The 138,349-nt window shown below is 44.1% G+C and overlaps 10 protein-coding genes and 1 long non-coding RNA gene across 16 annotated transcripts in view; 5 read left to right on the top strand and 6 right to left on the bottom strand.

The window, feature by feature from the left end:
- Positions 1-21,379, bottom strand: part of LOC148341460 (proton myo-inositol cotransporter-like) — a 22,109-nt gene extending 730 nt beyond the window's left edge. The window contains exons 1-10 of the mRNA XM_088287877.1: positions 20,606-21,379; positions 16,574-16,733; positions 15,173-15,381; positions 6,130-6,238; positions 3,165-3,328; positions 2,814-2,934; positions 1,809-1,934; positions 1,544-1,662; positions 1,271-1,423; positions 1-329 (exon numbers count right to left, since the gene is read on the bottom strand). The exon at positions 1-329 is cut by the window's left edge and continues 730 nt beyond it. Of these exons, the coding sequence (XP_088144003.1) occupies positions 103-329; positions 1,271-1,423; positions 1,544-1,662; positions 1,809-1,934; positions 2,814-2,934; positions 3,165-3,328; positions 6,130-6,238; positions 15,173-15,381; positions 16,574-16,733; positions 20,606-21,188 (1,971 nt within the window). The 5' untranslated portion in view covers positions 21,189-21,379 and the 3' untranslated portion in view covers positions 1-102. The remainder of the gene's footprint in view (positions 330-1,270; positions 1,424-1,543; positions 1,663-1,808; positions 1,935-2,813; positions 2,935-3,164; positions 3,329-6,129; positions 6,239-15,172; positions 15,382-16,573; positions 16,734-20,605) is intronic.
- Positions 21,380-24,335: 2,956 nt separating this feature from the next.
- LOC148341459 (solute carrier organic anion transporter family member 1C1-like) lies at positions 24,336-30,525 on the top strand. Of its 2 annotated transcripts, none has more exons than XM_088287876.1 (14): positions 24,336-24,521; positions 24,684-24,782; positions 25,102-25,243; positions 25,311-25,443; positions 26,003-26,130; positions 26,211-26,357; positions 26,761-26,859; positions 27,021-27,269; positions 27,651-27,815; positions 27,972-28,167; positions 28,880-29,045; positions 29,110-29,359; positions 29,435-29,552; positions 29,614-30,525. In XM_088287876.1, the coding sequence occupies exons 2-14, from the start codon at positions 24,732-24,734 to the stop codon at positions 29,822-29,824; spliced, it is 2,055 nt and encodes a 684-aa protein (XP_088144002.1). In that variant the 5' UTR covers positions 24,336-24,521; positions 24,684-24,731; the 3' UTR covers positions 29,825-30,525. The 2 variants fall into 2 exon arrangements, with proteins under 2 accessions (XP_088144002.1, XP_088144001.1); XM_088287875.1 differs by having other exon boundaries at positions 24,337-24,521; positions 24,708-24,782.
- A 475-nt stretch (positions 30,526-31,000) lies between these two features.
- On the top strand, positions 31,001-38,120 carry slco1e1 (solute carrier organic anion transporter family, member 1E1). The gene is made up of 15 exons (XM_088287649.1): positions 31,001-31,297; positions 32,635-32,796; positions 32,924-33,065; positions 33,298-33,430; positions 33,524-33,618; positions 34,410-34,556; positions 34,638-34,736; positions 34,833-35,057; positions 35,135-35,299; positions 36,004-36,199; positions 36,717-36,882; positions 36,977-37,161; positions 37,234-37,298; positions 37,374-37,491; positions 37,567-38,120. Exons 2-15 carry the CDS (start codon positions 32,689-32,691, stop codon positions 37,934-37,936), a joined length of 2,214 nt encoding a protein of 737 aa, XP_088143775.1. The 5' UTR covers positions 31,001-31,297; positions 32,635-32,688; the 3' UTR covers positions 37,937-38,120.
- A 919-nt stretch (positions 38,121-39,039) lies between these two features.
- Positions 39,040-44,316, top strand: LOC148341457 (FYVE, RhoGEF and PH domain-containing protein 4-like). Of its 3 annotated transcripts, none has more exons than XM_088287638.1 (15): positions 39,040-39,238; positions 40,269-40,328; positions 40,393-40,906; positions 41,047-41,353; positions 41,417-41,562; positions 41,729-41,885; positions 41,971-42,109; positions 42,180-42,238; positions 42,304-42,447; positions 42,759-42,931; positions 43,083-43,113; positions 43,235-43,318; positions 43,385-43,666; positions 43,779-43,913; positions 43,987-44,316. In XM_088287638.1, exons 1-15 carry the CDS (start codon positions 39,118-39,120, stop codon positions 44,221-44,223), a joined length of 2,589 nt encoding a protein of 862 aa, XP_088143764.1. In that variant the 5' UTR covers positions 39,040-39,117; the 3' UTR covers positions 44,224-44,316. The 3 variants fall into 3 exon arrangements, with proteins under 3 accessions (XP_088143764.1, XP_088143765.1, XP_088143762.1); XM_088287639.1 differs by having other exon boundaries at positions 41,044-41,353; positions 43,385-43,654; XM_088287636.1 differs by having other exon boundaries at positions 41,044-41,353.
- On the bottom strand, positions 44,238-49,818 carry LOC148341456 (DENN domain-containing protein 11-like). Of its 2 annotated transcripts, XM_088287659.1 has the most exons (9): positions 49,250-49,818; positions 48,383-48,482; positions 47,455-47,613; positions 46,495-46,651; positions 46,248-46,386; positions 46,036-46,167; positions 45,325-45,475; positions 45,187-45,255; positions 44,238-45,112 (listed from the first exon to the last, which is right to left on the bottom strand). In XM_088287659.1, the coding sequence occupies exons 1-9, from the start codon at positions 49,599-49,601 to the stop codon at positions 44,917-44,919; spliced, it is 1,455 nt and encodes a 484-aa protein (XP_088143785.1). In that variant the 5' UTR covers positions 49,602-49,818; the 3' UTR covers positions 44,238-44,916. The 2 variants fall into 2 exon arrangements, with proteins under 2 accessions (XP_088143785.1, XP_088143784.1); XM_088287658.1 differs by having other exon boundaries at positions 46,248-46,651.
- A 973-nt stretch (positions 49,819-50,791) lies between these two features.
- arl1 (ARF like GTPase 1) lies at positions 50,792-53,247 on the top strand. The gene is made up of 6 exons (XM_088283377.1): positions 50,792-50,901; positions 51,394-51,531; positions 51,978-52,059; positions 52,147-52,258; positions 52,339-52,517; positions 52,593-53,247. The coding sequence occupies exons 1-6, from the start codon at positions 50,898-50,900 to the stop codon at positions 52,621-52,623; spliced, it is 546 nt and encodes a 181-aa protein (XP_088139503.1). The 5' UTR covers positions 50,792-50,897; the 3' UTR covers positions 52,624-53,247.
- utp20 (UTP20 small subunit processome component) lies at positions 53,176-69,468 on the bottom strand. 2 transcript variants are annotated; one of them, XM_088283356.1, is made up of 60 exons: positions 69,242-69,468; positions 68,884-68,964; positions 68,739-68,805; positions 68,537-68,669; positions 68,263-68,451; positions 68,101-68,182; positions 67,902-68,039; positions 67,663-67,818; positions 66,740-66,892; positions 66,525-66,659; positions 66,380-66,457; positions 66,125-66,303; positions 65,906-66,049; positions 65,458-65,546; positions 65,259-65,364; positions 65,027-65,177; positions 64,888-64,950; positions 64,648-64,815; positions 64,420-64,496; positions 64,245-64,324; positions 63,907-64,168; positions 63,648-63,830; positions 63,111-63,201; positions 62,922-63,007; positions 62,623-62,748; positions 62,357-62,523; positions 62,040-62,248; positions 61,827-61,970; positions 61,672-61,751; positions 61,350-61,582; positions 60,838-60,982; positions 60,661-60,748; positions 60,442-60,585; positions 60,301-60,354; positions 60,073-60,225; positions 59,842-59,997; positions 59,276-59,416; positions 59,060-59,197; positions 58,832-58,971; positions 58,662-58,744; positions 58,267-58,574; positions 58,054-58,193; positions 57,818-57,974; positions 57,643-57,741; positions 57,394-57,561; positions 57,150-57,316; positions 56,939-57,086; positions 56,716-56,832; positions 56,471-56,641; positions 56,282-56,413; positions 55,838-55,948; positions 55,609-55,758; positions 55,339-55,521; positions 55,128-55,259; positions 54,909-55,041; positions 54,651-54,835; positions 54,236-54,559; positions 54,003-54,129; positions 53,783-53,928; positions 53,176-53,535 (listed from the first exon to the last, which is right to left on the bottom strand). In XM_088283356.1, the coding sequence occupies exons 1-60, from the start codon at positions 69,290-69,292 to the stop codon at positions 53,380-53,382; spliced, it is 8,397 nt and encodes a 2,798-aa protein (XP_088139482.1). In that variant the 5' UTR covers positions 69,293-69,468; the 3' UTR covers positions 53,176-53,379. The 2 variants fall into 2 exon arrangements, with proteins under 2 accessions (XP_088139482.1, XP_088139491.1); XM_088283365.1 differs by having other exon boundaries at positions 65,906-66,040.
- Positions 69,469-69,848: 380 nt separating this feature from the next.
- On the bottom strand, positions 69,849-71,622 carry lyrm5a (LYR motif containing 5a). Its single transcript, XM_088288231.1, has 3 exons — positions 71,562-71,622; positions 71,316-71,381; positions 69,849-70,935 (listed from the first exon to the last, which is right to left on the bottom strand). The coding sequence occupies exons 2-3, from the start codon at positions 71,358-71,360 to the stop codon at positions 70,723-70,725; spliced, it is 258 nt and encodes an 85-aa protein (XP_088144357.1). The 5' UTR covers positions 71,361-71,381; positions 71,562-71,622; the 3' UTR covers positions 69,849-70,722.
- Positions 71,623-72,122: 500 nt separating this feature from the next.
- On the top strand, positions 72,123-77,184 carry dnai7 (dynein axonemal intermediate chain 7). The gene is made up of 17 exons (XM_088288975.1): positions 72,123-72,206; positions 72,346-72,360; positions 72,494-72,575; positions 72,650-72,738; positions 72,803-72,907; positions 73,058-73,195; positions 73,266-73,400; positions 73,549-73,652; positions 73,726-73,884; positions 73,941-74,124; positions 74,206-74,290; positions 74,764-74,927; positions 75,000-75,150; positions 75,376-75,653; positions 75,727-75,885; positions 76,702-76,815; positions 76,909-77,184. The coding sequence occupies exons 1-17, from the start codon at positions 72,204-72,206 to the stop codon at positions 77,182-77,184; spliced, it is 2,241 nt and encodes a 746-aa protein (XP_088145101.1). The 5' UTR covers positions 72,123-72,203.
- Positions 72,698-76,047, bottom strand: LOC148341452 (uncharacterized). The gene is made up of 3 exons (XR_015842360.1): positions 75,775-76,047; positions 74,753-75,670; positions 72,698-74,151 (listed from the first exon to the last, which is right to left on the bottom strand). It is a non-coding gene; the product is annotated as an uncharacterized LOC148341452 (long non-coding RNA).
- Positions 77,185-77,215: 31 nt separating the features above from the next.
- irag2 (inositol 1,4,5-triphosphate receptor associated 2) lies at positions 77,216-130,227 on the bottom strand. The gene is made up of 43 exons (XM_088287891.1): positions 130,111-130,227; positions 96,393-96,493; positions 95,830-95,991; positions 90,946-91,592; positions 90,538-90,642; positions 89,719-89,899; positions 89,587-89,645; positions 89,428-89,503; positions 88,625-88,783; positions 88,436-88,553; positions 88,274-88,324; positions 88,127-88,204; positions 87,956-88,012; positions 87,815-87,874; positions 87,663-87,727; positions 87,062-87,155; positions 86,828-86,974; positions 86,612-86,713; positions 85,990-86,141; positions 85,012-85,123; positions 84,525-84,756; positions 83,953-83,990; positions 83,412-83,511; positions 82,955-83,093; positions 82,514-82,659; positions 81,974-81,978; positions 81,867-81,904; positions 81,733-81,791; positions 81,498-81,649; positions 81,027-81,108; positions 80,891-80,945; positions 80,783-80,813; positions 80,569-80,709; positions 80,173-80,307; positions 79,961-80,108; positions 79,836-79,879; positions 79,689-79,757; positions 79,514-79,569; positions 79,285-79,383; positions 78,925-79,055; positions 78,576-78,618; positions 78,129-78,280; positions 77,216-77,969 (listed from the first exon to the last, which is right to left on the bottom strand). Exons 2-43 carry the CDS (start codon positions 96,464-96,466, stop codon positions 77,827-77,829), a joined length of 4,737 nt encoding a protein of 1,578 aa, XP_088144017.1. The 5' UTR covers positions 96,467-96,493; positions 130,111-130,227; the 3' UTR covers positions 77,216-77,826.
- Positions 130,228-138,349: the final 8,122 nt, after the last annotated feature.

The raw sequence follows: 138,349 nt of genomic DNA, 5'->3' as shown, positions 1-138,349 counted from the left end.
GATTTGGTGTCGATTCAAAAGGAGGAGCTGACGACTAAAACATTCACAAGGTCAACCGGAGGCTCCCAGCTCACAGTTAAAAAAAACAAAAACGGCGAACATCTAATCAACGTCGGATGCGTCGTTGTCCGATAGATGGTAGTTTGACCCCTTGACCCGGATGTATTCCACCTGCCGAGCCTCGTCCGAGTCGGACGCGCCGCACGAGCACAGCTGGTTCTCGAAGAGCGCCTCGATCTCCTCCAGGCGGCGAGCTTTGGTCTCGGGCAGGCAGCCGTAGATGAAGATGAACCCCAGGAAGGCCATGCCGGAGTAGAGGAAGAACGCCCCTGCAGGGAGACAACGCGAGAATACGTGACTGCCTTTTTGTATTACCCCAGCCCCCCCGAACGCCATGAGGGCATCACAAAACTCGCAGATGGAGCTCGTACAATGAAAACACTCACAGAAGTTTAATGAGGCAGATGCAATCTCTATTCTCCCCACTGTAAAGCCAAACGACATTTCCCGGGTATAATTAAACACGCGGCGTCGTGATCAGCGTAGACATCAGCGCCTGACAGGACGTCGTGACCACTTGCTAGCTCTACACTAAAGCAAAGATTCTCTTCCAAAATGACGATTGTTTGTTATTGTGGTCTTGTCTGTCATGGGGTGGGCAAACGTTTTGATTGGCCGGCCACAATGGGTTCTAAAATTTGACAGAGGGGACGGACCAGGAGTAGATGAATGGAGTGTTTTCGTAACCTCACCTCAACGAAGAAAAAAAAAAAAAATCAATTTAATTTCAAAAGAAGATGAACAAAAGCATGATAACAAAATATCTGTCTTTGACACATCAGATAATTTTTGAAAATAAAACAGGTTTATTCATTTAATTTTTTTTCCAAGTTTGGCGGGCCGGATTAAAACATTTAACGGGCCGCATGTGGCCCCCGGGCCGTAGTTTCCTCACACCTGTCTTATACAGTACTGGAAGTTGCTTAATTCATTCCTGTCTATCTATCTCACCATCCACCCTTAATGTGGTATCCAACGTCTGCTTTTTCTTTCTCTCATGTTTCAAAATCAATGATGACCCCACAGGACATCTCAAGATGTGTCAATAATTCCAAGAACGGATCAAGTGTGAACGCCTGCGAAAGGTCAATTCCTTCCTGTGCCAGGAGGAAACTGTTGCGGGAAGGAGACGCAGGTAGGTGTTCGAAGGTACAGTACCTACTTATACGCTATTGATAATATCCACTCATTTTGTTTTTCAGAAGCTGACCGTAGTAGGTGAAGTACTGCGCCAAGTGGAGGAAGGTGAGCGAGACCAAAACGTTGAAGGTCCAGTTGACGCCGGCTGCGCACGCGTTGCCCGTGCTCCTCGCCCACAGCGGGTAGATCTCAGAATTGATAGTCCACGGCATGGGCCCCATTCCTTGAGGGAAGAAACATATCGCAGTGTAGCGCTTCACATTTATTTTGTAATATAACCAGATGACGCCGCAAAGAAGAGCTGCGAGGCCAATGCAAATTGTGTCTTTCTGTTTGGTCTCACCTGGCGCAAAAGCGGCCAGGTAGAACATCAATCCAAGTAAGACGAGCCATGAGAAGGATGTAGGGCAGTAGTTGTACGCCCAGTAAGTGTGCTCTCGCATTTGGCTGGAATTAGAACACCTGGCAGCAAGCACATTGAGTGGCTATTTATATCGTATACATCAAGGCAACACGCCCCCTCGCCCCCCCCCCCCCCCCCCCCTTGCCCAAGGGTGCTGCATCCGAAACCTTACGCACACCATACACACCTGCATCCTGTGACTCACCTGCCCCACGCCGCCTGCTCAGTGGAGGCCCTATTGACTGGCACGCAGGAGGAGGTGAGCAGCGCCGAGCCATTCTCGCGGTAGCAGAAGCCGCAGCCGGGGTCCAGCATGCAGGGCTCGCACTGCCTGAAACAATGAGCAAAAAAAAAAATAAATAAATCCCACCAATCGGAGGGTTCCGTGAAATAGCAACGCATGCAGACAAGATAACAGGACTCGGTCATATATTCTTTATCATCTGCAAAGAACTAATCATATTAGTTACATATCCATCTTTTAAATGGACACCGAATTTCCAATTTAAAATTGCTTTTCATTGGAGCCCCTAACACATACGCGCGCGCGCGCACACACGCACAATTTCATGAAAGGATCAGATGCCCCTTCTGCTGCAATTTACTCTCACTTAGGGCCAAAACGAAGCCCCGGTGCAACAATGATCTTTCATCATGACAACAATCTCAACAACAACACCTAATGGACTCACTGCAGCACGATCGCGCAGAGGCAACTATGAAGATGGTGGCGAATCAAAGAGATGAGTGCTTTTAGAACACCGCTGCGGCTTCACCGAGTTCGAGTTGCGACAAACTTTGCAAGCCCACGCATTCGGGAACTGACCACCACACACACACGAGAGGACCACAGGCCATCTATTCTCCCAATTTAGTGACACACTTTCAAGGGGCTTTGATTTGGAATACAGCGACGAGAGCCAACGACTATAAGCAATATGGGAGCATTACACTTCGAGGGGCAATTAGTAAGCTTGAACAAGCTGGCAGTCGATGCACTTCACAGCTTAGATTGTGTACTATGTTCTGGGTCAGTAATAACAATATTATTAAGGTCATCATATGCTACAATTGCTGACAACATTTGACGAACGTTTCAAGAACCACTGGAGTGCTGGTGAAGTGAAAAGAGCTTGAAATTCATCTGAGGGTGTTGCTTTTAATCCATGTTGGCTCAGTAGTCGCTTCAACCCGGTGTGCGTATACTCACTGATACTTGAGGCAGGTAGAGTTGGCCATGGAAGGGTCTAACGGGTGGAAGGTGACAGCAGGACTGTGCTGGGCGGACAGCAGGAAGCCCACAGCCAGCAGACACAAGCCAAGACATGTGCCTGGGCAAAAAAAAGAAAAAAAAAATTGAAAAAAAGGCTAAGACGTATAAATACGTCTTCGGGAGGCGGGGACTACGTTTTTGAAAACGTATATGTATGTCTTATGGATTGATTGAGTTAATGACTGTCTTGAGTTTTTGAGGGGAGAGGAAATTCACACAAGCTGCACACTGAATACATTGTAGTTAAATTCTCATTGCTTTAGTTTTGCCACATGACACAAATCTTACCGACGATGCTGCCGAGGGTGAGCCTCCGCCGGCCCACTCTCTCCACCAGCCACACTCCCAGCAGCGTGAACAGGAAGTTGGTGAGGGTGGTGAGTCCCGCCAGCCAGATGGCCAGCCGGTCATCCCGCACGCCCGACATCTGCAGAATGGTGGCGCTGTAGTACCTGCGAGCCACACAAGGACAAGAACGAGCAGGAGGATGAACAGCTAAAAAGCGCCGACACCAGATAAAAGGCCTAAATTGAGAAAAACAAAAAGGCTGTGACCCGAGTGTAGAAGCACGGTCAACACTCCTCTTGCCAGTTAACGCAAAGTGACAAAAACAAAACCGACCCGAGAGGGCAGGGAGGAGACGACAAGGCGATGAGAGCGACAGCTCCTCGGAGGAACTGGATATTGCGATGGAGAGGTGAGAGGGGGAAAGATGCGCGAGACAGGTGAGTGAGAAGATCCCATCACCTTGTTCGGTTCATTTATTGCAATATAATCACATCCCCAGCACCTGCACCTGCGCCGGAACCCAAATATATATATATATATATATATATATCCCTCAGGGATTGACTGACACCAATTAGCAAGTGTTTTTGTTCTTTTTTTTTTTGGGCTGAGGCTACAATTTCTGATAAATGTCCAGAAAGGTTGCTTGTGGCGTAACCAACAAAGCTGCAAATCTCCATTAAAAAAAGTTTTGGGGCGATTTTGTGAACATCTGCATTCATTTGTAAAGCAAATAAATGTTCCCCATTGGAATGCATTGTGATGCCATCAATCCGTTCCAGACAGCCAAAAAAAAAAAAAAAAAAAAAAAAAAAAAGAAAATCATAAAAAAAAATCTCAGTGTTTGATTCTGAGTATCTGTTGAAACAGAGTGTGACCCCTTGAAAAAGAAGAAAAAAAAACATGCCTCCAAATTGTTATAATTGTAACAAACAAAACGTTTTGGCACTCCTTTTTTGGGTTGGAAACATACTGGAGGTGCTCGGTTTATTCGTCTCAGTCACACGAGCAGATTATTTGCATTCGTGTTGCGCACATTTGAGCACTTCAAATCCGAAACGTGCTGCTTCATTAATGACATCTGCTCGCCGCGTATCAAGCAAATGAGAGCGTCGTGCCTAAGTGGAGTGTGAGGGGGAGGAGTTTGGGCGTGATGAGGCAGCTTGCATTCAAACATCAAGTCAGCAAATAAACATTCTGTAGTACCAACTCAAATTATTCCACATTGTCAGACAAAACAAAAAACCTTCATCATCCCCTTAAAAAAAAAAAAAAAAATCTTTTTCTTCTGATGTAATGGCCTGTCAACCCGATACTTCAAAAACGACAAACCCTTTCCCCCCAAATTCACACCCAATATATCTTTCCCCTCACAGCTCCTGCACGCCACAGTTTATCTCACAACATGACCGGGTCAAAATATTTGAAACGCACCCTACTGCGGGCATGCGCGGCAGACTGAGAGGAGATCAGCCTGCAGAGACGAAAGCGAAGACCTCAGTCGGAAAGCTTGGTAATAACCTACTGGTGGGTTCACACGGGTTCACTTTTCTCCCTGTCCGCCTCCCCTCGAATTGAGTGCGCCTAACCCACCCAATTAAAGAAAAAAAGAGAGTCGAGTCAAAGCTGAGGTCATGAAACACGCAGGGTTTGGGTTTGAATATGAACAAATACAAATATGATGGCGACTGATTAATGCTCATACAGACATATACAATACGTGCACGTATGGCTTGACAGAAATCGGTGAATAATTGAAAGGCGCATTAATAATCCAATACACCAGAAGGAAATGATTTATCGAGTGTGATAGCTTAGCTGTGATAAAACGATCTATCACACAGGCTATATTTCCCCTTTTTTTTTTTTTGACCAAACGGGATTTACATTACTTCAGTCGCCTACGGAGAGGGGCAAAATACTGTTATTTAATCCAGCTCAACAAATTATCACTATAATTGATTATTATTATTATTTTTTAATCCAGCACTTTTCATATGATTAAAAATGAGAATTAAACTAATTTATTTTACATACATGACCTGGTATATAAATACAAAAACTCGAATAATATTTTTCTAACCGAATTACCGATTAATCGTCACCCAATATATCGTTTCTTATAAGGTGACTAAAGCATCTTTTAGTTGCATCAGCAGCAACAGAAGAGGTCATCTTTGCAGACCAGACGCACCTTTGAACGCTAGCTGCAAACCAAATGCAATCCTTGGCGCCAGCTTGTATAAGAATCACAAATTGAGGGGCAGATCAATCAAATCCGTGTGAGACATGAAGAGAACGCGGGAGAGGCTAAGACCTGAACGCCGCTGTTCACAGTGAGGGTCACGATAAATGCACAGTTCATCGACGGACATTCGATAGGACGCAAACGACAATTATAACCGGTGCGATGTGTCACAGCAGCCAAAAATTCCCCTCGGCTAAGCTGTCTGTCACGTTCAGTTTTGCAAGCTCTCATTTTAGCCGCCGATATCATCGCACGTAGACAACAATCCGCGGCGTGAACCACACGCGTGTAAATAAATAAATAAAATAGTATGAGCACGCACACACTTAGCCTATTGCCTTCGCTCTGTCGGTTGCTAGGCAACAGCACACATCCCCAGATTGTTTACAGAGCCTGGTAATATAGTTCATCTCAAAGGGGCGGCGAGACAGACACAGATGGAAAGATAACAAGAACAAGAGAAGGTGCACGGTTTCTTCTTGGCCGCCCCTGGATGCTCGGCGGATGATGCGTTATGAAATGCTTTGTGATTTAATAGCGCGCCGCTAAACTATGTCGCATCTGTCGCATGCGTTTGGCGGATTGGGGAGTGATGGAGACGCAAACGGCGGACTGTGGCATTGTTTTGAGGCGGGATTCACTCCAAACTACGCACACAATGTGAACAAAAATTTTAGCCCCAGTGAGCTAAAAGCGGGCCGGCGCGGATGTACTCACATGACCGTGTTGATTCCGGAGAGCTGTTGGAACATCTGGAGGCCGCAGCCCACCAGGAGAGCTCGCCGTGTGGGGGGGTAGGTCAGAATACGCCAGATCACCGGGCCTTCTGGAGACATTAAAAAAACAGTACGATTCCATTCAGGTGGAAGGAAATAACGCGGGACCTTCACTTACAAGTTTGACTGCGCAGTGAGCAGACGTCAGCTGCGACAGGAAGTGAATACAACTCAGTTAACGGAGTTAATTATTTTTAATACGTTCAAAAATTTTAATTAATCTCCACAGTTAATGCTTTAACTATATATACACGTATATATGTGCTTCCGGTGTGTATTAGTTTAGAATATACATTTGCTCCAGCTTGACTAAAAAGGCAAAGAACAAACCAAAAAGCCTAATTAAAGCAATTCGCAGTGCACCAAGCAGCGGATAATAGGTGAGCACTGCTCAAATGAGGATAATTGAAGCTAATGCACAAAAGACCGCACGTTTGCCTCAATGAGCTGTCCGTGGTCCTGATTGCTCTCCACCCAAAGCTGCTTTTTGTCTTGTTTTTCCAGCTGCGCTCTTATCCCAAGCCGGCAATGGCCTTCCCGCCTCTCAGCCTGATCTCCAGCCAGCATGCCGACAAACCCTTTCCTCTGGGAACCCCGAGTCTTAATAGGATGAGAGAGCATAGCGGACAGAGGAGGGAGAGATGCGGGGGGGGGGATAAAGTTGGCCGAACCCAACATGGACGCGTGAGGGCTGCGCATGTGAAGACACACATGCGCACACCAATGGCGTTAAAAGGGGACCGGCTGTGTGTAGGAGGACTCACTCTGGAGCAGACTCCTTTAGAAAGTTCAGATTCACTCGGTGACACACACACACACACACACACGCGCGCACGCACACACACTGTGTAAGTGTTTCTTTGGGAAGCATCATCTTTGATTGCTTTTAGTCGCGAAATGCTGAAAGCAGCTTTATTGGCATTCAGACGCCAGCGAAATGAGAAATAGTTTTCTCGGACGCCGTCAAAGAACCCGTTGGCCTCATATATAAATCTTCACACATGCAGATTCAAAACTGACTCAACATCTTACACTTAAGGTGTTCACGTCTAACTTTTGACTTCCCCCACGTCCAACACAATATTTTAGGATACAAGCCAAATGGATTTTCTTGGTCTCGATTTTATTTTAATGGATGACTGAACTGAAATTTGGACAGGGGTGTGTAGACTTTTGCATCCATTGTAATTGTTTTCAAATATGTTCAGTTTGTATTGTTTTTTAATCTTTGTTTCTCTATGAGGTTTAGTCTTTGTTCTTTTTAACACAAAATAATGACAATCATTAATGTCAAGTAAATTACACCACTGTGATGTTTTTAAATTTCCCGTACAATTGGTTTTTTGTTTTTTTTAACAAAGCCTGGAACATTAAACTCATAAATCAGAGCAATCTCTCAATGGCCGTGGAAATATTATACGAAAATGGTGTAAATATTTCCCATGAGGCTGAAATTTTCTTTTCTTATTAAGGTCACGCCACGATATGAAGAAGTGCACTGACCGCAGACGACGGAAAAAGGGGAAGCGGTTCGTTCATGGGCCGGGGCCCATTTCCTTTGGCGCTAACCTGGTGGAGTATGATCGCTTGATTTCCAGCGAAGCCGACCGTTATCGGATTAGCCGCGAGGGATATCAAGATTTATGTGCCCGGGATCAACTATCCGGAGAGGGCCATCTCATGAAGAAGAGCTTCATTTAGTCAGTCCATAAACACACTTTATTGATCAAACGCTGTTCATCTTTTTCCGCCCCTAACAAAGATGTGAACTAGAGAGCAAAAGAAACATTAGACCCACGTGCATAGTGAAGTGACACACACACACACACACACACACACACACACAGCTTCATTTCCTCACTGGAGCACCACCCTGCTGTAATTCAATCAGATGAGATATTGAAAGCGACTGGATGGCGGTGGTGGGTTTAAAAAAAAAAAAAACAGCAAAGCCACAAGCGTCGTGATTTCGTCTCGCGGGGCTGAAATAATTGCATGATGTTGAAACTCTTTCTTACTCGTTTTGTTGACGATAATGCTAATGGCGCAGCTTCCTTTCGATACCTCAATTACAAGACAGGTGGGGCTCGGAATTTCCACAACGGCACGCGTGAGAGCTTCTGACGTGTAGCGTGACGGGGTGCTGCGGAAACGGCCGAGCTCGCTTGACATGAGTTATCGTGCTTTTTACAATTTGCCAACAACTTTTTCATTTGAATAAGATAGAAAGTTGAGCATTCAAGGATAGGACTAGCAAACGCAGGAAACATAGCGACATGCAATTTATGCTAATAGCAACTTGACACAAAGCGCATGAAATTATTGAAACCAAAAAATATTAATTAAAAATTAAAAATAAATGACGGGACTGAGCTGAGATTTAAATCCTCCTAGTTTGGCCTGCAGGGGAAATTAAAGTGTTCAAAACGTTATTGTTCATTTTAATCTACGCCACGCTAAGCGATTGCGTCAACAAGAGATGTCCTGGAAGTTTTTTTATTTTTAAATGAGAAAGGCTGCCATTATTTATTTATTTATTAAATTATTTATCAACCCTTTTTAACATTCGCCACACGGACTCCCCAATTATTCTTGCTCATTGCCGACCTGCTTTCAGGAAACACCCGACCAATTAAAAGAACTCGCTGAGCATCCTTAGTCTTGTCGGGCGTTTTTTTTCCATTTGCTGCATGCTAATGAAGCCGAAAGTTGAGCGTGAGAGATGGCTGACTCATATTTGAATGTTAGAGTGCGGTCTGTGAGCACAGGCGGAACTTGAACGTGACGGAAATCAAAAGGTGAAAATGAAAAAGCCTTAGCACGCAACCTGTCGCTCTCCTGAACCTCCCCTTCGATTATTTCTCCCACGCAGATTCAATTATTGTCTCGTTACCTCATACTTGGCCGTATTCAAGAGCGGGGGGCTCGAGACCGGGTAATTGGGTAAAAAAAAAAAATGTCTACACATGTGAGAACTTTGTGTTCTAAATGACATTCAAATAACTAAATTTGAACTAGAGGTTTACGATTGACAAAAATAATCTAAATTCATTTTTCCACTCTGCAATTATAATTTCACAGCAAGAAATCCTCCCATTAAGTGTGTAAGGCGATGACTCGATATTCCTTCAACCGTGAATGACATTCAGACAAGAATTCAGGGAGGAATCCTGACTGATCTAGCTGACTTAATTATTCACGAGCTGCTCCAGAGAAGCGGAGAGTTCAAAGAAAGTCGCTATTTTCTACGCTGGGCTGAGTGAGGCTTTAAGGCTGAAAATGTGATCATGCCCCTCGCAACAATGCAAGGAGAAGAAAGGGCGCTTGTTTTTGAGTGGACACATAAATGGGAATAGTGGAGTACTTGAGCATGACTCCTGAGGTACACCACACGTAAAATGGACCAATAACTCAAATGGAAAACTGTCAAGTGCAGCAATAATCCACGAACGTAACCCTAACCCGCAACACATTTGCATGTTGAGAACTTTGAAACGAGACTCACCCCTAACTAAAATGAGAGATGACAGACAATACTGGCAAATGACTTCAATCACGAAAGCAGATGGCGACAATCTGCGAGGCAGCCTGTAAGAGCACGTATTTAAAAAGCAACGTGATTGGCAACATCTGCTTTTCAAAGCACGTTGCTGACTGGTGGGATTTGAATTTTTATTTATTTATTCTCAAGCCTCCACATGACCTTCGTAGTAGCTTGAATGAGATCTTGATCAATGACTTAATCGTGCGTCATTCCTTCCATCGTCTTTGCCTTTCTGGAGGCGGCGGATCAACTGAGGTCACACTATCAAGTCCCTCCACTCGTCATTTATCTTCGAGAGGAACGCGCCTAAGCCGCACTTTAGTGCGATATCGCACTTTTCTGTTTGCTTGACTCGAGGAAGATCCAGCACCTTTGCTGGTTGGATTAGGTGCACACACTTGGCCGGGGATTTGAAAGAAGTGAGAGGTATTGTTACAAGACAGAAACACGTATAGCTACCGTCAGTTTTTGCAGCACTTGCCAAGCCTCCAGTGGGACGAGAATTACCTGCTGAACAGTATATATTGTTTCATTTAGATTTTTTTTATAGATTTAGATTTTTTTTCGCAACATTTCTTCCAGTGTTAGTGTCTTTCATCTGGGTTAATTTTTCATTTAATAACTTTGACATATTTTTTTTCGTAATATGAATGATTAGAAATTTTGCACATAAAATGTGCGGACTGTATTCTTGTAAAATTATTTTTTTACAGCGGCACTTGGGCAGCCAATTATTTTTTATTTATTTATGTTTGTATTTTAATTATTTTTTAGAGGGGAAAAGGTTTGAGAACGAGTGCTAGAATTGATCAAAACTGCACAGTAGTACTGCTAAGTAATGTATTTAAAGAGAGTGAAATAAAAAAAAAAAAATTCAATTCTGACTATGGTGTAGCTCGTTTGTGCAAAGTAGTATAGCACAGCATTGATAAACTTCCCGGAAGTTTGGAAAATCTCCAATTAGTAGCTTTGAGGAGTTAATAGCCCAATTACTGGCTTACAACAATAGCGTACGAGTCAGTTGAATCTTGGCGCCTGGAGCAACATGATGTAGCGACATTTAATGCAATTGGCTTAAAGCATGTTTTGTTTTGTTTCCAACTCAGCGAAAGCAACCACACGCTTCTCAATGAGTCATCAGCGCATTGATTTTGTTCAACAATACGATAATGAACGCTGAGCACCCAGAAGTGCTTGCTAATATGCAAAAGATCAATGCCTTTCTTCAACTATAATGAAAAGGGAATTGATGCTGGGTAGCAGCAACGGTGCACTGCACAAAAAAAAAAAATAATTCAAATTTGGCTCAGTGAGCCAGCATATATATAAGCCAATTACTCGAGTAAAGATTCCCTCCTCTCCTCGGCTATCCTCGTTTCGCAGTCTCCACTAATTTCCCAAGTCGGGACTTGTTGTGTTTTCGTCCTCTACTGTGCATCCCAACCACTGTTGTGCAAATTCGAGTAGTTTTCGCAATCAGACTGCCCGTTTGCTTTAAAGTGATGCACTTCGGGACGCTTGTTTGGGTTTGTTAGGATAAAAGACGCAGAAACTGAGGCGAGGGAATGGGAAAAAAAAGAAGAAATTCTAACAAACATTTTCAGACACATTTTGAAAAATATCTCAATATTGCGATTTTTTTCGCTCCATATAAATATAAATCTAAATAAAACCTAAAACAAAAATAAGAATTTTTTTCTCCAAATTGCAGAGTTAGCGATTTGAAAATTTGTATTCCACTACCCTGCAATGTCGAATTGAATTCCAGTAAACGTTCAGTCCTAATTCAAACCCAAAACCCCCTCGACTGTGAGGCAGATGCAACCAGGCTTGCGCACTGCTTTTTGAAATAAATCCCGTCACTTTCTGAATATTGCGCCTTACTTTCCAATGCAAAACGACATTCCAATGAGAATATGACAAATACCCCAGCAGCACATCCCCATATTTTGTCATCCCCAAAGCGAAGAGGCAGCCGTGGTCTCATTATGATTTCTGTGTGGATTTAAACAGGCTCGGGGCCCTCAGTGGAGTTTCATAAAAATGCTCAAACACTGTGAATTATTAATAGTCACCGAGAGAAATAGAAGCTCCAGTGGCGAGAGACGGTAAAACTCCCCGACTGTATAAAGATACGGAGTGTCCGGAATTACGAAATGTTTGTCAAGCGCACTGCTCGATACCTGGAAAAAGAAATCCATCTGACATGACTGACATCCAATGAGTTCGATTCTGCACTAACTGTCCCGTACAATATATTTCAATAACCAAAACAAAAAAAAAAAAATCTCAAATGTGCTTGGCATTTATTTCCAAATGGTTGCAAGTCCTGCCAAGAATATATAAAAAAAGAAATCACGAGTAATATTTGCAATCGACAATATTAATAGTTGAAACTGTAAATATGAAACAAACTAACAGTTTAACATTTCAAACAATATAACTCCAATAATTTAAGGCTTACAGATTAATAAAAAATAATGGACTGAAAGACTCACTTGTAACTTCCACTAACAACCCAGGCTAAACTTATTTCCACCCTGACAAACAAAGATGTTAGACCAGTTGAGATACATCATTTCAAGAATACTTCCTTGACACCAATTACTACTTTGCCAGGGCTTTGACGCCATTTTTGGTGTTCTTGGTGACACGCTATGTTGACGTGAAAGAGTAGCTTCATTAATTCAGGCCATAGCCTTGTCTAAAAGAAAAAAAGGGCATTTTCGTGGCATCTATAAATAATAATAATAATAATTAATATTTTTTGGGTGGCTGAAATAAAAAAAAGGCAAAAATGGTTAAGTAGTAATTGGTATTGTTTTGTTATTTAGTTTCATCGTAGGTCTTATTTTCCTGTGTCTTGTTTTGTCTTTCAGTTTTTATCTCCTGGTCTCATCAGCCCTGTTCCTTGTGTCAGCCAATCAGCTTCAGCCTTCAGCCAGGTGTGCCTCATTTTTATGCCAATGGTGATTTTTATTTTCTTTCCTCACGTTTCTTTGTAACTCTCATTCTAATTTGTAGGGGGGCGACTTTGTTAATTGAGGACTACCTATCGCCTTGTTCTTTTCGTAATTTTTTTATTTTTGCTCCCCCACATTCGGTTCCACTTTTGCCTCCCCATCCACCACGAAAACCCTCATCTGTGACAACTTCTCAGTAAAAAGGCTTCCCTGATGCATTCGTGTAACCTTTATCGCCGCAGATAAAAAAGGACACTTTGTTCCCATCGGTCAATGTCCAGACATGCCTTTTTAGATATACGCTCGATTTTCTTGGGAATACATGTGAGGCAGCGTCGCGTTCCAATTTAAAAAAAATAGGCCCTGACTCAGAAATCAATGAGTTCAATTGAGTGAACTATCAAGTTTCACATGAAGAATGACAACATAATGACTACTGAGACGGTTGCCACGGTATTGTTAACCCCCCCCCCCCGCCGCCCAACTCCCTCGGCTAACCTTTCAGTCATTCTCAATGACAATCCGCCCACTTCGTGAAAGAAAATCAAGTGTCCTCTCAGACATTTTTTTTTTTCTTTCGAGATTCATGTCCGGTCTGAACTCGATTGTGCAGGGCGGCCATTTCTGCAATAATAATTTCATCATTATCATATTTCTTTGACCTGAGGGGCTTTTGCGCCGCCGTGAAATCTTTAAGTTTGTGAGTGTATGCTGGAGGCAGCGGATCAGAAGGTGATATGCACTTCAATCACCTGAGGTGAGAGGGTGCGAAAAAGGATGGAGGGGTGTGTTGTTCCCATGGTAACGGGTATGTCATCGTTGGGCCATGGTGAAAACATGCATGCACTTTACTCATAGGTGGTGTGTCATGCATACCACATTGGAGGATTTCAAACTGAATGTCTCCGAGGCAAAGGTTAATTGCAGGCTTTTGTCATGCGAAATGTTCTCTTCCTATTAAAGACGTCGTAACAATGGTGCGGCACAAGCAGCGTTAATGAATCAATGAGGGAAGGAATTAAATCGTGAGGAAAATCAAGCTTTTGTTAAGATTGTCAATGCTGTATTAATGCAATTCACGTCAGCTTGGAAAAATATTGGAGAATTACCTAATTCGATTTAAATGAATATTTAACGCCGTTTCTTTACATTAAAAAAAAAAGTGTAGAACCCACCAAAAATCATACCACACCGAAAAAACTAAATAAAAAAAAAAATCTTGATGTAAAGAAGCATTTTAAAGGGGCCTTAAGCTCATTAAGGGAAGTGTAAAAAAAATAAATAAAAGCAGCAAATTAGAGTACCAAAATAGTTCTACCCTGGAATCGATGTACTTTGCAACGTAATTGCTTTGCTTTAATGGCTCCGAGGCACCCGCAAACGCACGCGAAACACTTGAGACAAAAAGTCGTTTTAAGACTTTGCTTCCTGTTAGAATAAACCAAATTGCAGGCACGGCTAAATGCGTCACAAACAAAAAAAATACCACCCGACAAGATCCTATTTAAACACGGAACGTTCCAACACAGTTAGCAGTCGAACTCGAACTGATAATACCGAAACTGCAGGAGAGATGCCGAAATGAAAAAAGAACCAGCTGAGTCCACAATGAGCCTGCTGCCACTCTGAGTGTGTTTTCACACACACACGTGTGTGTGTGTGTGTGTGTGTCGTGAGTGTAATGAAGGTTCCTCTTCACTGCAGGCCACGCGGCCCCGAGAGGATGTTTGGATGGCACTCCTGGCAGACACATGGTGTTCTCAGTTGTCAAGGTTGATTAGACACGGGATGAAAGTGATTCCCTAGCCTCTCTGCGGTGACTGGTCGCAACACGGGGGGGGTGTGCGTGCATGTGTGTGTGTGTTTGCCAAGTATAACACTATCAAAGAAAAATCGCTGGATTACCGATCACATCAAAATATTCATTAACATCAAGGCAGTTGGCAATAATTAAAACAAGTGTAACAATAAGAAATGACGGATTCCAGTCCTCATCAGACCCACGTTCTGGGGGGGGGGGGGGGTTAACTGGCGCCCAATTAAGCTGCAAGTCAGATGTCAACAACTTCCCACTCGCATTGATAATCACTAAAGCCTGCTATACCTTTCTGTTTGCCTGTTCGGACGTCACATTGCGAGTCTCCCGGTTGTCATCGTCTTGGATGCCTCACAACCCCATTGAAATAATGTCTTGATTTTTTTTTTTGCAATTAAAAATCTAAATATCTTAATACGGGAACGACGATATTTGTACAGTTTCGTGTTTGGAAGCCGGCTGGCTTTACTGTTTTTCCTGAGACGTGCAAATAACGTTCCTTGGCCGTCGGCTGTCAGTGAGCAGGAACAGCAGGTGACGCTTGGCAGGAAAATGTGTCGTGTGCATATGAACAGGACAACACTTTCACTTCGGAGACCCGCGGACTTCAAGTGGAACCACAGACGTTGCTTTCGAAGTACCACAACTAAACTGTACTCACCTCCTCCGCTGTCCTTCTCCTCCTCCTCGATGCTGTTCTTGATACTATCGTACTCCTCGTCGATGTTCTGGTTGCCTCGTATCTGGCTGAGCACGCGTCGGGCCTTCTGGGTCAGCCCGCGCTGGATCAGCCAGCGAGGGCTCTCGGGCAGGAAGAGGAAGCCCACAAATTGGAGCACGGCGGGCAGCACTGACAGGCCCAGCATGTACCTGGCGAGGTCGGAAAGAGGGCGTTCATAACCATTCTTTCGACAGGACGCTTTCGAGCTATTTCCTTTGCGAGCAACGGGCGGCTCATTAAAATTAAACCCTGGGGGAGAAATGTCGAGGCTTAATTTAGACCCTTTCGCTGGGAATTGCCATAACATTTACTGTAGGCACACAGTATCGAGCGTCTAATAAATCAAAATAGACCGGCGCACATATAAATACATTAATGTGCCACAGGATGATAATTTGCTCCAGAAAACGTCATACTAAAACTAGGCAGACACAACACGCTCCTTTTGAGCTGCGTGCCGATGGCAATGCTAAGCTAATGTTCACGCTTCATTACCTTTAAGGGGACAATCACCCGTGCCAACATGGCCGCCGCGTAGACACGTGAGCCCGCTCCAGTCTACTGTAGAATAATCGTGGTCAGTTGTGGAACTAACCGACGTTGGCATGGGGGGGGGACGGTTTGGGTTCAGGTTAAATTGAGATCCGCATGTTCGGCCCCAACACACGTCACAAAGCTGATTGCACTGCATGATTATCGCAAGAGGGAAATTGCTCTTAAAAGCTCTCGGCGTCCACTTGAGCGCATAATCAGCGCTCAACATGTTCTGACAAAGAGACTGCTTGGAAATCCGAAAATTAGTCGTGAAGAAGAGGAAGGGGAAAGGGGGGCGAGAGCAAAGACTAATTCAAAGGAGGCGGCGGTCGTGATAATGAAAAGTGGAGCGGCGAAATTTCACCACAAAAGGCTTTTTCGTCTCAGCAAAGGCGTCAAGGAGAGTCGCACCTGAACGCTCCTGCAGGAATCACGCCAACTTCAATATCAGGAATCACTCGAATCCGCGACATCGGGGCGGCACGTGAAGAAGGAAACGACAGTCTTTATCTACTCTGACATTTCACGACTCAGCATGGAAACACTCTAAATGGGCTTTGATTCTGACGAGGAGGAAAGAGGAGGGAGGGGGGGGATAAAAGATATCAGATAAAAGAGCGGGTACTGGACGGTCCAAATGCGCAGATGTGGCAACTCTCTGCAAATGTTACAGGTTGGCTCGTGGAGATGTTGACATTTAAGTTGGAGCCTGGGTGAGCGCTTTTGGCATTTGATAACAAAAAAAAAATGGGATGATATGGGAGACCCCCAGGTTGAGACGGTTGACGATTCTGGAGCGGTTCTGACCTCCAGCCGTCGCGCTGCACGTAGCTGAAGGCGCCGTCCACCAGGCTGGCGGTGAACTGCCCGCCGGTGATGAAGAGGGTGTTCACCGTCACCAGCTGACCGCGGAGATGCGGCGGCGACGCCTCGGCGATGTAGACGGGCACCGTCATCGAGGCGATGCCTGACCAAAAGAGAAGTCGTACGAGAGGTTAACGAGATGACACTTTTTTTTTTTTTTTGGAACTTTCATGCCGGAGGCTCAACGCGAGAGTCGTCAAGACAGCATCAAATGAGCTCTGAATAAACACGACTCTGTTTGTCCATCGGAAGGCCACTACTCAAACAAAATTGTGGACATAAGACCACCATGTTCTGCAGCGTGCTCTTGATCAGGTCTATTAATAGCCTGCTTGCTATGCTCACCCCCCCCCCCCACCCCCTCCCCGCCAACTTCCCCACAATCACCATCATCAACCCCATCCCTCGCCATTCTTCCTCCCTACATCACCCTGCCCTGACGGCCTACGTGGCTACCTGTTGCTATGGCAACCCCGTCTCAGGAAATGAGCCAGGCCATCTCTCGTCGGGCACCGCGTGGCGGCAGCTTTTGGGGACGACAAATCCAATAACACAGCGAGAGAGAGAGAGAGAGCGGGATTTAACTTGTTCTTGTCTTTTATTTGCCTCCACGGGAGCCCGTCTGAATAAAGGTGCAATCCTTGCATCGTTAAAAAAAATAATAATAATAAAACGAAGATTTTATGATCAATGACGGTTGCGGTCGAGTCCTGCGGCGTTGGCAGTCGTCGAATTTGTTTCCAGGTGTACCTCGTGTACTCGCTGGTGGTTTTGCAAGTCAAAAAAAGTGACCTCTAATTTGCCTCCATCTGTATTCTCCTCATTAAACCAATTTCCCGTCTTCACCTCCCCGTCGCCCTTGTTTCATCCGACCGAGCCGATCGGATGTCACTCGGGCGACGGGCCCGCCCGTACGAACGAGTGAGGCGCTCGGGCGAGACGGTGACTAATGATCGTGACCGTTTCGCTTCTTTTTACCGAGAGAAATCACGTACGAGGCAATACCGCTGCCGCCGGCGGTAAGGTCAAAAGTCAGTTGACATTTTCAGCCGTGGTAAACAAGAGAGAGTGAGGCTGTCTCACGATGGAACAACACTATTCAACCATTTTCTGCTTTGATTGTATCAAGTGGTTCGCGGAGAAATGCTCTATTCATCTTCCTTTAGAGAAAAAAAAAAAAAACCTCAAGCACGCATGGTTGTATTCACTATCGCCGGTGTTCACATTGTTTGTCGTTAATGAGTTCCGCTTTCGGGGACAGTTCCGCGACTGTCCTCGCACACGCGTGTCATTGTCGTCTTTAACAAGCCTTGCCAAGACTCCGGGCGCACGCACTTGATCACAGGCGGATGCCTCACTCCATCCTGCATCACTGACAGCGAGGAGGGAGGAACCTAATTAGGATTCCAAGCCAAGAAACGGAGGAAAAAGAAGAGTGAAAACTCTCCAGTATAACCAAGTTTTCAAATCGACAACGGAGAGATGGGGGAAAAAAAAAAAAAAAAAAAAAAAAAAAAAAGGGACCATGAGTGGTGATTTAATACGGAGGAGAGAAATAGAATCTTACGTCCCGTCGTAATCAAATTGGGGAAGATCTGTTTTGTCTCAAAATGAGTTTAAACGAACGTCTAGGATGAAACGGTGTGGAGTGGAGCGAGGACATCAATTACTGTGACAAAGGTGCCTGACACAATGCTCAATATCGTCATCAAAATTTAATAAAGTCAAAATATATCTAAAACCAATTCGAGCTCATCAGTACAGCACTAATATTCGTGGTTCTACGTAGAGGATAAAGAATATATTGATGTGTGTGCTTCTTTTTTTTTTTTTTTTTTTTTTTTGCTTAAAGGGTTCAAGCCACAACATGGAAACTTTTTTTTTGTTTTTTGCAAAGTATTAGTTTGCGACACCTGTGTTGCCCCGCCCCTTTTCACCTCCCGGCCAATCAGCTTTGGGATTTGTTGCATTCACTGTCTTCGCACATTAACGCAATTAGCGTTGTTTTGTTCATTTTATCACATGCACCTGAACAAGTCTAATCTTTTCTTTGAAATATGCAAATCGACTCTGAGGATACTTCCTTTCAAGAGTGCCACGTCATTCAATCGTTTCTTGTCAATCACGGTACTATGCGATGGCAACACAACAACGGTCGCTGCGTGCTTGTTTAAAAGGTCATCTTGACAATAACTGGCCAGGAGATGACTAACAAGAGGACTTTAACAGGAAGAGGGGAAAAAAAACAAAAAAAACGCGATAGAGACAACCATGACTTGTCATGTGCGCGACATTTCCTGGTCGGATAAACAGTTTTGCTGACCTTTTTGGGGCGATTTCATTTCAGAAAGCGTCTCGCTTTTATGTTGTAAATGTGAGAATGCAATCGACAGTCCGGGGCCTGAAGACTAGTGCGCGATGAAAAATGTTTCCTTAATAGCATCTCCGGCGGCTAATTGCGGTGCCAGAATGTATTTCCTGCTCCATCAAGGACTGGTTCATGCACGCGTGTGTAATAAACACATTTGCACGGGGAAAGATGTTGGCGGCGAGGGGGAGGAAGATTTGAAATTAACAAGCGAAATGACCTAATTGGTGATTAGGTCTCCTCTTGCGCCTGGGCCATCGGCAAACAGCTTGATTGCGTAAACGTGCGCATTCCTCCTCATTTCGGAACTGCTCGTTTGCAAGAGGCGAGATGATTCATTTCAATTGGAAGTCATTTTTCAAGAAAAAAAAAAAACATCTACGGGGATTATTTGGCCAGAAATGAAAGCAAGCAATCTGCTCATCGTTTCAAGAGTTTGGGGAGGAGAAAGTGGAAGGAGAGGGCAGCTGCAATATCTGTCATCAAACAAAGGCAATCAACATTAAAAGTGTTCAGTGAAGCTTCCACCGGGGCGTGCTGGGACTTTTTCTCCCTTCATCATGCGATGGTACCCAAGCGAATCTAATAAAGATGCTATTGATGATAATGGCGAAGACAGCGAGTTGTCTAACAGCCAGAGGCGTGCGGCTGGGTGGGCAGGAGGACCAAGCTGTGTAATTAGCTACTTTGCTAATTGCAAATAGCAGAGCTGGGGGAGGAGGAGGAGGAGGGAGTTGCAAAACGGTTTACTTTTCCATGCTAGTTTTCATACAGATCTGTCAAGTGATATTTTTCTTCTTAAAAAAAAATATATAATTTTTTTTGTGTTTTGCGGGGCTGGAATGGATTTAAGACATTGCACAGATGGCATTTTTAAAATACTTGTTAATTAGATTTAATAAACTAATTTTATTAAAATTAATCAATTCATTAAAAAAAAATGCTGTGTGTTTTTTAATGCGCTACATAAAATTGTATTGTATTGGCATCACGTTTTTTTTGCATGATGCAAATTTGCGCCCCCTTGTGGAGACACCGTGAAAGACAAGATAGTGGAACAAGCAAAGGACGGGCGTGGTTAAGTTTGACTATGGCTTTTATGTCAACGACTATAGTTTGTTTTTGATTAATGCGTGGGCGTGTATTTTTTAGTGCGGGGGGGGGCGATAGGGTTGAGCTGCCAGGTCCAACTTGAAAACCTCTCGATATGTTAATTGGCATAATTTAATGTCTCTTTTTGAACCTCTCGGCAATATGTTTTATTGATAACTTGGCACGTGTCAATTGTAACTTCCGACCTGAGCGTCTCGCTAAGCAGGAGACATTGTGAAGGGTTCCCTACTGGATGCTGTTCGAAACTAGGACCGCCACTGCTCACGCGCATATGTTGTACTTATTCTGATGTTCATTTTTTTGTCTTTTATTATTGTTATTATTGTAAACATTTTTATCATTTGATGGGGAAGTAAGCAAGTATGATTCAATGCAATATTATTTAAAATATTTTAGTTTGCTTTACTGTGCAAATAATTCTAACTTTTTTGCAACTTCAGGACATGCTGACGACAAAGAAACACAAATGGGGGGGTGTAAAAAGCTTTTCTCACCCAGCCCCACTCCGACGACGAGCCTCCCGGCCAGGAGCACCTCCTTCCCGGGCGCGGTGCTCAGCACGATGCCACCGACGGTGAAGAAGAAGCTGGCCAGCAAGATGCACACCCGACGCCCGAAGAGCCCGTTAAGGAAGGCGCCGAGGAGCGCGGCGACGGCGGCCGCGGCCACAGTACTTGAGATAAGCACCTCCTGCCACAGCGCGCTCAGCTCCATCTGCCTCTTGAGCAACAGCATGGCCCCGGAGATCACCCCGGTGTCGTAGCCGAACAGGAACCCCCCCAAGGCGGAGAAGGCGGACAGGACGTAGACGAAGCCCGGCGTGACATCTTGCATGAACTGCTTGCGCGCAGCCCTCTCCAGGTCCCCGGTGGAGGAGGAGGAGGACCCAGCCGCCGGGGCGCCGGAGGAGGAGGCGGAAGCGGAGGACGCGGCCACCTGCAGGCTGCTGACACTGGTGTTGGACGGAGCCTTGATGAGACTCCGCTCTCCTCCGTCGCTCGCCTTCCTCCAGCGCTCGCCCATCAGGTTGCTCATACTCCGCAGGTTGTAGTCATGGCCCGGCTGCTTTCGCGACATAGGGGATGCGCAACTCCAAACACTTGACTAGCCGACGCTTTTCACCACTTTGGAGTGGAAACTGAGCGGACAGAGCTGCAGCGAAGTTGCGCGCATCTCCTCCCCGTGGTCCTGATGGAGAGACTTGGAGAAGACAGGAGGAGTGGAGTGCACCATATCGTCACCGTGACGCAAGGATGTCTTGTTTTGAACGCGTGATGCAAAAGGGGGGGGGTGAGGGGCGACAGGGCGTCATACAACTGCAAGACTGATGCCCAAATAGAAACCGCACATGGGGTGAAACTCTAAAAATAGACTCATTTGGGAGTCACCTATATTTATAATTTTTGCTTATTTTAACTTCTTAATAAAACTGTTTGATAACACAAATGAAATTATTATCACGTTTGTGGCCTTATAAAATGCATTTTAAATAAATATATATTCTATAAAACAGAATGTGTATGCAATTCTGGCATTATCTGGGGCCCAACGTGAGGATGCTGCCCCCTGCAGGATGCACGCTGTAAAACGTTACCATTATTTCACAATATTTTATATTTAAATGGCGCACTCTGATTAAAGTCAGTCCACAACATTTCTGATTCAATGATTATAAACCATGTCCACGATTCCAGGAAAAGCCTTTCCGTCCCTCATGCTCACAAGCCCACCCAACATACTTAACCGTCATTATTGTCTGCCCGCTCTCATATTGATTGGTGCTGACACCAGTACAAGTAATCTCTGCGGACATGCGGCATGGCTATACGACTGCCGACGAATGACACAAATGCACTCTGGAGCCAAGACAATCAGCATGTGGACCGCTGAGTGCTAAAATGGAGAACAGGCTGATAATGGGCCATGATTGGGCCCACCAAGGAGTGGGAAGGCTATAATGGGAAGGAGAATTACAGTAACCTCTTGACGGCCTCATTCCTAGAATGACACAAGATTAAATAAAGCCAAATTGTACATAGATTGTTTCCAATATGTTACTCAAAGACTCAACATTAGTTAGCAGCACTTAAAAAAAAAACATACAGCTGAAATAAAGATATAAATCTAACATAAAACGCAAATCGGGACTGCTTGGAGATTAATCACCTTTGAAATCTTAAACACGCATTTTTACTCAATTTTATAACCAACCACTCTTCAAAATCGGGACCCTGCATGGAAGCCAGTCCTCCTTTCAATCACAGTTTCTAGCCCAAGGTCATACATCTTGAAAGATGAATGCTTCAACTGAAGTTTGTGGCAGCTGTCAAAATTCGTGATGGCTTGGAGATTGCGCGCCTTTGAAACTGCTTGGAAGACAAACTCATCTTTTAAACTCGACTTGGACATTTGCATTGTTTCGGCAGCAATATTCAATCCAGGAAGGAGGAAAAATAGCATACCAGAGAAGACATTTGTACATGAAGTACATTCCACAAAACAGAAACCTGAATATTGTTTTTGCATTGACTGTTCAAATTAATCAGCAACGTTATTTTTTCATTTGCGTGCTGATTGGCCATTTGAGATTGACTCAAATAATTTAATAGATTGCTTTCTTTACATTTAAATTTTTTTTTTAATTATTTTACATCATTATTTTGATTTGTGTTTCCAAAAGGGAAATTAGTTGTCACGTCCCAATCTATTAAAAAGACTTAATTAACTTTAGTGTGTTCTGAAACATGCGCAACATCTGCGAAGCTGACGCTAGCATCTGTTAGGAAGCTTTGCTAGCGCCCCCACACCATTGCTCTGTCCATTTTAAATTCAACAATTATTCGGCAATATGCAGTTTATAGTTCAGAGTATGACAATGGCGAAAAAAAACGTCTTACCTGACTTTGTTGCTGGAGTTTTAAGAAACATTTTCTACACCGGAAGTGACAAACTTCAACACGTGCCTCAAGAAGCAAGTGGCGACGGGTTACACCACGGTAAATATAAGGGGTGCATGTTTGAGTTTGTACGTTTAGATTCGATCTGTGAATTTATGCGCTTCTCAAACAGAATCATTGTGAAATGAAAAGTTAATTTGGCATCATTTAATAGTACTTTGCTATGGCAAATATGAGAAAAAAAAATCCGCAAACTCTTCAAAGTAGAAATGGTATATTCCGGGTGAGACCACTGGAATTCGCCTTGGCCAAAGATGTCTGATTTACTGAACAACTGTAATTAATTGATTGGTACAATTTAAAGTCATTCAGAAAATAATTAATTTCATTATGCGAATTATTTTAATTGCCTTTCCTTATAACCACTTGAGAACACGAAGAAAGTGGGTAGGTCCCCCTGACCACGGAATGGCTAACAGAGGAAATGCAAGTGCCTGGCACCAATCTGTTGACATTTTGTGGCAACAAACACATCGAAGGATTAAAATTATGATTATTTATGCATTTTGTGATTATTGTTATCACTTTAATCATGCAGTTGTTTTCTTTTTGGATGAAAAGAGAAACTGTTGGTCTAGCCAGATGTGCAGCTGCTCAATATCAGCTCATATTATTCAACATCTTTCAAAATTATTGCACTTTATTCAAACTCATTTGACATTTCAATATTTACCTGCCCTGCGCATGAGATGTTGCAAAATAAGGCTTTCGAGATACCACAGTAGGATGCAGTCATCCCTAATCTACATGGCAAACGCATTCAAGTTACTCCAACTAATATTTTGGGGTAAACTTGACCTTATTTTAAAACTTCTTCTTACTTCCCACCATCGGGTGTACTGCGTCAATTCATGAAAATAATCTCCCCAATCAGCAGTTTATGATTGAAGGTATCATCCTACAGACCTACACTGTGCGTAAATGATTGGATTAAGTACGAGAAAGCCATTGTTCGGGACTATCAATAGGGCAGGAAGACTTTGATCCGGCACGGGAGGGAAACACCCCGCCTTACTTCTCCAAGAGAGGAAGCCATTTGAGTTTGGAAAAACAGCAAAGTAAAAGATACACGTGGGCTTTGTGAATAAGCTGCGGCCCGCTTCACGCTGCTGCTGTTTGTTGTGCTGTGTACTTGCGAGTGATGTTCACAGGGGGGGGGTGGATGTGCAACTGCGCTTGATTGTTTGCGCTGAGTCTTCCTGGGCTGGACCTTAACCAGGTAGAGCCATCACGTTTTTTTTTTTGTTTGTGTGTGTGAAAGAGCGAGTCGGGGAGGCCTTTTATCAACATGATCGACAAGCGCACGAGTGGTTAGGTTACTGATTACAGGTGATGTTATAGTTTGTTTGTGATAAGGCTCGACTCCCAGCACAAAGTCCTGCCAGGTACAACAAGTCTGCAGGCTACTTCTTCAGATCCCTTCCATCCCTTTAGGACCACTGCTGCTTCTCAGGTAAGACATTTTCATTGGCTTTCTTCATGGCTAAAGCAAAAATGCTGCCTCATCGAAACTCACCATCAAGAAAACGAGACGTGGTCGTATGTTGAATTGACAGACGTCCTTGCATACTTACGTACAGTTGCTTGAAACGATTTTTTTTTTTTTTGTTCATAGTCCAAGGAATATGTTGTCACACAGGTTGCTTGAAAGCACGGCAGCATCATGAGTGTAGAGTCCACCAAGCCGCGTGATGCTTGCTGCTCCAAGCTCAAGGTCAGTGTAAACAAACTTTTGGAGCTTGTCTAAATAACACACAAAAAAAAAAAAAAAAAAAGAAGAATGGCGTGATTGCTTCACGGCAGACGGTCTCGTGCACACACAAAATGTACAAAAAAAAAAAAAGTGATCAGACGCAAAAAAATTCAAACTACCTTATTTACATGCATGAATTGGCTTACATGTCAAAAATGTGGATTTATGAAAATATGCAAACGGTCAAATTAACTTCACCTCTAAACGTTCTCGAGCATTTAATTTTTTTTTTTTTTAGTAGTTTATCTCCCATAACTATTTTTTTTTAAATTCATTCCAGCTCTTTCTGGCCTCGATGGCTTTTGCGTACTTCGCCAAAGCGTTTGGCGGCGCGTACATGAAGAGCTCCATAACCCAGATTGAAAGGCGCTTCGACATTCCCAGCTCTCTCATTGGAGTCATAGATGGCAGCTTTGAAATGGGTCAGCCAGCGCCTTTTCTCTCTTTTTTTTTTTTTATTCCTGAATAACAATTCATCTCCTTTTGAAGGGAACTTGTTGGTCATCGCCTTTGTGAGCTACTTCGGGGCGAAGCTTCATCGCCCCCGACTGATCGCTATCGGCTGCTTGATCATGGCTTTTGGCTCCTTCGTCATTAGTCTACCTCACTTTCTGCAGGGCCCGTCAGTACACACGCTCATGGCCGTTCGGGTGAAATTAACAGACGAACCATGAGAATTAAAGGGGAAGTCCACCCAGAAATTTTCTTTTCAAGAATATGTTGGATTTGCTTTTACTGGTCTAATATTGTGGAATATGAGTTAAGCAGTAAAATCCAGACGTTTTTGGACATCTCAGTTGGCGGACATTTTGCCACTTGCTGTCGACATCACAGTTGCTGGGGGCTCAGCTAACGACCAATCATGGCTGAGCGTCACAAACCAGGTGAGCCATGATGGGTGCATCCCTGAGCAACTGCGATGTCATTTTCAGTCATCGGAACATGACAAAATGGCCGCCCCGTGGAATGGCTAAAAATAACTCATATTCCACAAATGCAATATTAATCAGAATGCCGTGTTTAGAGGAGTGAAGGTGCAAATAATGATTCTGGGTTGACCTCCCCTTTAAGAAATTCGATTGGGTTGACTTCCCCTTTAAGAAATTCGATTGTCGTGCATTTTAAGTTCCACCTGAAAACTTTCGATGCAAAAAAAAAACTGAAGGTATCTGTTCTCTTAGGTATAAATACGAGACCAGTATGACTCACCGCCACGATGTCAACAGCACTGAAAGCGGCATCCCGCCGTGTTCATCCAACCACAGTTCAACCGATGCGGATAACACACCCGATTTAGCGGCGAGAGAAGGTACAGCAGACAGCAAAGAATGACTCGAATATACTCACAGACGACGACTTCCCGTCCTAAATGACGCCGAACGCCCTTAGATTGTGAGAAAGCTGCCGGTTCGTCCATGTGGGTTTACGTGTTTGTGGGAAACATGCTGCGAGGGATTGGCGAGACTCCCATCATGCCTCTGGGAGTTTCCTACCTGGATGACTTTTCCAAAGAAGAGAACACTCCGTTCTATTTGGGTTTGTGATGACTTGCTCTTATTGCACTTCAAGAATGCGTCGTTGTTTTTCTGGTTCGTCAATTTTAATGTCAAACTCAAACGACCAAATAACTTTTTGCATGTACAGAACGATTTTGTACTGTGAATGGTACATAAACAGATTCTTAAAACTGCCTTTCAACACGGAAACAATTTAAAAAAAAAAAAAAAAATCCAGATTTATTTAGCATATTTTCTGAGCTATAGAGCGCCCCTACTGGTGAAAGAAAAACACACAGAAAAGCCGCACCGTTTGTTTTTCTCGCATGTTTCAAAATCGAGAAAAAAAGTAGCGAGCGGCTTGTCGTCTGGAAAATATGGTAATTAGCAACATCCAACCTGAGCATAATATTTTTTGTGTCTGTTTTTCCTCTCTACGACAGCCTGCATCCATACAGTGGGAATCCTGGGCCCCATGTTTGGCTTCATGATGGGCTCCTTCCTCGCCAAAATCTACGTGGACATTGGATTCATAAATTTAGGTGGGCGGCCCTTTTAACCCATTTTTTTAACCCATTTTTTTAAAACATTTTTTCAGTGACTCCTTCGCACAGTCTTCTGAACCCATTGCGGAATATCCCGATAAATTACGCCATACTCAAAGAGGCTTCAAAACGGCGTTAAGCTTTGCTAACTTTTGCAGATAGCGTGACCATCAACTACAAGGACTCCCGCTGGGTCGGGGCCTGGTGGCTGGGCTTCATCGCTACCGGCACTATTATCTTGCTCTCCAGTATCCCCTTCTGGTTCCTGCCCAAGTCGCTTCCCAAGCAGGGGAAGGAGGAAGAGCACAGCAACGGTCTGGAGCTCAGCACAGAGGCAGAGCAGGATCATTTCCTCCCGGAACAGGATCAAGAAGAGAAAGAAGCCACATTCCAGGAGATGGCGAAAGGTACCACAGAGGTCATGTAGCAAGTTTAAAGAGCAATTCTGCTCGATTTTGGGGATTAACATGCTCAATTATTAACTGATGGAATCCATGGACTTTAAGTAACGAGCCACCATGCAATGTGGGCAAAAGTTGAATGACCTTCAAAATTAAACCAGAGTCCAGTTGTGGACGCTTGGGTAACTCAAAAACTGGAGAAAACAATTTCTGGAACTCCAAAAAGACGCAGTAACCAAAATCCTGTGGGATGTACGGTGCAATAAAATCAACAGGATTCTTGTATGTTGGCAAGCTTGCATTTCAGGAAAATAAATCCAAACAGTTTTTAGGCAGTTTTCCTACTTGGGAAACCTCTCCCAAAATGTGCTGATTTCTTGATTTTAGATTTCATTCCATCTCTGAGGAGACTCTTCCGGAACCGCATCTACTCGCTGATGATCCTCACCTACTTGGTGGCCGTCAACGGCTTCATTGGCATGATCACCTTCAAGCCCAAGTTCTTGGAGCAAATCTACGGCCAGTCGGCCTCCAAGGCCATTTTCCTCATAGGTACAAAGTACTCAGGATGCAAACTCATGGGAACAATGATGTTATTGAAGGGAAGTGGGATTGTTCGCGAATAGTTTACGAGGCTTCTTTGGCTCGGTGTTATTGTGGCATAGTTAAAATCCGAATTCCGCAGTTAACTCCATTCCATTTCTGCAGGTATACTCAATCTACCAGCGGTGGCCTTGGGTATCATTACTGGAGGCTTCGTTCTGAAGCGTTTCAAATTGGGCGTGATCGGGGCGGCCCGGGTGTCCATAACGGCGTCGGTTAGCGCCTTTTGCCTGCTGGTCGTGCAGGTTTTCCTTCGCTGCGAGAGTGCCGAAGTTGCCGGCCTCACCGTCACATATCAAGGGTGAGCGACTCGGACGTCATAGACTGTACGTCAGTCTTTCAGATGTGACGTTTAAGTCAGTGATTCACAACCTTGAGCTAAGACATGCCCAAAGAAGTACAGCGGTTACTTTCTGTCGGCGTAAAAAGCAGGATTGCCGCAGATGACATTGAATACATTTCAAGAAAAACTAGGCTGTGCTGAAATACAATAGCATATTTTCCGGACTTTAAGGCGCACATGCATATAAGGTGCAGCAAATCTCTTTAAAAAAAATTGTTGAAAAAAATTGTTTACTGCATGTACAATGCACATAAGGGTACATAAACAGATTGTTAAAACGGCAACAACTTTGCTAATTAAAACAAAACACGCCCGAGAGAGACAAAAAAAATGCTAATTAAAACATAACACGCCCAAGAGAGAAAAAAAAAAAATCAAGATTAATTTAGCGTTTTTTCTGAACTATAGAGCGCCCCTAGTGGTGAGAGAAAAATCCACAGAAAAGCCGCACCGTTGTATTCCCCACATGGTTCAAAATACAGGAAAAAAGTAGCGGCTTATAGTCCGGAAAATACGGCACTTCCCTCTTTCAAATTTACACCGCAAACTAAGTAAGTGTGCCACCATCTAGTGGTTGATGGTGGAATTACACACAAACGCACGATGGAACTGCAATAATCCAACAAAAAACACGCCTCAAAAAAAAAATCAATCATCTCCATTTCACCAGAATCCCTGACGTGTCCTACCAACCACAGACCTTGTTGTCACAATGCAACGCCGGCTGTTCCTGCTCAATGAATCAGTGGGATCCAGTGTGCGCCTACAACGGGATGACGTACGCCTCTCCCTGCCTGGCTGGGTGTCAGAGCTCCACGGGCACTGGAAAAGAGACGGTAGGAGAAAAAAGGCTTTTGACAACACGCGACATCAGTTCACCCCCCTCCCCGGAATCTCTAGGTGTTCCATAATTGCACCTGCATTACCGAAATGATTAGTCCGAGCCAAAATACGTCCGCCGTGCTGGGCCAGTGCTCCAGGAAGAGCGACTGCGACCGGGTCTTCAAAATCTACATGGCTCTGTCCGTGGTGGGCTCCTTCATATCGGCGTGCGGAGGCACCCCGGGGTACATCGTGCTGCTCAGGTCCATACAGCAAGACTTGAAGGCTCTGGCGTTAGGAGTGCAGACGCTGATTGTAAGAAGTCTGGGTGAGTCAGAGGTGGCTGTAATTAGGTCACTGCACCCTCATTGGTTCCCAAATCCAATCTGTGACTCTTCCACAGGTGGGATACCTCCTCCGATATATTTTGGGGCCCTGATTGACCGGACGTGTTTGAAGTGGGGGACCAAGCAGTGTGGGGGCCGTGGCGCGTGTCGACTTTATGATGCCGATGCGTTCAGGTACACGAATGTGTTGACGCAACTCAAAATGGATGCAATTAACTGTCCAAATCCTTTCCAGGTGGACGTTCATGGGGTTGATCGCTGGACTGTACTTTCTTTCAAATATAATGTGGGGAGGCCTGTATCGGAAAATTGTTCAGAGGCAGAAGAAGTTGGCACTGAGGGAGCAAGCCAAAGAAAATGGACATGAGGAGAATGGAGTGAACGGACACGCTAACATCAATATAGGCCAAAGCAAAGACAACACAGACAAGGAGAGCACCATTTAAAGAAAGTCCATCTTTTTTTTTTTCTCATGCTCTCCTGCATTATTCACTGAAAAATTACAGATTTACTGTTTTTGTATTCAGACCGAAGTAATCACAGTATTGCTTTGGCGCCATCTGCTGGCATCTTGGTGCCAAGGAAAAATATTTCAAGTGAGCTGAGGAGCTTTATTTAGACAAAAGTAGTTTTTAGCCGCCCTCTAGCGGGCTCTATATGTTATTACAACATTATAAATGTTTTTAGAGGAGGATATTTTTACGTCACTGGACTACTTGAAGTCAAAGTGGGCAAAGTAACCAATGAGAGCGTTCTTTGTATATTTTTGTTTTGTATTAAAATGAACTAGGCAAACTGACAACGATGTAAAATATAGCAAATAGGAACTTTTCAGCGGGAAAAAAAGGTATTGAAAATGTGTCATATCATTTCGTTACATTTTCTAACATCTGTGCGTCATTGCGCGCAGAATTGTTACATGACGTCATCATACACGAACAAGTGAGTCGGGACTTCAGAATTGCATCATCACTTAGGATTTATGTAATCATTTCGAGAATATAAATTTGATCAAGTGTTTTTGTGTGTATGGTCACATCACTTTATATTTTGTACAATTTTATGAATTGTTTCCTTCCAAAAAAAAAAATCGCTCTTTTCCACATTGTTTTTAATTTCACTATAAACTTTCCTGCCGACTATATGATGCATGCAAACTGGCACTTTTTTTTTGTTTGTTTTAGCATGTCTTCTTATCGCATATACTTTATTAGAATTTTTTTAGAAATCACAATAACTCGCATTTTTGTTTAACAGTCGTGTAAAGATCTGATTGTGCTTTGAACATTTGCAGTACCTAATTTCGCCAGCAGTGGGGGCACTTTACCTAAATATTCTCTAAAGCGCAAACGCGTGTGTATTTTAAATACCAACTAAATTCACCATTTAAATGATTATTAAATGCTAAAAAAAAAATCTTGCTATTAATAATGATTATTTTAGATGAGTATTAGGTGCCAACTCCATTCTCATGTGCAAAAGTGTGGAACGTGAAAATTCTTAATCCTAATCTTCGGATCTTTGGAGGCCCGTATAGATTTTGAGTAAGCTTGGTTCCTGAGAAAATGGAAGGGTCGGGAAAAAAAAAAAAAAAAGAATGTGTCAGTGGATTTACAGTATTCAAGTTGCTACTCATCTCAAACTGAAATCTCAATTTATAAATAGAGAAGTTATTGCTCATAGGGCCTTGGTCTGAAATTCCAAATAGTCAAACTGCTCCACCTCTCCTCACTTGTTGATCTGCCCTCCCAGAGGCGCTTGCATGCCTACGGAATAAAAATGTGCACGGCCTTTTGTCCCGCGCCACAAGCGGCAGGATTGCTACTCTGGTTCGGCAGGTCTGTATTTTTTTTTTTTTTTTTCCCGGCCGGCAACATCGACAGGAGGAGTCCCCCGAGATGGGTCTGAGGATGCACTAGGTACTGGATTCCACTGCTCCGTTTATTTCCTACATATTTTTATTATCAATATGTGACATGTTTTTAGTAATGCAATCCATTCGGGTTTAGTGGATTAAAATAGCAGTTGATAAGCAAACACGTTGATTAGTGGGGGATTTTGACGGCTCTTTTTTTTTTTTGGAAAAGTCATGATGTTTGTTTAGCGGGAGACTGAAAGAAACACCTCTAGCGTTGGCAAAGATGTCCAAGTGGTTTTTCAGGTCCAACTGTATGATGAAATTAACATGAAGCATGGTGTGTCAGTAATTTGGGGGATTAACATGTTCAGTAACATGATGATGTAAACAAAAAAAATGTTTGAATGTTTTATATTTTTGAGAGTCCTCAAAGTAGGCACCTTTTGTTCATAAGATAGCTTTGCAAATCTTGGTATTTTCTCAGTCAGCTTTATGATGTGGGTGATGCTTTATGGACTGGAATAAATTTCACTTCACATTCTGATCATGTGACTTCTTGATGTGTAGGGGATCCTAGAAGATAGCGAATGACCATATTGGAGTACTGTTCTAAATCAATTTTAGGGCAAAAACTACTCAACTAAGCAAAGGAAAATGACAGTCCATCGCTACTTAAAGAAATGGTTGGTCAGTCTGAAAAATGTCCTCACGTACAGTCGCAACGACCGGCGAGCTACGACTTCACCAGGAAAGGAAAACCTCTGGTTACTTCTGTCGCAGTTCAGCCTCAGAAACGGCAACGCTTCACAGAATTCAAGTCGCTCAGACTGCGTGAATCTGGACTAAGGAAGTTATAGAGAACAGGTTGGGCCACGGAACACAAACAATGGACATTAAACCTGTTAAAATCTGGCCTTTGGTCTGACGAGTCCAAATTTGAGATTTTCGGTGATGGGAGACGAGATTGTTAGAGAACCAGATTAAATAATTTTCTCATGAAAATGAGCGAGAATATGCTAATTGGTTTGCAAAGCTGTCGTCAAAGCTAGAATGCTATCTATCTATCTATCTATCTAGCTAGCTATCTTTCTAGCTAAATCTATTTATCTAGCTAGGTATTTAGCTAGCTAGCTATCTCGCTACCTATCTACCTATCTATCGAGCTAGCTAGCTCGCTAGCTAGCTATCTATCTAGCTAACTCTATCAATCTAGCTAGGTAATTAGCTAGCTAGCTAGCTAGCTATGTATCTATCTATCGAGCTAGCTAGCTAGCTCGCTAGCTATCTAGCAAAATAAATGAGATTCCAAAGGTACAGTAATGGATCCGTAGCAGCATGAAACCAACATATCCTCTGAACAACTACACTGCATTCATTTTTTGTGACTCAACTTTCCAGTCAGTTGGATGTCCAAGCAGAGCAGAAATCTAAAGTGGTCAAAGTCAAGTCAAGATGGAGGAAACGTTTGAGGACAGAAGCAAAATAACCAGCCATGTAGCTCTCTACGTCTCGAACGGGGAGATTAGCGGAAAACGCCGGCGTGGCATCTCAACTCTAAAGGTATCACTTAAAAAATGTCAGCAACATTCATTTTTTAAAATTTGCGTTACAATTACATAATTCGGGGTTACGTTTTACTGTATAAGTGAAAAATCCTGACGCGTGCGTTTTTTTTTTATATACTTAGATGTTTATCGCGGCGCTGTCCTTCGCCTATTTTTGCAAGACCCTGGCGGGAACGTTCGTCAAAAGCGCCATCACGCAGCTCGAGAGACGTTTCGACCTTTCCAGCTCACACGTCGGCCTCGTGGACGGCAGTTTTGAGATGGGTAAAAACTACATCGAGACACGCAAACCGTTTGTTGTGCTGTGTGATGACTCGTGGACAACAAAGACGCAAACACAAAGTAATTCATGCCTTTGTTACATTTCGCCCGAATTACCGTTCCAATTCATTTTGGAGTCAGCCAGTCCTCCTTCAAACGTACCCAGTTGGGCCAAAATGCTGCTGCTCGCCTTCTAACTGGATGCAATTTTCTCTCTCTATTTTCCTGGAGGAAGGCAACTTGTTATTTCTCGCCGTGGTCAGCCATTTCGGCGCCAGGATGCATCGGCCCAGACTCATCGCTGGGGGGTGCGTTCTCATGGCGGCGGGGGCACTTCTCACTGGAATGACGCACTTTTTCATGGGACCGTAAGAAATCCATTGTTTTGTTTTAAAAATCAAAAGATTTTTTTGTCGGGTGCGGCGGGCGAAAAAAAAATGACCCGAGACCTTCTTTTACAGCTACAAGTATGATACCGTCATCGCCGCCTTCCAGAACGGCAGTATGAGCACCATCACTTGTCTCCGGAATGAAACATCACATAAATCGACACAAGGTAGCAGCTCCCTTGGGGATTAACTTTTCTTTTCCTCCCACTGAGCCCGAGCTGCGACATTCCCACAGAAGCCTCGCCTGTAACGCCGAGTTAAGCTTCTTAGCGATGAGGGAAAGTAGCGAACCAACATTTCCTTTGGAATGTCCAAGCCTCGGCTCAATATCCAAATGTTGGGAAGAAGCAAAAAAAAACAAAAAACATACATGGATGAACTCAAAATGCTGGCTACATTTCAACTATTCCGGGAATGTCCTGCCAGACTTGCTCTCGGGCAAACACGGACAAACGGTGATTCCCGAAGGCTTCGACCAGGTGAAGACTCAGAGCGGCCTCGCATTCAGTAGTGACGGGTAAACGAAGCTTCAAATCTGCTTCATGAACCAGTTGTAATATTTTTGGACTCCAGTAGATGGCACTCTCGGTTCAACATTGGGCTGCAAGCTCTCTGACTTGCCATTTTTTTAAACCCTTTATTTAAAACAACAGTGCCATCTACAGGACTCAAAAATACAACAACTGGCTCATGAAGCAAATTTGAAGCTTCATTTTCCCGTCACTCGCTTTAAGTCTGCCGGCAATCAACTGCTCGTTTACTCTTCAAAAACCTTCCATCCATTTTCTGTCCTATCCAGCAATGATTAAATCACCCCTTTAGAAACATGAGCTAGCAAACAGTGGAATTAGCATCCATGCTAACGGCGGCTGCCTTGGAACTGATTAGCTCCACCCAGGAAATGGGTGTCTCCCTTTTTTTCGGGACTGATTTACACTCATTCATTGTGTTTGTGCAGCCTGCGAAAAGGAGTCCAGTTCCACGATGTGGATCTACGTGTTCTTGGGGAATGCGCTGCGCGGAATTGGCGAGACTCCCGTCACACCTTTGGGTATCTCGTACATCGACGACTTTGCCAAAGCTGAAAACTCGCCCTTCTACATCGGTTTGGAGTCATTTCAGAGTTTCGGGATTTGAATGGCGTCTTTGGGAAATGAATGATATTGGGGTTTTTTTTGTTTGGCAGCTTGTATCCAGACCGTGGCGCTCCTTGGTCCTGTATTTGGTTACCTCCTTGGCGCCTATTGTGCCAATTTATATGTTGACATTGGATATGTCGATTTGGGTGAGTCGGACGTTTCGACATACCAGTTTCTGTCATGAGGTGGATTCAGTTGGAACCCGCGTTATATTTTCATTGAACACGTTTATTCCCTCCCAGAAAGTGTCACCATCTCCCCCCGCGATGCTCGCTGGGTGGGCGCCTGGTGGCTAGGCATGCTGGTGTCCGCCGGGATCCTCTTCCTCGCCAGCTTTCCCTTCTGGTTTTTCCCACGCTCACCCGAGGTGGAAGAGTCCAAACCCGCAGCGGAGGCAGAGAATCCGAATTCAAGAGCGGAATCCCCCAACGAGAAGCCCGTTATGAAGACAACAGAAATCAGCAAAGGTTTGACGCAGTCCGACTTTTCTCACCACAATCCCGTCCAACCACCAATCTTATCGTCTTCCCTTCATCTCACGTAGGCTTCCTTCAATCGTTGAAGCACCTGCTGTGTAATCCCACCTACTTCCTGCTCATTTGCGGCAGCACGCTGAAGTTCAACTCGCTCGTTGCCATGTTCACCTTTAACGCCAAATATATAGAGCAACAGTTTGGACAGTCGGCATCCCGGGCCAACTTCCTCATCGGTAAAACGACATTTCTTATAAGAGAGATGGATTTTTGAAAAAAAAAAAAATATATATATATATAAAAAAAAAATGACTAATGGGAATGTGACCAGGGCCGCGTCTAGCCAGGAGTAAGAAGGGCCCTGACCCCCTCATATAATTGTGCCCCCCAAGTTAAATCCCCCAAAATATTCTTCTCACAGCATCGGCCTGCTCGTCCAAATTTTTTCTTCATTCCTTCAGTCAACAACAACCAAAACCATAAAACCAAATTCCTATAGTAGCAAAGTCGTATCTTATTCTCCTCGATCTGCGTCATGCATCACAGCACAGGCAGAGAGCACAATTTGAGCACAAATTCTCCCTGCGTGCAGACCCCCTAAAGTTGTTTGACTGAACAGCCTTGGATGGTTCTTTGAAGATTTACGACGCTCATTGGTTTTTAAAGGCGGCCCTCGACAGATTTGTGACCTTGACACGCAACCATGGCAGCTCCTTAAGCGAGAAAAAGCAAACATTGGCCAGGTCTCCCAGAGAAAACATTTCCTGACATTTAGCAACATTGTGCATTGGAATTCGAGGTAATTCCGTGCTTGTCGTCGTTATGTAATCGACACTGGATGAGGAAGTCAAAATAACGTTGAAAGAGGAAGGTGAGAACGGAGAGCGTTGATCTAAACGAGCCACTTAAAATCGAAAAACATTTCTGCTTTTCTTTGCAGGGGTGCTGACCCTGCCAGCCGTTGCCGTGGGGATCTTTCTGGGAGGCGTCGTGATGAAGCGATACAAGCTCAGCGTTGTGTCAGGGGCTCAGTTCTCCTTCGCCGTGTCCCTCGGCGCCTACCTCCTCATGTTTCTCAAGTTCGGCACCAAGTGCGACAACATTCCCGTGGCTGGAGTCACCGTCTCGTACAGTGGGTCCGTACTTGGGCTCGTCCCCTTGAGACACATAACAGACACCCGCAAGATTGTATCTGAAGGCCTCGGACAAATAGTGCACACTACTGGTAATATCATGAAATCTGCCCGGCAACACGAGCTAGCTGAATTCTGATTGGATAAAAACTCTCACTAAACAAATACAACATGAAGAATATGATCATGATTTCTTGATGATGTTAGACTAGCAGCGAAAACCTTGAAGGCCTTGACCGCCCACCACAGTTTTTTTTACTCATTTTGCTAGCTTGTGGCTTCAATATTAGCGTAATGCCACCGAGACAATTAGCATCTTGATATGCGTCAAGATTCCATCAGGAGAGAAGCCGGTCATTTTTCCCAGCCTGGGATAATAAATAAATCGTCCGTGCGGCCAGGTCCAAAGTGACCCGCAGACCGGTACCGGTTTATTCCATCACTTGCACGTCTCCTTTTAAAAAGCGCCGCACGTTCACAGTCATATGTATTGATGATGGACCGTTCTTTGCGCTGACAGGACGGCAGGAGCGCTGCAAGGAGGCCGAACGCTCTTCTCCGAGTGCAACAGCAACTGTTCGTGCTCAACCGAGGACTGGGACCCGGTGTGCTCGGACAACGGCATCACGTACATTTCGCCGTGTATGGCCGGCTGCCTCGACTATAGCGGATACGGCAAAAAAACAGTAAGGCCCGATTGCTCCGTGAATCCCTTTTCTTATCAGCGGTCATGTTGCCCGACAAGGACCGGTAACAAAATAGAAGCCGCTCTTCCGGCAGGTGTTCCACAACTGCACTTGCGTGTCCGCTTCCTTCCCGGCGGGCGTGAGTACGTCAGTGAAACTGGGGCAGTGCCCCCAAAGCAAAAGCTGCAGCCGCAGTTTCAGCTCCTACATGGCCGTGTCCGTTCTCAGCGCCTTTATAAGCTCGCTGGGAATCACGCCCGCTTACATGGTCGTCATAAGGTCCGTTTTCAAAAACAGTGCTATGTTAATATTTAGCGATATCTAAAAAAATATAAATAATTGTTATTACAGATGCATCTCCCCGCATCTTAAATCCCTCGCGCTTGGTATGCAGACCATGATCATTCGGGTTCTCGGTAAGCGGCCACAACGACATTTGCATTATTTTATCGATGATTTGGAATTGATGATGTGTTTTTTTTTTTTTCCAGGTGGAATTCCAGCACCGATTTATTTTGGGGCGTTTATCGATTTGACCTGCCTAAAGTGGTCGGTTAAAAAGTGCGGGGGCAGAGGGGCTTGTCGCCTTTATGATGCAAATATGTACAGGTCGGTGATATTAAGATATTATTTTAGTGGCGACAAGTCCATGAATATGTCGCATTAACCTCGCCCTATTTACAGGGTCGTCTTCCTGGGTTTGGTCTCTGGTCTCAGTGGCCTCTCCTTTTTCTTCACGTTCGCTGTGATAATCCTCCTCCGAAAGCAGTTCCACAATTCCGACGATGAGCCCAAAGCCCCCACGGAAAAGGAACATCACACCCAATCAGGAGCGACGGACGATCCACTCAGCGCGAACCTCTCAAAAGATCTCGAAGGGATTCCCAACAATGGTTTTGCCACTGAAAACATCGCAAGCGAAGCCGCAGAGGAGCTCACGTCAAGCGGCGATAAAGACGACCACAGAGATGGCAAAAAGGCCGAAGCGGAACATCCGGCAAAGAAACTGACCATTGTGAAAATAACTCATTTCAAAACAACCCATTCCAACTGAGGTCACTTTTTTGGCGGAACAGTATTGTGTTTGATCATTATTACAGAAGTATTTTCACCAGGGTTGCAAAGGAGGAAAATATTGATAAGAAAAAAAAAATGTGACTTTGTCAATGCCCAACCACGATTCTGTGGAGGTTCACCTCTTATGTCCAAGCAACCCTGTTTGTAATTAGGAAAAGGAGCATCCGATTACCTCATTTGCTTCAATTACAATGCGGAATAATGTGACTGTGTTAACGAAGATGAAAATGATGGACAAATGTCTTTTTTTTTTTTTTTTATAGTATTAAAGCAAATATATACGTTGTGTTGTGTCCCAAACATCAGTATTTAATGTATAAATATACAGAATTTACATTTATCAATTAGTAAATAGTTCAGTGGACTTGCACTAACATTTGGTGACGTCAAATGATGACATTTGATTCATAATATCAAAAGATGACCTCATGTTTGGCTCATCGACGTCGTGCTGGAGCCTATCCCGGAAGTCTGAAAGGCTATTCCTCCTGCGTCCGCTAGAGAGCAGTGTTGTTGTGTCCATTCAACGGGAACGAGTCATTGCCTGTTTCACATGGAAATTGAAAAATTAAAACTAGCATTTATGTAGCCTTTATTACTGGAAAGAATTCGGGAAACAAAATACTACTGTAATTTGTTTCTCTAGAGCGTGTTTTGCCTTGACAAGAAGACGTTCTTTTACCGTTTTTTTTAGTTTGCACGTTTTAAACAAAATGGAGGCTTGTGTTCTTCAGCTGCTGCTACTTCTTCTCCGTCGCTGCAGTGGGAAAAGAGAAGAACTTTATGTCAAGGCAAAATAAACGAGATTAAAAAGAAACTCAAATCACCATTCTATTTTTAGAGTCGGTTTTCAAATTTAATATAAAATGACCAAAAGAGACACGGACTTAATCAAAATAAACTATGGAATATGATTTTAATTAAAAAAGAAAAGAAAAAAACTACAATAAATGCAGTGTGCATCATAATTTAGAAACATAATTGGCGTTCTGGCGCCATCTACAAGGCGTATTGCGGTATTGCAGGCAGGCAAGCAAACGAGAACCCTCCGCCTCTCCATAATTAACCGTGACACACCCCCTTGCCACACGTTCATCACACCGTCCAACTTTTAGGCCTCCTCAACTTGTGCGCAAAGCCAATTGAGACACTTTCACCATGTTCGACCTTAAAAAGAGGAATAGTTTGACGCTGAACAGCAGCAGCCGCGACGTGGACGAATTCAGACGCGTGGCGGTCCGACGAAAGGCGAAAGGAGATGCGGCGGAATGTCACACAGGTGAGCTGCACTCACTAAAATAACTTTAAAAAAAATCATTACTCTAGTTGCACTCACTAAAATCATTTTTTAACCGCGAATTACCCTCAAAACTAAAATAACACGCGTTTGGAGTTATTGGAAGCCAAATGACGACACTGTGCACATTAGCATAACAAATAGTGTTTATATTAGTCAGTAAAACCGAGAAATAACGCATCAAACGTTTCTTTAATATCGGCCCATATTAAGTCAACTTCCTAACACGATGACGTCACGTGTTTCCGAATCGTGTTAATTGGCGCCTGTTGGATTATTGACAGGCAAATCTCTTTCCCCTGATTCAGCCATGGACTTTGCTCTTTTGCTGCCTTTCGTTTGGCAATAGCACACTCGAGCACACACAGCAACACACGCACACAAAGGCCCAGTGTTCCTCCGTTGAACGGTTTGTTTTACCCCTTATGTCCAATTCTTGCCCGGATGGTACCGATAGAATATGGAGTCAACAGTACCAAGCAACACTTCTTCCTTTCCTCACATAAGTGACGAATGTATCAAATCCTGGCTGCCAATGAATTTTAAATGCAACCTTGCGCCAAATAAATGCCACCCCCTTCTATATGCTGACGTGTTAAATAACATAACGAGACACACAAGAAGTGAGAAAAGCAGAAGTGTGACATAGTCGAGACGAGCGAGCCCAGCAAATACGTCCAGCAGAGCCTCAAGACTGAAGCTGTAACGGAATCTTTGCCACTGAAGTTAACGTCACGCGAGAACACAATCGGTGACATAATCGGAAAATGATCGGAAGGATGGAGGTCAGTTTGCAGGCTTTCATTCCTCTACATTGCCGATTTTAACCAATAATATTCTCAGTTTTGTCGTCAAGAAAGTGGACTCATTTCCTCAAATTGATTTAAAAACGTCAAAGTGTAATCTGACTCGGGGTCAAAGTTTGGGAAACATTTTCAAGGGAACTTATTCGATTAGGCTCACGAAATGTACCATCAGACACACCGTGCATGAACGTGCGCATTTATTTCAGTGGTGAGCAGCGGCGTGTGTGGAACGAGCCCATCTAAGAGAACTCCCGCCAATCCGCAAGGTGAGCTCAAGTTTCTTTGAGGGCAATCGAGTCGATTCTGACGTGAGCTGGCATGTCCTCACAGTGCCTCCCAAGCCTGCGCACCTCCAGACTCCCATGACGACCGGACCGCCGTCTTCATCCAGACTCCCTCCGCGGTATTCCAATGAAGACAACACTCCAATCCGAGCGACTTGCTACCACATGTCCACAAGTCCTCACAAACCCGGACCGAGTTTTCTCAGCGAGCCACCTGTCAGCCCGACCAGACTGTCCCCTTCCCAGAAGATCCCCAAACTAGCGAGCAGCCCGGTATTGTTGTCTCCGAGTCCGGGCAAGAGAGGGATCCACAACTGTAGTCCCTTGAGGGAGGGAGGCCACAGTCCGGCCAAGTTGCCCCAAAGAAACCGAAGTCCTCTCTCAGGACTACTGAAGACCCCCAGTCCTATTCAGGGGAAGAAGGGCAGCTACACTCCCGCCAGCAACTCGAAATCCTGGCTCGGATTGAACAGGATCCCGAGCGGGAAGACTGAAAGACAAGAAAAGCGTGCCGGGAAGTCTTTGAGTGTGCCCAACCTCATTGTGCACTTGGATGAAAGGTTGAATTTTCTTCTTTCTCCAGCTAACGTTCAAAGATGGAAAATAGTGTTTTTCGTTAAACTCTCGAGTCAAGGTACAGAACCGAGACTGTCGCGACCATATCGTAACTACGACCGTGGTTTGTTTCTCGCACAAGCAGTCGGCCCATGACCACCGTCGAAGAACCAGCAGACCAGAGAGTCAACCGCACCCAGCGAGAAGTCACCCAACACCTGCAACCCGATCCCACCGGTAGCGAAAAAGCCTCCAAGATCCGCGTGGGATCCAGGTTCTCTTGCAAATGGACCGAAGGCACCCGTGATGACGGAAAATGCGAGGAGAGCGTTGCGAAGAAGACGGACGAGCCCAAGGAAGAGAACACGGAGCAGCGGAATCTGTTCAAGATAGTCCGGGAACTCCTTCATACGGAGAGGGCCTACGTGGCTCGTCTTCACCTCCTGGACCAGGTCAGTGTGGTGGTGAGGCGGCGTGGTCTCCAAAGTCTACATACACAGACTCGTCTGTTGCAGGTTTTCTGTCTGCGATTGACGGAAGAGGCCGGACGTGGCGGCTTTCCGAGCGACGTGGTCCGAAACATCTTCTCCAACATCTCTTCCATCTACTCCTTCCACAGTCGGTTCTTGCTGCCAGATCTGGAAGACTGCATCGAACACTGGTGGGTCCTCCTGTCGGCTTTTGCTGATTTGTGTTTTTCAGGATTCGCGGTTTGATGTGGTTTTTTGCAGAACTCCACAAGTGGGCGACTAAAATCTGGTTTCTGGTGACCGTCTCTCCCTTGAGGGTCAGCGCACGATTTATTTATTTATTTTTTTTCCATCCAGGCACGAGCGCCCCGGTTTGGGCAAGGTCCTCCTGCAGCACGCCCCCTTCCTGAGGATGTACGCCGATTACGTCAGGAACTTCGACCAGGCCATGGGCTTGGTCAGAATATGGACCGAGCGCTCATCGGCTTTCCGCAATATCATCCAAGACATCCAGGTCCCAAAAAAAAGACAAATCAGGTCCGCTTTTGTGTCAGAAGATGCAGTTCCGATACTTTCAATCTCCATTTTTTGACATTTAGAGTCAGGAAGTGTGCGGCAGTCTCACTCTGCAGCATCACATGTTGGAACCGGTCCAGAGAATCCCTCGCTATGAGATGTTGCTGAGGGATTATGTTAAAAATATACCGCCGAGTAACCCGGACTATGAGTTTGCTCAGCGTAAGTATCGCCATTTGGCGAAATATCAACTTTGTCATGTTTAAGGAGTTTGTGTTTCCTTGCGGCACAGAATCCCTGCAGACAATTTCCATGGCCGCCAACCACTCAAACAGCGCCATCCAAAAAGCCGTAAGTCCCCTTCACGTTCATTTTGCAATGCAATTTAAAAAAAAAAAAATTTTTGTCTGGTTTAGGAAAGCATCAAGAGGTTGCTGGAGATCTACGAGATGGTCGGCGAGGAGGAAGTGGTGAACCCCACCAACGAGTTCCTCAGGGAGGGGCGTTTGCTGAAGCTCGCTGCGAGGAACATGTCTGCCATGGAGCGCCACCTGTTTCTGGTACCGCTCCATTTTTAAAAAAAATTTAACTCATTCACTGCCATTGACGGATATAGACGTCAAAAACTGCATTCTTTTCACCTGGGCTGCTAGTGATAGACGAGTGAACAAATTCAAGGCCAAATTCAATTTACAATCTGAATTATAATTTTATTTTAATTTTTAAAAAAAAAAATATCACAAGCCTAAAAGGAGTTATTTTTAAATTTGTCAGTTTCAATGAAAAAAAAAAATGCCATGTGACTGATTTTGTTGTTTTTATTACAACTGAGTATTATCCTTTTTGACGTTTGAATTTTTTTTTTGCGCAGTTCAACAACTTCCTCCTGTGCTGCACGCCAAAGTTCAGCCTGGCAGGCCAGCGCTTTACGGTGCGCTGCCGCATCGGAGTGGACGGCATGCAAGTGCAGCGGACCACCAATGAGGACCACCCGTACACCTTCCAGGTGTCGGGGAAGGAGAAAACCTTGGAGCTACAGGCCAGGTATGGGTCCTTTCAGATCAGGCGTGGGCAAACTACGGCACGGGGGCCACATGCGGCCCGTTGAACGTCATAATCCGGCCCGCCGAAATTGATAAAAAAAAACAATTATTCGGATTACTTTTAATGTTTAGATCTACATTTTTTTTTCTAGCTCCGAACACGACCGAGATGAGTGGATAAAGGTAATGACGTACTTTTTTTTTTTAGATCAGTAGTCCTTTTGCTTTTAAGCTTATTTATTGCAATAAGTGTCATTTTACCTGAAGTGGGATAAAAAAAAAAACTGCACTTCACGTCCACCAGGTGATCCAGGACGCCATCGATGTGTTCCAGAAGAAAAACGAGACATTCAAACTGGCGTCTAAGGAGCTAAACGTGGAGGAACCAGTAAGCGAGCGACTACCTGCGACGCGTCAGGCGGCATCCGGCTGAGGCTGTCCCATTTTTTTCCAGGCGGAGGAGCTCGGGCGCCGCGCCCCTCGCTGGATCCGCGACAACGAGGTGACCGTGTGCATGACGTGCCGGGAGCCCTTCAACGCGCTGACCAGACGCCGACACCACTGCCGGGCTTGCGGCTGCGTCGTGTGCTGGAAGTGCTCGGACAACAAGGCGCCGCTGGCGTACGATGGCAACAAGATGAGCAAGGTGTGCAAATCCTGCTACGCCATCCTGGCGGGACAGAGAGGAGGGAGAGGGGAGAGCATCAAGCGGTCAACAGCGGAGGTGTGTGGCGGGGTGGGCAAACTTTAAAAAAAAATCAATTAATTAATTTTAGAAATCTATATAAATTAAATAAATGTTTTTTTGATTGTTGGTGATTTTTATTATTATTTTTTTTAAATTCCAGTTGGAGTCTTTTCCATCTTCCTGCGTGATAAGCGGCTTCCTGCAATACGGCGACAATCCCAAAACGTGCCAACGGGTGTTTGCCGTCATCACCAAAACGGAACCGTTGGTCCTCTCTCTATATGCTGCTCAACAGGTAAGTAATTTTATTTATTTTTTTTTCCCGACCAACAAAATAATGACTTACCGTAAAAATCGCCCCCCCCCAGGATGCGAAGCCTCTCTTTTGTATTCCTCTGCTGGGCTGCGTCGTAGAAGATCTCCCTCAGGATCACCAGAGACAATCCTGCTTCAATTTAAGACAATCCAAAAGCTGCCTCGCGTTCACCTGCGACCACGCCGACGCCAAACGAGCCTGGCTGGCCGCTCTCAAAGCGGCCGCGACGGGCTCCGACGACGGCGCCGGCGAATCCAGCGGGGAAGAATTTGTTATTATTCAGGAATAGTCAAAACGGAGGAGTGCGATTTCCTCACAGTCGGTGGGGGACTTTATTTCTGAAATGGTTGACAGTAAAATAAATAAAAAGTTTTAACATGAATTGAACTGTCCCTGCTCGTGAGAGGTCCCGTCCAATTTGTTGGCGGTGAACAACGATTGCAATTAACTTCAGAAAACACATTCATTTGATCGTGTGTCATCACAGATAAAATTAGAACCACACGGAAAATAAATTCACAGTAGTACCTCGACTTAAGAGTGCCTTAAGTTTTGCTTTGTCTCGTGAGAAAAAAAAATAACATACTCAGTTGCGTTCATGGCCACTCAAATTGAAGTAAAAGGCAAACCTGAACATGAAAATGAACAAAAAAAAAAATAATCTGAATCCAGAAATGGATCTTTGACGTCTTTAACCGTCAATGGGACTTAAACGACAGCGTTCACATTTTACAAATGTCGATTTGTACATAAATGCTTCAACTCGGCCCGCACTGTAAAGACAAAACGGTATTTACAGGACGCTACTTTTACCAGGCTGCATTCACCGGTCATGCAACAAAGTCTTCCAGTGTCCAGGTTGGAGTGGGCGGCTTTGCTCCACCCACTGACAGCAGAAGATGATTCTAAAAAAAAAAAAAAAATGTAAAAATGTAAAATTGATGACGTGGCTCAAAGCCACCCCAAACGTGGACTCGTTGTCTCAGCTGCAACAAAGCTGGTCGGACAGCAGCAGCGTGTCAAAGCCGTAAATCTCCAGCAGGTGGAGCAGGAAGAGCCGGTCGCCGTGCGGGTCCAAGCCCATGGCCCGCACGCTCTCGGCGGTCAGCGTCGGGTCGGGACTGGCCGCCACCTCGCTCAGGGTCTGGAAAATGCGGTTGTTCTGCTCCAGGAAAAACCTGAAGTCAAATCATGATTCTTGTTTAATGTCGACTTTTTGAGAAGAACATTTCAACGATGAGCGTCAACTTACAGGATGAAGAGATCTTCTTCACTGGACACGCAGTCGCCATTTTCCTCTTGAGAGTACAGCAGCATCTTCCTGCATCAAAGCAAATCATCCACTGAAAATACACCAAATTATTTTTATTTTTTTTGTTATCATACGCACCTCTGCTCGGTCAGCTTGCGATACTTCTCCCGGTCGGCGGTGCTGATGCGCAGCAACGGCTTGAGACCCTCTCTGTAGGTTTTGACGTTCTGATTGTCCACGTAGACGTCGTACAGGTCCCGTTTCTCCTCGAAGATCTTCTCCGTGGTGCCTGCACATGCGCAGGATCAAAAGTGGAGGAGCATTTATTTTTGATAGATCATTTTAATAACTTTTAGAGGTTTGAATATATTAATATTTCATCCATTATGAGAGCTGATTGATTAAGAAACTATTTAAAATTTTTCAACGTGTATTTAATTCATTTTTGTCCACATTTACGACAAAAGCATTCGCCCAAAAAATAATAAAATAAAAAAATTTAAAAAATGAAAATTATATATTATGAGTTGTGACTTATTTTTTTTCCATTTCATTATTTACAAATATTTACCAATTACTACAATTTAAATAAAATACAATTTGGTTTCTGTCATTTTTTAAAATATTATTTAGAATTAATATACTTCTGTAATTATTTGACATGCAAAATTGTTTATTTCACTATTAATAATGTTTTCCTAATATGCTGTTTTGTGAAAAAAAAAATAATAATAAATTACTGACATATTTTTTTTAATTGATCCATTTTATGACTCCACCCCCAAAAAAAGAGGCAAAATGAACGCAACTAATATTCCAATTTTAATATGTGCATGAGGTTTCACTCACACGCCACGTAGGAGAGCTCGTTCTCCAGCGCGCTAATGTCGGCCACGTTGACGTAGAAGAAAGGCCTGAACTCGGGTACGGCCACGCCCACCCCGGGGATGGAGATGTTTGCCAGGCAACAGCAGCAATACACTAAGCGACGAGGACAAAGGCAATAAAACACACACAAAGTGTCGCTTTTCGTCGCCTAATTGCTTCGTGTGTCTCCGCACCTCGGTAGCAGACCACGCCCACGGGCGGCGGGGAGAAGATGAGGATTCGCCGCCGGAGCAGCGCCAGCTTCCACAACACCATGATCTGCTCGCCGAAGAAGCGGATGAACTGGGACATGCAGCCCGCCGGGTGGGTGATCTGGCACATGGGGCGACACGTAAAAAGCACAAAAATAATTTCTTCAAAACGAGAAACAAAAATTAAGCAAAGGTGTTTTTTTTTTTGTTTTTTTTGTTTTTTTAAAACCTTCATTTCCGGGTGCATGCTGTGGTTGATGGCGGCCCCCCAGGCACTGATGGGGCAAAGTGAAACGACGTCATCGCCGCTCGGGAGCGCCACTGCCCTCTTGTCCTCGTAGAAGGCCTCCAAGGGAGAGTAGTGGCCCGGCGATTGAAGCTGGAGTCTGGCTCCGCAGCGAAAAAAAAAAAAAAAAAAAAGCACAGTCAGCGCAAAACAATGACATCCTTGCTGCAGTGAAACATGAAGAGGGTGTAAATTGGTGACGAAGGCCTGCCCTTTTCACAAAAAAAAAAAAAAAGAAAAAATTAATCAGCTGAATAAACGCCGATAAAATGTTACTTACTCATCAAAGAATAAATACCGTTCAGTCGCTATTAGGCAGGAAATAAATGCTGACGTAATCACGCTTAGCGTGCATTCTTAGTGGTAAGAATTCTTCACAGAGGATAAAGAATATATGACTGAGTACTCATAATATTGCCTTTACATATTTAAAAAGCACCGTCATATAGTATGAGTTAGTTTTTTGTTTTTTTTAAATACACAAAGTGTAACTATTTTTTACGTTTAGCTTGACAATAAACCTCAAACCAAAATTCCACTAGATGGCGCCAAAGTAATACTTTTATGGCTTTGGCCTAAGAATCAGTCACAGCTCAATGATTTGAGCTGACCAAAATCTTTTTTTTTTTTTTCCTTGCTTTTGTCAGGAAAAAAACAAAACAAAAATGGGCTTTTCTTCCAAGATTGAGGGAAAGGAGAAAGGAGGGCTGAGAAAGCATCCACGAGATGTCAACTAGCTCTTTGTGGAAAAGAGCAGCAGACGTCGGATGAGTGACTGGAAGCCAAAGTTGAGGAATTGTGGCGAGGGAAAACGGGCTCACATTCCAACCTCGTCATGTATATAAAAAAAAAAAATAATAATAAAATAAAATAAGAATCTAATCAAAGGCCAATATGCCGTACCTGACTTGGTGCTCCAGGAAGCTCATGTAGCGGTAGAGCAAAGTGTAGGAAGGCGAAAGGATGCCCACCGACTTCATCCTGGCGCCACGCTCCGCCGTGCTCTCCACCGCCATGTTGGCGAAGCAGGCCAGGCCGAAGTAGGAGCCTTTCCGGAAGTAGCTGGGAATGCATGGCGAGGGGGGGAAGGGGAAGGAAAATGGGGGCAGATAAAGCCTGCGAATCGTGGAAGCAACGGCAGGGCCAGATGGCTGAGCTGCTTTTTATTTATTTATTTATTTATTTTATTTATTTATTTTGACTGGCAACACATTTGGTGAAGATAAAGATAAAAGATAAAATACTATTGTATGAAAAAATGTAAATATGAAATAAAAATGTTAATAATAAATCATGTAAAAAGTTAATCATTAAAAATATATTAAAAAAAATAATTATTAGAATTTATCAATATACCTCAAGTGTACATTTCCATAAATTAAAAGGTGTTTGATCCATTATTAAATATACATTTATGTATATATTTAAATTCAAATTGGATTTTTTTTGCCAAAACTGTTTGGAAAATTTATATAAATTGTGGAACAAAAATAAAATTCAAGGGCATTCATTTTAATAATTGTAATTCTTATTTAATTAAATTAAATGTAATTCCACCAATATTGTGTTCAGTCATAAAATATTGTAAACACCAATAGCACATTTTAACAACATATTTAGCTAATTTAATTCATTCCAAATGTAATTAAGCAAATAGAAAGATGCAGCATTACATTTTTATGTTTTTTTTCCTTCCATTTTGATAAAATAAAGAGCAGACAAAGCAACAGCCTGCAGAATATATTCAAAAAAATATGAATGCAGCGGTCATAAAATATTAACACGTCCAAATTGTGGATGAAATATTGACATGAAATTGGCAGCCGCTTACATGAAGTCTGTGGTGACTCGGTGGGAGCCGCTGGCGATGGCTTTAAACTCCACCCCATCCAGGTCCATATCCTCGGGTAGGCACCACTCAAGCATGTTGCCTAACACACACACACACACACACACATAGATTATGTGAACACAACATGGACACATGCAATCGATTCTCTTCACATGTTATGTGGAGCAGGTGACAGTTCAGGTGTACAGTTTTTCCACTTCCAAGTTTGGTTCTGTTTCTAATTTAAATATTGAATAAAAATCTAAAGACAGCACTTTTTGGTCTCATTTTCCCACAAGATTTTGAGTTGCCACACCTGCGAGGTGGATTGACTCTCTTGGCAAAGGAGACGTGTTCCGTAGCAACATTCGACATATTTCGAAACAATATTTGTGACAGATGAAAATTGTGTTTGTAAATTAATCTCCAGCTTGTGTAACTAAGTGGAGGAAAATCTTGTTCCAGCGATGATAAGGCCTCGTTACGCCTACCGCTCGCTGTCAAAAGGAAAGTGCAAGCCCACCCAACCGTCACCCAGTGTCCCGGCTGTCCTCTGCACACAAGCTGCTGTTTTATTCATCATGAGCCGTCTTGGCTATATTGTTTCACAAGAAGCCTGAGAATAAAACAGACAGTGGAGCAGTGTCAAGATGACAACTTAATGACTTGATTTTGTCAATCCAAGGCCAGGTCATAAAATAGGGCCACACCTGTTTGAGACGTGCAGACAGATTATTCTACCCATGCATTCATTTTTTGATTTATATTATTGGGAAGAGCAGAAATGTCGATTAGTTTGAAATAAAAGTGAGCATTTAACACAGATATCGTGAGTACTTAATGAACGTCGAGTTGTGTGTTGCATACCTGTTCTGGTGTTGAACGTAACCACAAAAACCGACACGATTTGGTCCTTCTCCTCCCAAGTCACCATGCGATCTTCCAGCGGCACATCCCCGGTTCCTGAATCCGAGTGATGCTCCACCGCGTCGGGGCGCAGCGTTCCATCCGCGCCCACATGGGTGATGGAGGTCGCGGGCGGGGCGCCGCCGCCGCAGCCGTCTGGACCCCCCGGAGCGCCGCTCCACCCAAGCCCCGGCGCGCTTCGGCTGTTGGAGGGACTCGCGAGTCGGTCCCCGGCGCCGGTACCGGTGGTCTTCCCCGCGGACGGAACCTCCTCCCAGTCCAACAGAGGGGCTCGGTCCGACCGCTCCCCCATCCCGTCTGCGTCTCGCCGCGGATTGCAAGTGATGTCTCAGGCGATAGGCGCCGCCAGACCCATGCGTGGACGACGGGGGCTCAAACCCGCATGGTCGACTTGTTTGGAATGCATGAAAAGGATTGCATCGTGTTGCAAATTCGCACGCCTATCTCATTGAGAAGGTTTTCCTCACGGGGAGATCATAAATTCGATGCTGTTGAGAGAGGGGCAACTCCTTCGCTGTGGCTCGAGTTGCGTTCAAAAACCCCCTTATACTGTTCAGGTCAAATTCAACTGTTTTTAATTCCATTCCTTTCACCTATTAAATTTAAGTAACTCACAAATATGCAACAATTTGTCACCCGCCCAACCCGCCAGTGGATAAAGAATATATACCCTTGAGTATTGTTAATTTAATTGTCTGTCTACATGGACTGCTTCACCGTTTATCTTTGTTATAGCTAATTTAATGAGCCTGTCAATGGTGATTTGCATTGTGTTTTAGCATCAAGCTAGCGGATGTAAAAATAATAATAAAAAAAAACTTGCACGTCAGCATCATAAATTAAGGTGCCATTGTGTGTGTCACTTTATTGGACAGATGTTCAAGATGGACCCTAAAACAGCCCAGGAAACTGTCTACAATTACACCACATTTGCACACATACAATATAAGTCAAAGCTTTGGCAACGTCCTCTCATGTTGTATTTCTTCCATTACGTAATTTTTATCAAAATTGTACATTATTAATTCATTGGCAATGAGAATAACTAATGATGACATTATTTGGTAATGTTGTAATTATTTGGATTCTTCAAAGTATAGGCACACAGCTTTGCGTAATTTGGTATTTTCTCATTCCGCTATATGACGTGGTTGTTGCTTTATGACCTGAAATGACGTTAAGTTCAAAGCTGTGCATGATTAAGAGTTTATGGCCTGAATTTATTGTGCTCTTTTTAGCTTTGAGACCATTTAAATTTGAAATAACTGTGTTAACGAACACATGCTTGCAAACGCTTAGGAACGATTTGTCGTCTTGAATGTTCACCGTAACATAACCTTCTTCCAACCAACCGCACTTTCAACAAAAATAAAATTAAAGATATTTTGGAAACTTATACGACTTTAAATATAAAAAAAATCTACAAAATTAAAACGTCAATTTCATATTAGATTTAAGTCGTTCACATTGCATTATTAAAACGTGTGAGGACGCTTCCGCGGGGGCGGGTGACGTCATCAAATGACACGTCACCACACGGAAGCTTTCAGACCCAAACTGCGAGACGAGTCCGGTGGTCTGAACAAAAATGGGTGCGTATTGTCTAAAATGCAACCTAATACACATTTATCGAATAATCTGACATGGACGATATTGGAGCTGTCGTAAAAACTCATTTATGTTTGTCGTGCTGCTTGCGAGCTTCTAAATCGCCCCCTTAGCTAAACTGGCTAAAGCTAAAAGCCACGTTAGCTCCCTGCAACGTTTGTTTTGGCTTGGTGTGAATATTTTATACACAAACAGTATCGCCTTGCTATGGCAAAAACGGCGCCCAAGTATTCAACAGTGACAACTCGTGGATTTCAGTACCAGTCGCAGCTGATCACTGTTGCCGGAGGCTAACCAGTTGAGCCGGCTGGATCAAAGCGTCCTGAATGACAAATAATGTCATGTTGTCAATGTCAAAAGAATGCTTCAATTTCTTTGCAGTTGCACCATTTTTAAATTGAATTCTATTGGGTTTAGGATTCATTTGGTTGCCGTTTTGAGAGGGAAGAAACACAGCAAAATGTGTGTACTTGCAGGTGGCTTCTTCTCCAGTCTCTTCTCGGGCCTGTTTGGAACCAGGGAGATGAGGATTCTCATCTTGGGTTTGGATGGTGCAGGGAAAACCACCATTTTGTACCGGCTGCAGGTTGGGGAGGTGGTCACTACAATTCCCAGTAAGTACTTATGCAACATATGTGAGTCCCAACCAGGAAGGTTCACTGGAAGTCAACCAATTTCACTTGCTCTGTCTTAAAGTCATTTACGACACATGTACCTTCGTTTATATTTCTGGCTTAGTGTGATTGCAAGAACGATGTAAAGCTTGCATAAAATGGCAAGACCGATTGCAAGCGTCACATCAAAGTCTGCGCTTATGCTACCTCGAGTAGCCAAAAAGTTAGCGATACAATAGATAAAAACGATGAGCTGGCGAAGCAGGTTAATAAGCAGATACAAAACCGCATGATCTTACCTTTGTGTCTAACTACTTAGAGCAGCGTACACAAATGGTATCAAATATCCCTTGCATCGTATATTTAACAACAAAAAAAAATTTAAAGAGAAAATCCTGTAGTCAATTACGATCCTCTATTTTGACTCGACATCCTCTGTTGCGCAGCCATCGGCTTTAACGTGGAGACCGTCACATACAAAAATCTGAAGTTCCAGGTGTGGGATTTGGGAGGCCAGACGAGTATCCGGTACGTATACCGCACTGATTTGGAATGATCGCAGCATCGCTCTTCTTCTTCTTCAGTTTTTCTTTTCTTTCTCCGGTCTTCTTCCAGGCCGTACTGGCGGTGCTACTACTCCAACACAGACGCGGTCATCTACGTGGTGGACAGCAGCGACCGTGACCGAATGGGCATCTCCAAGTCTGAGCTTGTGGCCATGTTGGAGGTGAGTCTTTTCCACAGACTAATAATCTCAAGGTGCATGCAGTTTTTGCATTATTATTATAATTTTTGGGGGAAATCCAGGAGGAGGAGCTGAAGAAGGCCATCCTGGTGGTGTTTGCAAACAAGCAAGACATGGACCAGGCAATGACGCCGGCCGAGGTGGCCAACGCACTGGGCCTCCCCGCCCTCAAAGACCGGAAGTGGCAGATCTTCAAGACCTCGGCGACCAAAGGGACGGGCTTGGATGAAGCCATGGAGTGGTATGTTTTTTGTTTTTTTTTAACAGTCAACCAAATAAAGAAGGGATGAGTGTGTTTACAGATATTTCTTTGCAGGCTGGTGGATTCGCTCAAGAGTCGGCAGTAGAATAAAAAAAAAAACACCACCGACACTTCCCCCCCCTTTTTGTGAATATCCTTCCGTATGAAGCCTTGTGACTGACCTCGCTTCCCGTCTACTCCGGCCAGTCGTGGGACTGAAAAGCGCAGGCCTCGTTTCTATCGTATCGTCTGCGCGAAGCATTGTTCGAGCGCAGTACCGGACAAGGTTACTCTTGCTACTTTTAAATCCAACAAAGTAACCTCGTCTGACATTCAACCTGGGTGCCTTCCTTCACTCCATTACCCAGAATGCTCGAGCATGTCAAACGAGCAACAAACGCCCTGACACTCTGCAAGGAGGCATCATAAAGGCTCTTAACAGTCCCAGAGCCAATTCTTTACACACGAAAAGACCACCGAGTGATATTGCAGGTTTTTTTTTTTTTTGTACTTCAGTAAATTAATTAGCCCGTTTCCCTGGTGCCCCGCCACAACTTGATTTGTATTGTCTACACTCTACATCATGACGCCACTTTTCTTTAACCCTCACCCGTGATTTGCAGAGTAATGAAATTATGGAACACTTGTTTGCTTCAAATTGAATGGTTGCATATTTATATCTGCTTGTACAGTGAAAATGATTCTCAGTAAAGACTTTTGGTGATTGTAACATTTGAGTTGAGATGCTTTTTTTTTTTTTCCCTTTCTTAAGGATGATTTATAAAATGCTATACAAAGAGAAAAAAAAATCAATTGACATGATTCGGCTTTATCTATGAACAAAATGAGGTCCTTGATTGACTCACTGCACCATGGCCAGGTCTTTGAGGGCGTGGCTACGGTGCTTCTTGGCTTTATAGCAAGGCCGGAGGAACTCAATCTTGCGCTTTTTGGCCTCAATTTTATTGAGGTGCTTCTTCACTTTCTTCTTAGCGGCGATGTCGGGGTTGGTCACCGCCTGGAAGACAAAACGATTATTAGAGGGATATTTTCTGAAAAATCAAAAATTAATTTGAACGTCATTTCATCATGTTTTCATAAAAGGAAAATAAAAAATGAAAAAATATATATAAAAAAATATATATATATAAAAAATACATATATATATATATTAAAAAAAATAAATATATATATATAAAATAAAATCAGATTTTATTTGAATACAATATCACATTTAAGTCAAACTAAAGCGACGACATCTGTACCTGCATGGCTCGGTGTCGCTTGCGGGCGGCCCGCCTCACTGCAAATTGTTTCTGCACGGCCGCGAACGCCAGCGAGAAGGTCTCCAGTCCCATTTGCTTCTTCATCAGCTCGATGAGCTCCTGAGCCAGGTTCTTCAGCGTCGGGTCTGACGACGAGAACGACGACAACGCGGTTGGTTGCGAGTTCTCCGGGCAGGGCTGAAGAAAACGTGTGGTTTACCTTGCTCGGCGTAGGTGCTCTGCAGTTCTCGGTACAGCGGCGCGATGATGGTGGTCAAATAGGGGCCGAGTCGCTCCTTGCCGAGGTCCATTGCGATTGCGCCCAGGAATTTAAAAACGCAGGTTCTCTGTAAAGAGTGATGGGAAGATTAACAAAAACTCAGCAAGGTAAAACGTCCTTTTTTTTTTTTTTTTTTTTTTTAAAGGATGGTGCATTAAAATCTGCTTTGGTACCTTCAGGGGAATTTTAGGATTGTGCGCCGCCTCCCTTTTGGCCATCAGCGACAGCTTCTTTATCAGCCACAGCAGCGATAGAAGTTTGTTGTCCTTCACGTCGTCCTCTTCTTCCTTCTCCTCCTCCTCCTTCTCTACATCTTCATCTCCATTCTGCTGCTCCTCCTCCATTTCCTCCTCAGGCGAGGCGGTGTCCGACTCCGGGGAGAGGAGGTAGATAACCTTGCCCACAAAGAGGAGGTTTTTGACCACCTGCTCGCCGGACGCCGTGTCCAAAAATTTGGACTGCAGCTGATAGCAGAAAGATAATGCCAACTCTCTCATCTGCCGAAAAAAAAATAAATAAAAATAACGTGAGAAGAGAACATCACATTTTAGGGGAGTCAGACCACAAATTGCCAATTTTCGGACTAGCCTTTTTGTCTAGATTGCTAGCGATGAAAGCGGTGGTGACTTTCGTCTGTGTTTCCCCGCCTCCCTCTGCTCTCCACGCCGCCACCAGCTCCTCCGCCTGGTGGGCTGCGAAAAGCTGGCCGAAGATCTGCGAGGCGGTCAGCCACACCCAGCAGTGAGGGTAGTGCAAATGGGCGTCGATGTGGCCTAAGAAAAACAACAACGGAATCATGTGATCTCCGTGTGTGTGTTGGTGCCAGCCGGCAAGTGGGTGTCTTACCCCAAATGTGGGTGAGGGTGTCACGCGGCTTGGCGAGCTCCAACAAGCCGCAGTGCGTGATCAATTTGGTGACAAGAGTGAGGTAAGTGAACAGGAGCCTGTCCGCTGCTCGCTCATCCGCCTCCTCCTCAATCTGAGATGCCCCAAAAAAAAAATATCCTAATTGTCATTCTGTCACAGTGACATTTTAATTTTGTATTTTTTTTTTTTAGATCTTACGTCTTCGTAGTTGTCAGGGTCGAGCTCCTTCGCCAATAGCGGCAGCAAGTCGTCGAGGCGTTGGGTGAAGTTCTCCTCCTCGACCTCCACGAACAAACCGCAGAGCTGAGCGCCCAGACGCCTCAGGCTCGCCTGCGACACAACAACCTTAATTACACCCCGGAATATTAGAAGAAAAAAAAAAAAAAGAATAAAAGTAGCGCTAACGTGCCTTCTTTTCATTCAGCCAACTCCTAACGAGGCAGAACAGAGCGTTCTGCTGGTTGACGTTCAACTTGGCCAGCAGGGCTTTGATGGCCATGGCAGCCATTTTCTTGCAGCGCGCCGAGTCGTCGTTGACCACCACCAGCGCCAGCGGGGCGAAGAAGAGGTTACTGTACTTGGTCAGTAAGCTCTGAGGGAATAAAACGCAAGCACGGTGAAAAGTTTGCACATCACGTCCGTTTTGAGTTTGAGTCATTGTCCGGGCCCGAATAACAACCTGAGGGAAAGTCTCAAAGACGTAAGCGAGCATCTCCAGCGCAGACTCCCGGCCCGTGTCGTGTTCGTACGTCAGCTGGGCCACAATAAAGTCCAAGTGATCCTGCAGCTTCTTCCCCAACGGGTAGTCCAGCAAGTACTTGAGAAAGATCTGAAACACACAAAAAGCTTTTTAATCAGAACGAAAGCGGAAAATGGCGGGCTTGCTTCTCCACGTTTGCGATGCGCACCTGTCTGCAGTGGACTCGGATCATGGAGTTGCTCCCGTTGACTGACAGCTTGGCCACCTTCACCATTAGCGGCTGCATCTCGGGAACGATGAGCTTCCGCGACAGAATCGCCTGCGACACGTTTGAGGGCATTTCAAGTCAAAGCGGTCCATTCGGGTTTTTTTGTTCTTTGATGAAAGAATCCATTTTTAAAAACGTAATCAAGTTCCACTTACAAATTAATCTGTTGCAATCTCATGCTTTTCCATTTCATTATTATGCAAAATAAATAAAAAGAAATGTTGAAGTGAGTTGAGGGGTTTCACTAAAAGTAGTCTTTTTCCGCCACCTTGTGGCACATACAAGCAATTACAAACTTTTTAAATTTGAATCAATCCTCGATTCGCAGTTTGCCTCCCACCATTAGACTGTCGCTAAAATTGTGAGAGCACAAAAAGACTTCACCTTCAGTAGGCCGAAAGCGGTCGCCCGCCGAGACTGGTCGTAAATGTCCTCCTCGGCGTATCCCAGCAGCACCTGCAGCTGGATCTCGGAAATCTTGCTGTTCTTCACATTTTTCACCAGCACGGTGATGGTCTAAAAGACAAAACGAGTGTGATGATTACTGCGCAAAACGTCTTTCCAATTTCTTACCTTGAAGCAATTTTGGACCAGGAGGTAGTTCTCCCCGCGGGCCGCGCCGGCTTTGGAGTAATCCTTCAGCAGGACAAAAAGCTGCTTGGTCATCTGACTGATGTTCTGTGCCACGGCGGGCAGAGTAAACTTCAGCAACCACGTCAACGCCACCAACGCTTCCGTGATCACCTGATTTGAGAGGAAAAAGGAGTTATTGAATGGCAAAAAAACTGCGTCGGGGCCGAGACGCGAGCGGCTCCCACCTTGACGTGCATGGAGGTGAGGCATTCAAGCACCATCGGCACAAAAGGGTCCAACATCTGGAGGGCCGACTTCATGGACGACGTCACTTTGGATTTCTTCAGACTCAAATGGAGCAACTGCAGAACACGATTTATTGCGCGGGATTCAATTTTATATTTGAAAAATCTGACGTCAGACCCCCGATTAAAAATCGTACAAAATGCTACGAATGATTTCCCTTACCTTAAGACCGGCATCCACCAGGATGTGCATGTTGGTCCGGCGGCTAACCAGAGCTTTAACGCCGCCTCTTTTTGGAGTCGGCGGCAGAAGCAGGCAGCTCGGAGGCGGCAGTCGAGGGTCTGGCGGAGGCTTCGCTGCCGCTTTGTCCCTACAAACACACCTCAAGTTAAACGGCGCCTAACGCAGACGCGTCACCCGCTGTCATCCGTACTTGTCTTTCTTGGTGAGCAGCGGCAGGCTCTGGCTGATGAGACCGTGGCTCAGCAGCAAAATGTCAGACGCGCCCATGCCTGTATTGTCCAGCAGGCCCAGAACCAGGCGCCGCAGAATAGCGGCGACGCGGTTACACACCTTAAGACTCTTTGAGTTCTCCAGAATCTGAAACGAGACGAGGACTCGTGCGTAAACAAAAGACGTGCGGTGACGATGACATCATCCGGCAGGGCTCCGCCCACCTCCTTCAAAGGCAAAACGAGCATGGTGATGCTCTCCTTGCTGCAGAACTGCGCCAGAATCTTGTAGGAGTCCATGCTCTTGCTGTGCCGCGCCTCCATCAGCTTGGAGACGATGCCCTTCACTTCCTTCTCCTCTGCGACGACGCCGAAGAGCTCGTTGTTGAAGATCTGAGCAGGGGGCGGGGGCGACGGAAACCAAATAATAAAAACAAACGCGAGTCCGGAATGAGACAGGAGGTGCGTTCTTACGTTGATGAGCATGCCCATGCACGGGTCGAGGTCGCCGCTTTTCAGAGTTGGGCCGAGGGCCGAGAGGATCTGGTACACGGTAAATGTCAGAACGTGCACCTGGAAGACAAATGCGCAGACAAGATGAGAAAATGGAGCCGGCGCTGATATAGACCATGCATGAATTTGTTCCCACCTGGTAACCTTTAACGAGGATCCCCTGCATCTCTTTCAGCAAGTAGCGCAGGTAGCGGCAGCCCAGCGTCTCGATGATCTTCACCAGCGTCCCCCGAGCAACATCGCGGACTTCCTGGAATCGGTTCCTCAGCACCACACACACCTTGATCAGAATCCTGCAGAGCGAACAGAGGAAGACGTGTTAACCCATTGGGAGAAAAGAAAAAAATAATTTTTAAGAATGAGGTGGCGTACCCGGGCAAGTTGGCCTCCATGATGTGCGAGGGAAGAGTCTGCATGAGTTTGACCATGGCGAAGGCGATCGGTATGCGCGCCACTTCTTCTTCCTTCACTTCCTTCGACTTCACCGCCTTGTGCTCATCGTCTCGTTTCACCTCAAGATTCACAAATTCGCACTTTGGCAGCTGTTCTTTATTTACATTGTTGAGGTGGATAAATAAATCCTACCTTGGCATTGAGGCATTTATGTAGTCGAGGCATCACGCTACCGGTGACGCTTTCCTGGATGGTGCGGATGAGCAACTCCAGCTCCTGTTTGCTCTGCGGCAGACCGGAACAAACCACCGCGGGTTTGGAAGCTGGCGCTTTCTTTTTGGCTTTAGCGGCTTTTCCCTTAGCAGGCGTTTCCCCAGCGACGCCTTTTGGAGGGAGGTCGCCGTCCATCTCCATGGCCTCCTCCTCATCCTCGTCCTCGTCGCTTGCCTCCGACTGTTCAGCTGCAGCTTCTTCCTCGACTTCCATCGCAGAGCTCGTGGCTTCGCAGAAATGTAAATTTGCGTTTATTTATATCGTAAAAACATTGCAAGAACCATAAAATGACAATCCTTTCTAAAAGATTTCACCTGCTCTGGCTTTAGCAGCTTCCATTTCTTGGGTGAGGGTCTCATGGTCGAAGTGGAACGCTTCGAGGACCTTGACGAGCAAACTGGAGGTGACGAGAGGACGACAAAATGAGAGCAGGTTAAAAAAAAAAAAAATTAAAAAAAAGTTTATTTCTTGGGTGGCCACCCACTTCACAGCCAGCTTCTGCTCAACCTGCGACGTCTGCAGGACGTGAACGAAATGCTTCAGGTAGTACAGGTACTTGGACCAGGTCAGCCGGCGACACACGGCGGCCACGATGTCCACACACGCTGTTGTCATGTTCTCGCGCTGTCGTGAGCCACGGGGGGGCGGGGGGGGGAAATATGAATACGCCGAGTAAAATACATCACGAGAGCAAAAACAACACAAGCGGCACCTGCAGCATTTTCTCGTCCATCAGGGCCGTCAAAGCGTAAGGCATGATGTAATTCATCAACGAGCGCGGCGACAACATCACGGTGCCCTCGGTGAGCTGCTTGGCTAACTTCCTCAAGGCTCGACCCCGACGGTGAATCTAGAGTCAGACGCAGAAGCGATCAAGCATCCGAGGGGGCGGGGGGGGGGGGCGGAGTCCGACGGGAAGCTTCCGTACCTGAATGTGCTTCATGTGCTCAAAGAAGTCCGACTCGGGGTCATTGTAGTCGGTGAGCTGCACCATGTCTCGGAATTCTTTCTTCGTGGGGAAGGTCTTCACAAGGCAGGCGAGGACGTTGGTGTATTCGTGCTGCACACTCTTAACAGAGAAGACAGGCTGCTTTTATTCATATTCACACAGGCCTTGCCGTTTTCCAACGGGACAGTTTCTGCGGGTTTCAGAAAATCTAATTGAATGAAAGGAGTGTAAAACATTGAGTCACATTTCGGTGGCATTAGTCTTTCATGTCAGACAGTGACATTCTTCTTTTCAAATTGAGAGCAAATTAATTGGAACATGAAGGAAGTGGATGACTCCTGTCCATTTGGTTCATTGTTTTGCTCATTTGTTCAACATATTGCCATTTAAGGCCTTAATTTAAATCCATTTCATTATTTGAATATTTTTTTAGAGACCAGTGGAAACGATCGGGGCTCACGCTCTTCATTTTCGAACATTCTACCGTATATGGAAGCGGTTCTGTATCTAGCTTGAGTCCAACTGGCACATGAATATGAAAATACCTCCGTCTTGCTCCGGAGCCCCTTTTGTATGGCGTCCAGGATGGTGTGTAGGATGACATCCTTGTACACCTGCTCTCCGGCGCCGACCGCCGCCAGCTGGACGATTATTGCTGACAGGCACAAGGTGGCGTTGTCACCCAGCGACATGTCTCCAATCTGTACGGATTAAGTAAAGTGTAACGATGGCAAAAGTTATCAACCCGGTGCGGAGTTTTCCCCACAAATTGCCACCTCATAAGTGTGGAAGCAGTTGTGTATGACGGCGCCGATGTAGTCAAGATCGAGGGACTCCATCGCTCGTATACGCCGGGAGGCGTCTTGGAAAGCGGTCAGGCGGACGTCGAAGTAAACCTCGTCCAGGTGGCGACTGTCAAAGGCGTTGAGCTGGGAGAGGAGCGGTTGCAGGTGTCAGGCGTGAGAGAAATGTTGACATGGAGTTGTCAAAGCGTTCAAGGCTACCTTGGTGGTCATGTCGGTGATGTATTTGAGGGAAGGATCCATGTCCGACAACGTCTAAAAGAAAAATGACAAAAGCGCAGTGCTTCGAAAACATTTTCCGGAAAGTAGCACCTAAAGAAAAAAAAGAAATAAATACCGTACCTGGAAGACGCTAGTGAGAGCCTTCCTGGGCAGCTTGTTGTGAATGACGGACAAGAGTTTGCTGAGCGGCTGCAGGAATGCCGAGGGCTGCACGCACTGCTGCAGCAAGTTTTGAATGGTGGCCAGGAGGTCCAGTTCTAACTCCTAATATAAATGGAGTCAAGACATTCAGCAGCAGGAAAAACTGTTATTTATAAAAATAAAAAAAAAAAGCCTTACCTGAGAGCTTTTGCCTTTCAACAGATAAGGAAGCAAGAGCTTAATGAGCATTGAACTCTGTTCTTTGTCGCTAACAAACCGACTGATCCTGGCAGATTAATAAAAAAAATTTTAAAAAATGTTATCGGACGTACGTAGACAAGAGCGAGGAAACGAGGGCACGAGGCAATAACTTGCTTGGAGAGGATGTTGAGTTCCTTGGCCACCTGCGGGCGGAATTTCTTCTTCTTGAGCCTGTCGGTGTTTCGGACCACGCCGCTGAAGTAGTTCAACAGGGTGGTGATGTGAGGCAGCAACAGCCTGCTGCCCTGCGTCAACGAGGCTGAAAAATAGGTGTATGTTAAAGACGTCGAGTTCTACAATTTTATCTTGAATCAACTCATTCTTGTTGTTCAGTCCTGCAAATTTGTGTGTTTTTTTTTTTTTAATCTATCCTCCATTCTCATAAAATCTACTGCCAGGGTAAAAAAAATGCGTTACTTTGGCGCCATCTGGTGGAGACTCGTTTAATTCATTTTTTTAATGCGTGGATTTTCACAAACTATTGGCAGGTCTTGGTCGGAACAGTGAGGGCTCACAACAATTTGGGATTTTGCGACAACACACCACCAAACAGTCTGCATTTAATCCCGCCAAAAGCGTCGCCTAAGAAATGCCAGAGAAGCTAAAAGGAAAACGGATCCTCTAACCTCCAGCAAGCGAGCCTTCCACAGGCTGCGGAAACACACTGCCGCCCACGCTCAGCTCTGCCTCCGTCTCCGTGGCGACAAAGTCCTGCGTGGTCGCCAGGGACTCGGCAACGTCCATGACGACGGCGATGGTGACGGGCGAGATGTTCTTGGCGGAGAGGAGGGCGAACACGTTCAGGAGAATGTCGCACTCCGGGTGCTCCGGCCGTTGCTTGGACAAAAGCGGGAAGTACCTGGGACAACCCGGAAAAAGTCCATTTCAGGACCTCGAAGGGGATGAGACGAAATAAGAACAATGAAGGAAATATGATAGGATCAAAACCTGGCGTGTTTGCACCACACACGAATGAGCTTCAGTAGTGGTGTGGGCGAGTATGGACTCTCAGTTGGGAGGCGATGCACCTGAGAAAGGAGAAATCACAAATAAGTCGACTCCCTTGAAGAGCAACGGGAGCAAGTTATGTTTCGGGCACGTACTTGAGGCCACACAACAGCCATGAAGACGCCATCCAGCTGATCGGCGCTGAAGCTGAAGGTGTCGAAGTTCTCGAAAAAGTCCTGGATCCTTAGGATGCCGAGACGCCTCAGGTTCTTCAGAGGACTGATGCAACCTGGCCGCAACTATCGAGGAAAAAAAACCATAGAGGAGACCGTCATCCAATTCTCATTCTCGGAGCTGGATGGACTTACCTGTTCTCTGACGTCCAACAGGGCGGACACGGAGGCGGTGCCGCACAAAAGGATCTGGAGCACTTTGGGCAGGTGGAATTCGATGAGGTGGCCCAGCTTCTGGATGACCACGTTGATGATGTTCAGGAGGCTGTGCTGGTGACCCAGCGGCAGCACGGCGCCGACGTCCGTCTCGGTGACCGCTCGCTGCACCGCGTCCCGACAGGAACCTGAAGAGACAAAGGATGACATTTGCTTTCGGTGTACGGAACATGAGATGTTGAGTGAGAACTGAGAACCCAAAAGGTTTTCTTCCTTTTGATTATTTGCATCCATACCGTTACTGTGATGGGCGACGGGCTCCAGCAGCAGATCCACAAACATGCCAAGCTCCGCCTCCTGGCATCCACCCAGGAAGCGCAGGATGATGGAAGAGCGCGTATAGGCGCTGGCCTTGCTCTGGAAGCGGCTGCTGCCTTTACTGCGCAGCCGGCCGAACAGGATCCTTTGCGACAAAAACACATACGGATGCAAATGAGAAAACAGAAGTACCATAACACATAAAAAAAATAAAATAAAAAAAAAAAAAAAAAAAAAAAGATACCTCATGAGTAATGGAATGAGTCCAGCTCTGTGTGAAGCATCCACAACTCCCGTCTCCTCGGAAATGTTAAAATGGACAATTTCGTCTCTGAAATGCTTGTCGTCCAGCAGCTTCTCCAGATTCTCCCTGAAACAAACAAAATTCAAACATAATCACACACACTTTATTCAACTGAATGAAAGATATGTCTTATAGAATACAAATTTCCTGATTAATGGTTAAAAAAAAAAAAAAAAAGAAAATTGCAAAGCTGAGCCACTGCCAAACATCCACAAGTGCCCACTTGGAACTTTGCTTACTTGTACGGGACTATGAAAGGGTCTTTGTATGTAAGAATACACTGGAGGGCCACTCGCTGGATTTGCTGGTCCTGATGGCAGAGGAGCTGAGAAAGACAAACAAAGAAGCGCGTTGGTGTTTAAAAAAAATAAAATAAAATACATAAAAGTTTCAATTAAGTGTGACACATGGGTAGCTTTTGGGGTTACTTGGTAGTAGAGCTCTCTCAGGCTGCTCTCCATGTAGAGCGAGCGAGGGTTGGTGAATTTGGCAAAAACGTTCAGGTGGCCGATAAGCTGTCTGGAGAAAAAAAATATATATAACATAATTCAAAAAAAGCATTATTATTTTTTTACCATTTCTTTTCACATTGACAATTGTAATTTATGCAATTTATTATGTACAAAATTAATTTAACAATTTAATAAATAATGATAAAATAATTTAATTAAAATGTTTTTTTTTTTTTAGAAATTTCCCCATTGTGGTACTAATGACCAATCTTAAAAAAAAAATTCTAAAATAATTTTAAAAAAGCATTCTTTTTTTTACCAATTCTTTTCATATCGACAATTGTAATTTATGCAATTTATTATTGACTAAATTAATTTAACAATTTAATGAATAATGATAAAATAATTTTATTAAAATGTAATTTTTTAAATAAATTTCCCCATTGTAGGACTTATAAATGACTAATCTTAATATTTCTAAAATGTACATATATTTCACACAAGCATCCTTACTTTGCAGCTGCTCGCCGTGGCGGTGCTTTCTTCTGCCGTTTGCCCCTCTCCTCCTCCTCCTCCTCCTCTTCTGCTTCCTCCTCCTCCTCCGCAGTCATCGTGGGCGCCTCCCGTTCAGTGTCTTTCTTTTTCCTCAGGTCCTGACTGGGTGCCACCACCAGGTCAGCTTGGTAAAACTCGTTCCTGTGAAACGACAAATCCAAAAGTGAGCATTATTTGTTGTCCGGTTGAATTAAGGTTGGGTCCACTGAACACTTACTTGATGAACCGAAGCAGCAGGGGGCTTAGCTCCCTGCTACGGGGCTCCACCCTATCCGGAAACTGGGCCATGGCGCGCCACATCAGGCCGCGGAAGTTGGAGAAGTCCGTCCTCTCGTCGAGGTGAGAGGTCGACTTGAGCTGCTGGAGAAACAGCAGGCCCAAGTCGCCGCTTTCGATGACGTCGCAACCCGGGCCCGTCTGGACCTCCGTCTCTTCCACTTCATCGTCATCGTCGTCACGACTCTCTTGCAGTTCTTCTTCTATAATGAGAAGGAGAAGTGAACAACGCTTGACGACAAGAGCGGGACAGTACAACGCCAGACTTCCAAAACATACCAGCCAATGCCGCCACTTTGTCCAGATGTTCATGGTACACCATCCAGAAGTCTTTATTGTCCATCCCCTTGGCGTGGCTCCTGCACAAAACACACGATAGCGCACAGCCTGTTAACCCTCCTGACACTTGACAGCGCCAGACTCCTACTTTTATGGATACAAACTTGATGCTAACCCAAGTAGCTCAATGACGGCCTCCCACAATGGCTTGAAGTTGACGAAGAGCATCGCTAGAAGGTAACGCAGAGGCACCTGGAGGAGAAAAAGTGAGAAAAAAAAAATAAATAATTTTAAAATAATTATATTATATTTTGGGGAAACCTCAGGGCACACCACCAAGCCCCTATTTTTTTTATTATAATTTTCGGAGATTTGCCGGGTAATTTGATGATCTCATCCGTACCTGCTGGAAAGTGCCGGGCGGCCCCAGTGGCAAGCTACGCTGCACGAGATCATGCCGCAGCTTGCGCAGGTGCAGCAGTTTCTCCCGGTAGTCCCGAAGGGAGGCGGGCACCAGCTCCGCCTGCAGACACATGGCGAACACCGGCTGCGCCTCCATGCTCTCGTCAGGCTGGACAAAAGGAGCTGTCTTATCAACTGCGTCTATTTATAAACAATTCAACTTCTAGCGTGACAGTTGTACCTCGTCTGGGGCTGGAAGCTTTGGCTCAAAGTGCGAAAGGATCCTCAGGGTCAGCAGACGCATCTATAAAACAATAAGTCAGTATCGTAAAAGCACAATTGTGTTATGACAATGCAAGAAAACAATTCTGTAAATGCACCTTGGATATGTTAGAGGACACATTGCCGTGCAGAATCCGGTAAACGTTTAAAAGTGCATCATGGGAAAGGTGCTCCGATGCGCCGCTCACGGACAAGCGGGTATAATAGAGGTCGCCTAAAAGCAAGGCCGGCAGCTCGGTGGGGAACTTCCTATAGGAACACATTACACGTCTGGTTATGGATGGGCTGCTTACTAAGGTGGCGTTATGGTGATGACTTTGTCACACATACCGTAAGATGGCGGCGACTTTGTCCACGGGGACCAGAGAGAGCGGCGGAGCCGAGCCGTCCAGAGTGAGGAGGCAACTTAGGGCTTGCGTGGCAACAAACAGACCAGCTGGGGTGACAGAAACGACAAAAGTTAACATCGCAAAACTTCAAAATTCAAAACTTGCAGTCGAATTGCAGGTGGGGGAACAAGACAGAATACCTTTTCCCAGTTTTTCCATCTCAATTTCGCAGAGGAGGTGGTTTAAAAAGGCGGTGACCGCGGGGAAGACTTTAGCTGGAACAAGAGGTCTAAAAATGACAACAAAAATAATAAACATGCAGTATTTTTGTCAAAAGTTGCATAAGACAAACGCAGGAATGGTTGGGCGATGAATTTTCAATCAAGTTTGCCAGGATGATTTTTTTTATTTTTAAACAGACCACACTGTTTTAATAAGGGACATTCTTCCCTTGATGAATAAGTGCAAAGAAAAAATATTTCTGTGAAAGCTGATGAAAGCTTACGCTAGAAAAACAAACTTTCTGGAAAATATTGAATCGGGAAATCCCAAATGGGGGCGGGGGACAATTATAATTGGATTACAAAAGACTTGAGATTTAAAAAAAAAAGCCAAATCGCCCAATCCTAAACGTGTCTAACGTGTTACCTGAGATGCGGCAGCAGCACCAGTGCGCTCCAAGGTGGCGACAGATCCGCAATGGGCCCGTTCTGCTGCTCGGGCAAAGCGATGAGTGACAGAACCAACTCAGGCACAGATCTCTGCTCTGGTTGCCCTTGGTTACTGAACAGGCTGTTAAAAACACACATAAGTTAAACGTGTGTGACGATCCTGGTCACAGAAGAAATTCCCAAACTCCCAAGTCACCCGGTGGTCTGTCCGGTGAAGAGCAGCGGGTAGGTTTCAAACGCCATGGCGCCGTCGGTCGGCGGCGGGGCTTTGGCGAGGATCAAGTTGACGAGCAGGTCCAAGGCGTGGTGGCGGGACACGGGATCGCCGCAGGCGAACAAGCCGGCGGTGAAGCGCAGGAGGGTGGGAAGGAAAAGCTGGAAGCGACGGGAGCGGGGAGGTTATCGCGACAGATAAAAAAAAAACAAAAAAAAAACGACAAGGCTAAGTCACCTGCTCGAACTGCTTCATAGTGAACATCTCCTTGGCGAAATCGATGATGAGCTCTCCTCCCAATGAGCTGCCAAACACCTGCCAGAAAAAGATTTGTGAGGCGGTACCTCAACTTAACGAGTTTAATCGGTTCCCGAAAGCAAACCTTGTGGACTATCTCGTGGACGAGCGCATTTGGGAGACTGATGTTCTCTCCGAGGAGCAAGGAGGAGATGATTTGGAGGAGCAGCCGCGAACACGGCGGGGGAAGCGCCGAGCTCTGAACAAGGCGCAACGCGGTCTACGAGACAAGAGGACATGCGCTGACAATTTGGACTTGGAATATCCTTGAAGAAGATGAAAACAGTGCAGTCCTCGTACCTGGCAGACTGCCTCGGGTTTTGTGAGCTTTGCGCCGTCCTTGTGGGACACCAAAGTGTGCAGGATGAACAGCAGCCTTTGGAGTTGCTCCCCTGCGGGTGCAGCTTCTTCTCGCTTGGCCTCCAAAATATTAAAAACCTCATCCACGCTAGCCTGTGAATCAGAATGGAGGTTACAGCTGCTATTCATAAAAAAAATAATAAATAAAATTAAAAAAAAATATATATATATTTTTTAAAAAGTGTCATCAATGGGGCTCGCCAGTGATGGAATGATCATTTGAAAATCTAAACAGATTAATTAGGTGCTGCATATTGATTTTCCTAATTACTGTGAGGAAATTATTAAGATGATCGGTGTCTTCATGTAAATTATTATTAAATTATTAAAGGTAATTTGAGCAATTTAGTATTAATTATTCAGAGAAAAAGAAGTAGGTGTCTCGTTCCAAAACTTTGGCCAAATTGGGTAACAATGCGACTTTTTAACCAAACATTAAAATAAATTAAAAAAAAAAAAAGGACAACACACTTTGGCAGTGTTTTTAAAGTGTTAATTTATCAAAATTAATTTTTATTTTTTTTTAAATAAAGCAAAATAGCAATTACCTCCAATTACATCATAAAAAAAAAAAACAGGATGGAAAGAAATTCACAGGTTTTATGCAACGTAATTACTGTACATACTGTAGTATTCGTGTTGGATGAGTGCCTTGAAGAGGCATGACCTACTGACTGACGCCAGGAGCTGGAGTTCGATAATCTACATGCGTTGTCAAGAAATTTTATTCAATAAGAATATTAACAGATTTCCAACACACGTTCGAAGATTCACATGGAACTCAACGCACAGGGATACCTCACAAAATATTCATCGACACTCCAAAGTGCTGTTTCATTTCGTTGAGCGATGGCGTATCTTACCTGTAGGGACTCCCAAAAAACCAACAAGTGCTCTTTGTCCACATGATTGGCTGCAGCCTGAGCAGCGTGATCCAACGCATCCCGCACCAGGTCCCAAGGTAAATCGCCTCCCTGGTTCGTTGTCGGCCCCATCTTCCGCAGAGCAGTAGTGAGCGCCTAGCGAGAGGAGAAGAATGCATAATAAAATTAACATTGAACCACTTTCACACCCGTCACGTGACAACGATAAGTTCTCTTACGGTTGCAGTGCAGGAGTGAAACATGTTCCGGACGCCTTTGCACATCTCAAAGAGCAGCTGGCCGGCGCCTTCTGCCTTGTCAGGGTTCTGCTGCAAGTCGGAGAACACGAGAGACAGCAGGGAGTCCAGATCCGGAACCTACGGGGACAGAGCAACACTTAAACCTAAAAACCTGATTCCAGACTGATTCATGACTTACCTTTCTCATCAGAAATGCAAAACTCTCGGCAGCAAAATTGCGGATGTGCTGCTTCTTGTGCTCCAGGAGAGTGCTGTACAAGCTAGCAGGACGAAAAATCGTTATTAAAATACGCTGATGATACCACTCTTTATCCCAGTTGGTTTAAATAGTCTTACTCACCTGTAAATGTTGTCCATGTCTTTCACCATGAGCCTCCACAGGTACTTATACAAGTAGGAGAGGCATGTAAAAACCCACTCCAGCACTTCCGTGTCCTTGGTGTCCAACATCGTCGTGATCAGCGTGAAAAAGTCCGGGAAGTGTGGGTAGAAGTCGGTTTGCAGGTCTCGGGCCAATCGCACCACCAGGCTGGGAATGAATTATCAGGCGAGGTTAGATTTAGCCGAATGAAAGCTGCAGCTCAGTCATATGGGGTTAATAATAATAATATTACTCAAGCAAAGGTTGGTAGGCCAAACTGCTGGGGACTGCCAGGTGTGTTTTCAGACTCTCCACAATAGAGTTTTGATGGAAAACCAGCATGTTGAATGACTGACACTTGCTGGAGACCTCCTTCAAAAACGCAGCTGAAGAAGAAGTTGTAAATTAGCACTAAATTACAAAACAACAGAGCAATAGTTCTGCTTTGGACATACTGAAGTTTTCCGTCGAGTTGAGGTCTTTCCATTTTGTCAGGCCTTCAGAGAAATAGGTTTCGACTTCCTGCGTTCCCAAAAAGAAGTTATCAGACAGTCGATTACCTCAACAACATAAAATGTATACAAGATATGAAGAACACACCTCTGCATAGGATCCAGTTCTGTCGATCCGATGGATGACGTTAATGTTGACATTGGAGAGCCTCTCAACGAAAGTAAGAAACTGCAAATGGTTTTTACAAAATATTAACAAATAATTATGGTAAATGACGTCCTTGCTCTTTGAGGTAAATTGATAACAGTCAACACACGTGGTCAAGAAACGTGGCGTTTGTTTTAAAATGAGTAAAAAAAATGAACAAAATGACCATTCAGCAGTTTGTGGTTAAATGTTTACTAAGGGCAAGTTTGCCATTTAGCTTAAAAAAGGCTGCATAAACAAGTATTAAACTACTTTTGCACGTGTGCAATAAACATCTACTGTAATTTAGTGTTCTTACCCTGTAGGTGTTCTCAGATTTGTGATACGCAGACTTGGATTTGAACTTCATCTTGGCTTCGTAGCGTGTCCTCAAGTCAAATGCAGCAAAAAGTCGCCACGCGCTCAAAATGATTCATTAAAAAAAAAACGTTATTCTTTAATTCTGAAAAGCTCAATTCACGAGTGTTTACACACGCGTGCCGAACAGTACGGCGCAGCCATGATGAACGCAAAGCATCATGGGAAAAAAAATCCTCCGCGTGGGGATGTGAGCGGGCGAGAATGGAGAAAAAATAAAGATGATTCGCTCTCCTTCACTTCCGCTTTCGTTTCCGAGCGCTCTCCGGTTTGCTTCTGGTTTCGCTTGACTCCAACAAATCTCTTTCTATATTTGATTTAAGCCTTGAAGAAAATATTACTTCCGTGTAGTTACTGTTTTGTATGTTGTTTTTCTTTTGCTCTATATAATCTAATTTAACATTTGACATCGGATGGTGTCTGCCTGTCAGTCATTTGCTGTGTGGCCCTCAAAGGCAGCATTGGACTCATTCTTTCGGATTTCTGCCACAAAGCGAGACTTGACTTTTGGGAGTGAGTGTGAAGAAGCAAGAAAAAAAAACACAGTATATGCAACAGAGGTATTTTTATTACATTATAATAATTTCTTACATGCACACCAACTTGGCTAAGCATGGCTTTCTAATTAATATTGCATTTGTGGAATATGAATTTTCATCAATCCCTCCATTCTCTTCAAATGGGACATATTTGTCACGCCGTTGTTTCCACAATGTGGCACTCACTATCAACTACTGTAACTTACTGTACCCTTAGTCTTCAATTTGTTCGCTGCCAAATACAATGTCAACATTTTTTGTTGTGTTTTTAGTGATTTGTTATTTGAGTGCTCAGTGTTTGGTCTCCCATGTGAAATTGAAACCAAGAAACTATGCTGAAGTGAGTTGAAGAGATTCATGTAGTGCTTCTTGTGGCACCCATTAACTATTGTAAATCGTCATAATGCCAGATTTTCCCTGGCGGAACACTGTCGTAATTATTTAAAAAGTCTCACACAAGCAAATTATCATACTTCCGTCCCAAACAGGCCTTTTTCTTTTGTTCACATTTATTTGGTTGCACTTACTATACAAGATTGGATTAGCTATACATACATTTACATTCATACGTCACAAATTCCCCTTGAATCCGTAGAACATCATACTCATGATGAATGTATGGCTATATGTTTTGTTGGCAGCAATAAATCAACAGTTGTGTAAAATATGGCTGCTTCCACATTATTCTAACACACTGCCTGCGTCCATCTTTATGTAGTCAACGTGCACAAACCATTTCAACAACAGTTTAAAATCAAGTAACGAAATTAAAAAAAAAAAACACTGCTGAATTATCTTACAAATATTACGGCCATGGGACAGAGCCAGTCTTCAATATAGTCCAGGCTCGGATTTCATAGTGATGCTTACATCCATGTTATAATTATGTTTCCGGGTCATAGTACCTCTTTTTCATGGCTCTGTATTTCTTGAGGAAGTAGAGGGCCTCCAGCTCCTTGATGACAAACTCTCCCCGTCCCACGAGCTTTTTGATGTGCTCGGGGTCCGTCACATCTTTATTTTTCATGAAGGCCGATTTGAGGCGCTCTCGGAAAAAGGCTGATCCCTCCGGATAGTCCCGACCGAGATACAGCAGCTTTTGGACAGGACAAAAACAACATTTGAGGAAAACAATCTGGATTTTTATGGCGTATTAATACTCCAACAGGAGATATTTAATTATTCTGAAAACGTTTGAAACTAAATATGTTCATTCACATTACAAATATTGTACCTATATTATTCTAAATGAGAAAACAGTTTTGTTTTTATTATCTAAGAGTAAAGAATTTACACATTAATGAAAAACATTTCCTTTATCAACTTCTATGGATGATGATGCAAATAAATTCACGGGGAAAACTTTGCTGGCCAATAATTTTCCATTTTTTTATTTCATGGTAACTAAACCAAATCTCATATGTTTGTAAGGGGCGGGGCAAAACTTTGAATGCATGACTCCAAAAGTTCACTTACATTTTTGTAAAGTCTAATAACTTGACCTCGAAGTGGGTTGGCCATGTGAGAAGTGGGGTGACACCCCTAAATCGAAAAGGATAAGTCAGAAAAAACATTTAATTGGAGCAAGAAAAAACCAGAGAAGGACTGAACGACCACAGTAGGTTAGCTTGAGCTAAGTAATAGCACATAAGCAAACTTCTAAATACATTGCATTCAGTCTGGCACAATAACATGTTGAAACAATGCTAAGCAGATACATACACACGTCGGTGTGTGGGTTTGATAGCTGTATAAAACCCAAATTAAGTGATAATGGAGAGGAATCGTCCTTGTAGTAGAGGCGGTCGAACAGCCTGCCGTACGTCGTTCCTAGTGTCGTAAATTACAACAAGTACTGACGTAAAACATCTTTGCGCCTACAAGTACCGTTTTTAAGTGTAATTAATGTTCCATCGCATTTTAATTTTTGTATTACACTAAAATGTTGTCAAATGGGTAATGTTGAACAAAAGTGTAATTTGATGGGTTTTATTTTTATTAAAATAAAATGCAATAGTATGCCGTCATTCTCAAGGTGCATTTTAAAGATAACCACTTTTTAATGAATAACTAAATTTATTAAAAGTCCCCTTGCACAATTTAGTTGACGACATATCTATGTTATCATGCTGTTTCGCTGCTCCGTCCGGTGTTACGTATTTATTTTTGTGAGTCGGTTGCCATGGAGATCTGACCGTCCCCGTAACAGTCGAATTCGGTAACCAACGATCAGAGAGAAAAGGCTGTTTTATTATATTTGCATTTTATGGCCCAGTGTGAAAGCTTAGTTGTGTTGCTAGTTGGGTAATTACTTGTTGACTATCTAAAACAATTTCTTTAAAAATAGGCCCCCACTGAGTCGTCATGGTGAGTGTATGTCATTAACAATTCTCTGCACACATCTATACTGCAAGTTCTAATATTTCTATTTCATCCTGGAATTACATGGTTTGTGAATATCCTTCATTAAAAAAATATTGTCCCATCTCCTGTGACTGAATGAAAGCCTCCCAAGAAAAAGGTAATACCAAGTGTCAATTTTGCCTTTGAGACTTTTAACTGTGCATGAACGCCTCTTCTGTCATCAACACACAGTTACAAAGCCACCTTCTTAACAAAAGACTTGTAGAATGTCATTTTTTGCTCTTTTCAAGGGTAAAAAGGGCCCCAAATTGACCAAAGCTGAAAAGGCGCGCTTGAAGCTTGAGGAGGAGCAGCGAAGGTTGCGAGAGGAAGGTTGTCAAACACCTCCTAGCTTCCTAATAAATGCATGAAAGTGTCCATGTGTGATCAATTATTTTGGTGTGCAGAGGAGGCCCGGATTCAAGCGGAGCGAGAAGAACAGGAAAGGTTGGAAAGGCAAAGAAGGCAGGAAATTTTGGACAAGCTCGAGGCGAAGGTATATTAATGACATAGCTATGTCGGCTTTGCTAAATAACCGACTGTCTTGTGTTTGCTTAAAGGACAGCAAACGCAGGGGCCGTGAGTGTGGAGAGCTACGCTCTCTTCTGGCAAAGAATTATTTCGCCGTGATGAAATATAAAAATGATGCCGCACAAATGTCCAAGGTACAGTGGAAAAACAAAAAAAACAAAAAAGATTCTACACACCCCAGTTCAAATTGTATTTTTTATTTGACTCAAGTCGCCACTGCCTGGTCACAAGATTCAACGTTTGGTACCCTCTTAAATTAATTGGAGTCATTTGTGTTCACACAGTGGGAGAAATACATGCAATGTAGTGACATTCCGGATCCGGCAGTACAACAAGATATCAACACGTTCATCAGCTTGTGGAGGGACGAACCGGAGTGCAGCGTAAAAAACGTGTTCAAGCAATGTAACGTCGCTCTACAGGTCTGCATCTATTTTTACGATCACTACAATGTCCCCTTTTTATTTAAAGCAATTATTGTGTCCCTGCCAGCTCATCGAAGAACTGGAAATGCTGCTCAGGGAGGTAACCGATGAAAGCTACATCCCCAAATACCACGAAGCACTCGTACATCTGCAGGACTTTGTCTACGCCAAGATTCTCAACACCAGCATGGAGATCCTCAAGGTGCACTCTGGCCACTCAAGTCTTATTCTCAAAAATACATGCTACATAAATGGTACAGTGGGCTTTACATTGATCCAAGGGGGATCCCAAATCACATCATGATTCAGTTCTGAAAGCGTACCTAATAAAGTGAGTCTGGTCTGTCAAGGGCGCCAGCAACTGCATTGACACGGAGACGGGCAACATGCAGGCTGTGATTAAAGACGATAACACCACGGTGTGCGTGTGGGCCAACCTCATGAGGAAGGCGAGGTACTGAGCGGAAGGTCGCCGAGGAGGGTCGAATACTTTTTTTCTGGATTCATCGACAGTATTTGTGTGACAGGTTTAAATGTTTGACCTTCAAGGAGGTGGGCATGGGCTTCGAGCTGACCAAGCAGCTCGCGATGAGCAACATTGCCCTGCGGATCCTTCACACCAGCTACGACCACTTGTCCACACTCTCCAGGATGACCCACATGAAGATAACCGTCACCCCTCCCGGGTACGTCAAATCCCCCTCAAAACTATCGAGAATTCTTACATTTATGCGGTACGCAGGTTGCTCACCGTTTTCGAGGAGGTTCCGCCAGAGGTAACGGAGGAGGATGCTGACGAGGCGAAGGAGACACAGGAGGAGACGGAGGAGGAGCAGGAGGCGGAGCCTGCCGAGGAGCAGGAGCAGGAGCAGGAGCAAATCGCGGAAGAGGAAGTCCCGCCAGCTCGGGAGTCCGAAGAGGCGAAGGTTAGGCCACGCCCTGCCACATACATCCTAAAAAAGTCAAAACAAAACATTGATTTTATTCAATTCAATTTTTTAATGGAGCCTTCAGAAAGTCAACTTTCAGGAGGCGGTATCCATGCAGAGGATGGAGATAACCAGATCATCACGCAGGTGGAGGTCGTCGCAGGTAAGCCTGAGTCATTTCGGATCCCAAAGCACATCGTCAGAAACAAAGGAACCGTAGCGGCCCGTTTTTGTGATGTAGCCCAAGGTACAAAGAAATACTTTTTATGGATGGAAAAGGAAGACGGCAAAGGGACCATGTTCAGCCGATGTGAACACATTTTGAAAGAGCAAACTGTTGCAATGAAACAGTTTCAAGAAAAAATAAAAATAGGATACACTTTCAACGAACTGTCAATGGTTCTTGTGAGAAAAAAACAAACATTGCCCTTATTTGTATACTTTTTGTGTCCACTTTCCGGGTCCCACGATGAACCTTTTGTGTGTTTATGTTCTAAATAGTTTATCAAATGCGGCTTAAAAAACTGTCGTGTGAAAATTAATTTGCATGTCGGTAACAATTGGATCTTGAAAGATACAAACGTCGCATTTTTTCTGGCAGTGTAAAAATGTCGGGTTCTCTCACCTTCCGTCCAGACGACGCGACTCCACCGCCCCCAGAGGAAGACCTGATGTTTTACGGCGAGGGCGTCGAGGCGGTGGACTTGAGGAAGTTCACGCCTCTGGGTGGAGTCTTCTACTACGAATTGTTCCACCTCCCGTCACAATCTCATCACGTCAAGGGCTGGGAAATCCAAAAGGTGGATCAAAACATGACAATTCAAATCTCAGGATGATCGTTTCCACAGATTATGACTTGAAGTGTTTTCTAGATGTCGGAAGCCAAGTTGAAAGTTTTCCAGTATATTCCAGAGAAAACGGAGGATGAGGAAGCTGCCTGCCCACTTGTGGGTTTGTCTGTGAGGCTTCCTGACACGGTGATCTTCCTGGAAACCCCTCGAGTGGGTCGCTGGGATGCAGAAGGTATGGAATGATGGCCAACGTGTCCTATTTGAGTCATTTGCAAAGTTGGCGACGACGGCTGGCACGGGAAAAAAAAAAAAAAAAAACCCAGAATCCAAGAAGCACAGTTTAGTTGAAATTTGAAAGTTCTGGCAGTGGCAGTTCTAGGGGGTGCCACAAGGGGGCCACGCCCCCCTCAGCTTAATTGCAAAAATGTTTAATTCCGTCTTACTTCTCTGATCTTAGCCAAATATTGGCGGATGGACGGAATCAGCGACTTCTCTTACCAAGAGCATGCGCATGAGGAGGGCGAAGGGGAGGAGGGAGAGGTGGTGGAAGAAGAGGAAGAGGTGGGTGGGGTGTCAAAAATCTCCTTCAAGATGGACTCCTTCTACCCCTTCGTGTTGATGCAGCACACCTACGCCAACTTTCCCTTCCGGAGTTGGGAGCTGCGCCCGCTGGGCAAAGACTCGGCTCTTTTCAGCATCCACGGGGCGCTCATGGACCTCAGCATCACCATCCAAGTGGGCATCGGAAAACGCTGAGGAGGACACAGAGGGGAGTTTGTGACGTGGTTTGTGTGTGTCCGATTTCCAGGGGAATCAGTGCATGTTGCAAACCGAGCGAGAGGTGAGCCTGGCGAACCTTTTCGGAAAGTGGATGAGCGCGGCCGACTTGCAGCAGGCCATGGTCAAGGCGGGGCTTAACGTCTTTGTCAACGAGCACACCGAGAAGTTTGTCACTTCCTGCCGCAAGGTCCACCATCTTACATCATCGCCTACGGCAAAACAAAAAGGCTTTGACACTGTTAGATTTGTCGTTTGGGAAACAGCATAATCCAACATATTCGATTTATTTAGCATTTTTTCCTCAGAAAATGTGTTTAATTAGAATTAAAAAAGAATAATTTATTCAATAATTGAATTTTTTTTATTTAGTATTTTGATCATTATAATTTTTAAATACATTTCAAATTGTTTTATTTGTCTTTGTTTAATTCGCAAAAAAAAGAGCAAATAATTTGATGCAATTCATTTTTTGAAGTAGAATTTACATTTTAAAATGCGAATAGCTGATTATTAAAATACAAAGAAAATGCTTTAACATTGTAATTAAATCAAATAATTTTTCTGATTTATCAATTGTAAATATGACAAAATATTGCAAATTATACAAGAGTAATTTTTTTCACACAATAATATTTTAAAGACAATAAAACATGTATTTAACTCAACTAATTGCAATGAAATTAATTCTGAACCAAATAGAAAAATGTTAAATATTTTTCTTGTAAAATTATTTGACATGAAAATGAAAAATAATTTTCTTGTAAATTTTTCCACATCACATTTTATCCCTCTCTGTTTTTTTTCTTTTAAACTTTATCTGCAAATGACCTAGTCTACCAATTTGTTTTAAAAATGAAGCCTCCCTTTAGCACAAGCATGCATCCCACTTGAATCTTAAAATACAGCATTAACACCCACAGTAACTTTTTTCTTTCCTGTTAAAATGACTTTTGCACAATCGGGTTCACAATCTAAAACTCGCCGTGGCTTGTTTTGTCTGAAGGACCCGCTTCGGGAACACGTTGCCTATGAACAGATGGCGCTGTTCGCATCAGTCTGCACCTTCTCATGGAGCAAATGGAACGCCGAATGCGGTCCAGAAAATATTGTCATCAACGTGAGTCCTCTAAAAAAAAACGGAATCGTCCATTTTGTAATCAACAACTTCCAGGAGGTCGGTGGACATTTTGACCGAACGCAATTTTGTCAGGTCTGCGAGTACCAAGGCCTCGACCCGGCACCCGAAGACTTGCGGAGTCTCTACCTGGTGTCGCCTCAGAGATTCCAGAAGCTTGAGATAACCGAAACGAGCGAGGTTTTCTGCGCAGACCACCATCCCGACAGCGAGTTTCACTCCACCTTCATCCACATGATGCAGGACAACATGAGTCCCGAAGGGATAAGTCGAACCCGAGAGGCCCACTTCCTCTTCGTGGACACAGTCCAGAGTCTGTTCTGCGCCACCAGGCCGCTCATGTTTTGCTAATCCTGCGCGGAATAAAACACGTTACGTTCCATTGTAGGTTTGGCTACTTTATTTATGCAAAGTTTCAAGCATCTTTGGGACATACAAAAGTTTGAAAACGGTGACAACCACAGCAAAAGGAAGAAAACAATTTGGGTGTCACAGTTCAATAAATTCACACATCACTCACTCCAAAAGCAGTCATAAATAATTTTAAAAACACTTAAAATGTTTTATTACCAGTGTTCATTAGCTTCAAAAAGTTTAAAAAAAAAAAAAAAAAAAGACAACATGAATAGAAGAGCAGTTACCTTGAAGTGCGTTACGTGGATTTAAAAAGCTGTCCGTGAACAAAAGCACTGTGATATGGTTCAAAAGATGAGCGCTAACTATTGAAAGCGACCAAATTGAAAGGTAATCAGCGCCGCACCCTCTTATGAACACAGGCGTACACGCGGAGACGCAGACTAGCTTGGCAAACGTGATGGATCAAATCTGCAGTTATGAAACCCCGCCCCCCCCCCCCCGACCCTTCTCCCAAAAGCGTGGTTGAGGAATCTTCAGACTGTTTTTCCTCAATCCACAGCTGACGGGCAAATGTGGCGAAGGCCGACCGACGGCTGTAGCACCATCCACCCTAGGTCCAAATATGAGGCAGGAGGGCTAAACCGGGGGCCGTCCGTTGTGCCGCAGGCCCGCGTAAGGCCAGAGCAGCTGCTGGATGGTCATCCAGGAGTCCCCGGTTCCCACGGGGGCCGCGTCCACTGCGGGCTGCATCACCAGGCTGGCCAACAAGGCCAGAAGACCTGACGAGGAGACGCCGTTAGCACTTACACGCCGTTCATTTTCAATACGCATATACAGTTGGGTCAAAATAACCCAATTGGGGTTAGAAAGGGACTGACGCTAATTTGGTGGTACCAGTACCACACTTTGAGAATGATTGGGCTACGTCAACTGCTTACCGACAAGGACGAGCACCATGGCACACCAAAGCCAAAGCCCCCCGCTGCCCCGGGCCACCGCGGCCGCCGACGCCCGGGTGGATGTTAAGCTATGCGCTAGAGATTGCGATAATCCCTGGTCAGAAGACGCCGGGCTGGATGAGGAGCTGGGACTGGATGGGATGAGGAGAAGCCGAGTTTAGTTCAAGGAGAGAATAACGTGTCAAAAATGGGATGAGGAATGACGACATGGAGAGCGGAAAGCTAATCCGACGCAGTCGAGAGATTGATGACGGCGGAATGGAGTGCTCCGCAGGAAGCATGCGAAAAGCGGGAGAAAATGTTGCCAGGGTTTGTTGGGAGTGATGCTTCAAAACACTTGATTATGAGTCAGGATTGCAAAGTGGCACGCATGAATTTGCATGCATTTCAGCCCACTGTTCTCACTTCGCCATACTGGACACTTACAGCATGACAAAGAGCTCATCCTGACTTCTGAATGAGGAGGAAAAGAGGAAAAGAGAGTTGAGATTTGTTTTTGAAACAACATTGGATAGTTAGCGGACAGACTGCATACGGAGAGAAGAGACGAGACGCCACAATGTCTCCAATGCTGAAAGAGCAGAAATGATAATTCAGTCAAGAAAGGGCCAGCCCACAACAACATGGAAGACTTTCATCATTTATCGAAAAATCCCAATTTGGATCGCTCGCAAGATTTGAAATGATGAACGCTTCCATCGACTTCAATTAGTTTGCAGGAAAAAAATAAAGACACGGTGCCGCAAGAAGCCGCGGCGTCGCGTACGGCGATGAACTAACGTCTTGAGAGGCAGAATGAGCGAGGTGAGTTTGCTGCCCAGCTCACTGAGACTGGACCTCCTCCTCTCCGGCGCGGCTTCCTCCAGCTCGTCCACCGGCTGGGGGTCGGAGTTATTGCGCGCCGTCCTGCGGGCACGCGCCGGTCACGGATACGCGCCGTTTGTTTCGCACAATGATTGCAAACGACAGGATCACATGTAGACACGTAACATTTACGCAATTTCCGGTATTACACGCGAGACGGGACTCGCGGACACACACTTCACTGGCATGCAAGACGGCAGCATCGCCGTCGGTTTACGATTACAAGCTCGTCTTCTTCGAACGTCAGCGCCGACAGCGAGACCTTTCTTACCCCTTCGTCATGTCAGAGGGCTCTTCAGTGTCAACCCAGGCGGCAGAGCTAACAAAGCGTTTAAGTGGGGGGCGCGCCATGTTCTTTCCCGCCATATTCCTGAAAACCACCATGATCAATATGGAGGAGAGAGGGGGAGGGGCATAAAGAAGGGTTTAGCGAACCACCGTGGCTCAGTTCCTTGCGTCATAAATTCAAGTGGGATGATTCAAGCAAGTTGGAGACTTACCAAGGAGCTCTCCTGGTGAGTCTTTCCGCTTCACTTTCCGCACCATCCTGTTTGCTCTGTATTGAGGATGACAAAATTCAACAACTGCAACTCGATTTTGGTCAACGTTTACGCGAGGGCTGAACGATCAAAAATGATCGATGCGAGGTGGTGCGATGACGACGAGCATCCTCACCATGTCATAGTGCAAGTTGCCTCCACCTGAGCGCGGTATTGCTGCTATGCTAACCCGCCGGGTTGACGACTTTGATGAACACATAAAAAGGCGAGATTACGCACAGATGCGAGCGAGCGAGGATGATGCCATGATGCGAGCTGGTACCTTATAGTACTGTGACGTCGATTGCTTCTTGCCACGCAATTCATCTGGGAGAAAACAAACACCGCACAGCCCAGTGGTTCATTTTTAGCACATTCAAAAAACAAAAAAACAAAAGCAGATTCCACCTCTGTCGGAGTGCGATCCGAACGACCTCTCGTTCTGCATGAGCGTCTGCCGCAGCTCCAGCAGCTCGGCGTGCTCCTTGGTGTACACCCGCCTCAGGTTCTCCACGTGCTGAATCATCACCTCCACCGCCTTACCAATGCGACTCTCCTGGAACGACCCAAATTAATATTAGACCATGTCCACGCTTCGCTCTTTAAATGCGCACACACACCTGATGGATGGCTCCGAGCATCTCGGAACGACTTGACACTCGTGTCATGGACTGGATGAGGATGTCCAGGTTCTTCTGGAGTCGGTGGATGATCTCCATTGACTGGTTGTCATCCTCGCATAGAGGAGTCAGAGCCTGGGAGGAGCGCGGCACGTTGGGCAGAAATGTCGATTCAATGACAAGAAACAAGCGTGGACAATTTTATTTTGCTGACACATTTGGAGAAAAATCAAAACAATGCAGCGACCACTTCGCCTTGAATTTAAATCATTTACTGTCGACGAAATTTTGAAATTTCACAAGTTACTTTAAAAATGATGGCCACAAGATAGCCCTCGTGCCGTAGTTTGGACACCCTCATCAAATAGGAGGGAAATATTTGCAACCCCCACTGACCTGCAGTAAGCCCTGGCAGCTGGAAACCTCCCTGCGGACGTTCTCCTCGGCCAGATCACGCGAGCGCTCCTCCAGTCGCAGTCTCTTCTCCAAGGTAAACATGTCGCACTTGAAGCCAAGAGCTAAACGCTGGAACTCCGACTGGGGGTGGGAGAAAAAACCTTTACCCACCCAAGATTCCGCATTACAATATGAGAGCGTGGCTTAAACATACCTCAATCTCCTTGTCATTGGGTGACAGGCTGCTAAAAAGGAAAACGAGCAATTAGGAAAAGTACATGCACAAAGCAGAGTGACGGATGTCAACGTGTAGTTCTCTTACCTGTGCTTATCCTCTCTGCATGAATCATTGTGGTCAGTGCTGGTTGACAACTCAGCTGGAGAGAAAACGGGCACGATTATCACCTGACAAAACGCGCTTTTGTGTCGAAAACAAAGACAAGTCATTTGGCACGTACATTCTTTGTTAGTGGTTGCAGATGCGTCGGGTTGGGCCTGCTCCAACTTTGGAGCTTCGGGGGTGTCCGCGTCTTGAGACTCCTGCAGGTGCAGGACAACCATTGGCGTTTTCCACGATTTGCCACCAAATTGTCCTCAATATATTTATCGATTCGGTTCTTCTGCGAGTGCATCAGAATCGTTCGAGCAGTATTATGGCGCTACTGGAGATTAGGAACTTAACGTCTCGAATTGAAGATAAATATTTAATATCAATTCATGGTTAATTTAATTTATTTTAGAATAAACATTTCAACCTATTAGACCACAACTTTTATGAATAGTCTGATCATGTTTATTGCAAAACTGTTAATATATTAAGAAAATATCAAAATAATTCAAATCACAATATTGAGGGAGGATTTTTTTTTTTTTTTTTTTTGCAAATTTGAAAAAAAAAATATTTCGACCCAGCTTGGTGTAAATCTTACCAGTTCTTTCTTATTTTTCCCCTTTTTGTCTTCCAATTGACTCGAATCTGAGGTCACGCTGCTCTCCGATTGGCCGTTCTGTACCAAAGACACGCTTGACTGCTGACAATCACTCAGGATGGTTGCGTCGACGCTGGCCAGCTGCTCTGTCCCTTGAGTAAGAATCGTGTGGGCGGTGAAACTCGCGCTCAGAAGCGAGAAGCCGAGCACCGACGTCTTTGGCGCCGCTTCCTACCTGCCATGCCGGCCTGCGCGCTCTCCTCTTCTTCAACCAACACGGGAAGCAGACTCGTGCTGAGAAGCACACTCATCAGCATTAACACCACAAATAAAAACGCAAAATCCACACGCGAGGGGCTCATAACTCACGAGTCGGGTCGAGCTGCAGACGGGTCCGAGGTCAGGCTCTGAAGAAGTTAGAGAAAGCCAAAAGTGTCACGTTACCTTCTCCCTCCACACACACTAGATAAACGGACGCCACCTGTCCCATTTCAGCGCAATGCCGTTTGAGCTCCACAGAATGTGGAAAAAATACATTTGGCGGACTTCTTACATAATGTGCCGTTTCATGGAGAGCTCTGCAGCTGCGTGTGCGTGCTCGCTGGCACAGCGCTAAGTGGTGGAGGTGGACCGCCCGCATACACACTTGCGTCAACGTTCGCACCGTGGAGTAAGGTGAGTGTTTTTGACTCTGAGCCACAAAACAGGATATTGTGCAACGCTCTAACTGCGCATAATGCCGAATTGGACGCAGCTAAAAAGGTTACTCGTGGTAAGTAGAAGGCGGAAAAAAAATAAATCAATCTAATGCGTCATACTTGCCTCTTCTGGCACCATTGTTCAAATAAACGGATGGCAGCCAGGACGTGTCATTTTCTAATCTCTACTTTCTCCACAGTGCCGAGTGAAATGACTTTTCACAAAGCACCTCAGAGTGAAAACAATTTCCGTCATTCCAGATCCCATCACCTCCTTTCAAAACACACCACCCCCGGTCCAGTTTCAAGTAAAAGAACGAGAAGAGAGGAAGCGGAGCGCTGCAGACAATAGAGGAAGCCGCTGCCTTTCACATTTAAACGCTTCCTCTGCGCTACTGACCATTGTGCTGCTCACGTGGCTCTTGTCGTCTTCCCGCTCGTGGTCTCCGCTGGACGTCCGGATGCTGCGCAGACAACGGGCCAGTTGAACAACTTTGAAGCCAGTACATTGTCGGCTTCCATTTCTTTTGTCAGTGGGGTGACGCTATGCAAAGCATGACGGCGGAGGAACTCGTGAAACCAGCGCAACTCCTCCCACAGTCGGGAACAACGGCCTTTGACTAGCAAATGCGGGCCGGCATGGCGTCATAGGGAAATGATGAAACACGGTCAAAACGGTGATGTCAGACGGAACCACAACAGCAGTGAGGAGATCTAACTCCACTGGGAATGAGGCGTTATGAATTTCAAATAACTCGCCTCTCATTTGTCGAAACGACCGCATCGGGTCGGTTGTTGGTTGCGGGAGGCAACTTTGTTGGGTCCCGCTCAGACAAGATGCTCACATTCTGAGTTGCGTCATCACACGGAGAAGGTGGAGGCTCATGCGACTCCGCCCCTGAGCAGAGAATAAAAATATTCACGGCATCCATAATCTAATTGAGCTCGTTTGAGACTTTACATGATTCGTTTTGAATTTATCGAGAACTTCTGAAACTCTTTGTTTGACTTTCTAACAAATTTCCGGAAATAAACGCGACATCCCGTTTAAGCGTCTTCTATTTTCTTCCGAAACAGCAAGCAAGAGACTCGGGATATGACTCACTCACTTGTGAAGTCATAAAGAGCAAGTGTGAAGTGTTGGACTGGACGACTGTGCCGGCGATATTGAACAAAAGCGAAAGGGAGGAGGAGTTGGAGGTGGCGGAGGTCTTACCGCGGCTCTCTGAGTGGGACGGATCAAGCGGGGCATCCGCCGCTGGGCGTTCGGAGCTGACAGCTTGCGAGTGGGAGTCCGGCGGTACCGCTGACTCGTGCTGAAAAAAAAAACCATCACATGGATTCGGAAATATAAGACGAAATGTTTGGCGCACGCTGTGGGAAGAGAAACATTCGGCGTGAGAAGACGATATGTTCCAAAAAGATTGGCGACGTCACAACAGCCTTTGCTGAAAAGTAATGTGGCACCTGACAAAATCAACTTCAAGATCCATATTTTTTTTATTATATTAATTAATTTATTTTTTTATTAAATTAATTTCATTTTTTATTCATTTCAATTTATGTTCGGCCAGAGACTACAAACCAAATGTAAATAAATTAATTAATTAATTAACAGCATCAGTATGCATCATTTGATGCGTATGACCGCAATAAATTTTGAGGAAATATGTCAACAGCGCGCGATGATTTGAAAATTGAAATGAAAACATTGTGTGCTCGCACTGCAATAAAAGCAATTTCAGAATTTATTTTACCTGCAAACACTGTTGGTCCACACTTGACTCGGCACTTTCTGCGACACACACAGAGAATTTTTAATTTTTTTTTTTTTTAAAAAGCACACAAGCAGAAGTGGAAATTAAATGCAATTTTTATCCAATTCATCTCGAGGTTAGTCGCCATCCCAACGGCAACCCCGCCTTCTTCCCTAAAAGGTCACGCAGGACGTCGGGAAGAGAAGCGCACATCCGCGGCCAAAGTGGCATTAGTGACCGCATTCACGCACACATTTTTTTTTTTTTTTTTGCCTGCCAGCCACTCATGCAGGCGAAGAACGGAGGGGATTACTGCTCAGTCCGTGGCCTCAGACGGCTTCACACCTGGCCATAGAAGGAACTTGAGGAAGACGCTTTGACACACACAAGCGCTGAGAATCGAACCACCATAGAAGGCAAGGGGTCTTCAACGGCGGGCTTCGCCATCTTGCGCTGATGCTTCAAGGTTGGCTGAGTGTCCTTTGACTCACGGATTACAGACATGTTCTCGAATCTCGCTGGGAGTTAACTGACTCAGTTAAAAAAAAAATTTTTTAAATAATTTTGCTGACCTGCCAGACACTGCCCGTCCGGGGAAGCCTCAGCTTTCGCCGACACAGGAGTGGACGAGTCCCTCGCTTCTCCGTCGCCCGCGCCGTTCACCACCGTCCACCTCTCGTCCCCGTCCTCCGTCTGCCCGCCGTCTGTTACGCCTTCCCGCGCTCGACAGCCGCTCCCCGCCGTTTCGTTTTTCAGGAAATCTTGAAGGGCGTATTCCTCATCCCATTCCAGGTCATCCCCAGTCTTATAAGACACAAAAACAAGCGATGCTATTAAAAGCCCCTTTTGCAGTGAATCAGCAGCAAGATCACATTTGTGGCACTATTATGCAAATGTTTGAGTGGATGTCAGAGCCGAGTGGGCGTGTGCGCTCATCAGAAGCCAACTTGAAAGCTCTTGCCACAAACGATAATATTCTGATATTCCGGAAGCCACCTTGATGAAAACGCTAGCGATAATAAAAATGAGACAAACGCGACTCATCCTCCTCCAACTGACCTCGTCTTCAGGTGCAGGTGTCTGACACGAGGCTTCTCGGCTATCTTGAGGATTCTTGAGCTGCTCTAGCTCCTCACTGAGCTGCCGCTTCTGGTTCTCCTGATCCTGCACCCTGCACGACATAACGCATCAATGGAATCACGGGAACGTGACGACGAGCATGCAAAGTTTGGCAAAGCGTTTTTCGAAGAGATGGCGAGAATTCCCCGAAAGCAGAACATCGGACATACTGTACCCAATCCGCAGGCCCATGCAGTGTCCCATTTTGTTTCCCAGGGTGACCAACGCCAGGTCGCCAACTGGCCCCAGTGCAGGTTTGTCAACTGCTAATTTGAAACGACACACGTGACGCAGATTTAAAAAAAAAAAAAAATCCTAAATTTTTCTGTGTATAAAAAAAAGTCCAGTGAAAGAGATACTGTGGATGAGGAATAAGCCCTTTTACATCAAAAGTTTGTGCGCACCAGTCTGACCCGCTCTCTCTCTCTTTCTCTCTGGGTTGGGACTGAGCCACAGTGACCGTCTTATATAGCTGTGCACTCTCACACACGCACGCACGCACGCACAATTACACGAACAGCCAGTTCAACATACTTTTAAGGTCTTAAATCAGTTTTAAGGATTCCCTCTCAAATTGGACATTTTTGTGTCTCTTCCAAGAGAAGTTAGACAAACACAATGGTGGGCGGTCAAGGCCTGCTCTACTGGCCTAACAGTCAAGAAATCATGATAATTCTTATGCCAATAATTCTAATAAATGTATAATTGAATTTGTGTGTGTGTTTTTCGAGGCGAGAATATTTGTCCAATGAGAATTCAGCTATATTGTGTTGCCAGGCAGATTTCGCAATTCTTTTTCACAGAGCCTTCACCGGGGCCAAACAAAGTCATCCTGAAAACAAGGATTGGCCCAACCACAGCGAGGCGGGCCTCTTTAGGGTTACCCCTTCCTCCCCACCGAGCAGAAAATGACGTTACCTGACTGAAAGGTGCAGGATCTCCGTTCGTGACCTCCTCACATTGCCGGCCATTTTCAGCAGCTCTTTCTCGATGGAGTCGGTGTATTGCGCCAACCGGTCCAGGCTTAAGGCCCACTCTTCTCTCGTCGCGTCAAGCGTGACCTGCACCGCCTGTTCAAAGACAAGACCGGGCTGGTTGAAAGACTCTCCCGGGCCAGGATGTTCACCTCACACCTAACCGTGACAGATTATTTCCACGGCCGTCAGCTGACTCTCAGAGGAGCCGTCACCATTACAGGGCACTCAACTAATGATGCCCTTCTCTCTCTCTCTCCTTTTTTTTTTTTTTTATCGTGTGTGTGTGTTTACTGCTGTATGACCGAACGTGCCTAATGAATGCGGGGTGGCAACAAAGTTGGAGGAGGAAGAGGAGGGTGGGGGCCAAAAGAGGAGCAGGGCTGCGTTCACGCTACAACACACCGAATAAACAGCGCCACTTTGGAGAAAGAGTTATATAAGAGAGAGTGCGATCGTGTGTGGGAAACAGAACTATGCAGTTGACGGGGATAAAGGCGCAACAGGTGGACCGGCGACAACGATAACGCCGCGAGTTGGCGTGAATCGCGAAGCTAAAAATTCACCTCAAGACTGCTGTCGGCGACGCCCCCTCGTTTCGAGTGGTCGCTCAGTAAGGCTTTCAGTGTGGACACCACGGTGTGGGTGTCTTGTCTGAAATCTGTTTTCTACAGGGACGCAGAAAGAAAGAACGACCAATCTCGGGTTTGAAAGCAAAATAAACCGCAATAATCTATGGTGTCGTGCCCTCGGGCTCCAAACGCTTCATTTCACGTCATTACCAGTCTGTTTAGGAGTTTCTTGAACTCCAGAGCCATGATTTCAGGGCTGGGCTCGTGCATCATCAGTAGCACCTCTTTGTCCAGAGTCTCATCCAGCGGCGAGGAAAAGCACATATTGGCGGGCAAAGGATCAACACCAAAGAGAGACTAAAGACGAGAGCCACACAATCAAGTCAGTCCATCGGAATTTGGAAAGTCAAACACAGCTGATGGGAGCACAGTTCGAGTGCTGACCTCCAGTGGCGACTGAGCCATGGCCAGCTCGGTCTGCAGCGATCCTGAGGTGCTCTGGTTCAACCGGTAGGCTACCGAAAGAGACACTCCAGTGCTGTTGAGAGTCAAAAAGTGACAGAATTAATCTTACTATGTTGATAAGGTAATTGAAAAGCGACAGCTATCGTGGCTTCTCGACTATGTTGCAAAATGAAAACAACACTTGACTTCAGTTGACTGCACATCAGAAGTAATGAATGTAATACTGGATGTGGGGTTCCGCATGGATCAATTCTCACACCCATATTGTTTATTTTGTATATAAATGACATCTGTAAGGTGGAAAAGTTTTTACTGATTGAGCTTCTGAACACAATACAAGTACGATTAAACACTTTGAAACAATGGTTTGACATCAATAAAATTAGCTTTTAAATATAAATAAGTCATGTTCAATTTTAAAGTTAAAAATAGCATAGGCAAATTATTTTTGATGATTAACCACGCCGGAAGCCGTACGTAAAGTATTTAGAAGGTGATGTGAGAATTCAACATCATCTGCGCTGACTTCAGCTTTCACCTGTGTGCTTTCATGGCACAGTCGATCATATCTGAAACTCACCCCGAGAGGTCTTGATGCATCATCTGCATGTGGTTCTCCAATTTGCTCTTGTCGGCCCTTAGTAACTGAAACAAAACACCGCAAATGTTAAAATGGCGGGAAAAAGCAAAAGAAAAATGATCAGGTGAGTTTAGGGATACTAAGACCCTCACCTCCGTGATGGAGGAGTATTCTTCCACTGCCGCCTTGAGCTCGTTTATCTGTCTGCTCCTCTGTGAAAGGAAAACCAACGAATATTTTAATATTTGGCAGACCTCAAACGGGTCAGCGGTGAAACAAAATGGCACAATAACCTCTTGTATAAGAAATTCCTTTTCAGCGATGACTGCGTCGAAAGAGTGACTCTGCACCTAAGGACAAGGACGCAAGCGTTACGCAACCAGTGAGTGACACTTGACGTAAAAATCAATTCAAAAAATAAAAAAATAGGAATACAAACTCAGAGCAAAATAAATAGTGCTAACCTGAAGGTCTGCGTTAATGTCACACAGCTCCGTTATTCTCTTCTGCAGCGCGTCCATCTCCATGGTGACCTTAAAGTTCTGGGATGCCATTTACAAGAAAGTGAGGGTGGCCATGCTCTCATCTGTAAACCGATCTGAAAAATCTACCTCATCCTGAAGCGAAGCAATCTTAGCTATGAGATCTTGGTTTTCTTTCTCCTGCAAAGCAGAAGCAGTTTAATTTCAGTTTAATCATCCCGGCGACTGAACACAGACTTTCTTTTTTTTTTTCCTCTAAGGTGAGTACACGAGCTGTGAATTTAGTCGGACCACGTGTTTGCTGCGCGCGGAGGCGCGAGCTCTGCCTTCCTCCGTGCAGCTCAGAGTGGCCTTCATTTCCTCCACTTCATCGTGCAGCATCTTCTCTTTGTGGATCAGCTGATGGTGACTGCGGAAGAGGAGGAAAGCGTTGGATGGGGAAACAAAAAAATGTGACAGCAGTAAGTGAAGTCGTCTTACACTCTGGTCTGGCTGCGCAGCCCCTCGTTGTCATCCGCCAGTTTTTGGTTGCTCTCCTCCATGCCCTCCACCGCCTGCTTCAGCTTCTTCACCTCCTCCTGCAGCTTCTGGTTGCTCATCTGGAGGTCGGCAAGGCAGTACACCAGCTCTGATGTCTCGCTGGAGAGAAGAGAAGCAAAGTGAGGTTTTGGAGTGGGTAATTGCAGAAACGCACGATCGTTTCTGCCCCTCCTGGACAAAATGTAACTGCAGCAAAAAAGATGATTTACAAATCCCAATTAAGTCTTGAGCTCCTCGGAAATGGCTTCTTTTGTCCCTCCATTTTTAAAATCAGGTTTTTTAGATGCAATTTCCTCTTTGTAACTTAAAAAAAAAGTTTTCAATACTAAAGATATTTTAAATAGACACTAATTATGCATGGCTACTAAAATCTTATTGGCCATCAAGAGAAAGAGGAAAAAGTGAGAGTATGTCCTCTCATCTTTGTAATAGTGTCACTAGTCCATCCAACATTGCCTGTTTTTTTTCTAAAATAAAAATAAATACATAAATAAATACAAATAAAAAGAAAAAAAATGTAATTGCAGAAGCTTTATTCAGCAATATTTTGAAATATTTGTTTTCTGTAACAGGGTCAGGACACCATCTCATAAAAGTGCGTTGGAGCGTGACAAATCGAATTATATGTTGATTTTAAAATAAAAAAAAATCTGAAATATAAAATAAAAAAAATATAAAAATTAAAAAATAAATAAAAAAATAAAAAATAAAATAGGCAAGATATACAAGTCAACATAACGTACAATTCTGCTTTTGACGCGTCTCCTCCATAGCCCTCCAAGCTTCCCGAGGTCATGTTGAGTAGCATGGACTTCCTGCCTATAATAAACAACACGAACGACACAATCAGTGAAAAAAAAAAACAAAACAAAAAAAAAAAAAAAACGGACTTGGACACTCACCAGAAACGCCGCCTCTCGCTTTGAGTGACTCCTGCGGGGCATCTTCTGATGCTTCCTCCCTAGTTTGCAACCGAGTAGCCAAAGTGAAACCCGGGGACTGTCGACGGGCACATAAACATCTCATCCCTTTACCCATTGCTGCGGCAGTCGTCAATCCACTCCCTCATGACAGCGTGATACGTGTCCAAGTCGATGGAAACGTCTTTACGTTCGGGATCCAGCATGTTGCACAGTTCCTCAAGCCCTTTGTCCTCCGACGTGCGGCTGGTGGTGTGCCGCAAGAAGTCCACAATGTGAGACACGTACACCTTACCTGGAAGAGGGATTGAATAGGGGAAAAAAAAGATGAGGTGTCAAACTGCTCGGATTGAAGAGGGAAAATATTTGCCACTTGGACGCACCTACCTCGGGTCAAAAGTTTAAAACATGTCGCAACATATGAGACACATAACTGAGCAGAATTTCTTGTCAAAGAGACGTCACCAGTCTCTTTTTGGATAAAATAGTCAGAAAAGTCATTCAAATAGAAAAATAAAGTCATGTGTGCTTTTGTAAATTAGCTCCACTCGGTTTTAGGGCTGAATGATTTTGAAATTAGTTTTCCCCCCTCATTATTGCAATTGAAAATTAAGAGAATTATAATTATAATTTTTTTTGGGGGGGGAAATAAATTTTATTTGGATCGGCCATTTTGTCAACAAAAAAAAAATGAAGCCCGCAAGTTCACTTTATGCTAGCGCCTTAACTTTTCGCTAAGTCACCCGCTTTTGCCAGAAAAAAACGTAAAATAAAATTTCTCATATACAACAACTACCAGAAAAGTTAGTGCTCCTGTAAAAGGGTAGCAGAAGCCCAATTGGAAAGCCAGACAGAAGAGCGTCAGAAAACTAAAAATTCCTTCCGACTGAAGCGTGGAAAAGTTCCGGGTGTGTGCATTTGTGTCGGCGTTACCTCGACGCTGCGTGTCACAAGCATGGAAGATGGTGTCGAGGAGATTCTCCTCGCAAATAAGGCTGACTTCTGCCATGTTTTTGCTCTCGGAGGCCGGCGTGTTTCCTAAGCAGGAGGAAAGACGAGCACATGATACGCAACTGCACCTCAGGGCGCCAATGACGAATGTGGCTGTCAATGTAAAAGTCTGCGGCGTTACATAAGGTGCACCATTTTTATACTTGAGTTTGTACTCGGGCTCATTTAAGTCAGCTTCCTCAATATTATCTTGGCTTTTAGAGAACACATCTCACACTCTGTAGTCGTTTCCCCCCACATAGTATGTCACAGAGAACTAACAATTTTGTGACTGTTCCGACATTCAATCAATCACCCGACGATATCCGATTTATTTTACATAAACGTTACCTCCATCTCCCAGTGACAGTCTTCTGACAACCAGCTCGCCCTCCACGGAGCTCGTCGTGTCGGCGGGGCTGAAGTTGAGCTCATACGAGACGGAGCTGTGAATCGGGGTGAAGGTGCGAGAGAGAGCGGGTCCTCTTTCGCTCCCGGGTTGTGCCGACTGTTGTCCGCCTCGTGTGAACGTGACGCACGGCGAGTCTTTGGTCTGGTCCGTGGGAGTGGAGCAATATTTCTGCCAGGTTTTGAATGGTTTTGTTGCACTTTGATCAACATTTTTTCTCTCCCCGAGCGTACTAGTGATGGTGTATGTGATGTTCGCAGAGGTGTTGCCCGCCGGAGTGGAAGGGGTGGATGATGGGATGGAGCGAGCCATGTTACGCTTCTGAGATGACGGAGAGTTCAGCATCCCGTGACTTTTCTCCTTGCTCCTGTGGACCCCCGTTTTCAAGATGGCCTCCAGGTTGTGTCTGAGGCCACACTGGGGGTTGTCGTAGTTGCTGGAGGTTATTTTAGGGATTTGGAAGGGGCTATTGGGCTCCCGGTCGCCACGCCACTGGATGGTCTGAATTTTGCGGCAGATGCTGTCCACCGGGTTGTGGCGTCGCGTTAGCTGGGGCGGGTAGTAGTCCATGATCAAGTGAGGTTGTAGCCTGGAAGAAGACCAGTAGAGAGGTCAGAGACAGCTATGGCTGTGGAATTTCTTGGGGGAATTTTGACCTTATTTCAGGGAGAAAGGAGTGTAAAGTTTAAGAATTCAAGTTTAAAGTCTCCACCAGGTCAACACAAACTCACATTTATATTTAAAATCCCAAACTAGGCCAGACAAAAGGCACCTTAAAAAAATAATACTTCTTAGAATTAGCATGACTGCAGCTATATTTGTAAAATAAAAATAAAATGTTAATTTTATGCAGGCAGGCTAGCTAGCTACGTTTAGCCCACTAAATATATGAGACAGACTTGTGGAAATGTAAAATATAAACTTTTAGAGGAAAAATAATAAGGGCAATGACCAATTGAATAGCATTTATGTGCATTTTCAGTATTAGATGTATTGGGATAATGATATTTAAATAAAAGTTTGAAATAAACCAATGACGATTAAATAAAATGCCACTTTTAAAAAAAAATGCATGGTTTAATCATCCATACATCAAGTCGGTACAATAGGAAAATAGAAATAAAATAAAATTAGAACGTTGTTTAAAAAAAAGGCACCAGGTGCGGATAATTAAAACTAATTAAACTGACGTACAGCCGTTAATACATTAATAAAGGGCCTACCACAAGACACATTATTCATCTACGCAAACATTTCTGTATTTGCCATTTAAATTAACAAAATTAGAGGCGATAAAAGTCACGTTTTGTCTCCTCGTCACCCTTGTCAACGCAAAGACAGGTAGTCACCTGAAAAAGTATTATTTAAAAAACGTAACCTTACCTTAAACAGCGTTAAAAGACAAAAATACACAAGTTGTCGTTACCTTAATAAGATCGATAGGTAATCAAGCCGAGCGTTCAAGTCTCGCGCACGCGTAGTCGGAGTTATCTAAAAGAAAGATAACAGCGCCACTCTGTGTTGGAAGGTGGTAACAACAGCGTTAAAAAAATAAAATAAAAGGGAGTTAACCCAACAAACGTCAGACGTTACGCAAATTTAAAAGTCTAATAGCAATACTAAATCAACTTATCGCAAAGCAGTAGGGCGGCCACATTTGGAAACCAACCGGACTCCTTTTCACACTTTTGTCCCACGTTCCATTGCTTGTGTAAATATTTTTTTTAAAGCGACTTCGCCTGAAAACTTCCAACATCATTCATTATACAGTCCAGACGTCTCCTGCTTTCAAGGTATGTCCTATCACAGAAATACTTAACATTTAGCTACTTAGGACTGCTGACGAGATGGGCAACAGCATCTCTATCGATATGATGATTTTTTTTTTTTTTTGGAAAACTCTGCTAAAAAAATATTTTTAAAGACTATGGCTTGTGTTGACATTGCCACACCACAATATTTTGTCACAATGAATAATTCACTTTGAATTTTACAGTTAGATTTGTTGGAAACCAATGCAATGTATGCATGATGAAATACATGACTGTTTAATTCTTTTTTTAATAAGAAATATATATCTTAATAATATATTTATTTATTAGTAATAAATTTAAATATGGGTCCTTTTTTTTTGTGGTACTTGGTGTAAAAGTTTGAGAACCACTACATTAAATTACATTGTGCCCTGATGCCAAAGTTAGCATTTTCAAAACACACAGAAATAAAATCCATATTTGGGTGTTTACTTTTACAATTTTTACAGCGTTCTGTCATCATGGACACGCCGATGATTAAGGGCGACTGCAGCGTTCCAAGCTTCAAGGTACTTTGATGCTTTGTCGTGGACAAATGCAGTTCATCACCTACCCTCAGTTGCAGCATCTTGCTGATTCACGCTTAAAAAAAAAAAAAAAAAAACTCCTTGTAGAAGACAAAGAAGCTAAAAATTATAAATGCATTGAAACCATCATCCATTTTTCCCCCCCCCCCGTAAATCCATCTGAATTGAACCCAACAACTCAAGTGGTCTGGTCCTCCTCTGAGCAGAACACACCGTCCAGGCGCTCACTAAGTAGCCAAAGCTCTCAGGTGGAGATTAGGTCACTCACACACACATCCACTTTCACTTTGTGCCAAGTGTGTGCCAACTTTCAGGGCGTCGTGTGGCTTGCACTGAAGACAACCCAACAGATATTTGGTCCTAAACCTCGAGTAGTACAAAAGGCTCATCTGGTTTCATCTACTTTCACCGCACCCACACTGGAAGACAGACACAGCATGCCCATGTCGTATTTATAGCCACTTAAGCACCTGACAGCACAGTGTGTGAACAGGTAACAGTGAGGAAGGATTATGACGCATGCTGAGACTGCTCCTCATGTGTTATCTTGGTTATGATGAGCACAAAACAACATTAAAAAAAAAAAAAAAAAAAAAAATAGGAAACACATCCACAATTTCACGGGACAGAATGTAAACGAAAAACTACAATGTTGTTGGTCATCAAATTATAATCTGGGATTAGGTCTGGAGGAGCCTGCATGAGGAGGAAAGGCAGAAGGGTCCTGTCTAATCCATGTTATGAGTAATGTGTTGGAAATTACGGCGACACAGATGTAGGGCGATTCACGTTCAATAAATTGTCAAAGTGAGGGCTCCCTCTAGCGGCGCTTGAAATAATCACTCATGTAAATGATCAAAGTGCATAAAACAAGGCGAGGCAGTTTAGTTCAGTCCACATGTTAAGTGCACTTGACTTACTGAATTTTTATGTACATTTGCAATTCATCTTCTCTGTGTTGGTACTGCTGGATCGTAGTTCTACTTTTGATCGGGCAAACCATTCTTTTAAATCAACTAAAATATCTGGATGGCCTCTGCCATACAGTTTTTTTTTTTTTTTTAATCCGTGAAGGTTCATATACATGTTCCTTGAAAGTCTACGACGTAACGTGGTGTGCCTCAAGGATCAATTTTAGGTCCTTTATTGTTTAAATTATGTCTGCTGCGTCTAGGTGGTGTCATCAGGACTGATTGAACCATTATTTGAGTATAGTGTTGAATTCCAGCGTGTCTTACAATAAAAATGATCACATGTGTTACGAAGTTCAATAACCTTCGTCTTAAGTGATGAAGTTAGCGTGTAAATATTTTGGATGTGCTCAGGCAGCAGACCTCGTTATCAAGCTGTCCACGGCTCCGGTAACACAACCCGCCGTGGCCTCCTTCGGGACAGTCTTCACAAACCACATGCTGACTATCGAGTGGAACACTTCCGAGGGCTGGCGGGCGCCCCTCATCAAGCCTTTCGAGAACCTGCCGCTTCACCCGGCTTGCTCGTCACTGCACTATGGCGTTCAGGTTAAGCGACATGAGCCCGGTGTGGACTTTTTCGAACACTCCCAGTCGAATCTGAACTTCTTCTCCTCAGCTGTTTGAAGGTCTGAAGGCTTACCGTGGGGGTGACAATCGACTGCGTCTCTTCAGGCCCTTGCTCAATATGGAACGCATGGTCAACTCGGCAAGGAGGGCCTGTCTACCGGTAAGTTACATGTCAAAGAAGTCGTGGAACAATTTAAATCCATAAAAAATTCAAGTACCTCAAATTGAACCCTGAGGCACACCACGTTACTTACTGACTTTTGAGGAGCATGTATTTCCTCTTTCAGATTTTTGAACCATCAGAGTTGCTGGAGTGTATCAGGAGACTTGTGGAAGTCGACCAAGACTGGATTCCTTGCTCCGATACAGCCAGTCTTTACATCAGACCCGCATTGATCAGCACGGAGGTAACCAGTCGAGTAGCCAGCATTTGACGTTATCGACATATATTGAATGACATTCGTTTGTCCTCTAGCCATCTCTGAATGTAAAAAAACCTGACCGAGCCTTGCTGTTTGTCATCATGAGCCCAGTGGGTTTGTACTTTGACAAGGCGACCAAAGACATCTCCTTGTGGGCCGACCCGAAGTACATACGCGCCTGGGAAGGAGGGACCGGAAACTGCAAGATGGGAGGGTGGGAAACCTGAACTGTCGATTATTAGTCCACATTATAATCACACAAATAAAGCGCGGTATCTATTTTTATTTTAATTTTTTTCAGGAACTATGGCGGGACGCTGTTTGCACAGTACGAGGCGGAGGATAGCGGATGTCAACAGGTGCTGTGGTTGTATGGCGAGGACCATCAAATCACCGAAGTGGGCACCATGAATATTTTTGTCCACTGGATCAACGAGGATGGAGGTCAGTATGTCCAATATTTTCCTCGATACATTTAATGCTTGCCATGATTTTTCTTTTCATACTTTTTACCTGTCCTACCTTTCCAACTCGTAGAAGAAGAGCTCGCCACGCCGCCCCTGAACGGCGTCATCCTCCCAGGCGTCACTCGACGGAGCATCCTCGAACTCGCCAGACAATGGGTAACACAAACACGAGACTAATTCGAACCTAAGTGGCGGGCCGTCCATTTCACACGTCGGCCTGGAAATTAATATACAGAGAGACACTTACACAGTACGAAGTGAGTGTTGGACGACCTAGCTTGAAACTGGCCTCGCAAGCGTATCTGCAATTAAATCCACACTTTTCCCTCCTTCGGCCATTGTGGTTTAAAAAGCAAGAATGTTCTAGATTTTTGAACGAAATCTGCCTGGCAACACGAGCTAGCTAAATTCTGATTGGCTAAAAACTCTAACCTACAAATTCAACACTAGGATATAAAAAATGGCATCAACGTGAAGAATATGATCATGATTTCTTGATGATGTGAGGCCAGCAGAGAAGGCCTTAATGGCCTTGACCGCCCACCACTGTCCAACCTACTGCCCTGAACTTTAACCTTTTCTCCGCCAAAGGGGGAGTTTAAAGTAACCGAGCGCTACCTGAACATGGCCCAGCTCCGTGGCGCTCTCGAGCATGGCCGCCTCAAGCAGGTGTTTGGTTCCGGCACGGCCATGATGATCTGCCCGGTGGGAGAAATCGTCTACTTGGGAGAGGTAGTTCACAAATATTCATAAATTAATTACACAAGAGGAAACTTCCCGTATTTGATGGACGTTCTTTTTACGTAGCACTTGCGCATCCCCCGCCAGGACGAGAGTTCCCAGCTGGCCGCTCGTATCTTGAAACAACTCAAAGATATTCAGGTTGGTGCGCGGCAGCTTTGAGAAAAGTTTAGGATTTTTTTTTTTTATTTTATTTTTTTTTTTATGATTTATTTTGCGTTTAAGAATTAAACCGAATCTGTTTATTCTTCTAATCACAGCGAGGCAGGAGATGAGCGCCGCATCTTTCATGCAGGCCTCACAAGGGATGAGCGTGCCGCTCGGGCGCCTTGTGAATGTGCCCCCCCCCTTCGCCCCCCCCCCCCCCCCTTGCACAATGTGCTTTGTGGCTTCATCCGCAGATAGAGGCCCGAGTGGCAAACTCCTGCGTTCGCTCATTAAGCCCGTTGTAATTGCACAAACCCAATTATTGCCTCGGCAATATTTTTTTATTTATTACATTTTTTTTTTTTTGTGATCTTCAAAAAGCCGAGATGCCGCAAAACGAAGAAGCCTCGGACAAGCGCGCGGAGGCTTAATGAACAATAAAATCGACCAAAAAAAACAGCGCGGCGCCTTTAAATCTGTTGACATTTCATTTGGCAACATTGTGCAACAAACAAACGAGTGGTCCGAGGCTGCGGATGAAAGATGGGTTTACTAAGTCGCCCTCCCTGTTCCTCTTTCAAGTTAATTAGAAATCACATCCTTTTGTTTCCCCTTCGCGTGCGTTTATTTACTTTCTCACTTGGACCATTAGAACAAATTTGCCGAATGAGAGGCAAATAATTGGATTTGTCTCCGCAGCTGTCACGGATTGGGGGGAACATTTTGTTGTGATTGTTATTATTTCCTTCTCTGTTGTGTCGCCTCGGTGGCCGAGTTGGCAGATTTGCTCAAGGGTGTTTAATTTCATTTTTTCTAATTTGTGATTTGTTCGCAATTAAGAAGACACTGGGTGAGGGGAACTTTATTGCTTAGTGACAGGAGTTTTGTTTGGACCCTGAAGGGAGGGGAAAGTTTTCATCCTTGCCAATCTTTTTTTCCCGGTCTTATTTTTTTTTTTGTCTTGCAGTATGGCCGCACAGCCAGTGACTGGGCCTTCTTGGTTTAACCGTCATCAGGAAATGTGCCTTCACCAAGAATAAAAAAAAAAAAAAATAATAATTTGAACTCACATGCAATCTTTGCACTGTTCATGCAAGTTTATTTCTTGCTAGGCATAAAAAAATGCTTTAATGACCAAAAGTTGCTGTTATCTCATGCAATGTTGCTTAATAAATTACAATTAAAACAGCATGACTTCCTTTTTTTTAATAAAGTCAAGGATTGAAAAGCATCCTCATATGTAGTAAATATGGCAGAAGGAATGTTCATATATATTTGTTTTCAACTTTTCAGACCAGCCGCACTGCATGTTTATATCATTTTTTTTTTACTGCATTCAAAATGTTAAATCAATCGAAAACGTGCAATAATAAATAATAAAATTCAAACATTAGCAAAATTAACATTCATTTGTGCTTTTACTTTATTAAATAATAATTGAATTTTTTTCATTTTTATTTTTACCTGGCCCATCCAAATCAAACGTGGCCCCCCAGGGGCAAAAGTTTACACACCCCTGCGTGAGAAGATGCAGTTTCCGCATAATTCAAACCAAGCGCTTCACATCTTGCATTTTTTTTTCTTCATGTAAATCGACTTTGCCGCGTCTCCGTGTTCACGATCAAAAAGCAGGAACCCCCATTTGTCCCCCAAAACTCTTGCTGATGTCCTGTCACTTCATATTAAGGCGTCTGTGACATTCACGCGAGGGCACACGGGAGGCGTCGGGGTGTAATCCGAGGCAAAGGAGCGAGCGAGCGAGCCAAGGAGAAGGAAGAGGAAGGGAGAGCGAGAGGAAGATGGCAGCCATTCAGCTCCAAAGAGCCACGTTTGGCTCTGAGCATGTGCGGCCGCCCTTTTCCTCGCTCCCTTCCTCCCTCTGGCCGGGGGGGCTTGATGTGATTTGACAAGAACTACGCTGTCATCTTGAGTTAGTCCAATTTGAAAGTCTAATTAATGAACTCGGCGCCACTTTGTGTAGTCGTCGTTGTCGTCTTTGCTTCCTCTTCCCGGGCCTGTTTGTCTCCTATTTGCCTTTTCTTTACCCTTTCCTTCCCTGTGAGCGTTTACTTGATAATACTTGAGACCCATTTTAACTCATTCATGACCAGCCGAGTTAAAAAAAAAAAAAAAAAAAAGGCTTTTGGACGTCTTTAGCCGTCAATGGCAGTAAATGAGTGAAGGTCCATGTATTTTTTTTTTTTTGCCCTCGCACTAGCACGATAGCCTTACTAGTAGTGCATTACTAGTTTGCAACGTGCACGCTACAATTACGCAATCACACACTACCGTGCGATGACAGGCATGATGAGGTTGCCGACTCCCACGTCACTCACCAGTTAGACCAGGGGTGGGCAAACTTTTTGATTGGCGGGCCACAATGGGTTCTAAAATTTGACAGAGGGGCCAGACTAGGACCAGATGGATGGAGTGTTTTGGTAACCTCACCTCATTGGAGAAAAAAAAAATATTTAATTTTAAATGAAAATGAATGAACAAGAGCATTACAACAAAATATCTGTCTTTGACACGTCAGAGTATTTTGAAAATAAAAAAGGTTTATTCAATTTTTTTTTCAAGTTCAGCGGGCTAGATTAAAACGTTTAAAGGGCCGCATGTGGCCCCCGGGCCGTAGTTTGCCCACACCTGAGTTAGACCCTGCCTTGTAAAGCCACACACATTTACAGTCCGAGAATGTCGACCCCTAAATGGACAAAAATAATACCTGCTTCTCACGTGCAACATTTTTTAAAATTCTTATTAAAGATAAAATTTTAAAATGATAAATTAATAATAATAAAAATACATGGTCGCTACTATTAACTATTTTTCTTTTTTTGAGCATGCAATGCCTGCAATTTCAATTCAAGAATGAGCACGTATTTTAATAATGACAAATTTTAATGCTCATGTCAGCGTTGACCAGAGGAGGGCGCTATTAGCAAACAAACCTTCAACCACCCTAAAAAAAAAAAAAAAAAAGAGAAAGCAGGCGTGCACCTTTGGAGGCCTGCCACTCACGAGTGCAGAACTAATCTATTTCCATGCACATGTTAATCCACAACACATTGATGGCATCATTTAATCACAAAATCATCACTGTTATCACCATCATCTCACTGACCCCCCCCCCCCCCCTTCCCCCCTTTTCGGACGCATTAATGAAACATTTTTTTTTTTTTGGGGGGGGTAAATAAGAGCTGGTGATTAAAAGGAGATTAACGCATGCCTTCACACAGACAGAGAGACAGACAGACAGCGGTGTGATGGGTTTTGTTAACACGAGAGGAACACTGGGCGGCGGTTGTGTGCGCCTGACATGACATCAACGTTATCCTCCCCGCCGCTCATGTTATCTCTCTTGGCTTAGAGTTTTAGGAGACTTTTTAACAGCAGCGCTGCTTAAGAGCTTAGAGTAAATGGATGGACGGCTCGATGGATGGACGGAGATCAGACGCGTGCGCGCACACACTCACAGAGAGATCAGTGTCACTCACACAGCTTCAGCACCAAAGCCTGATTTGCTTTGTGGTAAAAGCTGTTTTAGTTCTCATCAGAGTTGTAATGGAGAAGCGCTGCTGTCACACACACACACACACACATGGGAAGAAATAATTTCCCCCCCCTCCATTTTAGGCAACGGGAGGGGGGGGGGCAAAGTTATATTCGATTTTTAAAACTGATCATTCGTCGATGATAAATGTGTCAAATGATCATTTCAGGTTTATTTACAGAGCAGCGTCCCCAAATGAGGGTATAAACATGCACACTGTCATGTACTAATTATTCAGTGGTATGCCGAATATTTGTGTACACGTGTATCAAAAAAGGGAGAGATGTTAGTTCTGACTAATGCTCTCCAGGCCTGGCAGCTGGCACCGCGCTGTCTCCCTGCAGGTGGGAGTGACTCACACACACACACACACACACACATGGAGTAACCCATTGCATGCTGACCACCTCAGCAACGTGCCAGCTCAGGCAGCAAGCGTGGCAGCCAACTGGCCAATGAACAACTTTGGTCGGTCCTGTAGAATAAAAGAAGACGTCGCGCAAGCCATGATGTCAAATGGGGAGGGGGGGGACTGAAGTCATACCGAGGTCGGAGGTTGCCTTGACCTTTGTCGAAATAGACACATGGAAAATGAACAGAATGTAAAAAAAAAAAAAGAAAATCAGATTTCGAGGGGGATTACTCGCCCTTTTCTCTCAGCTGGGTTTGAGTTCCCGTGGGAGAGCACAGGCGTCAATGGAGTAACACCCACACACACACACACACACACACGCGTGTGCTATTTAAGGCTCGCTCACAATGCGTATGTGTCCATAGTTTATGTTTTCTTTTTTTTTTTTCTTGACGTCTAAACGTCAAGTGCATAAGTTCTCCTCCCGCTCGCTGAAACAACACAGCCGTCCGCCGCCTGCCAAGTATGAATGTGGGGTGCAGAAACAGGGACATAAATGACCCAATTGTGACGATGTGTTTGCCTTCGCTTGAGTCGTACGTTCATTAACGTGGGTTTCATTTGGACAAACGCGCGCTTGTGCTTTTCAATGACGAGGAAAAGTACGGACGTTAATGTATGCGGTGCTCTTAATCGTGCTGATTTTTTTATTTAATTTTTTTTATTTTTTTGCTTTTATCACCATGTATAAAAAAGTTTTTCTCCTGGAAAAAAAAGAACAGTGCATAAAGGGTCCTTTGGCAAGTCAGTGTCTTGAATGTGTGCGTGTGTGTGTGCTCGGGTTTTGCAGCTTTTGGACCCTCTGAACTCCCCCTCTGCGGTGACCCGGTGCGAGTGGGGCTCGACAATACCTCATGTTTGTACGTAAAGACAACATTACCCTGTTGCCCTCACCAGAATCCAAACACTCGCAAACCTCAATGTTTTTGCACTTCTGGCGTGCACTTTAGCGACACATTGACGCCGGTGTGTGGATAGAAACTCCCGTTATTTTGTTATTCCGAATTGAAGTGGAACAAAAAAGCAAAGGAATGATTTATTTTTTTTACGGCAGATTTCAGTACGTTGATTGCTTGAATAAATAAATAATTAATAATAATTAAAAAAAAAGCCAAATTGTACTAGTAATAGAATAAAATGGCTAAAGTGAAAAAAAAATTACTCAAGTGTTGCATAACTCGCGAGCAACTTTCAATTGACCAATGTGAATGAGAAAATATTGATCTCGCAGGAACATAACTTGAAAACATTTCGTCTTCACACATTATGATTGTAAAAGAACACACGACGGCACATTCAGCTATAAAAAAATTTGCTACATTTTCCGCACTATAAGGCGCACCTGAATATTAAAAAAATAAAATAAATAAATAAATTAAAAGAGATTTATTTTGCATATTTTCTGAATAATAGAGCGCCCCTAGTGGCGAGAAAAAAAATCCGCAGAAAAGCCGTAATAGCTTGTATTAGCCGCATGGTTCAAAATCGAGGAAAAAAATAGCGGCTTATAGTCCGGAAAATATGATAACTTAGTGTCGTGAAAGGCTCACCAGGCTCAGGGTTGATCTTTCTCTCATTTATCGCCACCTTATTTACATTCATAATGAATGAAATTGAATCTCAATTCAATTCCATAATTAGGTTGCACTTTGTTCTCGCAATATTCTCAAGAAATCTTTCCTCCATTTTGCATAAGCCGTGCATTTACATTATGTCTGCATCTTTTTACCACGGTGAAGATTTGCATCCATGTGTGCCACCTTGTCATATATTTTTATTTATTTTTTTTTTTATTCATCCGCATCATCCACAACAGCGCCTATCAAAAGGTGAAAGTGCCACTTTGCTAAATATAATGATTAGCGAGACGGCAGACAGAGTGACGGAAGGGCAAATAATAGGCGGACGTTTTCCGCGCAGCTCCGAGAGGAACCCTACACTAACGCTGGCACAAGGGGATTATTTGGGGCGAATTCGAGGGCGTTTGTTCCGCAGGGGCGCCGGGCGCCCTCTGAACGTCGACGATTCAAAGTTAATGTCGGTGTGAAAGCATCAATCTGCCAACAAAACCTCACTCGCTGGGTCAAAAGGCTTTCAGCGTTGTGGCGAAAGACAAAAAAAAAAAAAGCCTTTCGCATTTCCCAAATGAGTAAGAGGCCGAGAGTGAGAGTGAAAGGAGAAAATTGTTACCATTACCTTTGAGAAGCAAAGAAGGAAGGCTATAAGGGAAGTGAACGTATTATCAACATTGATTGTGGCGGTCATTTCACTAGTGACACGTTGAAAAAAAAAAAAAAGGGCCACTTTATTGTTGCCTCGCACATGAAAACACGGCGGGATTGAATTATTTGCATCGGAAGAGCATGAGATGATTTTTGTTATTTTGCATCGCGATGCCATATGTCCGTTTTACGTCCGTAAGTTATATTTTTACGCGTAGATGGCGCCGTATTTGCCATACGGTCACGTTATAACCTATTGATATGATAATTCTTGATGGCAAAACTTGAGAAATGTTTATTGCGGTATCTTGGACTTTTTAAATTTTTAAAAAAATTTTTTATTACTTACTAAACGATTTAAAAGTTGCTGAAAAAAATAACGCATGCCGCATAAAGCGAAAACCTACAGTTGACCAAAAAAAAAAGTCTACACACCCCTTCTTCAGACGCATATCAAAAATGAAACCGAGACAAATAAAAAATTTCAAACTGAGATTGCAAAAGTCTGCACACCCCCATGCAACCGGGATGAATTAGCCAATCACATTCACACACAATTTAAAGAGCCTCTCATTAAGCCCTAATAATATTCAGCTGTTCAAGTCGCCTGCAGCACGTATAAAGGTGAACGCTGCAGTACGTAATATTTCTTATATTCTCGCTCACGCGTTTCACTATCAGAAGCAGGAAGTCCCGCGTCTGTTCGTGGAACAATGAGCGTTGTCGTGGGGGCAGACAGGCCCATGACCTCACCTCCATGTTGCGAGCTGGCAAGAATAAATCGTCTACCTTTTGAATGGGCCGAGCGGTGACAGATTTACAAGGTAATGGCGCCGAACGCACGAACGCGGCACCGGGGTTACAACAATCAAATAATATGCTATAAGTTGACTTTAACGTCGTAAAAAAAAAAAAAAACTAAAATAAATAATTGTGTTGAATTAATCTGTATTGAGTACAATGAAATTATATATTTTTTCTTTTGCAAAGTCTCTGCGGTCCCCAGTTTATGACAAATATGTGAAAAGTGTGTTGGGGGTTATGCATGGGGTATACGGTAATATATGCTCAGCTCGAGGGGTGGGAGAATGTTATCCTACTGTCAGAGAAAATGTGTCAGATTTGGTCGCCTTTGTTGCGCGTGGTTGTCACCGTGTGTGTGTGTTTGTGTGTGTGTGTGTGTGTGACTGCCATCCCTGTCGGTTTTAGTTATTAGTCACTGGCTCTGTTGAGAGGCGCCTCTCTTTTTATAACAAAATAGTTTTTTTTTTAACTCACAAATCCATAAGCAGACAGATGTAAGCTGGTGACCAAATACAGACGTATATTAGGCATTCCCCTGGATCCAGCAAGCGGCTTGATGGGACATAAATGCAATCATATCCTTTTCTCCCAAATCCCTCGGAGCTTTTTGCATTCCCACCCTCCTCCCTCCGCGCACCTCCCATCCACCCTCACCACAGCTGATAGACTGTTAAAATACAGATGCTATTGGCGCTAAGTCTGTCGAGATCATTCTTATGTTCACCATATGCCTTCCTCTTTTAAATTTGGTTGCGCTGCAGCTTCTCTAAAGTGCTGATAACACTTTTTAAGCACCCTTCGTAAGAATTGTGTGGGAAGCAGTGCTGCGGTATGAAAAAAAAAACACAATTTAAAAAGACAAACTGAGTGTGCATATTTTTTAAATAGGCATCATGTTCGAATCAAAACAACGCTTTCCTTTTTTTTTTTTTTTTTTGGGTTGCACGTAATCTCCCAGTGTGCGTGTGGGAATGAGAAGCAACCACACATCCTGTCCGCCACCCGAAACGTAACCCTTTTCAAGTCATTACAGTCCTATTAGTGTAATTGAGTTGGACAATTAATGCCCCCAATAATACCAGATTATCGGCATTCATCATGATATGCTAAAATAATGCTGGCCAGATGCTGTCGTTTTGTCCGGCCTGCATCGGAATCTAAATCCAAAGCGGACATCTGACAATTGAGTGGACTTCAATAACCCCTACGTGACATTGACTTTAGATTGTGTTCATAAAAAAAAAAATATAATGACGGTGGAGCAAATGTTACATTTCTATTTGGTATAGTTCACTATAGGCAACGTAAAGATTTGTAGATAAAAAGGCAACTCTGCAATATGAACAATTGGAATTTTGCTTGGCTTTCAACAGGAAGCGCCGCCTTGACCCCTGCTTCCTCCATTGCGCCTTGTTTATATTCCAACGACTTCCTGTGCTTCCCTCCTCCGCCTTGGAGGAGCACGGCGGGCGGGCGGACCAATCGTCTTGCGTTTGTGTGATGAAACAGCAAAGTTAGAAAAGGAAGAGCTGCGGATGAGTGAGAAAGACGGGATTGTAATGTGCGGTTTTCGCCACTGGAGGGCGTTTAAGTCTGCGCTATGGGCTACCGGCTGAGGAGTTGAAAGTGATTCGCTGTTTCACTCGGACTCAGGGGAAATAATTTACAGCCTATGTGTGGAATTAATTCAGATTCTAAATGACTGAATTGTCCATAAAGGGAGTGGTGAATGCGTGTGTAAATGTTTTTTTTTTTATTTTATTTTGTCACGACTTAGAATATTTGTCTCGTATTTTAATAAAAAATGTGCAAAAGCAAGACTGTATACAGTTCTTAAAAAACAAATAGCTAAAAATGGCCTAAAATGTGTCAGAATTATCTGAATAGGGTGAAAATTAATGAAGTTGTATTGTGTAGTATTGTATCTTAAAGGGGAAGTCAACCCAAAAATGTTCTTTACAGTAATATGTTCTATTTTCCTCCACTAGTCTAAATATGACATTTTGACATATTGCATTAGTGGAATATGATTTAAGCAGCTAAATCCTCCCGTTTTTAGGCTTTTCAGGGAGCCGGCCATTTTGTCTCTTCTGTTGACTATAAATGACTTGACAGTTGCTCATGGCTCAGCTAATGACCAATCATGTTTCAGAAAACAGCTGAGCTGTGAGTGAGCAACTGTGACGTCATTTTTAGTCAACAGAAAGTGCTAAAAAAAAATGGGTGGCTATTCCACAAACGTAATATTATTCAGAAAACCATGTTTGAAGATTTTTTTTTTTTTTTTCCTGATACGCTGACACATTCACATGCGCTACAGAGCAAGAGAATTTTTCTCCCAAACGCCATTAACCAACCGAGGATTCACTTGTGCATGTAAACGCCTCATTTAGTCTTTTTTATTCTCAATCATGGGCACTTTTTGTGAGCTTTAAGTGCCGTTTTTCGGGCTTGCCTCAGTTTTTTTTGGCCAGACTCTCAAGCCTTAGGCAGCAGGGGTCCGGGGCACGCCGCCAAATTTTGTCTAGCTAGCTCGACCACGAGGAATACCTGCTGCTTTTGCGTGTTTGTACACGCGCCTCGGCTTTAATTCAATAATGTCGCAGATTGACAGCACTGTCCTCCTTTTGTACGTGCGTGCCAGACGAAATGAAAAGAAAAAAAAAAATTATGTATTGCCTGGACGCTGGAAATGAGAAAGCAAATGAAGAACATCATCCCCCTGATCAACATACGGATAAGTAACAAGAGGTCTATTCTGAGCGAAACCAACAAAGTAAACCTCAAGAGTGTTTCGCATGATTTTGATTGGATGCACCTTTTAAGCAAACTGCGACATCTGAGACGCTCGGTTTTGACGGATCACAAGCAGTTAGAAAAACACGGGCCGCGGCTCCGTGACTTCGCCGAAACGCGATGTCGTAACATTAGGAGAAAATTACACAAGTGTGGGAGAATGAATTTCAGACAAATGGATTTTCCGAGGTTGGAATAATAATCTCATTGGTGCTCATGATGGCCGTTTGGGTCAAATGGTTTTCATTCCAGACTCCAGAAAAATATATATTTTTTTCATGTTTTAATGAATTTAAATAAATTTTGAAACAAGGGCGCAATTCCATGACAAATTCTAGAAAAAATTATCGCGCTCCTTTTGAGCGACAAAAATGAATAAAGCAGTTTTGACTTTAGGAAGTGGAAGCTCTCAAGTCTACTATTAAAAGGATACGATAAATATTTGCTCCAGAAAATATTTGTAAAAATTCAGTTTTGAGGTCATTCCTCAATTTGACGTCGTACGAACAAACTGCAACAATTTTATTTGAATCTAAAAAAAAAAAAAAAAAAAAAAAACGGCAGATTGTACGTGGGCAAAAATGTCAGTGAACAGCTGACAGGATTGTAAAATTAAAATAAAAATAAAAAAAATAAAAAAAGAAGAAGAGCTTCTAGAGATCTAAAAGAAAACCACAGATTTAAAAAAAAATTTTTTTTGCTTTGATGTCCGTCACGCCGACTTTCGACGCAACTTCAAAAGTGACCTTCAACGTGAACAAACGAGCAAACGCGCGTTATCTAAACCCAGCCGTGCTCGGACGGTAAATGACTAACAACGTGTGTCATACCCGACCTGACCTCCGCGCTCGCTCTTCAGACGCTCCCTTGTTTCAACCGCCCCGGCTAACTTTAGAACCAAGACGGCGCCAATGACTCCCTTTTGTTTCCCGCCGCTTTTAGTCCAACGCGAACCGAACCGGCCAAGTGTGAAAGCGAATTGGACAGGGATCGGCCATATTATATCGTTTTGTCAGCCTCGCAAGCCCATCCGGTCGGCCCCCGCACGTTCGCTGATTGCCCCTGAGCCCTTTCCCTCCTCTGCTAAGGCGCGCTGTGGCATTTACAAGGTACAGTGGGCAGCAAAATGCACATTAGAAAGAAGGAAGCGCTACGACGGAGCGGCGAGGTACAGCGAGGCACGGGATGAATCATTTTCGTTTAGCTGGAGTCAAATTGCTCATGCTCCACATAAGGTCGTCGATAAATACGCTGAAAGCGTGGCGGGAATTTTTTCGGGAATCGGCACAATAGCTTTAAGCGGCGAGTGGCGAGGTGTGGCGTGTAAAAAAAAAAAAAATATATATATATATATATATATATATTAAAAAAGGGGGTGCTTTTTATTTATTTATTTATTTATTTGGGATATTTTCGGATCGCGGATTTAAAATTTTATTAAATAAGCGAGTACTTTGCAAAAAACAAAACATATTTTATGGGCTGCTTAACTCCCCCCAAAAAAATGGAAAAAAGACAAATGTTTGAGTAGGGATCGAGATAAAGCCATTTGAACTGCATCACCTTCATTCAATGCATGACTTTTCAAACATTGAATGAGAATTAATGCAGGTTTTTTTTTTATCTAAAACCCCCCCAATAAATCTCTAAAACGATATTTTAGTATGCAAAATAAAAGTAGCAGTCTGAATAAACTCTGACTGTCCCGTTTATTGTTGTGGCCTGGTAAGAAGTGTAAAGAAGGCATTTTATGGGTGGTCTTAAAAAGGTAACAAATACAAGAATGCGTGTGTGTGTGTGTGTGTGTGTGTGTGTCTTCCAGTGAGTGTGACCCGAGGCCCCGCAGAGAGCAAGAAACATTTTTAGATGCAGGTATGAGTCAGATGGTGAGAGACATCTGTCAGTCCCTCAAAAATAATCTCCCAATGCACCTGATGAGTTTCAGCCTATTCTTTTGGGCTCAGCTGACAAGAAAAAAAAAAGTGTCAGTACTTTTACAGACTGTTGATCTTGTACAAGACAAGAAGTAAAGTAAACAAAATCCCGAATAAACGTGGCGGCTTGCTGGAGCACATCCACTCTTTTCTACTGCCGCCATCTGTTAGACGACGCAGGCAGGTGGAGTTGCGTCGTCAGCACCATTGCGGGTATTTCGATACACGTGGATAAAAATCTTTGGTTGCAGAAATAACTTGGAGTTTAATTTGAGATGCCACAAATGCTTGTGGGGAAAATGGACTCAATCCTTGGTTACGATCACCGGTTGCAGCAAAATGAGCTGTCCGGTATTTCAACGATTGTTGTCCGTCATTTACTGGGGCTGCTTTGCTACACCCGGCATTGGTTGTCTTGAAAAAGTGAAAGTTTGAAAACAATAAAGCATTCATGTAAGTGACTCAGCAGTCGGTCATGGACCCTCTAACAGGATAAAAAAAAAACAGCTTAAACTGCTCATGAATGTCTTAAGAACCCTGATCCATACCCTATTGAACATCAGAGAACATAAAAAGCCTGACGACTCGTTCTATTATCTCCCTGCAACACTGGCTAAGAATTTCTCCTCTGTGATAAAGACTGCAAGAAATTGTTCAGGATGCTCGCTTGACGACTAAAAGGTCAACCACAACACTTGCCGTTTCATCCCCGGCAATCTATAATAACGCCACTCGTGCGTTTGCCATTCTTCCACACCTGGAACATGCAATTCACTTCCGACAAAGAGTGCGTGCCGCCTCAGGGTCGCACATACTGTCGCGCAACATTCACCGCTCTAAAAATACAGCCATTGTCAAGTGATATATACGAGCTGATTGCGGACGTTGCGCGGCGCGATGCGGTGTGACCCGCTATTACGGTACTACAAAAGAATAATTTCGGACAATATTATATGTAGGTGCGATTTAAGTGGACGTCCCAAAGTTGAGTATAAGTGACGATCAGCCAAGATCAGTTTAATTGCGTTTTGGTTTCTAAACTTTAGCTATATTATAGGGGGCTGTGTATTATCTTGAATGTCCCCATTTCTATGCAAAAACAAGTAGACGACACAAGTTAGTGTAAAACATCTGAACCTTTGTCGAGACCGCTCTAATGAACTGAAGTTGGCGTGAGGCAATGTTTTCCAAACGAGTTACCTTATTATTGTTATCAAAGTAAAGTCAGCTCCTCTCCTGGCGCTCTTGAGGGACCGCACACACTCGCTCATGGACACATGGGGAATTTAAATCTATACTGTACATAACCCCCTCTTCCTGAGAACACACACACACACACACACACACAGGGTCTTGTCTGGTGCGCGTGGTTTTTATTTGTGAAATGAGTCCATTCTGTCTGACCCCGTCTTTTCATCAGCAACGGTGGTGCATATTTTAGTCGCTTGTTTTACTAATTGGTGGCTATACTTTGCCCCGACACCGATCGTCTTTGATCATCTCAGATCATTACGTTTACCTCATTAATCTGCGCCGTGTGATTTTTGTTATTTTTTTTTAACCCCCCCCCCAAAAAAAATTAAGAATTCGCGTGAAATTGGATTAATAATACATCATATGAGCCAAGAGACGTGATCTACGCTGTTGCTTTTTTTTTTTTAGGAGGCGGGGTGTGCTTTGTGTAATTAACGTCGCATTGTCTTACGAGGCGGCCAGCTTTGAAGGATTAATTCAACACGTTTGCCAAGGATGCCTTTTGTCGACGTGATATAGACATTTCGAGCAGGACCATAAAATGTTTATTTTGTTCAGACCCATTGAAACCGAGACTGAAACACATCGGTTAAAAAGTCACGAAAAGCCAACTAGAACATCAGAATTTTACTAAGCGTCAATGACTTTAAATCACGGCTGGCATAAGCCGACTCATTTAACATGAATGTGATTGGTTGATTCTGAACTTAACCACAAATCACAAGAGGGTGTGTAAACTTATGCAACCACATGATATCACTTATTTGTACTCCCCCCCCGCACCCCTAAAACTGCAGCGCAGAGGATGCGGGTGGAAACGCGGCATTCCGTTTTAATGACATCGCTTTACAAACGTGGCTTTCTTTTCTCCGGCGCGGTCACGCGCGGAAAGATTTCACAGCGACCTTGTAATTCATCGGCGTTAAGCTCCACTTTCACTTGACTTTGTGTGTCACATTGTTTCCCGCGGTTGTTTCATCCGCCCCCTTTTCAAGCATCCGAGATATCGTCTCCAACAATAGCTTGTCGTTCTTTGCTTTTGTTTTCCGACAGCTTCATTGTGGCTCCGACTCGTAATTGCGTAAAGACGCCGCGCGCCACTCTTCCCCCCTCGCCCTCTTGTTGTCGTCGGAGCAGATTATATCTCGCGTCACTCTTGTCTGCGGGCGCCGCGCCGCATTGTGAGGAGCTCCGTTGTTGTCGCTATCAAATAGAGACGGGAACGTTTGTGTCGCGGCGAAGACGGGGGGGGGGGGGGAAGCGCGCGTCTCTTGATGTCACGTTAAACGTACGCGGGAAAAATCGGCCCGTCTGCCACTCAAAAAGTCCTTTGATGAACATTCCGACGTCACTTGGACCAGTTGTCTTTCAAAATGTTTTTTGGGTGTCACTTGTTTTGTCATTTGTCAAACGGTCGCCAGTTACCACGTTCGGGTGTGTTGATTCCGCATAGCGCCGCCAGTATCCAATCACAAGCCGCGTTCATCACTTTCAGCCTAAGGCCAGCGAGAAGGCCTTACTGTGCTGATTGGCTATCGCAACTGTCTATCAACAGTAAAAGCCCCCTTGAGACACAGAACAGACGCCCGCACAATTTTATCTGAAAGCCTCGGACGAATGGCGCGTGCTATTCGTATCATGAAATCTGCCCGGCAACAGGAACTAGCTGAATTCTGATTGGATAAAAATTCAACACTAGGTTATAACATGACATCAATGTGAAAAATATGATCATTTTTTTCGTGATTATGTTAAGCCAGCAGAGAAGGCCTTGCAGGCCTTGACCCCCCCACCACGTGCCACCGGTTGACTTGACAACTTTGATAAATAGCAACTGACATTGCAGAATAAAACAAAACGGATGTAACGATTTTTGGTTGTGCCGATTTTTTTAAACGAGGTGTTGCGCCACCTGGAGCTCAACGAGATCCCGCCGAACACAATCGCTGACAAGCATAACAATCCATTTGTTTTGTTTTTTTGTGGACATCTGAGAGATCCAATTTCCCCGTTTTGTGAATGGCGGCCTGACTGCGAGGCAACGGTAATTGCGTTCTTTGAGACGCTGACATTCGCGAGGCTCTTAATAGTAGAAAATCAAACGCGCTTTGCGTTGCGAGCGCCGTAAAAGGTGACAATCTCGGCCCTATTCACATTTCCAAACCGTATCAAATATTAAAAGCATGTTGAGCAGAAAACGAGTCATTAACGTAACGTTGACATGATAATGTGCCCTGTTGAAAGAGGAAATAATGGCCCAGCAGGGGGCCGTTTAACTCGTCCGCCGCGTTTGCGATGGCGCTCCCTCGTGCGCCGTCTCCGACGGCTGCCGACTTCCACTCCGGCTCTTTATTGAACGTTCACGATGTTAGCGGGTATTCCTAGCGGGCCGCGGCGGTGTTCGCGTGGCAAAAGTGGCGTCCCTCTGATCCGCCACGCGAGCACAAACGAGGCTTTCTTCCGTCCTCCGTGCGTTCTTCCACTTTCAACATCCTTCCCTTTCTTATGGAAAAGAGCCAATTAGACTTGAGACTGTTTGTTTTAAACAAAATGGCTTTTAATTAGCGCGATCAAAAAAAGGCTTCTTTCCGCCGGGCCCGGGATCCACTTTGTAGTTCCCCCTCCAGATCGAACGCGGTTTTGATGCCACCTGATAGGACGCCAAGATAGTCGGGGCACTTTTATAATGAATGCGCACAACAAACACTCACGCGCAGAGCGTCGCTTTGTCTCGAACCGTCGCTTGTTCTCGGCGCGTCGCTCTGTTTTATTGTTATGGCGACCCTTCCCTTCTGCTGTCTTTAATTCTCGTGTTCGTTGCTCTTTTGTCTCGTCGCTGTCTGATGTGCGACGTTTTGATGAAGCGGCCCCGCGTGGCTCACTGTTTATTTGTGTCAAGCTTCCACTTTTTTTTTTTTTCTTTTTTCCCCCGTTTCTCAATACTTGTGGGATATTTGCAAAGGTTGTTTTCTGCTAGGTACAGATTCAATTTAATTTCTGTACTTTAACACATATTTAAGAATAAAAGTGAATTCAGTCAAAAATATATTTTCACTGTCAATAATCTTTCATATTTCATATATTATATTTCACTAACCCGACACAATGAGAAACAATCAGACATGTTGCTAGCTTAACACTAGCTAGCTAGCTAGCTTAACACTAGCTAGCTAGCTAGCTCGCTAGCTAGATAGTGAAATGGGGTTTCTTTTTTTTCAATCATTTTTTTTAAAATAAATGTGACAGACCTATTTTAACACAGCAAGGAGTAGAACAATTTTTTTTTTTTTTTTTGGTAAAAATTCTTAGAAAAATTCCACCCTCGTGTAAAGGACAGCTATGTGAAAAATCATTACTTCCAACCAATGGGTGTTTTGTTTACATGTGCGATTTTTTTTTTTTTTTGTCTTTGTCAGGTCGCATTTGTTGCATCTTCGGCGGCTTTCTGACATGGGCTGCAGGGGAGCAAACGCGACGCGATCCGGCTCACCGCTGCTCGGCTCGCCACGGCTCCTAATTGACACGTTCGTCTCGAATTGACTGACAGCTGTCGCGTCTCCTGTAAATCGCAGAATATGATCCAAAAGCGATGCAAAATTATTGCTGCTTTTTTGACGTCATGTCGTACTTTCCCTTTGACCCTCAGCCGGTATTTCCGTATAAAGTGGATTTTTATTTTATTAGCTTCAACGCCTCGGTGTAATTCGATTCGGTCTGGTCAAGTATTTATTTATTTTTGGGACCAAAATGGTCTGCTGTTAAGAATAATTAGTCATGCCGTCTACATTCACGAGCGACATAATGCGCATTGTTGTTTTCATGCCAAAAATACATTTTTGGAATCACGGCCAAAGAGCTAAAAAAAAAAAAAGATTAAAAAAATAAAAATTCCCCTCATGCCTCTCTTGGATGCTTTCCTTTCCTTTCTTTTTCTCACGCCACCTCCTCCACGGTCAAAACAATGAAGAATATGCCATACTGTCGTCACATGCAGTACCAGTACTTGCCAGAAATTCCTGCAAGTCCATTAACATTGCCGGAGGGCTTCTGGCAGCCCGGAACAGTTTTCTTCTTGTCCTTTTTTTTTTTTTTAAGCAACTCGAAGGGATTTCTATTTGCCGCATTTCCCGCACGTGTTTATGACAATGCAATGCAATTTATTCTTTTTTTTTGTCCTGACGATTACTGTCACATGCAGGGTCGGGATACCGAAGACGCGTGACCTCATCATCATTAACTCATTAACTGCCATTGACGGTTAAAGACGTCAAAGATCTTTTTTTTTAAAAATCCGTACTCAACTGTAAGTGAATGAGTAAAGTTGCTAGCACGTTTTGTGTACTACTGAGGTAGAGGTGGATGAGGGGGGGGGGGGCAGTGCCAGTACTTAAGTGCTTATTAGCCTGCCTCCTTTGACACTTCTACTTTTGCTCTCTCCCCTGCCAGAGGGGACGAGGAGAAAGGGAAAACGATGGCCTTTCTTTCTAGTCGCCCTCCATCGCTAAAGTCTTAAAACAGGAGCGTGTTGGGACTGGGGCGGAGAGTTTTTGTCTCCTTTAAACGGCTGGCAGATGACAGAACAATTAAAGGCATTTTTTTTTTTTTTTTTTTTTGCTCTGACAGGTTGTTGTTTTTTTTTTTCCGCTTCAAATGTTTGTTTTTAGTCAAGCTGTTTCGGCGGCACAATAAAAGCAACCGGCGCAAAAAAAAAAAAAAAAAAGTGCGTTCAAAATAGGAGACGGATCTGATTTTGTGCTCTCGACGTCTTCCCTTAATTATTAAGATGAGCCGTGATTGCCTGTTTGGAAACACTTTCTCCCCAACAGCTGTAATGACAATGATTAGCCGCACATTCCTCGTCCCCTTGAAGGTGTCGTTTGCATAATGCATTCAATGTATTCAGGTGCCACTTTTTGAGCGAGCAGATTTTGTAAGATTTTCATTTTAGAAGCATTTTTCGGGGGGGGGGGGGTGGATAGGGGTGTCATTCAACTCCACAAACAAAGACGAGTTGGTTCAATAGAATGATTGAATCCATTCATGACGTTTTTTTTGTAATTGTGTTCCGTGTGGCCGTGATCCATTAATGATTAAAACCTTCTCCGCCGGCTTGTAGTCTAATTGTTTATCGTGAATGCCGTTTTTTTTTCCCTCTCTTTTTTTTTTTATTTACTTTTTTTTCCTCAGTTTGTATGGACAGTCGAGCAACCCGAGTTTCTTTGAGAGCCACATCATTTAAAGACAGATGAATGGATTGCCATGAGAGTTTGTTTGCTTCCCTGCGCCGAAACGCGTCTATAATATGCCGATAACTTTTTTTTTTTTTGTTTTTTTAATTAAGCAAGATGTACAAATGACGCAGAAATAGGAAACAGCTACCGACTAACACGCGTCTACTGTATATTTCCATTCATGTCGCACAATACGTCTTCCGCCACGTTTGAATATTTCTGAGTCCGCAGCTCTTCTGTTGCTTTTCATCACAGCTTTACGTGTATTACTCCTTTCAAACACCAACATGTGTTCCACCTGGGATTACGGAGATGTTTGTGAGATCAAATGTTGTCCACCACCCACCAACTCGCTATTCTGTGTAACGTGGAGGAATAATCCTCTTGTGGAATTAATCTCCTTTAAATAGCATTTGTTACCATGCGAGATAGAATTATTGCTCTTGTTCCACTCCGGGATATGATAATGTCGTAAATCTACTTGCGTGTGTGTGAATGCCCGCGAGAAAGCTGATTAGAGGGAAATACGGTGTGGGTACGTGCACTGTTGAAATGCAGGCAAAATGCCCCCCCCCCCCCCTATTGATAAAAGTTGGACGTATCGAGTTCGAAATCAAGTTATTTCTCCAGGTGATAACTCGACGCGGTCGCCCCGGTGTCTGGCAAAAGCGGGAGAAACGACGGCGAGGAGGAGGAGGAGGAGGAGAGCTATAATTTGTCTGACTGGCAGAGAGGAAGTAAGGTCTCTCGAGGGGGTGTGCGTGTGACAGTTAAAGTGAAGAGAGACATCAGCGAGCCTGTTTTTTTTTTTTGTTCCTTTTGTTGCCGCAGACATGAGGCGATACCGCTTGTTGAACTGGAACCTGTCAAATTGAAGACAAGAGTGTGTATTTTGTCCCTCCCTTGTCACAGCTGTCTGTGGATTGCGCCGCTCAAAGGGAGAAGATGTTCAACAGGTGGAGTGGTCACAGCCCGTTAATTGAATCGTCTTGGAAGATTTTCCAGTGGCAACAAATCGCTTGTTTGCTACTTTGAGATTTTGATTTTGCTCACTTAATTGTCTCGGGTGCATTGTGGCAGGGGCGTAGCTAGGAATTTTTCAGGGGGGGGGGTGGCCAAAGGGTGAACATGTCATTGATGTTCAGTCCCTTTGTAAACTGAGAAGGCTTTGTTTGTCAGGCAGAAATTCACCCAAAAATAAATAAAATTAAATAAAAAAAAAAAAAAAAAGCACAATGACAAAATTGTCATTTTACGTCACGTAACCATGACTGTGATGAACAATGACTTCTCGGCCATGTTAGTGTGAAAATTTGAGTCACATTTATTTTTCACTCACATCGCTTGTAATGTAATCTTGTAACTCGAAATTTCCCCCTTTGAGGCTTGAACAAAGCTTTTTTTTTTTTAATTTCAGTTCTACACTGTGACTGTATTGAGAGAACGAGCGTCACAAGACAATTGGTATTTTCTGCAATGTTCTTTTCTTAGAAGAGGCACGTTAATAAAATTTCCTCCTCGTTTTCAATGGCTTCCTTTGTGACGATGACCCTTGTTAGCTTTTCACCCGGCAACAAATTGTCTTTTTATGATCGGGTTGTTCCCGCCAAGTAATCACCGCTTAGCTTTCGGCCTTTTTTTTTTTTTTTTTTTTGTTTTTGTCTTAGTAAGTTTTCTCACGGTCTATCACGGTATCCGTGGCAGGCGAGTAATGGTAAATATAGACATTTCTTTTTTTTTTTTTTTTTTAATTCAGCTGATTAAATTTTATTCACTTTTAATATTTCAATGAAAAAAAAATTGCATACAAATTTAAACTTTTCTTTCATTATGTAAAAAAAATCAAAAGTTTGCTCGCCTCTGTTTTAAATCTGAATCTGCTCCCAATCGTTGAAGGCGGATGCCAGATGTGGCAAATATTGTAGTGGAGTACCCGTAATTAATTTACTGCACAGTAAAAAAAAAAAAAAAAAAAAAAAAAGGCTTGCATCCCACGTTAATCTCTCCAGCATGTTCCCACTCAGACCATTGGGATGAATCAGCTGTTCGACAAACGTATCCGATCTCGGTGAGTGATGGACCCCTCCACATGCATGAATATACCCCCCCGCCCCCCCGAAAGGAGGATGAGGATCGGATTCAAAACAGGAAGTGAGGAAGAGATCAAATGCACCAATCAGATTTGTGGCGAGGGAAGACTAAACATCATCACCCGACAGGAAGTAGCTGGAATGACACAGGCATGTGTGCGTGTGCGTGTGTGTGTGTGTGTGCTTACATGTGCGTATGTGTAATTTACACAGTTTATATCCAACGGCCAAATATTTACCTCTGTGCAACTGCCACCCTGGAACACAAAGCTGTTATTATGCAAACGGAAGTGTGTATTATATGTCTGTGAGGCAACCTACAAGCACTGTGTATATTTGAGCCGGCGTGTGTGCGCGTGTGTGTGTGTGTGTGTGTGTGCACTGTACGTTTTAGGGGTGGGACTGCAGGTCCAATCGGGACCACCTTGGTGAACAATGACTCTTTTATTCCACAGCGAGAGTTTTACTAGCCTCTTTGTCTCACACACGACACACAACCAGACAGGAAGCGCAACATATCCTCGCAGACATTGGACCGTGCATTAGCGCTAACTCCAGTGGGGGGGGGGCTCACTTTCCACCAAAAACAAGACTTGAGTGTGTGTGGAAGTATTGTCAGGCCGAGTGCTGTTCAACTACAGACACTTAGGAATGTGTCAGCTGGGATTGGTTACATGGTTGGTTTTTGGGGATGGTGGAGGCAGGGCAAAAAAACAAACAAACAAAAAAAAACTTTTACCTTTTAATATCTGTCTCTTGTTACATGCTGATTTATTTTGTGGCATGTTCCACACAGCAAAGCTTGGCAGTGATGTCATAAAGGGAGTCGGAGCCAAAACACAAATCGTTCATGCTAAAAACAATGGTTACGATGACTACTGTATATATATATATATATATATATATATACATATATATATATATATATATATGTATTCTTCCCATTAAAATCAACGGAATTCCAAAGTTATTTAGTAAATTACACACAACTTTTGTTAATCAAAATTAGCTGACTTCAAAATTTAAGGTCTAAAGGTAATAAAAATAAAATAAAATAAAATAAAATAAAATAAAATTAAATTAATACTAAAAACTTGCTCGAAAAACTTAAAATTAACTGACTTCAAAAGTTCAGGTTTAAGGTCTAAAGGTAATAAAAATAAAATAAAATAAAATAAAATTCAATTCAATTAATACTAAAAACTTGCTAAAAAACTTAAAATTAACTGACTTCAAAAGTTCAGGTCAAAAGGAAATACAAACTAACTATAATGAGAAATATATTCAAGAAAGTCAAATTAAGGTTGAGCCTAAAATCTCACCTGAAAGTGTGACGACTAACTACCACCACATATAACATAAGACACACATTCCGCAATCAAGAGCTTGTTAAATTCTCTACTGTCTCACAATTACCCTGAACAATGCTTTCTGCGAAAAAAAAAAATAAACAAAAAGCTTTGAACTTGAACGCCACGCCGTCATTGCGAACACCCTTCTGTTCCCTGATACAGATAATGACTATAGGTTTGCCATCTGCATCCGTCCCAATCTCTCGTCTTCATTAACATTGAGCCCCGCACGAGCAGATGTTTCATCACACTATCACAGCATTAGAAGTGAGCTTAATAGGCAGATGTGTGCGTCTCTCTGTTTCGCTCTCTCACTGATTGTTGTCATGATAGAGAATGGTCCGCTTACCATCTCTGATTAGGCCAATGGGCCGCTAATCCTTGCGCAGGGGGGGGGGGGGGTCGTCGATGTTGAGAATAACACGTTATGCAACTTATAAGCACGCACGGCAACCTGGGTTGTTGACATTTGGCGTTTAAAGTACTTATCGATAAAAAACTCGCTAAAATAACCCAGCGGGAAATCCGTGTTAGATAGCGTGCGTCCGAGTTCACCTGACGCAGTCTTGGCCGTAGAGGTCTGATGTCGAACGTGAGCTTGCGCCCTCATCCCAAATGTCATGTTTATCTGATCCCTTTTAAAGACCCTGTGACAATGGAACAGATGGGACTGCCTTTTGTCCTGCGCGTGCACACGCACACACACACGCACACACACACGCACGTTTGTAGGCTCTCACTGGGACGATGTGAGTTGGGTTTAAGGTTGTGTGATTGTGTTTAGCCAAGCAGAGTGATTGTGCTCTACAGGGGAGCCAGCCTGCTCTCACCACGCCAGACGGACAACACACACACACCCCCACACACACACACACACACACGGACGCACAAACACAGCCCGCTGCCACTCTTGCACAATATTTTTTTAGATATCCCTTGCTGGTTTTGTTGTTCTAAAAGATTAACTGAGGATAAATGTTTTCATTTGCTTTCACGAGTCAATATTTTGAGATTTGGCGCCTTGTCGCCGGTGGACGACTACCTCGCAGAAACGCTCCGTTCCGATTAATTAGTCTGTGGGATTATTGATCGCATTAGCAAAACCGTGTCTCGATAGGATTAGATAATATTTCTCGGGGTTCGTTCATCATTTAAATGCCGCAAGAAAATGGATGGACGTATTTGGGCAATGTCGCGACATCATTAGTATATCGCTGCTTTCTGTCCCAGTCATTCAATCAAAGTTATTATAGTTAAACAAACAAAAAAAAAAAATTAAAGCTTAAATCGAAGAAACATATTTGTTATTGAAATGAAATGATATTACGTTTATGAAAATGTCTGTCAATTAATATCATATTATTTTTATTATTATTTTACATTTTTTATTTATTTTGCTATGCACGTCCATGCAGAAAAAGTAAAGTGACACAATCATTTGGGATGTGTAGTTTATTACATAAAACTTTTTAAAAATTTTTTTAAATTTTACTCTCAAATACGCCACTTATTAAAAAAAAAAACTAAAAAAAAATACTAAAACTAATAAAAAAAAAAAATTCCAACCCGCTCTAAAAACTCATTAAAATTAACTGAATTAAAAAAAATAATGTCACAATGTTCCAACCAAATGAAACTTTGCCAAGCACAATTTGTTAAACGTGCACTGCAAAAACTCATTCAGCGTGCTTGACGGACACACCCCCGTTATTTGCGTGTGACTCGTGACACGTCGTGCTCAAGTGGCCATTGTTGGAAGAGGCCGAGCAGCGAGCGGCATAAATCCACCCGTCCAGCTCAAAGGCTCCACCAGCCAGCCTGCCTTGCCTGCCAGCCAGCCTGTGCTCCGCTCCGCATGCACCTGGCGTCCCCTCACTCGCCACCGCCATTATTAATTGCTAATACATATTTATGCGCCACAAATTTGCCATTTACTTATGCAAAAATAAAAAATCGTGGATGATGCTGAGGCGCTGAGCCAGGGAAAACAGTGACCTTTCTAAAGAGTAATAAATGGGATTGTATGCATGTGTGTTTTTGTTTGTATCTAATTTTTTTTTTTTTTCTTTTCGGGGTTTTAGCAGCCGGCAGTGGCAGGAAGACAACATTGGTCTGCCAATGCGATCGTCTGATGTGGATGCAGTATCTCCTCTAATTTGTTTTGCCGCGATGATTGTCCTCAGCGGGCAGCGCAGTGGGGAGTGGTTCGCAATTCTGCCTCGCGATTCTGATTGTCGCGAGTTTGAATCTGGGCTCAGGTCTCGAAATGACTCGGTAGGTGTGAATACGACTCAGATAGAATTCAGGTTCGCGTTAGCTCAATGGTGATCCCCAAAACGATTGGTTATCATTCAAGTGAGCTCAACAAGCAACCGATCATTGGAAATCTTTTTCGCCCGTCAGCCACCAGTTGCTTTTCCTTCAAGTATATCCTCGGCGTTCTTGTCAGCCAAGCAATTTCCCAGAGTGTGAAGCACAACCGAATTTTTTTCTAACAGGATTTTCTCTTCGATGCGTAGGCATCTCCCGAGGGACTCTTGTAGGTCAGCTGCTATTTCGGTGACTCGCAATCTCTCCGCTCGTTGCAAACGGCTGAATTCGGGACGGCGGCCTGCATCGCTAGTTTTTTTTTTTTTTTTTGGTAACCGATTTGTTTACAAGGTCAAACGTGGGGTCCGGTGGAACGGCAAAATGCTTGCGTCGGAAAATGACATATGGCGGTTTGGGGAAAGCGGAATTCGTTGAAGACATGGAATTCTCCCCGATATATTCTGAACGTGACGCATTTGAGAAGCGAGTAAACACGAGGTGTGAGTTATGGCCGTGTCGTGGGGACATATGGCTCCCGCCGAGCCGGATTCTCAGTGGCGCAGGACCTTGAGGACAGACAAGGAGAGGAAAGACCCACATGCCATCTGGACATGGGACACCCGAATAAAAAAAAAAAAAAAAAAAAAAAAATGGAGGACAAGCATAACATTCCTCTTGCGTTGGCATGATTTTGATTTTGGCTCCATTGCACCGTCCGGGGGAAACCAGACCAAAGACTCCGATCGGAGCCCCTGAGTGTTGCCCGTTTCTGCCATCACGGAGTGGAACTGGGCTAGCGGCTCATATCGGGGTCATGGAGCCCCACAGCTGGCTCACTCCGAGTTGCATTCGTGTCGTGTCCGACTGCGTGTCGCTGGGTTGTGATCGGGTTGGGGGGGGTCACGTGCGGTTTATCTGCTCATCCAACGCTTTTGTTCGTCAATTCAAAAGTCAGCCGGTCAGTCAACGCGAGTTATTCTCAGCTTGTGACAATTCCAACTTTGGCGCGTCGTGGTGAATAGCGGAGGTTATCTACATCCTGCACGGAGCCCAGCGCGGCCGCCTGTAACCTGCTGACGTGATTCTGCTAAATGATCTCAGCGGTTCCACTGAGCATATTCGGGAAGGTGCGTTGAAATTACGCAGGACTGAGTGAGTGTTGGACGACTTAGCTTCTCTCGAAAGGTCCGTCTTGAAAATGGCCTCGCAAGCGTATCCGCAATTAAATACACACTTTCCCCTCCTTTGGCCTTTGTTGTTTAAAAAAAAAAAAAAAAATAAAAATCAAGAATAAAATTCAGATTTTTCAACGGTGGCCAGTTACGACTTCCGGGTGCGTTGATTGCCCCCTCATGAGTGCGTATCCAATCACAAGACGCGTTCATCACCTTCAGCGTAAGGCCAGCGAGAAGGCCTGACTGTCATCAACTCGTGATCTGATTGGCTATCGCAACTGTCAATCAAATCTGAAAGCCCAGTGACTTTGACCGAACGGATGCCCGCACGATTGTATCTGAAGGCCTCGGACGAATAGTGCGTGCAACCGGTATTGTGAAATCTGCCTGGCAACACCAGCTAGCTGTATTCTGATTGGATAAAAATTCTCACCTAAAAATATAATTAATGTGATCAATGTGGAAAAATATAATAATTTTTTCTAAATTATGTTAGGCCAGTAGAGAAGGCCACCACTGCGAAATTGAAACAAAATAGTAAAAAAAAAAAAAAATAAATAAATAAAAAAATGCCCTTAAAATCTCTTGGCTGCTCTTCCTCTCTTCGCTGGTGTCAGAACCGAGTGCTTCGGTTGACCGCAAAAAAAAAAAACCCCCGTCAGCGTTCCAATATTTTGGGACGAGACTTTAAAAAGTTGCACAGAGCGACTGCGTTTGTGTACGACGCGGTGGGTGGCTTGTTTACAGACGCGTGGGTGCCGGGGAGCCGATGGCTTCAATAGATAAGGCCGTGTTGCGAGATGTGCACTCTTTTTGTTTGACAAACGGCCCCAATACACACATTTGTTCCTACGCTGAACATTGTCGTGCGCATACTCGCCACACATCTCTCCGTAAGTGCTCGGGAACAAAGGGCAAGTTCATCCCAAGGATCCACTATAAATACATTATGAGTAATACGCCAAAGAATGGCCTCTAGTCCCTGAAGCGAGACACAGCAAAGTGAAATAAAGGTTTGCTTTATTTATTCCCGTTGGTCTATTCGGAAAATGAACATTTGCTTACAATCTGTTAATTATGGCGAGTATTATTCAGTTCGATCCTGTCCTCCAATAAATGCATCACCAATGCGGCTACTCTGAATTGCTTCGGCTTCACACGCGGATAATAAGAAAACGTTTGAGGAGTTCAAAAGCCGCCGAGCATCATTTTTGATAAAAAAATAAAAAAATAAATAATGGAGCCACTGTTAGTAAAAGTTGGCCGAAATTTTAATTATAGAAAATTTTGAAAACAGAAACAAGGGCAACGTGTTTCTTGTTTGGAAATAAAATAAAATAAAATAAAATAAAATAAAATAAAATAAAATAAAATAAATATATATATATATATATATGTATATTTATCTATTTTATTTATTATTTTATTAACATTTTTCTATTCACAAGACATTTTTGACCACACTAATTTAGCGCCGGTCAATCGTCCTGACGCCATGTTGCTATCAAATGACACAGCCACGTTTCTCACCAACGTTAATAATAAATGGACAGTGAGCTATTTATCCAGCCCACACGCTCAAACTCTCACACACACACGCGTGTATATTTAGTCGACATGTAAATACGGCGCAGCTACGGGAGATTTTTTTTTTTTAATCACGGGGATTCCATTCAGGACCATTCGACCCACGAGCATTGTTGTGGTTGAAATCAAACAGGCAAGCACCGCTAATAAATAACACATCAATGCGGCCGTATGATGGCGGCGGGGGGGGGGGGGGGGACGCAAGTGTCGCGTATTTAAACGCCACATCAATTAAACATCAAGCGCGCGCATTCTATAGACAATCAAGGGTCCTTTTTCGTATCAAAGTGCCGCTCGGGCCTTTAAAGATCATCATCCATAAACATTATTGAGCGTTTGGGGGGGGGCAATAAATACGAACGTCCTTTTCCTGCCGCATTTTCGCAAGCTCCAAATTCACCTTTGCCGCCAAAACTCCTTTTTTTTAAATTTTATTTATATTTTTTTTATTTATTTATTTTTTTTTTATAAATGTGCATTTCGTCCCTCTGTGGAATTCAGGAAAGGAGACGGCAGGTATTTTCATTCCCCTCCCCCTGGCTTTCTCCTGGCGCCTGGGTTACGGCCAATTAGGCCTATTAGCAACAACAAAACACAACAAAACCCGGTTGGCAGGTAGTTAACGGTGGGAGGAATTGTTATCTCTCCCACCGACAGGAACAAAGAAGAATCTCTCCAGAGGAGGAATTTCTACATCCCGGTGTTCTCAATTCTACAATTAAACTCTTTACGGCAATTTCCAGGTGGTTTGCGGCTCCTGAGGGAGCGCGCGATGCACAGCGGCGATCATAACACCTGCAAAACGGCCTGTTATGTAATTAACCAAGTTTGGAACAAAAACGTTCAGCTTGGTGAGGCTGCGGTTATTTAATTTATCGGCGCCAACGGGGAGGCGTGTTTCGCCAGCGAACTTCGGATAAAGGAAAATAAATACAGAAACCGAAGGGTGTAACGGACAACGATTGGAAAATCGGTTTCGATTTAACCGAACCGATTCAGAACAATTTTAAAACGTACCTTGAATCGTATCATACGCCATGCGTCAAAAACCGGACAGCTACAAAACACACCAGATTAAAATTAGCAACAGTTCATATTTTTGATTTGATTTTATTTTTTAATTTGTTTCAACTTTGACCTTAGACCAATTCTGCGATTTTATGGCACTATTTATGGCACTTGTTCCCTATCTTCATATTATATATATATATATATATATATATATATATATATATATATATATATATATATATATATATATATATAAAAACAGTAATGCTAGTTTTAGTATTAGTTTTATTTATTTATTTATTTATTTTTTAAAATATATGGCATACTTGTTGAGGGTAAGATGTAGCCGTAAAAAAAAAAATTAAATAAATAAAAAAAATAAAAAAATAAATAAATAAAATAATAAATAATATATATATATATATATATATATATATATATATATATATATATATATATATATATATACAGAGAGAGAGAGAGAGAGAGAGCGATCAAGAATTCCATCCATACAGGTGTTTGACGTACGGTTTTCTTGCAATCAGAGTCACAGCAGCCAAGTTATTACCGCCACCTCACTGCATTTGACTCCTGCAGGTGCGTCAACGCGCCTCTGCGGTTTTAACAAGCACCGATTGTTCCAGCGAGTGCCCTAACAAGACCGACGCCACATTAATCACCTCCTCCAAATCCCCTCCTCTCCGCGATCCGTACCGCACGCGAAATCCATTAACCCCGCATGCACACAATCCAGAGGGTAGCGATTGTGCGAGGCGGGAGACGCAATCAAACGGGAGCGGTGTGAAACAATGAACGGGAGGGAGGTGAGGAGAGGGGGCGGGGGGGGGGTGGCAAATGGAGGGGTATTCGAGGCAGGGAGGTAAACCAAATGTGACATCTCATATTTGACTCTTCACTTCCCATTTAGATGACACGACCGGGATAAGTGGAGGGGAGATTACTCGGGTCATTTTGTGTCTTCTTGTTTCAATTCGACGGCCCTTAAACGGATCACGACGACACCGTGCAAATAATGCATTGTCTTCACGTTCCCTTTCCGACTTTGACGATCATCGAGGGTGGATTGAAGACAAATGGATTCCAACTCGCGTCTCACACGTCATTTTTTGATTACATCACTAAATAGCAATTAAAGGATTAAACAACTTATTTCAATTGAGCTGCGTTCGGGTGAGCGCCTTGGCCACCTGGAGGCAAAATCATACAAACCGTCAACCACAAAAATATTTCTTCACAGAGGATAAAGAATACATGCCCGTGAGTAGTTACATGATCTGTCTACATGTGTTGCTCCACCGTCGACGGTCACATGGTCGATGCTTAAAGTGTTCTAAAGGATTTCTAAAGCCTCTCTTTTATTTATTTATTTATTTATCTTTCTGCTTCTTCTGAAGTGAGAAACGTTGAGGCAAGAGCAAGGATTATTACCTCCCCCACCCATGTCACAAATAAATATTCATCAGCTAAATCAATGAAATCACACGACTCGTTCAACGCTTAATGGTTCCCGATGGGTTTTTCACATAAATATGACGATAAACCAGCACACCAGCATCTTCAAAGCTGACCTTTCAGGCTTTCTGCATCTTCAATTAATCAATTACTACTCGCTTAAAGAAATTCGCCGAACATCATATGACGAATAATAATAACAGAAATCACGCAGCACTATTTACCCGAGCGTTATCGTTCATGTGGAAAGAGTCGTATTGAAGTGTGAGCGTCCACTCAAGCGAATACGAGAGGGGGGCTGTTCTCTTCACCTCCAATTGCACACCGGGAACACCTCGGCGTGTGTGTGTGCGTGCGGCACATTTCTGTAACCTTTGTGCGCGTGTGTGCGTGTGTGTGTGTGTGTGTGTGTGTGTGTGTGTATCCTCTGCGAGGCCCTGGGGTCACAAGCAGCTTGGTGACAGTGCAGATGGGATAACATATGACATGTGAGTGACTGAGTTAGTGTGTGTGCGTTGGGGTGTGTGTGTGTGTGTGTAGGTCTCGGTCCATCTGGGCTCCCCGATGATGGGCCAGGGCTCCCTCTGCTCTCCGCTTTCTCTCGGTGGCCCCGCAGGGAAGCCGACAGGATGAGGAAGAGAGAGCTTTGCTCACCTTCGTCACTTCCACCCACCCCTACGATTGTTCCAGCGCATATTCTGTGTTTGTGTCAAAATGTCCTCGCGACGAGGATAAGAGTTGCAATAGTTTGGGGTTAGTCGGTATGGTTAGTGGGAGTCAGTTTTTTTTTTTTTTTTTTTTTTTTTTTTTTTGAGCAGGTTTGCTAGGTTTTCTAGTTTTCAGTTGAGTTTTATTTAGATTTAGTATTAGTTTTTTTTCTTTTCTTTTTAATATATGTGGGTGCCCAAAAAAATATTCTGTGAAAAAGTAAACAACAATTGTCCAACGACTGACCTTCATTTTTTGTACAATTTTTTAAAATGATTTTTTATTTACTTATTTATTTATTTAGTTATTTTTTTTCCTTCCGTTAACCAAAATGTTTCTTTAATATTAATTTTTTGGTCAATATAATATGGAGATGAGCTTTAAATCAAATACGAGAGTGTTCAGATTAACTGCAGAACTGAAATCCAAAATTTAAAATTGGACAATCAGATCAAATCAACTTAACTTCCCTGGTGGAGGTCATAAAAAGTCGACGGCAAACTGTTTTTTTTTTTTTTCCCGACAAACTGTAGGCCACAATTAAACCCTCACCAACTGACAAATTTACAAGTTAACAACGTGATCCCCTGCTTGAATCAAATCCCTGGTTGTATGACAATACAACGGCGCACTGTCGAATAAAACGGGCGCGCCGCCATGTCTTAATTAGCTTAGGCTGTTGGGGGTGTATTTGTGCCAATCCGAGATAGACAATGAAATATATATTTGTCAAGTATTCAGGCTGAAGCTAACACGCTTAGATGCCAGCGCGTTTGACCTATTTTCCCTCCAGCTTGGCAAGGAAGGCATAATTAATTTCCATGTATATGTCGGAGGCGAGTCGTTGCGGTTGGTTCAAAAAATTTGGGAACGGGGAAGTATGTTGGCTGCATGTTTAATAATAAAAAAAAAAAAATAAAAATATGCTGAAAGTCGAGACTGATATCCATTTTTAGGACATATTTCATATATCAGCGTGAGTGTTTTATTTTTACAAAACTGCAACAATAGTTTGCGTACTTTTTTAGAAAATCAAAATTCTATCAAAAATGCTGAAAAACCTTCAATATACATTTTTGGTGAAAAACAAATTAAATTAATTAATTAAGAAATTAATTAATTAAAAATTATATAAATAAATATATATATAAATAAATATATATATATAATAAATAATAAATTAATTAATTAAAAAAATAAATATATATAAATAAATAAATAAATAAATAAATATATATATATAATATATATGTGTATATATATGCCATAAATACATCCATCTCTGCAGGGTTTTTTCTGATTCCCCTCGCTCAAACAGAACCGAAGAAATGGGTTCTATCCCGCACGGCTCAATTCTTCCCATTTCCCACGCAATATAAAAACGTGGTGATATTTTCTTTCGGGAAAATCCATCCCTTCTCGAAAGCTGAGCACCATCTGACATTACCTGCGCTAAGTCACTCTTTCCGTGTCATGAGCGTTTGGGACAAGATTACGTTCATGTATGATTACATGCTGGGTGTACAGTATCCTTTCTGAAGTTTAATTGGGTCATTTTTTGTGTCCAGTCCAACTTCCCCCCCCCCACACACCCTGGCATTGGTGTCCTGTTGCCGGGCCAATGTTTTTTTTTTGGATTATTACCACCGGAGGGGCCAGGCTCAGAATGTACAGGACAGAATGTGTCTCTGACATTGTGCACTGCGTCCCCCCCGCGAGACGTGTCGCTGCCGAGATCCAGGTCGGCGGCGTTTTCATGTCGCCGGCCTGGACCGAGTGGCGTTGAGGGGAAAGGCTGCGGGGATTTGGCCTCGCAAACGCGGAGGGATGGAGGATGTGTGTGTAGTCGGGATGAGAGTGAGACAGCGGGGGAGCCGGGCAGTCGGTTTGTTCCCGTTCCATCGGCGGGACGGCGGCCAGAGCTTGGACAGGGCCGACGGAAGAGGGAGGGAGCAGGAGTGCGAGGATTGTTCATTTACAAGCAGGCGCAAAAAAAAAAAAAAAAATGGGATGACGGAGAGGGCAAACCCAAGAAGTCATGACAATGTGGCGTTAAAGTCACGAATGACGTTCATGTCACTCATTTCTGCTTGCATCTATTTGTTCATTGAGGATTGACGCATTCGAGAAAACTGGGAAATTCCAAAATTCCAACAAGGAAAAGTGAATTGATTGGACTTGTGAGCGCACCAAAACTATTCACTTTGAACACATCACAAGATGTGTTGAAAATCCTCAATCTGCTTCTTTCTGCTCATAAATTAAATAAATTTGAACTTCTGCCTCATTATTATTTTTGCAACTCCGCTAACGATGCAATAAACCCCGCCCCCCCCAAAAAAGACAACTAGCCATCAAAACAGCTTGGGTGGTACGGTTGAGCTCTCCAAAGTACAACTTTACGGGATGTAGTCTACAATTGGCTGATTGTTGTCGGGAGTAAAGTTTCAAGAAACAAGCAATCCAAATGCACTTCAAACGAACTGCAAACGGTTCTTGCGAGAAAAAAAACCCAACACTTTTGTTTGTGCACTTTTGCTCTTCCGTTCACGGGAAGCATTGCGGCATTGCATGCTGCTTAACTCATTTACTGCCATTGACGGATAAAGACGTCAAAAATCTTTTCAGTGTGTTTATATTCCCCATAGTTCACAACAATTTAGTTAGAGTGGCACATTTAACAACAAACTTCAAAAAATGTAAGACTGACAAGCCATTGGACCCTTAAAGGTGCAAATTTAACACTCTTTCTTTTTTCCGACAGCGCACTAATATATTCCAAGGTGGCAAATTTGCCACTTACCGACCTAGCGAGCCGGAAAAAGACAGTGTGAAAGGGGCTCATGTCTCCCCTTCCTTTGTGCAGCTGGCTGTCATCCCTTTATCAAATACTCATCTTCTTGCCCACTGAGTGTACCTTGCTCCCGCCACTCGCCTTAAGCGAAACTGCATGTGGCCCTGCTTGATATTAATGGATGACATTATTTGGAGGTGTTTGCAAGAGCGAGGGGCGTGCAGGAGGGCTTGATTGAATGTGTGTGTGTGTGTGCTGCCAAGGATGGATGGTTGGGAGGGTGCGGGGGGGAGGGGGGGGGGGGCGTGTTACAGGGTGTACATTGAGCGTCATTACCATATCAAAGAGGCGCTCGGCTTTTCTGTCCTAATGGTAATTGCACTGCCCACAATTGGCGCTCACTCCTCCCGATCGCAACAAGAAGGAGAATAAAAAAATAAATAAATAAAAAAAAAATCTGAAAACGGAAGGAGGGATGAGGACGAGGCGTATTTGAAGGGAGGTGTGTGTGCGGCGGGTACTATTGGCTGGGGCTTTCAGGTTATGTTAATATTGCTCATCTATTTAATTAGGTGCCGGCTTTGTTTACATCTTTTGGCCCCCTTCTAGGATAGACAGACAGCGGGAGAGAGAGCGAGAGAGAGCGCGAGAGAGGAAGAGCGATTGAACGAGTATCAGAACAGAGCACCGGAGAGACCGCACGGCGCTTCCCGGCGGTGGCTGGAGTGAGGTGCGACTGTACCTTTTAAAGCCTTAATGAGGTCCGCTGCGGATGGGACTTTGATGCGCCTCCATAGCCCCGCCCTCCTCGTACGGCCCTGGACTCGGAAAAAGCGGCGAGGACCGCAGCCAGATCGAAACATGGCCGTTCCAAGCAGACATTGGTTTCGATGTATTATTCCTGTCAAGACAATGAAAAAAAGCGATTATTTTTTACCACACGTGATAAATTGAGTCCAAAAAATGGCTACTTTTAAAATCAATACAATTGAAATCAAATTTTGGAACATTTCGTCGCACTGATTTGAGCTCACGTTTGTGTCGCGTCTGATCGACCGATGAGCTCCGATTATTGGGATTTTCAAGAACGGTTGCGTGTGTTTGCATCAGCGACGGTGACGGCCGTTGTCATGGAAAACGCAGTCAACTCTCGACTTTGCGTGGTCGCGCTAGAATTACAGCGTATGTGCACGGGTGTTTACTTGCAGCCCAGATACATGTCGGTGTATTCAAGGACAGCCGAGGAACTTCAGAAGAAAAGAAATACAAAAAAACTGCTTTAAAGTACACTTGCCTTCTAATTGAAGACTGGCGAAAGGGTGATGAGGTCAGACTCAACACAAGAATGTGATTTCATCTCAGGTTGCGCCGAATAAAAGATGAAAAATTGACAAGAAAGCTAAAGTGGGAGGTCTGAGGTCCGCGGCGAACCCGAGACAAAGTAACCGAGGCGCGAGAGGGTAGGAGAGGAACGGCGGATTCATTTCAAGACGGCAAAGGAGTGCGAAGAAACAGGGTGAAGAGAGGGAACAGCCCACGTGCTATCACACTGTTTTTAATAACGGTGTAGCGGCGACCCGAGGCCTCCACGTCCACGCAACGGCTGTGCAATGTCTGCTCGGCGTCTGTGCCGCACACAAAAAGGGCGCCCGTCCAAAAGTCAAGGCGCTCTGCACTGTCTGTCGGCGGCAGGCCGCGGCGAGGCACAAGACCTCGGCCTGATCTAATGACACCGACATCCCCTGATCCGTGCCCTTTCGAAAGCCCTAGGACGTGTTTTTCCGTCAATTGTTGCTCCGGGCCACTTTTGCGACAAAGTCAGGGTGGCCGAACTGTCATAATATACCAAACAAATCTAGCGGTAAGTATAATCCCAAATTATGGAAATGGAAAAAATGAAAGAGAAAACAAAAGGAAGGAAGAAGGGGGGAAAGCAGTCTATAGGGGAGGGGCACAGTGTGAGATCTGGAAAACCCCTCAACAGAGTATTGAATGTAAAAATAAAAGGAAAAAAAAAAAAAAAAAAAAGGAGGAGGAAAAGAAAAACAAGACATTCCTGTAAAATTACTCAATCTGGTGAAAATATCGTTAAAAATGCTGAATAAATATTTGATGAAAATTAAAATAACTATTTGTAACTTTCAAACAATTTATAAAAAAAAATGTGGATAAGATTTAAAAAAACAAATGGGCAAAAAAAAAAGTTTAAAAAAGTCATGATGAACAAATAATTAAATAACCTTTTGGCAAAAACTTGTTTAAAGAAAGGGTGATGCTTTCTCAAAAATAATATCAAAACCAATTACGTACTAAAGATAAAAAAAAAAGAAAAATATATTAAAAAAACAGTACAAAATGATCAATTTTTTTCAAATAAGAAAAAAAAATCTAAAATATGAATACAGAATCTTAAAAGAATACAGAAAAAAAATGTTAAACATTACATAAGGTTTGGAAAAAAACTAATACAAAAAAATGACTTTGAATAAGCATGAAAACAAACTTAATTTGATTTTTTTAAAAAATGCAATTATCAATTGAGTTGTATACACATAAATGGTGGAAAAAGTTTTACCTTGATTTTTAATTCATTATTATCATTTTTTGATTTCATCGAAACCCGCCATCGATTAACCCTCTGCGCTCCTGCAAATGAAATTCGGCGTAATGCTTTCGTTTTTCTTTGCTAATTCGTTGGGGTTACAGTCGGGAGTATTTCCAACGCGTCGATTCGCCGGACGAAAGTCGCTCGGTCCAGCAGGGGGCGTCGTCAGCACAAACTGCTCGGCGATGGCCTGTCGCCTCTCTCTCTCTCTCTCTCTCTCTCTCTCTCACACACTTCTTCCTCCTCTCTTCACAGTATATCAAGTGCATCATCCTCTCGCACCTCACTTTGCCCTCGAGAACAGCTCACACACACACACAAGCACAAGCACCCTCATAAGCGAGATAAGGAACTGGCGACACCAAAGGGTCCGGCTTCTGTCACCCTGCTCCCTCGCCCCGGAGCACATGTCCCCGGCGAGAGGAGTGGGAACAGGAGTGGGAGGGGAAGAAAAAAAAAAAAAGACTTTTAGGAAGGGGTGCAACAAACAAGAAATGTTAGAAAGATGCCCAAGATGAAGGCGGGGAGAAGTGGCACAGATGGAGCCCGCGAGAGAAAAGAGAGAGTCGTCGAGAAGAGGAAAAAAAAAGCCACGGCGTTGCCAGCGCAGTGACTGTTGTTTTTCGCTACATGTTGTCGGCTGGCTCGCCACCAGCTCGCGCAACTGGGAGCGCTCGGTAATTATCGCAATGAACCTCCCTCTGCGCACATGTGCTTTCCACTTCGTAATCCTCCCATAAATTCAACGCGCTTACTTTGCTTTTGAACAAGTTTGACAATCTCCCGAGCCAATCAACTCGCGCCGTCTTTCGTTAACGTAGCGCTCGAACGGGACTTCACGTTAGCATCTTATCTTTTTTTTTTTTGCAACAGGTGTTTGCCGATAAGCTCCCGTCGAATCTGCCTTTATCTGCCGTCTTCTCCTTCAGCCAAGTGACAGATGTGGCGCAGATTTGACATGTCCAGAAATCGGGTCTGTCTTCATCGAGATTTGGCTTGGAATCACTTCACATAAACGGCGCTCGAAATGGCTTCGACCAAGTTGACGCGGGTCGCGACTTTCGCCACAAAGTTGTACTTTTCGGAAAAAGTCTCGTTTGTGGTATAAAGTAGCTGAAAGCGATACTTTCGAGTATCTTACGGAAAAAACGATTACTTGAGTAAAAGTCGCATTCACTGCCATTGACGGCTAAAGACGTCAAAGATCAATTTTTTTTTTTACCCGGCTGGTAGTGATTGAGTCAAGTATCAAAAGTAATTTTTCAACGAACTCCAGAGAAGCATACCAATGAGACAACGAGGCACACTTGGACAAGACTAGAGCAGATGAGTGGCAGGAGGCATGGAGCACGGTGAAAAAGTGAAAAAAAATAAATTAAATCTAATAAAAAGCAAGTCAAGAAAACTTTGCAAAATGAATCCATATCCAATCACTTGCTTAAGCGATACAATAATCGATTCGAAAAAAAAAGATTAAATCGTAAAAGATATGCGTGTTCGCTAATGTTAGCATACGCTAGCCGTACGCCTAAACAAGCTCATGATCACGCATCGTTTTAACTCCAAAATATTTCAATTCAAATTACTAAAAACTTTTTAATAATATCCCAAAACAATTCCGGGGCGGTTTGATGACGTAGCGTCGCTACGTTTGTCATTTTTAGCATAGCGTAGCTCGCTCTCTGGTGGTTAGCTTAAATGTAATCTTTTCGCTTGCTGCGTCTAAAAATCTTAACAGTCCGCACGTAAAAAGAAAATCCTCACTGCTTGAAGCGTCTTTTGCCGTGCTATCGCATCCATATATAAAACAAACGTCGCCTTTTACAATATAACGTTGCACGAGGGTGGAAAAACAACCGCAGGGCAATTGCAGCGCAATTTCTTTTGGTCAAGCCTGTCGTATGAGTTATGACACAGCATGTTTCTCCGTCACATGTCCATACCATCATCAAACGCCCTCGGGAAAAACGGCAACAATTCAATATTTGACGATTCCCAGGCCGAATCGCCGTAATTAATTAGCGCCTACAAGAACATCCGCCATGTTTTGGTTCCTTATCATGACGACGATGACGCATCTGTGAAATATTAGAACTAAATCTGCAAGTCGCCACTTTCTTCCATCAAGGTCATTTTATGATAATTACACCTCGCACTTTAGAAACGCGTCGTGTCGAGATGCTAAACGTGCCGTTCGCTTCGCACCATCTTGTAAAATTCTCTCAGGCGCTCGAAAGAAAGCCGGAACGTTGAAGATTCAGCCTCGTCATTGTCCGGCCCGAATTTGAATATCAAAGTGTAGAAGGACAACAAGATGTGCGCTCGCGCGCCCTTAGGTCACTCTGATCTCGTTGCGCGCCTTGTCGCCTCTCGCTAAATGCGACCCATTGTTCGCTTTGGAGCCTTTGATTGGAACGCGACGCTTTTGATTGGCTGGCTTGATCAGAGAGGCATCAAATATGTGTTATAATATTTGAGTGTTTGAACTCAGAACAAAAAATAAAAATTCCAAATATTTTTAAACTTATTCAAAAGTTGTCAAAGGTTCATGGTTAGTGCAGGCAACTTTTTTCAACGAGCAATAAAATTTTCTCATTTATTTTATTTTATTTTATTTTTTTTATGAAGAACTGTTAATTTATTCTGGGCACAGACGCAAATAAAAATAAAAATTAAATTTCCTCAAATAACATTAACTAGATTTTACAACAATTTTTTTTAGTTTTTTACTATTCATTTATGGGGAATTTATTTTTGCTTGAAATTTACATTAATATCTCGTGGCTACGTCAATTATTATTCATTCACCCCAACGACAAGCTGCAATTTTTTTGGGGTGAGGAGACAGAATTTTTACCAATCTTCTCAGCGAACAACATCCGCCAAAGCCGCGCCGTACATGATGAAAAAGTTAGTGACTTCTCAGCATGTTTTTTCCCAGATTGTGTCTTATCAAATTCGACAAGAGTTCTCCCTTAATTGTGTCCACTCATGCCCCGCCCCCTTTTTATGGTGGGGAGCAAGTAATCCCGCTGTCATACTAATACGATGCAGGTCAACGCTGGCTTTCCCGTCGCGAACACGTCTTCCGAGACAGTCGGCCGTCCCTCCTCAGCACATGGACTCCCGTTCTCGAATCGGCGCGTTCGCTCACGGCGGGCTTAATAATGTCACGAGTCTTTTAAGCCGCGTTGGACAACTTGATCCATCCGAGTACAACTCACCGCTTCTCATTACACGAGCCTCCGCGTCTTTCAAGCACATAAATAGGTCAGATATGTGCGATTATATGCGGTGATCGTGCGGGGGAAACGGAGAAAAGAGCGGTGATCAATATGCGGCGCTGGGGGAAAAAAAATTGGTATCTTTAGTTTGCTTATCAACGACTCATCGTTGACTTTGTAGCTTGTAACATTTCTTCTCTTGCGTCAGTTCCTTTTTTTTTTTTAAAGGCTGCAAATAAGCGACTGTCCGAACAATGTTTGCGTCGTGTGAAACGGAGACACCTTTGACTGTGGCAACCTACCAGTAATTGAGGTCCTTCGCCAGTCATGCGCGGGGGGGGTGGGGGGGGGGGGGGGGTCACGTCGTCGACTGCATTCGGGCGCGGCATTGAAATCCGGCGAGACGACTGCATTGTAGGGGGCGGTACGTTTGGTCGAGGCTGCCACAAAAGCACGCAAGGCTTCCGAGGTTGATAAAAAACCGACGAGTTGCATTATCTTCCCAAGGACTCTGGAGAGGAGCACGTTTTGGAACACACGACAACTCAGACACTAACTTGAAACCCTGGAAATTTTTTTGGGGTTTGGATTTCCTCTGCACATGCGAGGTGTTTTCAGCGACTGCTTTGCACTCGAACAATCTGAGTGTTGGCCACTTCCTGGTTCAGGAAAGATGACGGACGGCAAAGTGAGGCGGGTGACATGGTCAGAACTCGGGGGTCGTGCAATTTTTGGGAGTATTCCGATAAAACTGCGATCAAAACAAAACATTGGAGGAGAAAAAAACTGGGAAAAGTGGTTTAGTGGCGATCTAAGGAAGAAATGATGCGGACACGGCCTCTAATCATGATCGCCTCTCACTAGCCCCCTCCCGCTTTTTTTTGCTTTTTCCTCCTTCTCTCGCATCTCGCCGGCTTGTTTAATAATGATCCTTGCTCTCTGTGACGACTGGAATCCTTTTGTGCCGTCTGACACGTTTTATGTTTGAAAGGGAACACAGGGCGTTTTTTTTTTTACAATGGCCTTTTATGCCCTGTGAGAAATATATGAGTCTTTGGGCTCAGCTAATGAAGGCGCTTTCATGTCACCCCCCCCCCACAATCCCCCCCCCCCCCCCCCCCTTTCTCCTTTCCCTCAAACATTGCCCCCCCCCCACTACCACCACTACCGCCGCCACCCCACCAGTAGAGATGGACTCTCTGGGGTCCACACAAGGAACTAGTGTCGCCCTAAAACAACCCCCCCTCCCCCCACCCCCCCCCCCCCCGAAGTTTCGATCGAAAAAATGTACAAAATCTTCCCCTCACATTGACATTCACACAGAAATGAGGTGAGCCCAGGCGAGACCCGAGCACCCGTCATCGTGATCAAGGTGACCATTAGCCCCCCCCCCGCCCCCTCAACACTTGTTTCAAAGCTACTCATTACGGCACCCGAGGGCAGCGGGACGAGCGAATGATAAGCAGACAATGAGGAGGAGCAGGAAGACGAGACGGGCTGGGATGAGCGCGATGAGGAATCCTGATGAGGGGCAAACGCGCCATTGGGAGAACGAGGGGGTGAAATCATTACAGAGGGTTACTTGAATTGCGCATGACGGAGGACGCGTCAGCTCTCGGGCGAGAGTCACTCATTGACTGCCATTGACGGCTAAAGACGTCAAAGATCCATTTTTTTTTTTCATCAGCTGCTAATGAATGAGTTAATTAAGGACTGTAATTTTTGACGTCTATACCCGTCAATGGCAGTGAATGCTAATTACGCCCAATTTCCCCGAGTCCGCTAACGTCATGCTAACGCACAATTAGCATTAGCACAAACAAGCCTCAAAGTTGCAACACACTCATAAGTAATATATTCTTTATCCTCTTTTCTTGATCTGCACTTTTCTTTTTTTTTCAATGTCAGGACACGACGCGAGTACTTTTGCGACCTCCGCAAGTCTGCACTCCTCGCTCGTGTCGGCGCGAGGACGAATATGCCCGCCGACAGCCGGGAAGCGAATTATTCCGAGCGTTTAACATCTAAGGCTGCAGCACGGAACAAGGCGAGTGTGTGTAATGCAAGAGCCGTGAGTTCAATGGCAAAACAAGAAAATGTTTTTTTTTTTTTTTTTTTCTTCAAGAGTACAAGTGGAAGCGGGGGTAAATAATTCATTTCCTTGGCTCAGGGCACGTCCTATTGTCACTGCTTAACAAGCACAAGGACAGGCAGCCGGCAGGCCTCTTATTGCTTGTGAGGAAAGAGGGAGTGAGATGAAGAGGGGGAAGCATGGTAATGTTCTCTTTTGATCCTCCCTTGTTCGCCTGTGGTGCGCTTCCTCCGTGCGCCGACTGCCCGAAGAGACGGTCAGATCGCGCCCGGGGCTCTGTCAGGTGTGCGTTTGCGAGTTAAAGGATAGTAAAAGACACTTCCTCTCTGCCGGCGTAATGCGGCCCAGGTGGAGGTGACTCCCGCGTCCTCGCTCGACGTTTTTTTTTTTCTGAAGCTGTATTTGTTGTGTTTGTGAGTGTTCCGGGGGTGGATTGTAAGGGGACAAGGTCCAAGCTAATGGCAGGAAGTCTTTAAAGTTTGCAGCCGCCACGTTTCATCTCAGCGCAGAGGGGGCCCCCCCCACCCCCCTCGGCCACAGACCCCCGCTTTGATCCTCTCGCTCTCCTACCAGCCTCCGCGTCGGCCTCTCGCTCGGTCTGCCGCCGCAGCAGCAGACCAGAGGTGCCGGTTAATTATCACTCTCGGGTTACACGCGACGTGCGGACAATGCAGGTAACGTACGGGGGAATCCTGATCAGTCGTCCGGCGCACGTGCGCAGGACAACTCCAGACAGTTTTGCGCGGGCAGTCTCGTCTCATTCGAACGAAGCCGCCGCTCACCCCGCTTTGGCCGTTGAGCGTTGCCATCGTTGTCATGGCAACTGCGCGCAGAGCATGGAGCGATGTTTTACGTAAGAGTCTGTCAGCGGCTTCATAAATCGATCAAAGTGGAGTAACCAAAAAAAATGTCAATTCCAACGCGAGTCCAATCTGATGACAATCGTGTCGACGGCGATTCATCGATGATGTCGATATTTTTTCAGCACGAGCGATATTTCGACGGACTGGCATGGAAACAAAGGAAAAAAAAAACAAATGATCGCGAAAACTTTTCCACG

The sequence above is a fragment of the Idiotropiscis lumnitzeri genome, chromosome 2 (genome assembly GCF_059441095.1).
Source record: "Idiotropiscis lumnitzeri isolate Australia: NSW breed Sydney's pygmy pipehorse chromosome 2, RoL_Ilum_1.0, whole genome shotgun sequence".
Classification (NCBI taxonomy): Eukaryota; Metazoa; Chordata; class Actinopteri; order Syngnathiformes; family Syngnathidae; genus Idiotropiscis; species Idiotropiscis lumnitzeri.
This window is presented reverse-complemented; position numbering and strand designations above follow the sequence as displayed.

Coding starts and splice junctions, on each gene's coding strand:
- slco1e1 (XM_088287649.1), top strand. CDS start 32,689: ATGGAGGAAACGTTTGAGGACAGAAGCAAAATAACCAGCCATGTAGCT. Junction 35,058..35,134: donor GACAACAGAAATCAGCAAAG/GTTTGACGCAGT, acceptor CATCTCACGTAG/GCTTCCTTCAATCGTTGAAG. Junction 37,299..37,373: donor CATGATCATTCGGGTTCTCG/GTAAGCGGCCAC, acceptor TTTTTTTTCCAG/GTGGAATTCCAGCACCGATT.
- LOC148341456 (XM_088287658.1), bottom strand. CDS start 49,601: ATGGGGGAGCGGTCGGACCGAGCCCCTCTGTTGGACTGGGAGGAGGTT. Junction 48,483..49,249: donor TACGTTCAACACCAGAACAG/GTATGCAACACA, acceptor TGTGTGTGTTAG/GCAACATGCTTGAGTGGTGC. Junction 45,256..45,324: donor CGCAAGCTGACCGAGCAGAG/GTGCGTATGATA, acceptor GCTTTGATGCAG/GAAGATGCTGCTGTACTCTC.
- LOC148341457 (XM_088287636.1), top strand. CDS start 39,118: ATGTTCGACCTTAAAAAGAGGAATAGTTTGACGCTGAACAGCAGCAGC. Junction 40,329..40,392: donor AACTCCCGCCAATCCGCAAG/GTGAGCTCAAGT, acceptor ATGTCCTCACAG/TGCCTCCCAAGCCTGCGCAC. Junction 41,354..41,416: donor GTCTTCACCTCCTGGACCAG/GTCAGTGTGGTG, acceptor CGTCTGTTGCAG/GTTTTCTGTCTGCGATTGAC.
- LOC148341459 (XM_088287876.1), top strand. CDS start 24,732: ATGAGTGTAGAGTCCACCAAGCCGCGTGATGCTTGCTGCTCCAAGCTC. Junction 25,444..26,002: donor CCTCACTTTCTGCAGGGCCC/GTCAGTACACAC, acceptor CTGTTCTCTTAG/GTATAAATACGAGACCAGTA. Junction 27,270..27,650: donor ATTCCAGGAGATGGCGAAAG/GTACCACAGAGG, acceptor TCTTGATTTTAG/ATTTCATTCCATCTCTGAGG.
- dnai7 (XM_088288975.1), top strand. Junction 72,576..72,649: donor GCGAAGGTTGCGAGAGGAAG/GTTGTCAAACAC, acceptor TTTGGTGTGCAG/AGGAGGCCCGGATTCAAGCG. Junction 73,196..73,265: donor AATGTAACGTCGCTCTACAG/GTCTGCATCTAT, acceptor TGTCCCTGCCAG/CTCATCGAAGAACTGGAAAT.
- irag2 (XM_088287891.1), bottom strand. CDS start 96,466: ATGGCCGTGCCGGAACCAAACACCTGCTTGAGGCGGCCATGCTCGAGA. Junction 79,570..79,688: donor GCAACTTGCACTATGACATG/GTGAGGATGCTC, acceptor TCCTCAATACAG/AGCAAACAGGATGGTGCGGA. Junction 78,619..78,924: donor TCTGCCTCTCAAGACGTTAG/TTCATCGCCGTA, acceptor CTCTTTTCCTCT/TTTCCTCCTCATTCAGAAGT.
- utp20 (XM_088283356.1), bottom strand. CDS start 69,292: ATGAAGTTCAAATCCAAGTCTGCGTATCACAAATCTGAGAACACCTAC. Junction 68,670..68,738: donor CAACTCGACGGAAAACTTCA/GTATGTCCAAAG, acceptor CTTCTTCTTCAG/CTGCGTTTTTGAAGGAGGTC. Junction 60,586..60,660: donor TGAAAGGCAAAAGCTCTCAG/GTAAGGCTTTTT, acceptor CATTTATATTAG/GAGTTAGAACTGGACCTCCT.
- arl1 (XM_088283377.1), top strand. Junction 52,060..52,146: donor GGAGGCCAGACGAGTATCCG/GTACGTATACCG, acceptor GTCTTCTTCCAG/GCCGTACTGGCGGTGCTACT. Junction 52,259..52,338: donor AGCTTGTGGCCATGTTGGAG/GTGAGTCTTTTC, acceptor GGGGAAATCCAG/GAGGAGGAGCTGAAGAAGGC.
- lyrm5a (XM_088288231.1), bottom strand. CDS start 71,360: ATGGCCAACCCACTTCGAGGTCAAGTTATTAGACTTTACAAAAAT. Junction 70,936..71,315: donor TTATTAGACTTTACAAAAAT/GTAAGTGAACTT, acceptor CCTGTCCAAAAG/CTGCTGTATCTCGGTCGGGA.